This window comes from Eurosta solidaginis, unplaced genomic scaffold, assembly GCF_040869045.1.
Source record: "Eurosta solidaginis isolate ZX-2024a unplaced genomic scaffold, ASM4086904v1 ctg00001070.1, whole genome shotgun sequence".
NCBI classification, from domain to species: domain Eukaryota; kingdom Metazoa; phylum Arthropoda; class Insecta; order Diptera; family Tephritidae; genus Eurosta; species Eurosta solidaginis.
Window position 1 is genome coordinate 116,324 of NW_027137033.1, and position 129,349 is coordinate 245,672.

At 38.6% G+C, this 129,349-nt stretch overlaps 2 long non-coding RNA genes across 3 annotated transcripts; both read left to right on the forward strand.

Moving 5' to 3' along the window:
- Nucleotides 1–22,108: 22,108 nt before the first annotated feature.
- On the forward strand, nucleotides 22,109–116,350 carry LOC137236033 (uncharacterized). Its single transcript, XR_010948223.1, has 3 exons — nucleotides 22,109–22,284; nucleotides 77,871–78,193; nucleotides 116,271–116,350. It is a non-coding gene; the product is annotated as an uncharacterized lncRNA (long non-coding RNA).
- On the forward strand, nucleotides 54,642–55,312 carry LOC137236035 (uncharacterized). Of its 2 annotated transcripts, none has more exons than XR_010948225.1 (2): nucleotides 54,642–54,820; nucleotides 54,868–55,312. It is a non-coding gene; the product is annotated as an uncharacterized lncRNA (long non-coding RNA). The 2 variants fall into 2 exon arrangements; XR_010948224.1 differs by having other exon boundaries at nucleotides 54,879–55,312.
- Nucleotides 116,351–129,349: the final 12,999 nt, after the last annotated feature.

The window sequence follows — 129,349 nt, forward strand, 5'->3', positions numbered from 1 at the left end:
ACTGCGAGTAAAGCGCTGTTAACGAAAACCGCACAACCCATTGTAAATAGTGTCATTGAAGATGAAACATCAGCTGACAGCGTTAATGCAGTTGTTCGCCGATGTTACAACTGTGGTCAAGTTTTTACATCAACGCATTTGCGCGTATGCAAAGCAAATAATGTCATTTGTCGGGCATGTGGGCGAAAAGGCCATTTTGAACGTTGTTGTAAATCCAAGGGAAAACAAGCAGATGGAAAAGATGGAAAGGATAACAACTTTAAGAAGCAAGACGATAATCGGAAAATGGATAACAACAAATTGAAATATCAGCAACACTCTATTAACTGGGCCAGTTCAGGTAATGTTAAAATCATTGGTGGAAATGTGAGTAGTTGTAGTAATGTAGACAATTTTTTTAGAATAAATTCGAACGAAAGTGGGTATCAGAAAAAACGTTGGTACAAGAATACGAAGTGGGAAATATAACAATTAGATTTAAGCTTGATACTGGATCGGATGTGAATTGTATTCCAGTCAAAACATTCAAACGTCTTAATATTGGATTGAACAATAAAAATAACCTTTTAATATCTGATTACAATGGAAATAGAGTTAAAGTTTTTGGCACTGTGAATTTGAAATGTATAGAAAAAAAATCAAGACATGTATGGTGTTCTCGCTTTGTTGTTGTAGATGATACGTGCGAGCCGATACTGGGCCTGGAAGCGTGCGAAAAATTTGGGTTAATAGCAAGAGTGGATGTTAATTCTGTGACCATCTTACCTAAAACAAAAGAAGCCTTTGTAAAAGAAAATCTTGATATTTTCGAGGGTATAGGGAAGTTTCCTGGAACCTTTTCAATTAGGTTGAAAGATGATTCAAACCCTGTGTTGCACTATAAAAAACGTATACCCTTGCAATTGATTGATAAATTAAGAGAAGAACTTAACGTCTTAGTGAAGGATGGGATAATTTCTGAGGTTGACTATCCAACACAGTGGGTAAATAATTTACAGATAGTCGAGAAACCTAATGGCAAACTGAGAATTTGTCTCGATCCGAAGCCTTTGAATGCGTGTATCGACCGCGAACATTTTCTCATTCCTACAATTGATGATTTTACCTCACGATTAGCAAAGAAACGAGTCTTCACAGTTCTTGACTTAAGTAGTGGTTTCTGGCACATGGAGTTGGATGCTTGGAGCTCTAAGCTCACTACTTTTATGACCCCGTTTGGTCGATTTAAGTTCAATCGTGTTCCGTTTGGTCTCAACTGTGCCCCTGAGATGTTCCAGCGTAAAATGGTGGAAATATTTGGAGACATATCAGGAGTAATCATTTATTTTGATGACCTAGCAATAGTGGCGGAAACCGAAACGGAGCACGATCGGATTTTGGCGACTGTGATGGATCGAGCAAGGAAAACCGGAATCAAGCTCAATGCCACTAAAATTCAATACCGGAAATCTGAAGTAAAATTTATGGGTCATATTTTGTCTGAGGGTACTGTTAGGCCAGATAGTAAATATAGAGAAGCAATTTTAAACATGCAGAAACCAAGAAACAAGCAAGACGTAATGCGTCTCTTGGGTTTATTTAAGTATCTAGCTAAATTCATACCAAATTTGTCACAACGCTCAGCTGCACTACGGAGCTTGACACGCAACGACGTTGAATTTGATTGGACGGATGAACATGAGCAAGAAATGAAAATTTTGTAGCAAACTATAACATCTGACCCTGTCCTAATAGTATACGATGCTGACAAGCCGGTGATAGTGCAGGCAGATGCATCCAAAAATGGTCTTGGATGTGTATTAATACAAAATGGGCATCCGGTAGCGTTTGCCTCTCGTACCCTGAGCAACAGTGAGCAGAAATGGGCGCAGATTGAAAAGGAATTGTTAGCCATAGTTTTTGAATGTCAGAGATTTCACTTCTTCTTATATGGGCGGGAGTTTACTATCGAAAGTGATCATAAGCCACTTGAAACTTTGGTGAAGCGTGATATTGATGACGTGAGTGCAAGACTGCAAAGGATGTTCATGTTCCTTCTAAAATACCCAAAAATGGTCGTGGTTTATAAACTTGGAAAGCAAATGCTGGTTGCCGACTGCTTGTCACGGGCGCAATTACCAGAAGCGCTGGAAAACGCAGATCTATCGGGGATAATACATTCAGTTATTAAATCAGCTTATCTATCACAAGCCAACTATGATTTATATCGGAGGGTTATAGAGAGGGATCAGCAATATTTGAAAATATGTCGGTGGGTTGAAAACGGTTGGCCAAACTTCAATCTTTTGGATGATTTGAGTAGGTTATTTCATAAATTTAAAAATGAGCTTCATTTTGAAAATGGTCTCATTTTTCGAGACCATCGATTGGTTGTGCCAACGGAATTACAAGACACGATTAAAACCTGGCTGCATGCAAATCACCTCGGTATAGAGAAAACTCTGGCTAGGGCTAGGATGCACTACTACTGGCCGAAAATGAATGAACACATAAAAGCTCTAATTGAGTCTTGTAATATATGCGAGAAGTTTAGGAGGAATAATCAAAAGGAAGAGTTAGTTCAGGAAGACCCACCAAAATATCCTTTTCAAGTTGTTGCCATAGACCTTTTTGAATATGCGGATAGAGATTTTTTGTCCGCTATTGACTTTTACTCAGGTTACCTGATTGTGGAACCACTACAAAACAAAACTTCACAACACATTCTTGAAAAATTGAAACACAACTTTAACAAGCTGGGGTATCCAACTGTTATAAAGTCAGATAACTCGCCTTTCGGTTCCCGTGAATTTCTGAAATTCTCCAACGAATATAATATTCAAAGGAAATTCTCCGGTCCGCGTTACCCACAAAGTAATGGCTTAGCGGAAAAGGGTGTCGCGATAGCGAAAAACATCTTAAAGCGATGCTACAAAGCCCATGACTACTTATACAGAATACTCGAGTATAACTCAACTCCGGTGGCAAGCATGAAACTGACGCCAGCTCAACTCTTCTTTGGTAGATTAGTTAAAACGGGTATGCCAAGATTCGCCGCTTCACCGCAGTAACGTGGATGAGAGCACCGTACAACAAGCGATTCAAGAAAAACGCGAGAAGCAAAAGTATTATTATAACAGAAATGCAAAAACTTTACCAGTGCTAAAATTAGGCGATCTTGTTATATTTAAAAAAATGCGAATGAGTGGTGCTACGGATGCATCGTAGGAAAGGTAAACGATCGGTCCTACATAATCAAGGACAATTTCGACAACCACTTCAGGCGTAATAGACGATTGATTGCTAGGGTAAAAAATAATGAAATAAACGGAGGTGAAGCTTTACTTGAGGAAATTGACAAGGGGGGTGTTAAGGCGCGTCCGAGTGAGGAAAGGAATAGAGTAACAAATGCACCGGTTGTGGCAAAAAGCAGTGATGTTGGCAAGCAGCCAAATGCCATGGAAGAATCAGAGCTGGTGGAAGTCGACAATAACAATTCATCAGATGAATATGAAACGGCTAAAATTACTGTTACCTCTGGAATTTCCACGGAAATTATTATATCTTATCGGACGTGACCGAAACGCTAACACTTGCCGCTCTTTAACTTCCTGTTCTGGCTCTATAATCATTTTCGCTACAACGTCCTTTGAATCTTACAAACGCTAATGGTTTGTTCAACCGCCATCTCATGGGCTTTTTCCTGTGTCATACCTTCAATGATTAGACATCGCTCTAAGGAGTCAGAAAGCTCTTCTACCTGCTTTGAAAATTCTGAAAAATTGTTATTGGTTACTCTTAAGGCTGCAATTTTTCCCGCGACAACTTTCGAGTTGTCTGGCCTAATGTCACTACATAGCGCTTCTTTAATTTGGTTGACGGATTCTATATGCATTGGTAAGGCTTCGCGAGATTTGTCTTAGAGTTGTGATTTTAAAAATGCAATAAAAGTAGGAGTTAAATTCTTGTTAGAGAATACTTCCATTAATTCAACTTTATTTATAAATGAGTCAAGTGCTAACGGGTCTCCACTAAGCGATTTTTTCTCCTCGATTGTGGTCATGTTTGTAACGTTAAGAATGGGAGTTAGAATAGAAAAACTAGAATTTGGAATTACAGGTTGATCATCAAATCCTAAAAGGTCTGTACTCAGGGATAATTTATTATGTTCACTTGTTATCAAGGTAGCATTTGAAGATGCGACTGAAGATGAATCGGAATCTGAATTATTGGAATCTAAATATTGCTCTGAGTTTTTGGAATCTAAATCTTGCTCTGAATATTTGGAACTTGAATCTTGATGTGAATTTTTAGAAACTACCTTCCCGTTTCTTAGGTCCATTCGTGTTGAAACGAACAGACAAAATATTAAAATTTTTTTTGTTGCAAGATATGTGGAATTTGTTTATGAAGATTGAATAGAAATTGAATTTAAAGGAAATTCAACGAGTTGAGTTGAGCTCAAAAGAAAATTATGAAAGTATTCTTAAAGGAAATTTATGAAAGTATTTTAAAAGAAATTTGTGAAAGTATGTATTTTTGAAAGCTTTTAGATTTTATAATACAATTGGTTAGCGAATACTTATTGCAGAAAGTTGGAAAAAAAAATTTTCGAATTTGAAATGTATGATAAAATTATAATCTTTCATTGAATTTTTATTATTTAAATGCAATGATTAAAGAATGGAAAATAATTTCATATAAGGCCTGAAACGGACGCACCGCTTTTATCAAAATTTTATGGATTTATTTTTATTGATACAGGCGCACCTCATCTTTTCAAACTTGTAATATAAATGTCCTCGGATGCAAATTAATGTCATGTTTATTCACGGACGCACCGCTTTAAAGTCAAAAAAAATATTTGGTTTTCCACGGAACCACCGTTTACGCAAAAAAATCTCTTTGGTTTTTTACGGAACCACCGCTTTAAGAAAACTTGTAATCATGTTATTTGGAAAAAAAATTTAGATATCGAAGATTGAAAATTAAAAATTTTTTTTGATTTAATTTAATTAACTAAGATATGTTTGTAAGTATTATATAAGTTTTGAAAAATAGTTGACAATTGAAGAATAGTTATATAAAGAAAAGTGAAAAATATTATTTTATAATAAAATGAACAATAAAAATTTTCTCACACCATAACAATTGCTGCTGGCCTCGATTGGTTGCTTGCTGTACCTGTTGTTCAGCTGCTGGTGCTGCTGTTCTGCTGCTGCTGTTGTTTGCTGCTGCTGCTGCTGCTGCTGTTGGATGGCGTCGTTTACTTTTTCCGCAATTTTTTGATGTACGGTGGTTTGCCGTTATGCTGTTGGCGTGGCTAGTGCCGTTTTTTGTTTTTTCCACTAAGAAATGTGTACAGTTTATTCAAAAGGTTTGGTTTTTCGTTTTTAAAATTATATTATTTCTGCTTCTGTTTAGTTTTTGTTTTATTATTAATTCCGTAATTTCTCTTATTATTTCCGTTTTTTTTATAAAGTTTTCTTTTAAACGTATATATTTTCTTTAAATGTCTTTCCACAAAAATTTTCTCACTAGCCACTGCCAAAACCAATGCCAAAGCCATGTACCATTATCCACTAATTTATGTATATGTCTATTTGTACATTTTTTTTTTATTTTTAATTTTAATGTTTTTGAATATATATTGAAAATATCCAAATTTCCAAATTTTTGTAGATTTTTGTAAATTTTTATATATTTTTGTTGGTTTTTAATGATTTTAATTTGTTTTTGTAGATTTTTCTCAGTTTTATATTTTTTGTAATGGGTTTAAATTTTATATATATTTTTTTTTTTGTAATTTTATTTTTGCTTTTATACTTTTTTTTGTATTTTTCTTGTGTATATGTATTTTTTTTAAATTTTTGTTAATATTTCATTTTTTCGATTTTATGAATTTTTTATAGGTTTCGAATTTATAAATTTTGTGGGTTTTATCCACTTTAATTAGTGCACCAATGCCTGTTGGGAGGCTTGAATAATGGCCACTTGCCGCATTTGCAGGGCTTCGGCCGACGGTCGCAATATCGAGGATCCATCTTATGGATCCGCCAAAAATGTTCTCCGCACTCACGGCCCGCACTACACCGGCACTTACCTATTTTTGTTTAGTTTTATTTTCCAAATTTAAAAACGTAATTAAAATTGTTTTTCTTTTAGCATGTATTTAAAAACTATATTTATATTTTTAGTGTTTATAAACTTTTAGTTCTTAGTTCTACTTATAGACTTTTAGTTCTAATAAAACTTTATTTGCACACTTTAGTTCACCAAATGCGTTTTTATTTTTTTCTAATTATACCGCTTACGCTTTTTGGTTGCGGGTTTAATTTTCGCGAGTGATGAGCTTGCCGGTTTCCTTCAAACTGAAAACTGCCGCTAACGCAACTCTGTAGTTAGGCAGCTTTTCTTTACCAATGATTGATCGAAGAGTGAAGATGTTGCAGGGACGAAAAATAGTGTAAAGCAAGCTTCACAAAATTCTAGTAGGTCACATTCGCCACTTACCACAGCAGAATTTGTTAAACTACCACTGTCTGTATTTGTTATTTAACAATTATTTGTACACTTTTTATTCAGCTAATCTGTTAAGAATTTACATTTTGACACTCAAAAACTACAATCAGTGTATTTTGTATGCTTAAATTATGTTAAAACTTGTGTTAAAGTTTGTGGTGTGGTGGAAGTGACCTACTAGAATTTTGTTACGCTCCGCTGGTTTCCACCGAAGTTTGCGCCTGCAACATCTTTACTCTTCGATCAATCTTTTTCTTTACGTTGCTTAGCAACGAAATTAATGATGGCGTCGAAATTAATCATGGCATCGAGCAACGGTAGTTTCAACCAATCAGAAACTCTCCGTGTTGCTCGACTCCAACAATTTTAGTGATGCCAAGTGCATCTGATGTATGGTTGCATCTTGCACTTTTCTAATGAGGGTTGCCAGCTGCAATTCATTTTAATGCAATTTACTATGGCACTATACCCCGGGCACTCAATATTCTAGGTACACCACTGCTTCGATATGTAGAAGTTAAACAAAAGCGGGGATATGACACCACCCTGTGATGCCCCTTGTTTAATTCTTCTGGGTGTAGATGTTATTTTCCTGAGTTGCACTAATGCTTGCCGACCAGACAGATAGTTTTCGGTCCACCTTTTGAGACTTGGAGGAACGGAGGGCCCCTCCAAATCTTGCAGTAATGTGCCGTAGTTGACCATATCAAAAGCTTTTGATGGGTCTAGCGCAACGAGTATTGTCCTGTGGTGGATTTTTTGATTTAATCCGCAATTTATCTGCGTGTTAATGGCATTTAGAGCGGTGAGAGTGCTATGTATTTTTCGAAAGGCATGCTGATGTAGACGCAAATTTGCAGTGAAATAGGGAAGCAGAATGGCTTCAAGTGTATTGGCTACTGGCGATACTAGAGATATCGGACGGTAAGGATATCCTATGTTGTTTTATGTGTTTATGCTTGGGGCACGTCTGTTAGCCCGCCGTCTGACTTTGTTAACTGTAAAATGCATTAGATATTGTCGGCAAAAAGCGCTGTCGCTTTTTTCATATCCGACAGCACTTTATCGCCAAAGGCGCTGGAGATTTGGTATTGTGCTTAGTCAGGTTCTATGGCGACTTTACGGTGAACCAAAACTTACCTACACCGGCAGAGATGTTACAATTCTTTAAGTGCTCTTCCCATTTCGCCCGCTTGTGTACATCCAAAAGCAATCTAATGCGTCGGTTTATATCCCTTATTTGGGAGTCGCCGGGGTCGTACTGTCTTATAAGGTCAAGTTCTCTCGCTGGAGTTGCCGCCTCCGCCGGAAAATATGGCCGGATTTCCGGAATTCTTCCGCCGAGAATAAAGCGAGCCGAAGCGGATTCAATGACCTTGCGGAAAGCACGCTCCCCATGACGGGCATCAGTCGGGATAGGGAGGGAGAGATTGTCAGTAAAATATTTGTAATCTTCCCACTTTCCTTTTAAAAAATTGGTAAAAGTTCGTTTTTCAGTAGTGATGAAATCTTCGGATCGCTCCAGCGAAAAGAGTAGGTGGTCGGATGCCAATATTACCATAGGCTCCCAGTTGACGCAGTTTACGAGTACTGCGCTAATTCTCGCCCCTGCTGTCCGCATGTAGCTTAGAATGCCACAGATTGTGGTGGACATGTCCATCTGCTAATGTATATCTATGGTCTCATTTCTAACTCTTTGAGTTGCCCAACTCTCCTAGCGAAGTTGTAATTTAATGTACCTACTAAGTGTCTTCTGCTGCTGCAACATTTTACTTACATGCTTGCAGGGCTAATTATTGCAATTTTACCCAATTTTTCCAGCACTTGTTTAATTTAATAGACTCTCAAGGGCTTTCTTTTATCATTTTTTAAGTAAACATTGGATATGTACCTTTAATTTTTATTTGCAATATCTATTTAATTATTTGTTTACGTTATCTCATGTTGTTTACGTTTTTCCTATAGTTATATGCCCCTATTATGAGCATTTTTCGATCTTCGATCTTCGCTGGCTATCGAACATCGAATTAAAAAATGGTATTATGACATCTATCTCTGTCGAAATTTTCCTTGTGTATCTAATTTTGAAGCGAATAGAAATTTGTTGTCACCGCTGTATCGAATTAGAAGAAAATTGTTTGAAATGTAAATTTTTTGTGTTTATCTTCTACTCTTTTGCTACCTAATAGTAATTTCAAACTATTTGTATTAATCGTATATAGGGTAGGATGCTTTATTCTTATTAAAATTATGTCCACACAAAAATTATTTAAAAGAAAATATTATATTTTCATGATGCAAAATTGAATAATAATGAAAATTTTTGAAGATAGTAAAATCAATATTGAAAATTAAAATATTGTAAAACATATTAAAATTACAAAGTTCTAAGTAATATAATAACAAAGTTAAATAAAAATAATTTAAAAAATAAAAAATAAATGTAAGACGCGATAACCTCCGAAGAGATCTAAGGCCGAGCTTCTCTTCCAATTTGCGTCGTGCTCCTCTTGATTTGCCCTAAAAATTGGCCGGACGGGACCTACACGTTTTATGCCGACTCCGAGCGGCATCTGCAAGGCAGATGAGTTTTCACTGAGAGCTTTTCATGGCAGAAATACACCCGGAGCGCTTACCATACACTGCCGAGGGGCGACCCCGCTTAGAAAAGTTTTCTTCTAATTGAAAAACCTTATTTCTAAAATTTTGATGTTGCCTTGCCCAGGGTGTGAACCCAGGGTATACGGTGTGGTAGGCGGAGTACGCTACCATCACACCACGGTAAATAATTTAGTCAATATAATTTAAGAACCCTAATGTTAAGTGTTGATTGACCATAACATCAATCATTAAATATTAACCACATCAATTTTTTGACCACACCAATCACTCACAATGAGGGTTACCTTAACAAACGTCACTTTGAATGACGCCAGATATAACCTAGTTTAAATAAATAAAAACTAAAACTTTATTATAAATGTACAAGGCTCGTTATCTTTTTTTTCAGTAAAATACGTGCATGTAAACGGGTGCATACAAGCATCAGCACCTGCATATAAATTTGTACTATTCAGTGTTGGAAGACACATGGCGACCATCTTGGCCAAGCCATAAACCTTTTTCATAAACCTGTTTTATTAAATAGTTTACCAAATTTAAATTCTTCTAATAGAAAAACTTACATAAATAAACAATTATACTGAAATATCAACATATAAACATTTAGATATCGAAAAAATTCTAATGTACATAAAAAATAATAATTTTAAATATAAGGCCACCACATGCATACTATCACGCATATATTACTATCTCCTTTCGAAAATATACATCAATCTTATATGTATAATATCAAACATTTATGAAATCGTTTTGCCAAAATTTTGCAATAATCATTCAAACCTAATCAATTTTTAAAAAATTCTCAATGATATTAAATATCAACATAGACGGGTTACAGTCAATCAGAGTAATGGTGAAAATTTATTTTTATCGGTGAAAACTTACTTTTTCTCTTTTTCCAATTATTTCTTCGGAAATCAAACATCTTAGATGTCATAAATATTTACATATTTTTCTCAACGAATACAAATCCAAATATTCCAACAATTCTTTCAAAGTATCACCTGATTAAAGTGTCTTTCAAATATTTCAACACATTTTGCATGTGCGATTCTTTTCAAGCTATGCATCAAATACAGTGGTTTTCAAATACTCCAAGAATTTTTTCTTTCCATTATTAAACGAATACAGTGCGGTTTAAATATTTCAACATTCACTTGCATTTACAATTCCTTCAAAGTAAGTCACGAATGCAGTGCCTGTCGAATATGTGCATCTTCTTTACCATTTACCAATTAACTCATCGATTTTGAATATTTCGAATCTTCTCTGATTTAAAAAAAAAAAAATGTTTTTAAATTGCATACCACAATTACTGGGTGAATGAATAATTTCAAATTCATTTTTGTATAAACAGTGCCTACAGCATTAATTTTAAAATTTTTTTTTCTTCTCGAATTTTTTTATAAAACAACTTTTACTGCTTTTCAATAAATGTAATAAAGTTTTCAGATGTCTGTTGTCAAATGTCATATTTTGATTCCCATTTCAAAGATTTACGTTCTAATTTCACTAAAGCTAACAAACGAGTTTTAAATAACCGGTCTATCTCAGCGAAAAAGTCAATAGAATATGAAGATGCTTTAATTACAAGCTATAACGAAATTATAAAACAAGTAAATTCATATTTTGAAAATCGAGATAAGCCTAGTTCAATAATCGAAAGTCTGTCAAAGTGCAGAGAACAACTCACTAAATGTTTTTCTAGAATTAACTGCCATATAAAAATACCCAAAGATCTTTTTGAATTAATACAAGAAAGCGAATCAATCTCTGATTTTGACACTGCGGATGAATTTTCTGACGCACCGACAACTTCAGCATACAAAGCTAGTATTATTTAAAAAAAAGTGCCGTATCTTTTCTTGAGGATTTCGCTGGATTTTCCAATTCAGTTCACAATAATAACTTAGAAACAATTAACGAATAACAACCAACAATGGCGACTGCAGAGCAAAAGAAAGCTTTTATTACTATGTGTGCATCCATAATTAGAGAAAACTACAGCGGCGATGCGCTTTCACTTGCATCCTTTAAAGATAAAGTAGTTTTGATAGAAGATTTGATTTAAGAAAATTCGACAAATACTTTCATTTCGTTTATAAAATCCAAGCAAGAAGGGAAAGCGCGTGAGGCAATTCCAAATAAAGTAACAACAATTCAACAAATAAAAGATGCGTTAAAAGGTAGAATAAAATCTGACACCTCGAACGTTGTTGCAGGAAAAATTGCATCTTTAAAAGTTTTTAATAATAATCATACTGAATTCGCCAAACGTGTTGAGGAACTTTCCGATGCTTTAGAACGATCATTAGTTATAGAAGGAGTGACGCAGGGAAAAACGCACGAGATGGCAGTCGAACAAACCGTCAACGTTTGTCGGCGTTACACTCGCTCAGACCTAGTAAAATCAATTTTAGCGTCAACTACGTTTACTGATTCTAAGGATGTAGTTGCGAAAATGATCGTAGAACAGAATAACCAAGCTAGTGAAAGACAAGTGTTAGCATTTCGATCACTTTATAACATACAAAATAGTAGTTTTCGAGGTAACTTCAAGTCAAATCAATATAATAAGATCAACTTTTCGAGGTACAACAACAATTTTATCAGAAACAACAATAACAATTATAGGCATAATAACAACAATAATTATGGCTCGCGAGGTAATGGTAATTTTCGTAATAACAATAATAGCAGGCCCGCAAACAGAAACAACAGCAATAACAACAGTAACAACAACAATCGACGTTTAAATACAACAAATAACGCTAGTGTTCGCACTTTAAACGTCAACGGACCTCAGGAGCGAACACTGGGGGACTAGAATCTGAATTAAATAACGTTTTACAAAATAAATCAATTTATTGTCTAAATCTGAACTACTCAGATTTTATCGAATTGAATTGCAATGACTCTTTTAAAACATGCACTTTCTTAGTAGATACACAGGCTGATATATCAATTATAAAACTCTCAAGTTTAAAACAAAATACTTCCATTAATAACAACAATATCATAAATATAACGGGCGTTACGACAGATACAGTTTCAACATTGGATACCATTAAAACAGAACTTTTTATTCAAATTTTTCAATTCCACATACTCTAAATGTAGTAGATGACAAATCCAACATACCGTCAGATGGTATTTTAGGCAAAGACTTTTTACAATTGCATAATAGAGTATGCAAACGAGAGCATAACAATTGGCATTGTCAAAAATATTCATAAAATTTCAATTTTACATAATACAGCTGATAACACCTTGGCAATTCCTCCTAGGTGCGAAGTTTATTGCTTATTTAAGCTGAAAAAATCTAAATAAATTTGTAGTGGTGTGTTCACCGCAAAGTGTATCGTTGACACTAACAATCCGATAATAAAAGTTTTAAACGTCACGGATGAGGTAAAATACATTAGAAATTGTAACATAGTTACGAATGAAATCACCAACTATAATGTGTATAAAATCAACGATATTTCAAAAGATTCGAAAAGGTCAGAGGAATTAAAATCTATTTTAGAAAAACAAATGCCAAATTATGCCAAACCAAAACTTCTCAATTTATGTCTAAAATATGATGACGCTCAACAACTTTTACAAACATAAACTACGATTGACAGATAAAAATCCTGTTTACATAAAAAATTACCGCTTACCATATTGTCAGAGAGAGGAAATCAATAGACAAGTTGATAATTTATTAAAAAATGAACTTATAGAACACAGTTATTCTAACTATAATAGTCCATTAGTACTAGTACCAAAGAAAGCCCAAATGGGCAGAAGTCATACCGCATGTGTGTCGACTTTAGAGCCGTGAACAAAAAATTGATAGCAGATAAATTCCCACTTGCTCGAATAGACGATATTCTGGATAATCTAGGCAGAGCCAAATATTTTTCTACATTGGATTTGTATTCAGGTTTTCATCAAATCCCATTAAATAAAGATTTTAGAGACATCACCTCATTCAGCACTGATCGTGGTGCTTTTAGATGGAAAGTTTTACCATTCGGTTTAAACGTAGCTCCGAACTCATTCTCAAGAATGGTGTGAATTGCCTTTTCAGGAATTTCTCCAAACCAAGCCTTTTTATATGTCGATGATCTTATAGTCATTGGGGGTAGCGAAGCTCACCATCTTAAAAATTTAGAAAAGTCTTTCAAACACGCAAAAAATTTAATTTGCGTCTAAATCCCGAAAAATGCAACTTCATGCGTTCAGAAGTCACTTTCCTAGGACACAAATGCTCATCAAAAGGTCTACTTCCAGACGATTCCAAATAATTGCAATAAAGAAATATCCGAAACCTTGCGATAAAAATGCAGTAAGACGATTCGTGGCATTCGCCAATTACTATCGAAGGTTCATACCAAATCTTGCTTCAAAAGCAGCACCTTTAAATAAACTTAGCAGGAAAAGAGTAGAATTTAAATGGGATGAGTCATGTGATACAGCATTTGAAAAACTTTGAAAATCTTTAATTTCTCCTCAAATTCTCCAATACCAAAGATGCAGTAAGACGATTCGTGGCATACGCCAATTACTATCGAAGGTTCATACCAAATTTTGCTTCAATAGCAGCACCTTTAAATAAACTTAGCAGGAAAAGAATAGAATTTAAATGGGATGAATCATGTGATACAGCATTTGAAAAACATCGAAAATCTTTAAATTCTCCTCAAATTCTCCAATACCCAGACTTCAAAAAGGAATTTGTAATTACTGTCGACGCTTCAAAAATTGGTTGTGGTGCCAAGTCAAAATAAAGATGGCATTGACTTACCAATTTTTTTCGCGTCCAAATCATTTAATAATTCAGAAGAAAAGAAATCAATAATTGAGTTAGAGCTTTTAGCTATATTTTTTGCAATAAACCATTTCAGTCCATACGTATATGGCACACACTTTACCGTCAAGTCCGATCATCGTCCATTAGTTTACTTGTTTAATATGAAAGACCCTTCTTCAAAACTTTCACGTATTAGACTTGAACTCTCAGAATACAACTTCACTATTGAATATATAAAAGGTAAAACGAACGTAGGCGCAGATGCACTCTCTCGCATCACAATAGAAGAAATTAAAAAATCAGGAAAATCAATTATAGCGGTACAGACTAGATCACAGGCAAATCAAGAATAATTAACGCAACAACAAATAGGCAAAGAAGAAAAAGTAAAGCAAAATATAAAATTACAAGTTTATGACAGTTTTTTTTAACAAATTTTCAAAGAAAATACCCAGAATAAAATCCCAAATAAATTACGATAAAAGTGGAAAAATTACAAATTTTGAGAAAAATGCGCTTCTAAAACACAAACAAATTGAGTTAATTAAGGTTGCGTGTGCTAACAAAATAATAGATTAGTTGAATTACTTTTGAAGCTCCGAAAAGAAGCTGGCAAACGCAATGTTAATATAATTGAATTGCAAAAAAACGATAATCTATTTAAATATTTTTCGATATCAGATCTGAAAACCACTGGGAATAAAATTTTAAAACAATTAGAAATTATACGCGTTCGGAAACTGTAACAGATGAAGACAAAAAACAACAATTGATTACAATTTACCATACCGACCTAATTTTAGGAGGACATTTCGGTAGCAAAAAACTCTATGCAAAACTAAGAACCGAAAACAAAAGAAAATTTAGTCATAACCGAAACACCTTGTAAGCCATTCCACATTGTTGTTATTGACACTACAGGACCTCTACCACAATCCGATAATGGTAACAAGTTCGCTGTCACCATTATATGCGATCTCAGCAAATACTTAGTAACGATTGCGATACCTGATAAAAGTGCAAAAACGGTTGCATCAGCTATTTTTGAAAATTTCATACTTATATATGGTATTATGAAAACAATTAAAACTGATTTAGGTACCGAATACAAAAATTAAAATTTTTCAGAGTTAACAAAATTATTAAAAATAGAACATAAATTTTCCACAGCATACCATCGTGAAACTATTGGAACAGTAGATCGAAACCACAGAGTTTTCAATGAATATTTAAGATCTTTTCTAAATCCATATTTTTCGACTGGGATGTTTACTTGAAATATTTCAATTACCTTCATAACACAACAACAAACACAGTATTCGATAATAAATTCTCACCATATGAATTAGTCTTTGGCAAACCAGCTAATTTACCAAATGAACTGCAAACCGATAAAATAGACCCGATTTATAATGTAGAATACGATTCGAAAGAAAGTTAAATTTCGTTTTCAAAAAACTCACGAATTAGCAAAAAAAGCCGTTACACAACACAAATTAAAAAATCAAACCGGATATAACAAAAGTTCACAACCAATATCTGTCAAGGTGTTTGACAAGGTATTGCTTGAAAAATAACCCCGCGACAAGCATAGTAATGTCTATATGGGTCCTTATACCGTAATAGGTATTGACGGTGTTAACGTCACGTTAATTAATGACAAAATGAAAAAGGAAAAAATAGTACATAAAAAAGAATAAGAAAAATGTATTAAATTAAATTTTTAAATTCAAAGATAATTAAAAGTTAATTTCTATTGTTAAATTAGAAATAAATTTTTTTCTTCCAAATTTGAAAAAAAAAGAAAATGAAATCAAATAAATTTAAACAATCATTAAAACTATAGAACTTAATTCATACAGTAGAATTAAAACACAAAAAAATTTTTTTTAATTATAAAAATTTAATTTAAGTCCTACTTTAGAACTAGAGTTTAGAATTTAATTCTTAATTTAGATCTAAACATAGACGTAGATTTAAATTTTAAAAGACTGTTAAATTTTTTTTTTAAGATAAATTATATCGCTTTTGGGACAGAGGAATTTGGCTAATTCTTCTTTTCCAAAGGGGGATGATGTAAGGTGAACCTTATGTGAAGTGTTGATTGACCACAACATCAATCATTAAATATTAACCACATCAAATTTTGACCACACCAATCACTCACAATGAGGGCTACCTTAACAAACATCACTTTGAATGACGCCAGATATTTTGCGCGCGTTAAACCGAACGGTCATCAAATTCGTCGTAAGCATATCGTGTACAATTCTTTTTAACTTTAATCAGTTTACCAATAACCTACTTTAAATAAATAAAAACTAAAACTTTATTATAAGTGTTGTTATGGTTTCGCATCTACTATGGGAGCAGCAAGGAAGGCAGTCGGCATGATCTGTGGTTGCACTGTGGTTAGTCATGTCGGCTGGGTTGGGTTCTTGCCAACCTTGCTGTCCTGCGCCATAACAGGAAAAAAATCCTATCATGCCTATTAAATGGTCACACAGCGCAGAACTAATTCAAAGCGCTGGAAATTCAAAATAAAACAACATCCGGTCGAACCGAATGCCACGGACAGACCGTTAACCATTCAAAAAAAACTCTAAACGCAAAAAAACTTCACCGAACCGGAAATTACCGGTTACTATTACTGAAAAATCAAAAAAAAACTGAAAAAATAAAAGGGGGAAGGGCCGAATATATTTAGGGGGCGCCGCGGGTGTTGTTGCGACGCCCGGAGCTTGTCCCACCCTCAAAACCATGGTCACCGACGCACCTAAATTTTCGGTGGCCCTTACCTGCTTTACCTAGTGCCTTCTAAATCAGAAAAACTGCCAGCATTCCCATTTTAGAATACAAATTTATTCACAACTCATTATTAATTATTAAATAGTATTAGCAAGTTCATTATAATCTAGCTTATCCAAAACCGAAAGTTGTTGCGTGTTTCCAAAGCTAAACTATTTATAGGTTATTTTGGTTTTGCCTATTTATATCGCAAAGGGGTTCAAACAAAATCGTTATCTTTTAACCAAAAAGGAGAAAGGAACACGTTAAACTTATTGGAAAGCGGAACAATAATGAAATCTTATTTTTTTGTTTATTGATAACCCTAACATTAACTGCAGTTTATTTTAAAATTAGCAAGTATTATGGTTTTTATGAGTGGCCTTCTATCTCATTATTGGTTACGTGGTTAATCATGTTTTATATATTACTTTTAGTTATCTCCTCACTTATTATCTTTCGTTTTATCTTGGTTTTACTTGGTTTTATCTTGATTTAATTTTGTTTTATTTTGTAACGTCTTTATTCGTAACCAGCAGTTAGGGTAATTTATGTATGTATAGAAAATGTATTTACGTAAATGGGTTTGGGTATATAATAGGGTGATAAATAAATGTATGCATAGATTTAAGTCCCCTATAAAAAAATTCCGGATGAGAAAAAAAAAAGATAAAGCTTAATATATAACCAAATTCAACATTTTGCCTTCATGTGCGTAGGTATGTATCTGTCACGCCTAATTAATAAATATTTCGTAAGGATGTTAAAGACATACTAGATATTTTAAGGATGAAATAGAAAACGTAGGTTTCCAAAAAAAAAACAACAATCTGCAGCGCGTACATTACTATGTACTTATACTATTTACCCTTTTTTTGTAGTGTCTCTCAAGAAAAAAATTTTATTTATGTACATATATATATATATAGGCTACATCATATATGCAAATAAGTTAATACGTTATATATGTATGTATGTGCTTGTGATGTCCTACACTATAATTAATTCTAATCAAATATTCCTTTCGCTACCATGCACATAATTTATTCTCATCAAATTTCAATGTGCAATCTCCTTTTTTTTTTTGTTAATTTTCTCTCATATTTTCGGCTGTCCTATCCTTGGTTCACCAAATATTGTTAAATTGTATGTGCAGATATATATATGAATGCATTACATTGATTCCTAACTTATCAAGCTAACTAGAGTATATCTCTCTTATCTCCTAAGTTGTCATAACATTAAATAGAATGTGTGTATATTCGTGTTGAGTGGGAACGGACTCACCCGGTTGTACCTAAATTTGGTGTTTGTTGTATTTGCTAGTAAGTTGTCGTTACCGGTACTGTTGTAGCAGGCCTATGCTTGTCGGTTCTGCTGGTGTTGTTATAAAGTTGATGTTGCAGTAGGCCTATATGAGGCGGCCCTGCTGGTTGTTGTTGCTAAGGTTGATGTTGCAGCAGGCCTATATGAGGCGGCCCTGCTGGTTGTTGCTGCTGAGGTCGATGTTGCAGCAGGCCTATATGAGGCGGTCCTACTGGTTGTTGTTGCACCACGCCTATATGAGGCGGCCCTGCTGGTTGTTGTTACCAAAGTTGATGTTGCAGTAGGTTTATATGAGGTGGCTCTGCTGGTTGTTGTTGCTGAGGTTGATGTTGCAGCAGGCCTATATGAGGCGTACCTGCTGGTTGTTGTTACTAAAGCTGGTTGTGGTGGTACGTCCGGTGGTTGTTGCGCGCTTGGTGGGCGCTATTGATGGTGGTTGCGCGCGGCGTTGCACGCAATGGTGGTGGCAGCACGCGTTTCTTTGGCGCTATAGCTGGTGGTAGCGCGTTTGGTTGGCTAGCGCTATCGCTGGGGTTGCGCGCGGTGTTGCACGCAATGGTGGTGGCAGCGCGTTTGGTTGGCTAGCGCTATCGCTGGAGGTCCCGCGTTTTGTTGCACGCAATGTCGGTGGCAGCGCGAGTTTCGTTGGCGCTATAGCTAGGGGTTGCGCGGGGTGTTGCACGCAATGGTGAGGTTAACGCGCGGTTGCGTTCGAGGGTGGTGAGTGCAGCAGTATGTGTAGCTTAAAGATTCTTTTTTTTCAATTTCCGTCGAGCTCGATATGACGTTGCGTTTTTTGATGATGCTGTTGGATGTGCGCTCTGAGACTAAACTGAAACGCGCATCACAATTATGAAAACCTTGACGTTCGAACAGGCAAATTTTGCAGATCTCACGGGGAGCCCGGCTGTTACAGCTGTCACCCTATATATATGGAGGTGGGTATATTTAATCAATGTATGAGTGTCTGGTAACGGGACGACTTTGTAACTGAAGTCAATGGAAAGTTTATTTGCAGCTGAACTGCAAAATATTTTTGCAGTAAATATATTTGATGTTGAGGTAAATATTCACGAATTCGATTCTAAGCAGAACACATGTCTACAATTTGTATACTGCAGCTTTGCCCTACATACGATTTTGCCGAGTATGACCTTTTTGGACGTAATCCTCTTAGCGCAGGATGGGGTATCGTTCAAAATGCCATTGGTCACCGGACAGGCTCCTGTATAATCATGTTGTGTAAATTAATTTATGATGAGCGTACTGACACATTTTATGTGAACCTTAATATATATAAGAAGTTTTGCATCTAATCGTTCTTTGGTTTCAAACTTATGTTGGTAAATTCACTCCAAAGCATGCACGTCGGTCACACATGTCTTTGAGATAGAATCAATTCACGTGTAATTTCAACTATACCAGATTTTGTTTGCTTCAAAATATAATATCTTTCACTATTTAAGCATCACTGATTTGGGCCGCAGCACATCTTTCACACTGTTCGTATTCACTGCATTTAGTTCAATACCAAAGGCAATATTTCCTTCGAGTGATTAAATCTTTCTTTATAATTTATGATGAATTATTTGTTTCTAATTGTTAACGTAGATAATATCGTAAAACCCTTTCGCTTTTTCTTTTTTCCACCAGCACACAGGCTCCACGTTTTACTTTTTTCACGAACTTTTTTTTTCCCGTCTGCCCCAGCAAAAATGGCCGCGCAGATCGCCGTCCAGCAAAAATTTTCTTTTTTCTTCCATTCAGCGATGGAAGAACGCAGTTATCTAACTGTGGCGGCGGTTATGGATTGGTTCGTTGTTATGGTTGACTCATCCCTACAGCATTATGCGTGTCGCGTTCCGGCTGTCAACCCTTTCTGTTGAGGTTAGGTGAATTGAACGTAGAGAAAGCGTAAAACTTTGCGACTTTTGTGTTCTGTGGGAATGTTGTGCGCTAAATTAGGTAAAACTTTACCACCACGGCAGTGCATAATTGCCTATGCATCGGATGCATTTTACGTTGACCATCTCCTTTTGACAATCTCTAGGTCAGTACAATGAAACGAATCAAATCAGCTGATGATATGAGCCACCTACATCATTGCGCCAGATATTATTGAAAATTCGTCGATGTCATGGGAATTTTTGGCGATGCCACCCGCACGAAACTAACCACATTTTGTTTTAACCACCCCAGGCAGACATGAGTGAGGGTGAATCCTACCTTTTTCCTATCACTAGTCAACTGGTGCGTTCCAAGGGTGACTCTCCCAAGTGGACCGTTACAGTGTACAATACTCGTTCTCTTTTATTTGTAAAAATCGGGTTCCTACAGTGAATTTCAGTAAAATATGTGCATGCAAACGGGTGCATACAAGCATCAGCACCTGCATATAAATTTGCACGATTCAGTGTTGGAAGACACATGGCGACCATCTTGGCCAAACCAGAAATGGTCGCCCTAAAACCCGACATATAGGTCCAAGGTCGTGAATACAAAACAACTCCTTGGAAGACTGATTTCATAAATTGGACACACTCCGTTTATAACAAAACGAACTTGCTGAAAGGAACAGACGCTCAGTTGAGACAATCCCTAACGCAAAATCTGAGAATTGGTGCCAATTTCAAAATGGTTGGAATAGACTTGGCTCTTGTGCATTGTTGCAGCCATTCATCTTTACTGAATAGCAAGTCCATGAACGCTTCTATGGTCATTATGAGGTTTAGTTTTTTTTAACACATGCAACAACATGTTCAAAAAGTTACAATGTTTAGAAAGCTACAATTACGCGTTGAAACTCATTTTAGCGTTTTATACTTCTGGCTAGTTCCAGTACTTAAAGCTGTAACATTGTTGCTTTATAGGTAACCGTATCGGTAACCTTATAACAGCTGATTCGACCAAACTTATGGGAACCAATGCAATCGATTATTGGTACCCCTAAGGTCGTAACCGTATCGTAGCCAACCAATTGGTTTTTGGTTTATCGTCGTAAGGATAAACAGCTGATTACGTTAGGGATACGACTACAGCGATACGACATACGGCACCAATGACCCCCGCTTAAGCTTTTTTCTTTATAATAAATAATTTTGCTTTTATTTTATTTGACAGAAAATGGGAATATGCTTTTCTGAACAGTTGAATTTATCGAATTATCTATCAACGGCCCCTATATGAGACAAATTCGATCTTCAACTGTGGATGAGAGCTGGGCCCTATTCGCTAACTGAGTTTTAAAGTGTACACAAGAAAAAAGATTAGATTTGGCGCAGTCCTATACTACCAAAGGAGTATTCCTTACATTATTTATAGAGTACTTGCTTTTTTTTGGAGGGATGTATACATAAAACCAGTTGCGCGATTGCATTTTATCAGAGTTACCATAGTAAATTTTATTATAAGTTATTTGTATGCAATATTTTACTTTTGGCAACTCTGTTCGATCGTCATCGTGTCGTGATCACGGTCGTTAAAAAACGATCAATGATCGGGTGATGGTGGTCCGCAAACGCATTGCAAAGGAGTATTGTTAGAGTACTCCAACATGAAGAAAATAGAACACGTACCCTTCAAAAAAAACGCGAGGGGCAATACAACTTTTATATTTTTTACTACGAATATTCTTATGTTATTTAGCATTTGCGTGAATAAAGAAACTAATATTTCTCTATACTATAGTATGTATACATAAATCCAGTGCGCGGTTGCATTTTATCAGAGTTGCCATAGTAAAATTTTATTATCAGTTATTTGTAGGCAATATTTTACTTTTGGCAACTCTGTTCGATCGTCATCGTGTCGTGATCACGGTCGTTAAAAAACGAGCAATGATCGGCTGATTGTGGTCCGCAAACGCATTGCAAAGGAGTATTGTTAGTGTACTCCAACATGAAGAAAATGGAACACGTAATCCAACAATTTTTGCAGGGTAAACCAACAATTTTGCAGGGCAGTCTACCCCTCAACGAGACTTTTACCCATTTGTTTAAATATATATAATGGCAGCGCTAGCGCTTTATGCGCTGTTACCCAACGCCATGTGCCGTTACTTAGGACTATAGCAAAGTGTGTATGCCAAAATGTTGTGTCTTTAAATACTTGGCTGTTTTGGTAATTTAATTTTATAATATAGTATTATTATTAATCAAACCGCCTGGTGTAAGCTTTGAAGTTAAATAAAATTGCATAAAACTACATAAATAATTGCAAACTTTTAAACCAGGGAGAAAAATAAAGTGAGTGTGGCTTGAATCTCAACCTTATGCACATACGTACTTACATATGTATAAAAAGCCTTGACATGAAGTATAAAGATTTTAATAAATGGAAAATATCTAATTAACTTGCCATTCACGAAATTCAATGTACTATATTCATTAAGCCGGACCTGAAAGACCAAAATATGGGAAACTGCCAAAAAAGTAAATCATTGTCAAAGCATTATTGGAATAATAATTTGGGTAATAGTCTAGTTAAGGGTTCGTCTGCTAATACGCTACCAAAAATATCGAGAGCGGTGTTAAACGACGCGTGTTGACATCAGTATTAAGAAATTAAAGACGGAAGATGAAAATTTTAAATCTTTTAAAAGATATTAACGAAAAACCGAAAAGTGACCCGCGCGTGCCTCCGAAACCGGCGGTGGGATCTATGGCTTTTTCTCGGGTAATGGTCTATTTGAGGGGTCGACAGCTAATACGCTTCCAAAAATATCGAGATTGGTGTCAAAGGACGCGCCTTAATATCAGTTTTAATAATCTGAAGGCGGAAAAGAAAAATTTTAAGTCGTCCAAAAGATTTACGAAAAACCGAAAAATGACCCGCGGGTCATTCCGAAACTGGGGGTGGGATCCATAGTATGTTTGCGCAGGAAACTTTTCTGCATTGGGGCCTTCGGCCGCGCTTATTAAAAATTATCCTGAATGGGTCCAACACAGGTTTGGAGACTTTATCCGCGCAAAACACTTAGGCAAGGTGCACAGGTGCATATAGCTACACTTTCTCTACGCCTCAAGATCTGCACACGAAGCTACTCTCGATGGTCGCTACAAGAAGCAAACAATTATTGAAAAAAATAAAAAATTTTATTTCTTCAGCTATATCCGTCGCCGAAATCAAAGGAAAATAGGTTATAAACGTTGTTTGCATCCCCGTGCTTTGGAAATTATGAACGGCAATTTTAAACCACCGCGGACTAGAGAAAAGGGTGATTTCTAGTTTCCAACACTTTTTAGCCTTTTAAACGCTTCAACAATGTCTAACCATGCTGTTGTAATGTTTAATACTCTTTTTCGCTTTGGTAATATACCCTACACGCACTTTTATTAACTAAAGTAACATTTTTTAACAAATTACACAAATTTGCATACAAAAAATGTAAACAAACATCTTGTTCTTCCTTTTTTTCAAGCGTACGTACGCTCAGAGACCAACATTGCCGTACGCTTAGCTACACGAAAATTTCATGCTTTGTCGCTTTCATGCAGCTGACGCCTCGTATGCAACTCTCCATTCATAAAAATACCTTTCATCTGATGTATATATATCTTTAACTTTTCTAGTCTTTATGTACCAAAAATTTGAAAAAGCTCTTTTTTGCATTCGTGAACGAGCTGATATTACCTTATAACTCTTATGTTTATTGTTATGTTAGCCGATTCAACACCGGCTGCGCCATGCACAGTGTTTCAACTTTTCAAAATGAGTAGTAAAAATATATATTTTCCTTTTTCTTTATTAACTGAAAGGTGGTAAGGTAATATTTATATTTGTTTTTTTTGTTTATGTGGCAGCACAGCTTTGTAATGTCATCAATAAAAATATATATATATATATATATAAATGTGCTTGTTGCTAAAAAAGCGCGATTGATTTAATAAAAACATTTATAATAAGTAAAAACAATGGAAAAATGAAATGTGAAATATACAAAAATGCAATTTAAGTTTATCGTTCCCAATTTATATAGATATGTATGTGGATTAAGGTTTTGAAAGATGTGTAAATTGTAATTTAAAGTGCTATAGAAATTTGCCAAATTTGCAAACTTTAACAACAAATAACTTTTAAATTATAAGTTTGTGCACTTTAAAATATATATATTTGCGATCGGGACAACTCCCTCTTTCATTTGATACCAAGATTTACCCCGAACTCGGGGGTGCTATTCTAAAATTTTCCCAAGCACCCGAGACTGTTTTGACGACATCGTCTGCATATGCTACTTCCTTAACACCATTCATGTCGAATTCGAGTAGTATCTCGTTCAGTGCAATGACCCAGAGTAGTGGCGAGAGGAACCCGCCCTGGGGTGTACCTCTACTCACTTTTCGGAATACAGTCCGGTAGTAGTAACATCAAAATATTTTGGAGTTCGAGTAGGAACACGCATACGTGGCGCCGAGTAGTGTAGAGTCTTTGGAAGGATTATGTGACCTAGATTGTAACAAATTGTCAGGAAAGAGTCCTTGTAGCGTTTCCCAAGGCAGTCGGTTCTATGTACCGGAGCGACTCGGGATTTTTCCCGACCAAGGACTGTCATTTCAGTGTGACCCTTGCAGCAGGACTGCTCCATACTCTCTTACTCCGGGAAGGCATCGAATCCAATCCGGGTCCGTCTCCTGACCCCGGTCCTGAGAAATGGTTTTGCTGCATCTGCCGGAAAAGAATCATACTCTGTTCAGTGTGTCTCGTGCAAGGGATGGTTGCATCGGACAGGCTGTTCTGGGCTTGATCCCAAAACCCGACGTCCACGTAACTTTTATAAATCTTTTGTGGTTCCTTGCTGCTCACGACCAAGGGCGTCCCGTAGTCTACGCCTAAGCGACCCCCCCCCCCCCCCCTACCCCCACTACCTTCCAGCAGCCCCGCTGCTCAGCAAGCCACAACAAGTACCCGCTGCGCCAACAACTCAAACAGCTGATACCACTCATAACTACTACCTTCGTAGTAGAGTTAGTAGCAATGCTGAGCATCAGCCCCTGCCCCGGTCTTCTCCCCCTTTTCCGGCAGCAATCGTGCAGGTCAGGGAAACAGACTCTTAGTCCCTCCCTCCGTTTGCACCGTCTGCCAGCACAGAATATATAGGTTTGCGACATCCGCTCAATGCAGCTCCTGCCTTGGGTGGTGCCACTTTCCTAGATGTTTTGGTCTCCGCGACGGTAACCCCCCGACATGTTTCATCGCGCCATGTTGCCAGGTCGCAAACCCAAATCATCCGGGTGCCACAATGCTTGCCCAAGGACGCGCAGTCCCAGGGCCACAACAGCAATTGCGTCCTGGCCTTCCACAACCCAGGCGTAGTCACCCGTCACTAACCCCCAGAGTGGCGGCGTCTCCCCTTATGCACTTCAGAATTCTGCAGTTAAACTGTAATGGACTAACTGGGAAGATTACGGAGATAGGCGATTTCCGCATTGCTGCGATTCAAGAGACTAAACTCATAGCAAGATCTGCATTGCAGACCTGCTATGGGTATAATGTCCACAGGAAAGACCGCGAGAGCGGAAATGGAGGCGGCCTCGCGTTTATCATACACCACTCTGTGCAATATTATATATTTGATCCTGGCATCGACCGCAGGGACAATGTCTTAGAACGTCAAGGCCTATCTGTCCTGTCAGGCGATGCAAACCTAGAAATCATCACCATCTACATCCCTCCTGCCACCTGTTGCCCCAGTGGATACCGCCCTAATATCAGGGCCTTACTCACTGGCAACAATCTCATTATCTTAGGCGATTTCAATGCCCATCATGTTCTATGGCATTCAAAATTGCGGGCAGACAGTAGGGGTGAGATGTTGGCGGATCAAATAAAAGAAACGACGTTCTGCACAATAAACGGAGACGCCCCCACACGTATGGTAGGAAGCTGTCACAGCTCGCCAGATATCTCAATCGTGAGCTCAGAACTCGTAAACTGCGTCAACTGGCAGCCGATGGTAAGATTGGCATCCGACCACCTGCCCATACTTATTTCGCTCGAGCGTACCGCCGACTTCATCGTCACCGAAAAATGCAATTTCATAAACTTCAAAAAAGAAAAGTGGGAAGAATATAAAACTTTTACAGACAACCGCTTTGCTGTCCTCCCTATCCCCACTAATGCCCGCCAAGGGGAGCGTGCCTTCCGTAAGGTCATTGAATCCGCCTCGGCACGTTTCATTCCCGCCGGGAGAATTCCCGAAATCCGGCCCACTTCCCGGCGGAGAAACTTAGCGAGAGAACGTGACCTTATAAGACAGCTTGATCCAGGTGACCCCCAAATAAGGGATATAAACCAACGCATCAGATTGCTTGTGGACGAACACAAGCGGGCGAAATGGGAGGAGCACCTAAGAGGTTGTAACCTCTCTACCGGTGTGGGTAAACTTTGGTCCACCGTAAAGTCCCTATCCAATTGAACTAAGCACAATGTTAGCGCGCAACAAACCAGTACACCCTTGAGTACCTAAAGTTACAAATTTATTCTACTTCAAAATGTAACCTTGTGTCTGTATGTCAAGTAAATCGCCTACACGAGTTCAACTGACGTTAAGGCATTGCATTGGATCCTTTGCCGATGCAAAAAATGTTACCAGGTACATCTTGTGGAAGAACAGTGCAAAACAATAATGTGTATTAATTGCAATTTTCAACATCCACCAACAGCAAAAGACTGTCCAGCACGAGTAAAAGCATACATAATCAAAAGAACAATGACATTAGACAACAGTTCATACAAAGATGCACATAAAAAAGTAACCAACATTTTAGGTAACAGATTTGAATTACTAGACAACTTTGAACAAAATTTCCCGCAACTACAGAAGAAGGAAGTAAACAAACAAAATGCTGAGAACGATACCACAGAATACATCCACAAAATGGTGCCATATGTGAAAGTAGTTAAAAACATTAACAAAAACAGACAAAGAGAACAACAAAACGCAATCAACACAATGAATGAATGGCGAGAGGCCATAAAACCAATAACGACGGAATTCACTATAAACACAAATAAAATTAAAGACACACAAGAAGTCTTTAATAAAATAAGTGTAGAAATAACAAAACATTTAGCATCAAATGTAAACGAGAGACTAAATCACAATACTATGGAATTACTGAACAATATTCGTATTACTATTAATAAAATTAACAATATTTTTGACACAACACTAATGTCCCAGGACCCTAATGGCTGATCAGATTAAGATCTTACAATTTAACATCCAAAGCTTGAAAAAACAAGGAAACAAAGAAATACTGGAAATTTATCTTTTAAATAATAAAATAGATATAGCCATTTTAGCCTAAACATGGCTAACTAATAATTTTGATTCAAATATAAATAATTATAACTTTGCTTTTGCGAATAGACAAGATGGATATGGAGGCGTAGGAATTTACATTAGAAAAAATATTAAATTTACATTGTTTAAGATACCAAGTTCAATTGAAAACATAGGAATTACAACCATCAATCTTAAAAAGAATATAAACATAATAAGCGTATATTCGCCACCTAACGTTCCAACTCAAGAATTTAAAATTGAAATGGAAAAAATATTTATTTTTTCAAAGAAATTTAACAACTTGACATTAATAGGAGGTGACCTCAACGCCAGAGCGGCAATGTGGGACCCGGAAATAACTAACAATAAAGGAAATATACTGGAAAATTTAGTCATGGACAACGGATTTCAAACACTAAATACAGGAGAACATACATTTGAGATGAGTAATACATCATCAGCAATAGATGTCACATTTATAAATCAGAATATCAGAAATACTTGGAAAACAACACATCAACTCACAAATAGTCATCATAAACCAATACTAATAACCCTATTCGAAGAATTATTAAAACCGCAAAAATCCAAAAAAATTATTTTGAGCAAAGTACTAAAAGAAATAAATACATTGACAATTGGAAATAGTTTAGAAGAATTTAATAATGCGATCAAAAACACCATAAAAAACAACACAATCAAGATAAACCATAAAAACAAATATATACCAAAAAAATGGTGGACTCAAGAAACAGAAAAATTGTTCAGACTAAGAAATACAGCTCAGAAGAAATTTAATCAATATAAAACATTACAAAACAGTGAAGCATTAATTGTGGCGAGGAAAAAATTCATAGAACATGTTAAGGAACAAAAGAAGAAAAATTTTAACGAACTCATAGATGAAATTTCGAAAGGAGACACTAATTCAATGTGGAATAAAATAAAAAACCTCAAAAAGTATAAATGTGAAAAAAATATTAACAACTGTTGGAATAATAAAGATTCAAAAAAGTATCTAATATTTATTGCAAGGGATCCGGATAGAAATGTTATGCTCAATAACATAACAAACAGAACTGACATACCATTAAAGGAAATGAATGTGGACAATTTCTTCAAATTCATATACAGCAGAAAGATTAATTCAGCGAATGGTCCTGACCAAATTTCATATCGTATGATACTAGAACTACAAGAATCAGAAAAGAGAAAATTATTCAATATAATTCAGAATATCTGGCAGGAAGGGTTGATACCACAAGCATGGAGAGAAATCAAAATCATACCGATTCCTAAAGAAAAAAACACAACAGATATTTACAAATACAGACCAATATGTCTATTGTCAGTGATGGCTAAAATAATAGAAGGCATAATAAAAATCCATATTGATAATCAAATTGAAGAACATAAACTATTACCAGAAAAATCATATGGATTTAGGAAGAATCGATCTACAGCAAATTGTATAAATGACCTTATAAATACAGTAGCATATTATAAAGAAAACAAATACCAAGTAATGGCAGCATGTATTGATGTGGAAAAAGCATACGACTCTGTAGACATAGAAATTCTTGAAAACAAACTTAACGAAACACAGATTAATAGTAAAGTAATAAGATGGATAACATCATTTTTAAAACAACGTACACTGATCTTAGATAAACAAAAAATTACAACAACAAATGGACTTGCCCAAGGAAGTGGATTAAGTCCAACTTTGTTTAATCTATATACAGCACACATTCATCAGATAATTAATGAAAAATGTAAGCTTTTCCAATTCGCAGATGACTTCTTCTTAGTATGCGTTAACAAAAATAAAGACACCACACAACAATTACTGGAAATAAAAATACAAGAATTTATTAATGAATGTGATACAATTAAATTAAAAATAAATATTAATAAAACCAAATCCATATTTTTCAATCAGAAAAATTCACAAATAAATATACAAATAAATAGCACGTCAATTGAACAGGTAACAAATATCAAATATTTAGGAAGATATATAAGTACAAATAATGCTTGTATGCAACACATAAACAAGATAGTTGACAAAACTAATAGAACAAGCCAATTTTTAAATATTTTGAGCGGTTGTAAATTCGGTATAGCACCTCCAAAGGCTTTACATCTGTATAAAGCTTTTGCGAGAGCTAAAATGGACTATGCGGCATCCACTTTTGCTAATATCCCAAAGATGGCTTTACAAAAATTAACAATATGTAATAATAACAATCTTAGACGTTGTTTGGGTCTAATAAGATCCACACCAACACATGTTATATACCATATGGCTGCGGAGATGCCAACGATTTACAGGCTGGAGATGGCAACAGCGAAGGCAATTATAAAATGTATAGCATATAACTTACCAATGAAAAAGACAATAATCACAGATAAATTAAGTAATAATACCAGCTATTACAAAATATACCAAAAATACAAACTAATTTTTTACAATATTGCAACAATCAATACAAAGAAACATTCGTCAAAGAAAATAATTACAGATGACAATTTTTTCAAAAAAACGGCAAAAAATAAAGAATGTGACAAAAGTATTATAAATACAATTTTCAAGGAAAATATACAAATATTAGAATCACAAAAATTTGAATTAATATTTGCGGATGGATCAATAAAAGCCAATATAATGGGAGCTGCATTTATTCATGAAAAAACTAACACTATCAAATCGTTCTATAGCAATAAAAAAGTGGCATCGATGACAGCAGAATTAATAGCAATACAAAAAGCGGTGGAATTCGCCATAGTACAAAATTTTAATAAAATAGCAATACTAACAGACAGCCTAAGTAGCATTTTTGCTTTAAAAAATGAAGAAAGTAACAATCACATAGTACAAGAAATCTTTGAAATAATTAATTCATCAAATCTAGAAAGAATAGAAATACATCATATTCCGGCCCACAAAAACATTAAACCAAATGAGAAAGCAGATGAAGCTGCAAAAATGGAGAAAGAATCAGAGTACCATGGACCATCAAAGATGCGACAAAAGAAATTGAAAATAAAATAAGGAAAGAATGGGAGACTGAATACAAAGGAAAAATATCAAATAAAGGTAAAGATTACGGACAAATATACCCAGAACTAATTAAAAAACCATGGTTCAACAAGAAAAATTCTAAACTCGAACCCAAGGAAATAAAAGTAATCAATAGAATTTTAACCAATCACACATTTTGCAAAGATACATTAAACAAAATGCAAATATATGATGACAATAATTGTGAAATTTGCAACACAATAGAAAATACGAATCACATCTTATTCCACTGCAACAAATATGCAACAATTAGAAGTAAATACCCATTATTACAAAATCATTCAAATTTAATCGATATACAGAAAAAATATAGTGGCAAAATGTATAGCACCATCACTAGTTTCCTTAAACAATGTAAACTGGAACTATAATTAACAGAATAAACTAAAAAAAAATTGGCGTTGGCGTTTTAGCTTTCGAGCTGGCCAAATAATTCGAATTTCATTCGACCTTCATCCGGTATTTTATATACGCGCAATGAAGTAACTTAAACAAAAAAAAAAAAAAAAAAATACTTGGCTGTTTTGGTAATTTAATGTTATAATATAGTATTATTATTAATCAACCCGCCTGGTGTAGGCTTTGAAGTTAATTAAAATTGCATAAAACTACATATATAATTGCAAACTTTTAAACCAGGGAGAAAAATGAAGTGAGTGTGGCTTGAATCTCAACCTTATGCACATACGTACTTACATATGTATAAAAAGCCTTGACATGAAGTATAAAGATTTTAATAAATGGAAAATATCTAATTAACTTGCCATTCACGAAATTCAATGTACTATATTCATTAAGCCGGACCTGAAAGACCAAAATATGGGAAACTGCCAAAAAAAGTAAATCATTGTCAAAGCATTATTGGAATAATAATTTGGGTAATAGTCTAGTTAAGGGTTCGACTGCTAATACGCTACCAAAAATATCGAGAGCGGTGTTAAACGACGCGTGTTGACATCAGTATTAATAATCCAAAGACGGAAAATGAAAATTTTAAATCTTTTAAAAGATATTAACGAAAAACCGCAAAGTGACCCGCGCGTGCCTCCGAAACCGGCGGTGGGATCTAGGGCATTTTCTCGGGTAATGGTCTATTTGAGGAGTCGACAGCTAATACGCTACCAAAAATATCGAGAGTGGTGTCAAAGGACGCATCTTAATATCAGTTTTAATAATCTGAAGGCGGAAAAGAAAAATTTTAAGTCGTCCAAAAGATTTACGAAAAACCGAAAAATGACCCGCGAACCGAAACCGGGGGTGGGATCCATAGTATTTTTGCGCAGAAAACTTTTCTGCATTGGGGCCTTCGGCCGCGCTTATTAAAAATTATCCTGAATGGGTCCAACACAGGTTTGGAGACTTTATCCGCACAAAACACTTAGGCAAGGTGCACAGGAGGCTACGCGTCATAGACGCGTACAAGATATTTCATATAGCTACAATTTCTCTACGCCTCAAGATCTGCACACGAAGCTACTCTCGAAGGTCGCTCCAAGAAGCAAACAATTATTGAAAAAAATAAAAAATTAAATTTCTTCAGCTATATCCGTCCCCGAAATCAAAGGAAAATAGGTATTAAACGTTGTTTGCATCCCCGTGCCTTTGTAAATTATGAACGGCAATTTTAAACCACCGCGGACTAGAGAAAAGGGTGATTTCTAGTTTCCAACACTTTTTAGCCTTTTAAACGCTTCAACAATGTCTAACCATGCTGTTGTAATGTTTAATACTCTTTTTCGCTTTGGTAATATACCCTTCACTCACTTTTATTAACTAAAGTAACATTTTTTAACAAATTACACAAATTTGCATACAAAAAATGTAAACAAACATCTTGTTCTTCCTTTTTTTCAAGCGTACGTACGCTCAGCGACCAACATTGCCGTACGCTTAGCTACACGAAAATTTCATGCTTTGTCGCTTTCATGCAGCTGACGCCTCGTATGCAACTCTCCATTCATAAAAATACCTTTCATCTGATGTATATATATCTTTAACTTTTCTAGTCTTTATTTACCAAAAATTTGAAAAAGCTCTTTTTTGCATTCGTGAACGAGCTGATATTACCTTATAACTCTTATGTTTATTGTTATGTTAGCCGATTCAACACCGGCTGCGCCATGCACAGTAATTCTGCGTAGGCGGCCTTCGGCCGCGCTTATATAAAATAACCCTGGGCTACGCCATGCCAAGTTCGGGTGTGTATAACCGTGGCGGTAGCCACGCGGAAAAGTGTTTCAACTTTTCAAAATGAGTAGTAAAAATATATATTTTCCTTTTTCTTTATTAACTGAAAGGTGGTAAGGTAATATTTATATTTGTTTTTTTTTTGTTTATGTGGCAGCACAGCTTTGTAATGTCATCAATAAAAAAATATATATATATATATAAATGTGCTTGTTGCTAAAAAAGCGCGATTGATTTAATAAAAACATTTATAATAAGTAAAAACAATGGAAAAATGAAATGTGAAATATACAAAAATGCAATTTAAGTTTATCGTTCCCAATTTATATAGATATGTATGTGGATTAAGGTTTTGAAAGATGTGTAAATTGTAATTTAAAGTGCTATAGAAATTTGCCAAATTTGCAAACTTTAACAACAAATAACTTTTAAATTATAAGTTTGTGCACTTTAAAATATATATATTTGCGATCGGGACAACTCCCTCTTTCATTTGATACCAAGATTTACCCCGAACTCGGGGGTGCTATTCTAAAATTTTCCCAAGCACCCGAGACTGTTTTGACGACATCGTCTGCATATGCTACTTCCTTAACACCATTCATGTCGAATTCGAGTAGTATCTCGTTCAGTGCAATGACCCAGAGTAGTGGCGAGAGGAACCCGCCCTGGGGTGTACCTCTACTCACTTTTCGGAATACAGTCCGGTAGTAGTAACATCAAAATATTTTGGAGTTCGAGTAGGAACACGCATACGTGGCGCCGAGTAGTGTAGAGTCTTTGGAAGGATTATGTGACCTAGATTGTAACAAATTGTCAGGAAAGAGTCCTTGTAGCGTTTCCCAAGGCAGTCGGTTCTATGTACCGGAGCGACTCGGGATTTTTCCCGACCAAGGACTGTCATTTCAGTGTGACCCTTGCAGCAGGACTGCTCCATACTCTCTTACTCCGGGAAGGCATCGAATCCAATCCGGGTCCGTCTCCTGACCCCGGTCCTGAGAAATGGTTTTGCTGCATCTGCCGGAAAAGAATCATACTCTGTTCAGTGTGTCTCGTGCAAGGGATGGTTGCATCGGACAGGTTGTTCTGGGCTTGATCCCAAAACCCGACGTCCACGTAACTTTTATAAATCTTTTGTGGTTCCTTGCTGCTCACGACCAAGGGCGTCCCGTAGTCTACGCCTAAGCGACCCCCCCCCCTACCCCCACTACCTTCCAGCAGCCCCGCTGCTCAGCAAGCCACAACAAGTACCCGCTGCGCCAACAACTCAAACAGCTGATACCACTCATAACTACTACCTTCGTAGTAGAGTTGGTAGCAATGCTGAGCATCAGCCCCTGCCCCCGTCTTCTCCCCCTTTTCCGGCAGCAATCGTGCAGGTGAGGGAAACAGACTCTTAGTCCCTCCCTCCGTTTGCACCGTCTGCCAGCACAGAATATATAGGTTTGCGACATCCGCTCAATGCAGCTCCTGCCTTGGGTGGTGCCACTTTCCTAGATGTTTTGGTCTCCGCGACGGTAACCCCCCGACGGGTTTAATCGCGCCATGTTGCCAGGTCGCAAACCCAAATCATCCGGGTACCACAATGCTTGCCCAAGGACGCGCAGTCCCAGGGCCACAACAGCAATTGCGTCCTGGCCTTCCACAACCCAGGCGTAGTCACCCGTCACTAACCCCCAGAGTGGCGGCGTCTCCCCTTATGCACTTCAGAATTCTGCAGTTAAACTGTAATGGACTAACTGGGAAGATTACGGAGATAGGCGATTTCCGCATTGCTGCGATTCAAGAGACTAAACTCATAGCAAGATCTGCATTGCAGACCTGCTATGGGTATAATGTCCACAGGAAAGACCGCGAGAGCGGAAATGGAGGCGGCCTCGCGTTTATCATACACCACTCTGTGCAATATTATATATTTGATCCTGGCATCGACCGCAGGGACAATGTCTTAGAACGTCAAGGCCTATCTGTCCTGTCAGGCGATGCAAACCTAGAAATCATCAACATCTACATCCCTCCTGCCACCTGTTGCCCCAGTGGATACCGCCCTAATATCAGGGCCTTACTCACTGGCAACAATCGCATTATCTTAGGCGATTTCAATGCCCATCATGTTCTATGGCATTCAAAATTGCGGGCAGACAGTAGGGGTGAGATGTTGGCGGATCAAATAGAAGAAACGACGTTCCGCACAATAAACGGAGACGCCCCCACACGTATGGTAGGAAGCTGTCACAGCTCGCCAGATATCTCAATCGTGAGCGCAGAACTCGTAAACTGCGTCAACTGGCAGCCGATGGTAAGATTGGCATCCGACCACCTGCCCATACTTATTTCGCTCGAGCGTACCGCCGACTTCATCGTCACCGAAAAATGCAATTTCATAAACTTCAAAAAAGGAAAGTGGGAAGAATATAAATCTTTTACAGACAACCGCTTTGCTGTCCTCCCTATCCCCACTAATGCCCGCCAAGGGGAGCGTGCCTTCCGTAAGGTCATTGAATCCGCCTCGGCACGTTTCATTCCCGCCGGGAGAATTCCCGAAATCCGGCCCACTTCCCGGCGGAGAAACTTAGCGAGAGAACGTGACCTTATAAGACAGCTTGATCCAGGCGACCCCCAAATAAGGGATATAAACCAACGCATCAGATTGCTTGTGGACGAACACAAGCGGGCGAAATGGGAGGAGCACCTAAGAGGTTGTAACCTCTCTACCGGTGTGGGTAAACTTTGGTCCACCGTAAAGTCCCTATCCAATCCGACTAAGCACAATGTTAGCGCGCAACAAACCAGTACACCCTTGAGTACCTAAAGTTACAAATTTATTCTACTTCAAAATGTAACCTTGTGTCTGTATGTCAAGTAAATCGCCTACACGAGTTCAACTGACGTTAAGGCATTGCATTGGATCCTTTGCCTTTTCTTTTCGTTGGCGGTGTTGAAGAAGGAGGACAAGCAGCAGAAGTATTTTAGCGACCACGACCACGCTTATAATTCGATTTACAATCATAAAATTGCAATATAAGTTAATCATTTCCTTTGGACAGAATTACACCTGAATTAAATGAATTTTACAAGGTAATACAGCTTAAAATACGTGTTATTTCTCCACCCGCCAACAATCTAAAATACTTGTGGAAAACGACAAACGAAAGCACGTTGTGGAAAATATATTGTTTCTACGCATCCGCCATTTGCTAACACGCCATGAATGACTTGCAAAATTTCGAAGTTTCCCTTGTTAGTGATGCACCTCCGCTTATTGGTGCATGCAGCAGTAATCCGCAATCACATGTTACGGGGGGTAATTTATCAATTGGAACACCTGCTACCACAATACCAGGGAGTGTGCCCGGAATATTTTCCACGAATAGTGCTTACCAAATGTCACCATACACATCGCTACATGCCGGGCTCGGAGGCCTGGGTGTACCCATAAGTCAACAGCCATGTTATACTAGCACACATATGATGCATAACCAATATCTTTATAATGGTGTACCCTCTTATATTGGTAAACCTCAGCTAAACTCAACGTTTGCTCACCCATCTGGATGCGTGTACGGTCATAGCCGTCACGGACCGAATAGTACCATTTTCACATCCATTCAAAGGGGTAACGACCAGCATGCATCGCAATTGCCATTCGATACATCACAGGCTAACGTGGGCACTGCATATATAGGAACATATGGCGCTGCCGCACCATACCAATCCGTCTTACCAGTGCACGGCTGTTCCGGGCAACCACATGGAGGTTTAGCGCCCGTCAGCGACAACACGTGGGGTGGTCTATACACGCAGCCTCGGTACAATCTGGACGTAAGCCTGACACCATCGCAAGCGGCAGCACGACACGTGCTTAGTAAAGATCTGCCACTCTTCTCTGGAAAAGCAGAGGAGTGGCCGCTCTTCATCACGAACTACGAGCAATCAACTGAACGTTGTGGGTTTACTGAACAGGAAAATCTAATTCGACTTCAAAAGTCACTACGCGGGGCGGCTCTAGAAGCTGTGAGAGGGAAACTAATGATGCCCTCCACCGTTCACCTTGACATTGCTACATTGCGCATGCTTTTCGGGCGACCCGATGTAATCCACGATACACTTCAGCGCAAGTTGAGACAAATGCCAACAGTAAAAACTGATCGGTTGCACACCCTAATCGATCTCGCTCTGGCCGTTCAAAATTATAGGGCAACGATGCAGGTGTTGAGTCTTAGCGACTATCTTAATGATCCAATGTTAATAAATGAGTTGCTGGCCAAACTTCCAGGGGATATGAAACTAGATTGGAGTCGCCGTCGAATGACGACGGCTCGCGTCGACATTATAGCATTTGATGATTGGCTTTTCGACCTAGCATCGTGCGCCAGCCAAGTGACACCACTTAGCTCTCCCACTTATACGACTGGGGAAGAAAAGGCGGGACGAAGGGGCAACAAAGAAAGAGTCCTCATTCACGACAGTAATTCCAAAGGGCATCCTAGAACAAAACCTCCCTGCCATCTGTGTGGCAACGACCATAATCTCTCCGAGTGTCAAGACTTCAAAGCAAAGAGCAGAGATGAGCGTTGGCAGGTGGTGAAGGACAAAAAACTATGCATCCGTTGCTTCGAAACGCATTTGCTTCGGAGCTGTGCATCCAAGAAAGAGTGCGGAATTGACGGTTGTAGAATGGCCCACAACCCACTATTACATAGTCGATCATCTGGAGCTGACAACAGCAAGGTGAACAATAATGACGGGCCCACAGTCCTATTTCATCAGCGTAAATTCAAGAGAACAATCTTCCGCTACATTCCGGGGACTCTTTATGGACCGAAATCAACTTTAGAGACGTTTGCCCTCATCGACGAAGGAGCATCGTGAACACTGATGGATAATAGCTTGGCCGAGCACTTGGGGCTTGACGGTCCCAGCGAAGAACTTTGTTTAAGATGGACAGGCGATATCACTCAACAAGAGGCTAACTCGAAGTTTGTAGGCTGCGAAATATCTGGCAGAGGAGAAAACTCAACGCGATACCGTATGCGTAACGTGCGCACCATCACTAACCTAGAACTACCGCAACAATCGCTATACGCCGAAGAGCTGGCAGAGCACCATCACTTGAGACCACTGCCTATCGTACCATACACTAATTGCAGAGCACGTTTGTTGATAAGTTTGGATAACACAAAGCTCTCCATTCCGATAGAGGTACACGAAGTCGAGGGTGATGATCTAGTAGCTGCGCGTTGCAAGTTAGGCTGGTCGGTATATGGCCATAAAAATTCCGATCATCCAGTAGAGGAAAGCTTGTTGCACGTATGCCCCTGTACGCGAGATAATCAAGTGGACAGCTTGATGAGAACATATTTTTCCATAGAATCGATAGGTACCAGTCCCACCGTCAAACCGCTCAGGTCAAAGGCAGACGAACGCGCATATACCATAATGCAGAATACAGTCAAATATAAACCATACGAAAAAAAGTGGGAAACTGGCCTCTTATGGAGATACGACAAAATTGATTTACCCGACTCCTTCCAAATGGCTTATCATCGACTTCAATGTCTTGAAAGAAAGATGGAAAAATGCGCCGAATTGAAAGAATTTGTCATGGAGAAAATGAATCAGTACATCGACAAAGGGTACGTACGAAAGCTTTCCGCCGACGAAGTCACTAAAGGGGGTAAGTCCTGGTTCATACCAATGTTCACCGTCATGAATGTTAACAAAAATAAGAGACGAATCGTATGGGATGCGGCGGCCAAGGTGCAAAACACAAGCCTGAACGACGTATTGCTTACAGGCCCTGACCTCTTACGATCGATGCTGGGTGTTTTAATGAGGTTTCGTGAACGACCGGTGGCTATATGCGGGGACATCCGTGAAATGTTCCACCAAATACATGTAAGGAAAGAGGACCAGATGGCGCAGCAGTTTCTTTGGAGGGATGGCGATACCAGCCGGCGGCCTGATGTATTGACTATGACTGTTATGACATTTGGAGCGTCTTGCTCCCCATCTTTAGCCAACTATATAAAAGACAAAAATGCGCAACGTTTCGAGAAAGAGCTTCCTCAAGCAGTGACAGCAATTGTTCAAAATACATTTGTAGACGATTGGCTGCATAGCGTAGACGACGAAGATGAGATGATTCGCTTAGCTAATGATGTCCGCCACATCCACGGTGAAGGCGGGTTCGAGATGCGGAGTTGTCTTTTAAATTCTGCGCGAGTTGTGCAGGCACTCATGGGAGGATCAGAGTCCATAAACAAGTGCTTTGACGAGCCAAGTTCGGAATTCCAAAAGGTTCTCGGCATGTGGTGGCTGCCGAACAGTGACGAGTTAACCTTTAAACATAATTTCAAGCCGGATGTTTTTGATGAATCAAGCATACCAACGAAGAGGCAAATGCTCCGAGTGGTGATGACGATATTCGATCCCTTGGGTCTGCTAGGCTTTTTTGTGATCGAGGCTAAGGCAGTTCTGCAAGTTGTTTGGCGGTCAGGGGTGGCCTGGGACGAGCCCGTGCATAACAAAGAACGATCGGCGTGGTGGCAGTGGGTGCGTAAGCTGAAATACATTAACGACATCCGAATTCCACGCTGCTATGTCTCGGCGAACCGTAGTGACGATAACCAGCTGCATGGTTTTGTAGACGCCGGTATATCAGCATATGCGGCTGTAGCATTCCTGCGTTCCAACGTAATCGGCGAAGTTCAGTGCAGCCTAGTAGCATCAAAAACCAGAGTCGCCCCATTGAAGCCGCTGTCTATTCCGAGGCTTGAGCTGATGGCTGCAATTCTTGGGCTTCGGCTCGCTAAATTTATACAACAAGAGATGTCTATACATATTAGCCGTCGTATCTTCTGGTCCGATTCGAAGGACGTGTTATGCTGGATAAGGTCTGACACCAGAAAGTTCCACCAATTTGTGGCCGTACGCGTCGGCGAAATCTTAGAAGAATCACAAGTCAACGAATGGCGGTGGGTGCCATCAAAGCACAACGTCGCGGACGACGCCACTAAACAACCGATAATTCTCCCGCGGCATCACAGCGTTACAAATCTCATCGCAGACTTCTACCACCGCAAATTCCATCACCATCACAACGAGATAGTGGTAAATGAGATGAGGCAGCGATTCTGCATACCGGGATTACGTGCATTAGTGAGAGCGGTTGCAAAGGTCTGTCAACAATGTCGCAACCAACGGGCCACGCCAAATCCACCAGAAATGGGCAGACTTCCGGTAGATCGTCTTGCAGCATTTACTCACCCCTTCGCATACACAGGGGTTGACTATTTTGGACCCTTTGACGTGATGGCAGGAAGAAGGCATGAGAAACGGTGGGGCGTTATATTTACGTGTATGACCATTCGAGCTGTTCACATTGAGCTTGCGCCATCACTCTCGACTGACTCATTTCTACTCATTCTGAAATTGTTTATTGCCAGAAGAGGCGTTCCCAGGCGAATTCTATCCGACAACGGGACCAATTTTAGAGGCGCCAGTCGAATACTGGCGGAAGAGATCGAGAAAATATCGTCTGACGCTATTATGCAAAAATATCCTGAAATCGAATGGTCTTTTATACCACCAGCAGCGCCACATATGGGTGGGGCATGGGAGCGCATGGTTCGCTCGGTGAAATCAGTCTTGATGGACATATTACCAAAAGGTGGTTTGCGCAAAGAAGTGCTGAGAGCTGCCCTAGCTGACGTTGAGAGCATCATCAATATGCGACCACAAACATATATTCCGCTTGACTCACACGAAAGCGAGGCTCTGACGCCAAATCATGTCCTTCTAGGCAATTCCAGCGGCATAAGAGAAAAGGATGACATCGACGTAGGTCTTCCTACACAGCTGAACGAAAGCTTTCGCAATGCCGGCGACTTAGCGGACCGATTTTGGAGAAGATGGCTCCCTGAATACTTACCGGGTCTAACCAGACGCGCAAAATGGTTCGAAACCCCCGAAATACCAATCGCTCCAGATGACATCGTCATAATAGACGAGAACACAAAGCGGAACACATGGGTAAGAGGAAGGGTACTAGATGTCACACGCAGCGCTGACGGACAAGTCAGGAGTGCAGTGGTCAAAACCTTCAGCAGCTTGGTCACCCGCCCAGTGGTGAAACTTGCGCGCCTCGATCTGAAATCGGTGAACCCCACGCCAGAGCATGAAGTTCACGGAAGGGGGAATGTTAGCGCGCAACAAACCAGTACACCCTTGAGTACCTAAAGTTACAAATTTATTCTACTTCAAAATGTAACCTTGTGTCTGTATGTCAAGTAAATCGCCTACACGAGTTCAACTGACGTTAAGGCATTGCATTGGATCCTTTGCCTTTTCCTTTTCTTTTCGTTGGCGGTGTTGAACAAGGAGGACAAGCAGCACAAGTATTTTAGCGACCACGACCACGCTTATAATTAGATTTACAATCATATAATTGCAATATAAGTTAATCATTTCCTTTGTACAGAATTACACCTGAATTAAATGAATTTTACAAGGTAATACAGCTTAAAATACGTGTTATTTCTCCACCCGCCAACACACAAAGACAAAGTTTCCATCGCCTTTGGCGACAAAGTGCTGTCGGATGCAGAAAAATGCGCGAGCGTTTTCTGCCGACAATATATAAAGCATCCTACGGTCGACCAAGATAGACGGAGAGCCATAAGACCCGCACATAACCACAAATTCAGCGCGTCACCAATCACCATCACCGCTAAAGAGGTTGAGGACACCATTGGTCGCGCTAAACCATCCAAAGCAGTGGCCCCGAGGCGGCATAGCCATGCCGAAGCTTAAAAGCCTAGGGAAAGAGGGTATCAAATATTTAGCGCATGTCTTCAACCTGTCTCTTTCCACCTTTGTCATACCCGAGAAATGGAAAATGGCCAAGGTGGTCCCGCTACTAAAGCCTGGGAAATCAGCTAACATAGGTGAGCCGTATCGTCCGATATCTCTCCTATCGCCAGTGGCAAAGACGCTTGAAGCCATTTTGCTCCCTTATTTCCAAGAAAATTTGCAGCTAGCCCCTCATCAGCATGGCTTCAGAAAACTCCATAGCACACCGCGCTAAACGCCATTAGCACCCAGATAAATTGCGGTTTAAATCAATACCCCCACCATAGAACAGTACTCGTAGCGCTAGACCTATCAAAAGATTTTGATACGTCAACCATGGCTCGTTACGGCAAGACCTGGAAGGATCTACCCTTCCCCCATGTCTTAAAAGGTGGACCGCAAATTATCTGGGTGGTCGGCAGGCATCGGTGCAATTTAGAAACGAAACATCAAAACCAAGGAGAATTAAACAAGGTGTGCCACAGGATGGTGTCCTATCCCCACTTTTGTTTAATTTCTACATATCTAAGCTACCTTCACCACCGGAAGGAGTCACAATCGTTTCCTACGCCGATGACTGCACAATAATGGCCACAGGCCCAGGCCTAAAGATCGATGCGCTATGCAATAAAATAAAAGGCTACCTCCCTGATTTCTCCAGTTTTTTCGCCTCGCGAAACCTGGCATTATCACCGACTAAATCTTCCGCGACCTTATTTACAACATGGACATCCCAAATGTCGACCATTTTGAACATCCACATCGATGGCATTACGCTACCGACTGTCCTACACCCCAAGATCTTGTGTGTGCCGTTTGATCAGAATCTACATTTTGGTGAGCACGCAGCCGCAATTGTTCCGAGAATTCAGAGCCGTAACAAAATCCTCAAATCCCTCGCTGGCAGTACCTGGGGAAAAGGTAAAGAAACGCTCATGACTACATATAAAGCAATTAGCCAGCCGATTACGTGCTACGCGTCACCCAGAGGCGAGAATACTCCCCATCAGGGAGAGAAATGAGATGCTGACCAAACAGTTCCTGTTGAATACCCAGAAACCTGAGCATACCAACAGGCATCTGATTGATGAACCAGCACCGCCTAGGGGCTTAAGGAGTCATCTCCGTAAGCAGTTTGAGGAAATACGGCACCTGAGAACCCAGCCGTATGAAGCGAAAAAACACAAGCAGGTCCTTGGTGAACTCCATAAACAGGCGTCGGACCTTTATGCCGGGAATTGCCCGGTGAATCCAGTACTTAAAGAAAAGTATCCAAAACTCGCGGAAGAAGAACGCATACTCCCCAGGAAACGCGTGTCACTGTTGCTCAACTTCGTTCTGGATACTGTAACAGGTTAAACTCTTACCTATCCAGAATCAACCCCGACATACAAAATGTATGCCCCGCTTGCAATGTGTCCCCACATGACACCAACCATCTCTTTAATTGTAATGTGGAACCAACGCCTCTAATACCCCTTTCCTTATGGTCCACCCCTGTTGAAACGGCAAGTTTCCTTGGACTCCCGTTAGAGGATATTGATGACAATTTGTGATCGGTCGCGGCTATTAGGTGGGGCGAGCATTGCTACAACCACAACAACAACAGTCCTTGTAACAATGAGACACTAAATGAACTAAAGGGGGTGCCACAGGGTGGTGTCCTATCCCCCACTTTATATCTAAGCTACCTTCGCCACCAGAAGGAGTTACTATCGTCTCCTATGCCGATAACTTCACAATAATAGTCACAGGCCCAGACCCAAAGATCGATGAGCTTTGTAACAGAATAAACGGCTACCTCCCTAACCTCTCCAGTTTTTTCGCCTCGCGAAACCTGGAATTATCACCGACTAAATCATCCGCGACCCTATTTACAACTGGGACGTCCCAAATGTGGACCATTTTGAACATCCACGTCGATGGTACTACGCTACCGACTGTCCTACACCCCAAAATCTTGGGTGTGACGTTTGATCAGGATCTACATTTTGGTGAGCACGCAGGCGCAATTGTTCCGAAAATCCAGACCCGTATTCATATAAAATACCTATTTGAAAATTTCTTTGCAAGATTCATAGTTATTGTGAATAAAAATAATTTTGTTTACGTTGTGCGGGCTGAGCTGTGACCGTTTATTTGTAACAGTAAGGCCAGCAATAGAAAAAACCCGCTCACTGGGTGTACTCGTTGCCGGAATACACAAAACTTTTTGTGCCAACTTAGATAATAGCGGCATTGCAGCAGGCTTTTCCCTCCAGAAATTTAAAACATTTCGGTTTGATGACAAACTCAACAGCAAATGGCATTCTGCTGATAAATTCATATTTTTTGAATTTGTGGAATACCTCTGCGCAATCTTCAATATTTTAGAGGAAGGTGGAGAAATATCTTTATCATTATTACCTTCTGTATGTTTTGAGTCACTAATAAGGGATTTACACATTTTAATTAAAAAATTTACTTTCGTAATATTTCTGTCGTTGCAGTAGTCCGTGACACAATCCAGTGTGCTGAAGCGCGGATCCAGCAGCGCTGCGCACACTAATATATCATTTATTGGAAATCTATAGTCTAGTTTGCTTATTATATTATTTTTAATTTTTTGATTTAAATGCAACTGTGAAAAGCTGGCATTATTCTCATCCAAATCAATGTCGACGTTCTCAGATAAATTTTCACTATCTCCGTTCGAATAATTAATGCAAGAGAAATAGATGGATATGAATCGCCAGACAAAATGTTCACAGCATCTTTGAATTTTTGTAAAAAGTCCTTCAACTTGTACATAAGCTGTGCTTCAGCTTCTAGTAAAACCAAGTCAGTTTTATTAGTTTTTCAGCAATTTATTTATTGCGGTTTTATACTAAGCCAGTTTAAGCGATTCAGCATTATAGTTTTTAAAGTTCTTGTGGGACATTTTTATATAAATCGCATTGCCTTGTTTTGTTGTATTTGTAGTCTTTTAATTTGCATATCACTCGCTATCAGCAGAATTGTAGGACAATATATAAATACGGCTCAATAATTGAACGATACACCATTATTTTATGACGTTGACTAATATGTTTGTATGTTCTGTACATGAATCCTATTTTCTGCGCAATTTTTCTTTCAACATAATTTATATGTTCTCCAAAATTCAGGTTTTCATCAATTAAAACTCCTAGGTACTTCATTTCATTTACTCTTTGAATTAAATTGTATTTTATCTTCAGGGTTATATTGTTTAAATCGTTATTACGTATGATGTTCTGGTTTTTGCAAAATACCATGAACTTAGTCTTATCTATATTTAACTTCAATTTTTCTAAGGCACAACCAGTTGTATAGAGAGTCAAGATCTTCTTGTGCTTTCTGCATTGCACAGTCGGCATATTTCTCACTGACGATGAACAGTGCATCACTGCGTTTCCAATTACCGTCCTTTCTTTCTGTCACTGAGGTAACTTCGGAACCATTCCAAAGACTTTCCTCTGACACCAGTTTTGAACAATACATTCAACAATTCCTGTCTATCAACTGTTTCAAAGGCCCGTTTCAAATCTAAGAAGACAGACACCACAACTTTTTTATCTGATATATCTTCTTCCATTCTGCAATAACCATGTTGAAGAATTCATGAGCTTAACACCGGCTTATAATAATTGAATTTCAATTATTATGTTTTCTAAGAGAAACTGAAAAGAATGAAACATTTACTGGCATATTGCTATGGAACCGTTTCGAAAACCGCCAATGTAATCATCATCAGGCAATTTTGTAATATTATCAAAGGTTTCACCGTGATGCGAACCCTGAATCACATGGTGAAACTGCAGTAGCCTTTGACCACTGGGCCATCATGCTGGTATTTGTTTTCATGCTTAATTCAGTTTTTCTCATTTCTACACTAACAACACAATTGAGACATTTTGTCTCTATATTAATTTGTGTGCCATGTAGATTTGTTTTTGTAAAGTTCTTCTTCGTTGCGAATGAGAAGCTTTGTAAACTCAGGCTCAGTTGTACATATTTATGTATGTTTGTTTAATGGTGTGTTCAGTTTCTACTTATATTTAAGAATTAATGAGCTTAACACCGGCTTATAATAATTGAATTTCAATTATTATGTTTTCTAAGAGAAACTGAAAAGAATGAAACATTTACTGGCATATTGCTATGGAACCATTTCGAAAACCGCCAACGTAATCATCATCAGGCAATTTTGTAATGTTATCAAAGGTTTCACCGGGATTCGAACCGTGAATCACATGGTGAAACTGCAGTAGCCTTTAACCACTAGGCCATCCTGCTGGTATTTGTTTTCATGCTTAATTCAGTTTTTCTCATTTCTATACTAAACACAATTAAGACATTTTGTCTCTATATTAATTTGTGTGCCATGTAGATTTGTTTTTGTAAAGTTCTTCTTCGTTGCGAATGAGAAGCTTTGTAAACTCAGGCTCAGTTGTACATATTTATGTATGTCTGTTTAATGGTGTGTTCAGTTTATACTTATATTTAAGAATTCATGAGCTTAACACCGACTTATAATAATTGAATGTATTGAAAATAAAGTGTACCCAATAACCCCTCAACTTTGTTTATTAGTAAAGACGCTGTCGGAATGCATGAAGATTCCGATCAGCACAGCTCAAAATACAATTGGAGGTTGAAAAGGACGTGTTTCCAATCCCCTCTGCTCCAACCTTTGTTTGACCTTATTTTGGTTACACATCATATAATTTTATTTTTATATTAATGCTGTCGGAATGCGAGTGATTCCAATCAGCAACAGTAAATATAGGCTGAAAATACCGAATTCCAGCGAAATTAGTTGTTGGAACTGTCTGGAGTTACAGGTGGCGACTGATTTTCTTTTCCTTAGGGCCGGGTGCATTGCATTTTGCTGCTACCAATATTACCATTCCCTTTTCGCGCTCCAGTATCGGTATATCATGTAAAAAATAAAAGAAAATGTATCTTATTGGAAGGGTTTTACAATGCTCCAATAAACTTTTTTTAAAAGTATTGAAGTTATTACTACTTTTTATGTGATTAGGAAGTTCATTGAAATATAGTGACCATAATTTCTTTTGGTTTTGTGCTAGCTCACTCAAAAGGGCTTTTAGCCATATTATTTCTTGGCATGCTGCTGATAATGACATATGTATATTCAGCTTAGGTTGTTGATAATGCTACAATTGTTTGCCGCTTTGAACTCCAAGATATACACCCACCCTGGTACATAAACGCGTAACCAGTAGTTGATCGACGACTATCAATATCACCAGCCCAATCACCATCTGTAAAGAATTACATACCCATTGATATCTTGGAAAAAATCTAATTTATAATCAAGTGTGCTTTAATATATCTGAATAATGTTGAAGAACTCTGTACCATAATCGGTTCTAAAATTTTTAATTTTCCTGCCAGCCTGATTCTCAACCAACTCCTTAAACGGACAAAATATTTCTGCAACTTGACACTTTGACTTCAAAAAATACTAAAAAACTTTTCTAGAGAAGTCATCAATGAATGTCAGAAGATAGATAAACCCTCCATACGAAGCTACTGCCATTGGACCACATAAGTCAGAATATACGACTTCAAGCATATCCTTAGCTCTATTTCCAAGATCTTTAAATAACAGTCGTGACATTTTTCCCCTCGCACAAACTGTGCATTGATCGTTTTCTAAGCATTCTGCTTTAGTTCCACCCACACGATCTACCAACTTCATTAAGTCATCATGAAATGGACGACCCAAGCGTTTATGGCAAATTCCGGCATCGTTATTTGATTTCGCTACATAAACTGACTTCCGTGCCCTATTTAAGCGAAACATGCCATCTAGCATACTACCTGTTGCAATTATCCTTGACTACAGTCAATTACCTTGCATACCGTAGAATTAGAAACGACTTCATGATCATATTTCACAATTTTCGATATGGAAAACAAATTTGCATGTGCGCCCGGTAAATATAAAACATTTCGCAAACAGATTTCATCAGTTTTATTACCATTAATTACCTTCACATCAATGTTTCCAAAATCCCCGTCCATTGAAGAGTTGTAAGAAGCCGTAACAATGCTAAACTTCGAACATGGTGTAATTGTACTGAACGCAGATGAATCATTGCTCATATACGATGTAGCCCCTGAATTAAAAAACCACTCACCATCTATGCATTCTCGAAATGACATTGCCCCAAACATTGACTTTCTTCGGCTTAACAATATTTTTCTTCGAACAGTTTGCTTTAATATGCCCAAATTCTTGAAATCCGTAGCATTTCGGTCCCTTTTTATTATCTTTATTATTACACTTATTTGGCTTTCCCAATAATGCAATATCCTGGTTAAATGTGACTGACATATCCTGCAACAATTTTGTCTTTACGTAATCTCCACTTATATCAACTCCAGAATTTTCGATAGCCATGATCGTTGGTTGATAGATATCTGGCAATACCGCTAACATCAACGCTCCAATCCATTCGCTGCTCACTGTCAAACCTACATTGCTTATTTTATTCGCTGTGCACATTATGGTATTCACATAGTCTTCCATAGACTGGCAATGGAAGATACGAGTCGTAATCAGCTTCTTTACTCTGCGTGTTAGTCCTGAAATGCCAGCTCAAGACTAGCCCACATGTCCTTTGCAGTTGCATCGTTCTTTATCATAACTTACAGCATCGGATCCACCAGCAGCATCAGCTTCGATTTCGCTACGACGTTCTTCCTATAGTATGATTCTACTGCAAAACGCCATTGGTCCCAATTTGAGGAATATTCGTAAACGACATTTATTTGAAAAATTTTTTAATAAATTTTTTTTTATTTGACAGTAATTGCCTGGGCCCATAATCTAAATTTAAATTTAGGCAAGCAATTCAATAATCAAGATAAAGTACTTCAAGTCTCCAGTACATCATGTTTAGAAGTTTAAAGTATGTACTGTGTGTTGTTTAGAAAATAAGTCGTTTTTCATACATTTCTTACAAATGTAGAATTAAATTTTTTTGTATTCTTGCAAAATCTAGCTGAATTCACTTTTCCAATGACGGAGAAACAAAAAGATAACGAAAAGGTTTGAAAAATAATTTGTTAAAGAGTTTGGGTGAGCAAATTAAAATTTATTGGTTCTTATTCTTTTCGAGTGCTTCTTCGAGAAGCACGTAAATGATCCTTAAACACGGAATATAATTTCATTGTTTCCATATATTTTGAAAGACCTAAAATGTTTGAATAATTTTTGCAGAATGAAAACGACAATGAAAATAAAAGCTTTGATACCGAAGCAATCAGAAAACCATCTTCATCAGCTTCAGCAAATACTGGGCTACCAAGTGTCACAATACCCGCACCCATCGGACCTATTGTAAAACTATTTCTAATCGCGATATAGCAGCCATTCTCCGTGAGTATCAAAAGGCTGACATGAGGTCTCCCACGACAGCTGAAATGCTAGAAATCGTTGACAATATATGGATACCACCAACATCGTTCAAGTTTCCGATATCTTGTTATAGAAATTTGAGATTCCAAAACTCATGGTTAACAGAGTACAAATTCTTGGCTTATTCCGTAGAAGAAGGGGGTGCTTATTGCAAATATTGTGTAGCCTACGGAAATTTCACCTGGGGGCAACTGGTACAAAGTTGGGTCAACTTGTGACCAAACCATTTTGCAAATGGAAAAATGCCAAAGGACTTTTCCTGAGCCACATGAAAAAAGACTACCATCAAAACTCCATGGTTGAAATCGAAAATTTAAGATCCATCGCAGATGGGAGAACGAAAGCTGTGAACCACTAACTTGATAGTCAAAAAGAGAACGATTTGAAAGAATTTCAATTGCAATTAAAACCCATCGTTGGTGCCATTCTTCTGAGCGGACGTCAAGGAATCGGTCTTCGCGGACACAGTGATGACGGACCTTTATTTCAAACAGGAGAAATGACGGAAGAATGTGGCAATCACCAGTACCACAATGAGCGAAATTTTCGAGCAATTTTACCCTACCGTGCAGAAAGCGACAATGACTTAAAACAAAATCTGATGTCCTCGGCCAAAAATGCAAGTCAATCAGCAAGACAACCCAAAACGAAATTATCGAGATTTACCATTATTTGTTTAAAAAAAATTGTAAATAGAATGAACGAAGCAAATGGTTTTGCTGTTTGGCACACGGTACCACAGTTTCTGCTGGGATTGATTACACTGGACCACGAATTTCAACTTTTTCCCAGAACTCTTTACCAGAAATGCCGTTATGAAATTCGTATGTAAAACCACCCCCTGAATTCGAAAATCGAGTTCATTTTTGATTCTATGGTACCGTTTTTGAGATATTTGCAATTTACCGTTATTCGAAAAAACCAAAAAGATGGCTCCATTTAATTACGTATGTATATCTCACGAACGGGTCAAGCAATTGCAAATAAGTTTACAGAATCGGAACGACGATAAAATTTTCTATAAATGCGTCATACATTGTTTTTTGCTCAACCAGATAGTTTTCGAGATATTAGCTTATCATTTCATATCTTTGTTTTTTTTTTATGAAAAAATATGAAAAAAATTCCTTTTTGCGAGGGCAGCATTCCAAAACCAAAACTTTTTTTCAAAATATTTTTTATTTACGTAAAGCACTGTTTAATTAGAAAAAAGATAAGCTATCATCGAAGAAACTCGATGCAAAACTACGTAAGTTATAAGCGATCAAATAAAAATACCCAGGTTGCGCAATTTCAACGTATACCTCAAAACGTATGTATGGTATAAAGAAGAGTGAAATATCTAGCTATGCTCTGTTTCTATTTAGTTAAAAGTTCAATTTATGAATGAAATTGCCCATATTTTTAACTTTTTTTTTAAATTTATTTATGTTTGTACTATATTCTAACAATCTTTATCTTATCCTTGATATCGATTTTCAATTAATTTAATTTGCTGATGAAACCTTTCGCCATGTTCGTCACTTTCGTCGCCAAGATTTGCCTGAAAAAAGCTCAAATGTGAGTGCAGAAAGTGAATTTTTAACGACATATTTACGCCTGGAAAGAAAATATTAGTTAGGTAAACAAGTTATAGAATTTTGGGAAATTAATTTTAATAGGCCTTTAATATTTACCCATTTTCGCTTAATTATTGATTAGGTCATTCACTATCTGCTCGTAGTTAGGGCTTTTGTGTCTACCGAGAAAAGAAGCAACGACCTTTTCAAAGGATTCCCACGCTGCTGCCTCAACTGATGAGAGTAGTCCTTTGAATTGATTATTGTTGATCAACTTTTTTATTTGTGGTCCGACAAAAATACCTTCCTTTATCTTGGCTTGAGAAATTGTTTTCAAATAGTCGAATGCTTCGCCTTCTTTGTCCACAGCCTTAACAAAGTTTTTAATGAGACCGAGCTTGATGTGTAAGGGTGGAAGTATGATTTTCTCTTTCTTGACAAGAGGGGTGTATTTGATGTTATCCACACCAACGGTAAACTCGACTCTTTCCGGCCAATCCTTTCTGACGTAGTGGTCCTTACGAGCTCGGCTATCCCACTTGCAGAGGAAGCAGCAGTGCTTGGTGTAGCCACTTTGTAGACCGCATAGCATTGCAACGACTTTGAGATCAGAACATATTTTCCAATCATGCTCTTCATATTTGATAAATTTGAGTAGTTTTTACATTTCCTCGTAGGATTCCTTTGTATTTACTGCATGTGCGATCGGGATAGAAGGCTTTTTGTTACCAATATGCAATAATACAGCCTTCAAACTCAGTTTATTGCTGTCTATGAACAATCGCCACTCTTTTGAATCATATATTTGACCAAACTCTTTGAATAAACCAGGAATGTCGTTGCAGTAGCATATACTGTCTTTCTTGGTATAGTGTTTGGAAAATGGTTCGTGACGAGTTCTACAATATATCACCTTAACATCGGATGACACAAATTTAAATTGTTGCATACGAGAAGTGTGGATCTCGGCCTTTTCCTTGGATAGTTCCAAATCTCTTATCCAATCATTAAGTTGTGCTTGTGACAGAACGTTTCTCTCGTTTCCCATGCGAAATTCAGTACAACTTGATTCCCCGCACTCAGATATTACTGTTGACAATGGAACTGGATCCGCAACTGCCGTTGAATGTAGTACTGGACACAATGTACACAAAGTGTTCGGTGTCCATGGTTTTTCAGCATTTTTAGGCTCAATGCCAAAATACTTGGAGTATAAAGTTTTGATATGATCTGAGAACACTCGTCGTCGCCTTATGATAGTATATTGGCCACACATGAAACAGAACATATCTGGATCGTTATTACACTCAAATTCTCGCGTCCTTTTACTCATTTTTTTTTTTTTTTTAATAAATCACGGTTTTGTAATTTGACTTATGAACTGAACTATCTCCGGCGAGCCTTGTAGATGTTATGAAGTTTAAAGGTGCATTAACTCATATTTATACTCGGAACAAGAATAAAATTGAAAAAATTTAATCTTACCTAGACAGAAAGAAGGTTCCTTTTTATACGAAGTCGGGAAAGAAAATACTACCTGCTTTAGATGTAGGCTTTAAAAATTTTCTGTGTCTAATAATTTTGAAAATCTACCTGCATACTTACCCATAAGTGACGGAAATACATGTTTATAACTACATGCCTACAGCAGGTTTCGAACCCAACCAATTCGAGTATTAAAAGTACTATTTGATTTATTTAAAGAAAAAGTATTATCATTGCTATGGTGTTATTCGTTTATCCGGATAATATCCCATTTTCACTTTATACCTTTTATGTATACATACATTGAAGTTGCGCAACCTGGGTATTTTTATTTGATCGCTTATAACTTACGTAGTTTTATATCGATTTTCTTCAGTGATAGCTTATCTTTTTTCTAATTAAACGGAGCTTTATCTAAAGAAAAATATCTGAAAAAAAGTTGTGGTTTTGGAATGCTGCCCTCGCAAAGAGTAATTTTTTTCATATTTTTTCATAAAAAAAAACAAAAATCTGAAATGATGAGCTAATATCTCGAAAACTATATGGTTGAGCAAAAAACAATGTATGATGCATTTATAGCAAATGTTATCGTCTTTTCGATTCTGTAAACTTATTTGCAATTGCTTGACCCGTTCGTGAGATATACGTAATTAAATGGAGCCATCTTTTTGGTTTTTTCGAATAACGTTAAATTGCAAATATCTCAAAAACGGTACCATAGAATCAAAAATGAACTCGATTTTCGAAATCAGGGGGTGGTTTTACATACGAATTACATAACAGCGTTTCTGGTAAATTTTGGCCGTCGACCAGTGTTATCGATTTGCGTCCGGTATGCGGATTCTTCAACAAATAAGCTTCGGGAGGACTTTTTGGGATGCGTAGAACTTCAAAACGCTTCTGGGGAAGATCTTGCAAAATCCATTAAAAAGTATCTTTTGGAAGTACGTTTAGATTGCTCCAGCGATGAGTGGAGAATTTCATGGCGCGCAAGCATACATTCAATTGGATTTTCCTCTTGCCATTTATGAGCACTGTGCAGCACATAATTTTAATTTAGCGGTAAATGCAGCTTGTGATGTAGCTTGCTTCAAGAATGCATTGAGGACAATCGGATCAATACACGATTTTTACCGATGGCCAAAAAGATAAAACCTTCTCCAGAAAAAAATTTCGATTATACAAAAAGAAAGTCGAAGAAAAAAATTGCAAAGTTTCTGCCCAACAAGATGGGCTCAGTGCTGTATCCACTTACATTGAACTTCAGCCAGCAATCCGAAGCCTTTGAAGAGATAGCAGACGGGAAAAAAGACAAAACTTCAGCACAAGCTTCTCAGTTTCAGGCTGCTATTTCTACCGTGCAATTCCAAACGGCTTGCTATATAATGCAGTCTGTGCATTCCATCGTTGTGCCTTTGAGTAAGCAATTGCAATCAGAAATTCAAGATTTGTCCGAGGCCCTGAAATGTGCAAAATATGCTATGCGGGAATTTCAAGAAATGCGACAAAACTCAGAAATAGATTTTCACGAAATTTTCAAAAATGTAAAAAAATATGCACAGAATACGACATAAATATTAATAAACATCAGTAAACATCAACTCAATAGATGCAACGTTGATACTGAGAGCGGCGAAGACTATTATAGAATCGCATTCTATATTCTATTCCTTGATGCATTCATAACTCATATACAGAGCCGTTTCATGAAACACCAATTAATTTTCGAAAATTTCGGTGTTTTGTTCCTCAACAATGAGTACAGCGCTGAAAAATGCAAATTGAATTGTTCCAAAACTGAGTTTGCAATGGAAGTCAAAATGTGGAAAAGGCGAGTCGATGGTCAGAATTTTAAAAACGTGTTTGGTGCACTTGTGGGTACAATTTTGATGATTACCTACAAAATTTGTATGCTATATTTCTTATTTATCTTATTTTTTCAGATGGTGAATCCAAATGCTTTCGAACATATAAATAAGATATTGCGCATATTAGCCGTTCTACCAGTTTCGACAGCAACACTAGAACGCACATTTTCTGCCCTCAAAAGGTTAGAATCATACATGCGGAGTACAAGTCAAGAACGTTTGAATGGACTCGCTTCATTGAATATCCATATTGATATACCACGATCTGTAAGCGAAGTACTAGAAGAGTTAGGCGATTGTTGGGAAATAGTTATGGGAAAAGTTTGTTTCTTAACTAACCGAAAACCCCCCGTAAATCTGCCTCTGAGTAGTTTATATGGGTGATATAGGCCTACTGGGCAACGGAGCACCCAAAACTAGCTTCGGTAGCGCGAGTTACGTGTTTAAGTTAGACGGTGGGCAGGGTACTACTTACGGTTTGATCGGCACTAAACGAGAACGACACTTTAGTTTCGATATTGTTTAAAATTCTTTATTTAATATTAGTTACTCATTATATTTGTAACAATGATTTATTTCGTATAATTATTTACACAATATTATTTGTTCTTCAGATTGGTATGATTATCTTTTAATTATTTTCACTCGACCGAGATGGACGGGTCGTCTTATGCCCCTATTACCGTTTACAACTCAACTTAGTTGGGTTGTAATTAAAACAACTCAACTTTAAGACAACTCAACTCCTGTTTGGTATTACGAATTACAACTTATTTCAGTTGAAATTGAATTGAGTTGCCAACTTCACAAAGTGATGATTTGACAGATAAATAAACAGCTGATAAATTTGTGGCAGAAATTTAAGCATTTTCAAATGTGTTTTTTTTTTATTAATATTATATGAAATCTATTTTATAATGACAAAAATGTTGGTGATTGACATTTCGCGAATACGGAAAACATTCGCGTGATCATTCCAATCCCTTAGAACTACCAAGCACCAAGTAAGAAAATGTTTAAATGACAAACAAATAATGAGTTTCATATGAAGTTATTTTGCAGATTTGAAAGGAAGCATTTTACTCAGTACTAAACAAAATTAAGGACCATTTCCGCATACACGTTCGTATTTTAAAATTATGCGCCATACTCCGATTCCTTGATGACGGCAGCTATCAAATATGATGTGGAAATGATTTTGGTGTTGGACTGGTTTTAGATATTATTGAGGAGAATATTTGTGCGAAGTAGATTAAAACCCAAACAGAAAAAACTGTATTTTACTCAAATAGGATTCCCAGGAGTAGTGATAAGTATCAATGGGACTCGCATAATTATTTCACCTATTTTGGCTGCATCCGAACTGCGGCCAGCCTCGTCCAACTAAAGTCAAAAAGTTATTCAATGTAATTCGTTTAAACGTTGTTTTTTCTAGAAATGTGTACAAAATTGTTGATTATTGTTTGATTAAAAAAGGTTTAACTACCGGCTTTAAATGTTTTGCTTTTTTTTTTGGTAACGTTTTATGAGCCCGTGCACCATCTAACTCTTATCAAAGGTGGTATCAAAAGACTGGTTTCCATCTCCGTTTTTAGGATTCGAGAGCGGAAATTAAAAATTTTATTTCTTTTGAAAGATATTTACAAAGACCCACAAAATTGCCCGAGAGGGTACGAAATATGAGGCCCGTTCCACAGTTTTTTTTTGCACAGAACATCGTTCTGCGTTGACGGCCTTTGGCCGCAATTCGTAAAAATAACTCTGGTTGGGTCCAACACCTTTCTGCATAGCTGTGTACAAAAAATCTGGCAAAATACAACAACCACATGAAATTAGATTTTATTAGAAATACAATTTTTAATTTTTGTGGTAATTCTTTACGACAGCATGACACTGCTAATACGTGTCCAAAAATATCGAGAGAGGTATTAAACGATGCGTCTTGGCATCAGTATTAATAATCCGAAGGCGGAAAATAAAAATTTTAACTCGTTCAAAAGATATTAAACAAAAACCGAAAAAAGACAACAACATTACAACAACCACATGAAAATCGCCAACTTCAACTGCAAATATCTCCGGACAGAGATAAAATGTACGCGTCTTTTGACCTCTCTCTCGATATTTTTGGACGCGTATTAGCAGTCATGCTTTCGCAAAGAATTACAATTTTTGTTTTCGGATTCTTAAATCGGAGGTCGAAACGTGTCTTTTGATACCAACTTTGAACATTTTTGTTAAAAATTAGGTGGTGAACCGTCTTCTAAAACGTAACATTTTTTCAAAATAACTGCAAAATTGCATGAGACAACTGCTAGTAAGCAGTTGTAAGATTTTGACGTCTTTGACAACTACACCAACACAAGATTGTAAACGGCAATGCCACAAAAAGTTGTAAGACTAGACAACTCAACCGAAATTTTTTTTGACAGGTTGAGTTGTAATCTGTAATACCAAATTGCGAAATTTCAACTCAACCAGAGTTGAGTTGTAAACGATAATAGGGACATTAATTTCCGGGCAACAACTGCCTCTTCACTATTTCTCAATCTTTTGCTTAACCTTATGAGGTGGGTTTTGTCTAAGGCTGGGGTAACACTCAGTCAATCCAGAGTCGAGTAAAGGTCCCACAAACCCCTACTGAATAAATACACGATATTTATGTGTTACGAACGCACGCACACACGGCTGGGGATATTAGGCGAACAGCAGCTTTCCGTACAAAGATGGAGGCGGTGGCTAATAGGCGTAGTAGTAGCGGAGAGGTCGGTACGGTGGTTTAGCGGCGGTGCAGTAGCGGGCGGGATGGTACGGTTGTCCGGGAGCAGCGGCGGGATCAGCGCGGCGGCCGGACGGCTGACAGTATTAGCGGACGGATTGGTACAGTAGTATGAGCGCAGTGGCTGGACGGCGGACAGTATTAGCGGACGGATGGGTGTAGCGGTATAGACGAAGTGACGGCACCAGCGAACTGGATGGACGGTGATTCAGCGGCTTAAAGGTGCTAGGATGGCGAGCGGCCAACGGTCGTTGTAGCAGCGACGTGACGGGTGCAGCGGCTTAACGGCGGTAGGATGGCGAGCGGCCAACGGTCGTTGTAGCAGCGACGTGACGGGTGCAGCGGCTTAACGGCGGTAGGATGGCGTGCGGCCAACGGTCGTCGTAGCAGCGGCGTGACGGATGCAGCGGCTCAACGGCGGTAGGATGGCGAACGGCCAACGGTCGTCGTAGCAGCGGCGTGACGGATGCAGCGGCTTAACGGCGGTAGGATGGCGAACGGCCAACGGTCGTCGTAGCAGCGGCGTGACGGATGCAGCGGCTCAACGGCGGTAGGATGGCTAACGGCCAACGGTCGTCGTAGCAGCGGCGTGACGGATGCAGCGGCTCAACGGCGGTGGGCTACGGAGCGCGTACCAGGGCAGAGAGAGAGAGAGAGAAAATAGGCCGGCGACGGGGTTTACCTGGACAGCGGCTGCGTGTTCCGGGCGGGGTCGGATAGGCGTACCCACGGGCTGGTATTGGTCGGTCGGCTTCAACGGGATCCGTCTAGTCGCTCTTCTTCGGCAGCTGTGGTAGTCGCGGGGTCAGTCACCTGCGGAAGAGACTGCGAGGACTCGTTAGTGCTGGTTTCACTGCTGGACACCCCCGCCTCCCTAGTTGCACGCTTATAGAAGGTGCGTAAGAGGGGCGGGGCTGTACCAGCCGATACACCGTGGATCGATCCGTGCGCGGAGGGGAAGTGCACCCTAACGGCACAGCGGTAGCCCCTTATGCGCACGCATCGACTCACGGCCGAACCCAGAGTTGAGGGGGAGGGGGTATAGTCATTAAGGCGTCGGACCGCTCAACACCAGGGGGGCGACGGGTGGCAATAGCACAAAGGCATCCGCCCCGCTCGTCCTTACCCGGGTGAAGGGTGAACCGTGCCATGACGGCTCCCCTTCCACTCAACTAGCCGAAGCCAGAGCTGAGGGGGAGGGGGTTATGTAGTCTTTAGGGCGTCGGGCCGCTCAACACCCAGGGGGGCGACGGGTGGCAATAGCACAAAGGCATCCGCCCCGCTCGTCCTTACCTGGGTGAAGGGTGACCCGCGCCATGACAGCGCCGCTTCCACTCAGCTGGCCGAAGCCAGAGCTGAGGGGGAGGGGTGACATAGTCATCAAGGCGTCGGGCCGCTCAATACCCATGGGGCGGAGTTAATGTTAACATTTCAGGTTTTAATGGCAAAAAGTATTGTTTTTTTTTTTTTAAAAATTTATCTTTCATTTTCCAATTTTTTTTTTTTTTTTTTTTTTTTTTTGTCGGGGATGGAGTCGTACTAAACTGTATCCGTTGTCGTACTTCTCTTGTTCCCGGTATAATGTTATGTAGATATATGTATATATATATATATATATTGGTTGTTATTAGTTTTTTTTTTTTTTTTTTTTTGTTGTTTTTGTAGTATATAAAGTTTTTTCTTATTATTTGAAACATAATTCACAATTCATTTATGTCTTAAGTCTACCAGTTTTGTAAATGGTATAAGTGTATATAAAGAACAGATATATATTTCGGCCTCCTCTCTTCGTGTCTTATTCGATTGGTACCACCCGTTTTCTCCCCATCAGTGAAACTGTCGCCTGTGTTTTGTCTATCATTTTTACCTTGACCCGCTTGGTTTTCCAGCGGAACGTATAGCTCTTCCTGTCCTTGTGGTTCGAGCGCTTTAATTTCAGTTCTCTGAAGAACTGTTCGGGATCAGGGTCACCCTCTTCGTATGATGTTTTTTTTTCTGTTTGGTTGTGTTAGGTGTCGCCCCGTTTTTGTTGCTTTGGCGTAATTTCTTTAATATACTCCTCTGGGTCCGGTCGTTCATTTATTGCCTTTTCTGTGGGCACCTGTTTTGCGTGCGGGTCGGCTTTTTCTCTCTCTGGTGCCAACTCCTGTGCCCTGATGGCCATTAGGTGGTCGTAGATTGGTGGGCCGTGAAAAATTTGAATTTTTTGGATTTTTGGCTTGTTCGCCGGCCATAATGTTGCCTCAAATGGTGGGCGCCACGGCCGTATTGGTTGTGGTGAGTCCGGTGGTATGGGTTGCCGGTGTTTTCGACTCATATTGGAGGTCTGGTTCCTGCAATGAAGAGGTAAACGGGTTGTTTATGATTTGTACGGCTTTAAGTCTTGCAAGTGCGCGTGTGCACGTTGTCGCTTTGGTTGCTCTGGGTGGCCTAATTTTACCGTGTTCGTCGAAACGTATTCCATCACCAAGTACGGGCCGGAAAATTTTGGTGCTAACTTCTGGGCGAATTTGTCTGCCGCGGATGAGAGTGGGTGGTCCCTTTTCATCACCTGCTCGCCTATACGTGGCTTCCATTGCCGTCTGCGTAAGTCGTAGTGTTTTTTCTGTTGCTTTGAAGTTTTGGCTAGGTGCCTTTTTATCTCGTCCCACAACTTGGTGATGGACGGTGGTACGGTTGGTGGCTCTGCTGGTACTGCTCCCTCCGTGCGCACTTACTGCGGTGCTGTAAGGTCTCTAACGAAGTTGATTTCTGCTGCTGATGCTGTTGTAGATTCGTGGCTGGCCGTGTTTATCGCGAATGCTATCTGCGGTATCTCCTGGTCCCAGGTGCGGTGGTCGTCCTTGCATCGCTGAGCCATCATGGTTTTCACGACTCGGTTGGTTCGCTCGGTGGGGTTTTCGTGCGGGGCGTAGGCTGCCGTAAACTTGTGATCGATGCGGTGGTCGTTCAAAAACGTTGCTAGTGCCCTCCCGACGAATTGTTTGCCATTGTCTGTGAGGAGGGTTTTCGGGCAGCCAAATCGGTATATGACTCTTTCTTGGAGTGCTTTGATTACGCTTGACGTTGTCTCTTGGCGCACTGGGATCAACTTCACCCACTTGGAGAATTTATCCACCATGACGAGGAGGCAAGTATTTCCTTGCTTGGAACGGGGTAGTGGCCCTACGAAGTCAGCGGTTACTATTTCCCACGGTCGTGATGATTGCATGGTTGCCATCAATCCTGCTGGGCGTCTTTGCTCGACTTTGTATTCTGCGCATCTGATACACTTCCGTACGTGTTTGAGGACATCGCGGAACATCCCGGGCCAGTAATAGTTCTGTTGTGCTCTCTTAAGCGTCTTCTTCACCCCGAGATGTCCGGCGGCGGCGGCGTCGTGGACTTCCTGTAGTACGTCCTTTCGTCGGTCGGCTGGGATGCACAGCTTCCATTGCGGTGACCGCGAAAGTTGATTTCTCGGGGAAATGTGGCGGAAGAGTCGGTTATCGACGATCTGGTAATCTGGATGTGCTTGAGGTTTTTCCCGCACCTGTCTTTCTTTCCTCTCGTGCCAGTCGTTTGTTCCGTTGGTTATGGTGTACAAAATTTCGTCATCGGCGTGTCGTAGCGGGCAGCGGGAGAGTGCGTCGGCTACTACGTTCTGTGCTCCTTTTCGGTATTCTATCTCGAAATTATATTGTTGCAATTCCAGTGCCCATCTTGCCAGACGTCCAGAGGGGTTTTGGAGTGAGTGCAGCCATTTTAGTGAGTGGTGGTCGGTGATGACGGTGAAGTGATACCCCTCCAGGTACGGTCTCATCTTACGGATACCGCATAGCACGGCGAGGCATTCTTGTTCGGTGGCCGAGTATCGCTTTTCCAGCTGGGTTAGGCTTCGGCTGGCGTAAGCTACTACGTTCTCATGGTCGGAATGGCGTTGATAGAGCACGACGCCCAGGCCCTCTCCGCTCGCGTCGGTCTGGAGAAAAAACGGTCGAGAGAAGTCCGGACAACAAAGTATTGGCGCGCTGGAGCTTATCCTTGAGTGCTTTGAAAGCGTGATTTTGTTGCGCCTCCCATTTCCAGACTTGTCCCTTTTTCAGCAGTTGGTTAAGCGGCGCGGCGAGCGTCAGTCACCGGCGGAAGAGACTGCGAGGACTCGTTAGTGCTGGTTTCACTGCTGGACACCCCCGCCTCCCGAGGTGCACGCTTATAGAAGGTGCGTAAGAGGGGCTGTACCAGCCGATACACCGTGGATCGATCCGTGCGCGGAGGGGAAGTGCACCCTAACGGCACAGCGGTAGCCCCTTATGCGCACGCATCGACTCACGGCCGAACCCAGAGTTGAGGGGGAGGGGGGTATAGTCATTAAGGCGTCGGGCCGCTCAACACCAGGGGGGCGACGGGTGGCAATAGCACAAAGGCATCCGCCCCGCTCGTCCTTACCCGGGTGAAGGGTGACCCGTGCCATGACGGCTCCCCTTCCACTCAACTAGCCGAAGCCAGAGCTGAGGGGGAGGGGGTTATGTAGTCTTTAGGGCGTCGGGCCGCTCAACACCCAGGGGGCGACGGGTGGCAATAGCACAAAGGCATCCGCCCCGCTCGTCCTTACCTGGGTGAAGGGTGACCCGCGCCATGACAGCGCCCCTTCCACTCAGCTGGCCGAAGCCATCTTTATGGCGATATCTCGAAAAGGCGAACACCTATAGAACGAAGGCCCACTCCCTTTTAAAAATACTCAGTAACACCTTTCATTTGATACCCATATCGTACAAACAAAGTCTAGAGTCACCCCTGCTCCACCTTTATTGCGATACCTCGAAAAGGCGTCCACCTATAGAACTAAGGCCCACTCCCTTTTAAAATACTCATTAACTCCTTTCGTTTGATACCCAATTGCACAAACGAATTCTAGAGACACCCCTGGCCCACCTTTATGGCGATATCTCGAAACGGCGTCCACCTATGGAACTAAGGATTACTCCCTTTTAAAAAACCCATTAACACCTTTCTTTTGATACCCATATTGTACAAACAAATTCTAGGGTCACCCCTGCTACACCTTTATGGCGATATCTTGAAACGGCGTCCACCTATGGAACTAGGGATTACTCCCTTTTAAAATACTCATTAACACCTTTCTTTTGATACCCATATTGTACAAACAAATTCTAGGGTCACCCCTGGTCCACCTTTATGGCGATATCTCGAAAATGCGACCACCTATACAACAACCACCACTCCCTTTTAAAACCCTCATTAATACCTTTAATTTGATACCCATATCGTACAAACACATTCTAGAGTCACCCCTGGTCCACTTTTATGGCGATATTTCGAAACGGCATCCACCTATAGAACTAAGGCACACTCCCTTTAAAATACTCCTTAACACCATTCGTTTGATGCCCATATTGTACAAAAAAATTCTAGGGTCACCCCTGGTCCACCTTTATGGCGATATCTCGAAAATGCGACCACCTATACAACAACCACCACTCCCTTTTAAACCCCTCATTAATACCTTTAATTTGATACCCATATCGTACAAACACATTCTAGAGTCACCCCTGGTCCACCTTTGTGGCGATATTTCGAAACGGCGTCCACCTATAGAACTAAGGCCCACTCCCTTTTAAAATACTCATTAACACCTTTCGTTTGATGCCCATATTGTACAAACAAATTCTAGGGTCACCCCTGGTCCTCTTTATGGCGATATCTCGAAACGGTGTCCACCTATGGAACTAAGGATTACTCCCTTTTAAAATACTCATTAACACCTTTCTTTTGATACCCATATTGTACCAACAAATTCTAGGGTCACCCCTGGTCCACCTTTATGGCGATATCTCGAAACGGCGTCCACCTATGGAACTAAGGATTACTCCCTTTTAAAATACCCATTAACACCTTTCATCCGATTTCAAAATTTTTTATACCGTTAGAAAGGTATTAAAATCACCTTTGAAAACATATACTGTAAAGATTCTATATTACACTGAAAAAAAAATTTTTTTTAATTTTTTTTTTTTCAAACTGGGAAAACACTTCAAAGACCAAGCGATTTAAAAAAAATTTTTTAGAAAGATCGATTTAATATATATAACATATCTGAAAACAAGAAGGGTGTTTTTTTTCTTTTTTTAAATTTATTTAAGTAAATGCATCTCTTGGTTACTTTCTGATATTTTGATATCACGCGTAAACTAATCAACCGATTTCAAAAATTTTTATACCGTTAGAAAGATATTAAAATCACCTTTTGAAAAAATACACTGTAAAAAATTTTTATTCCAGTGGGGTGCACCCCAGCTAACATCAAAACAACGGCTCGAATACTTCACGTACAAGGAAAAGGTCGGTGGCTCAATGTACTTGAGAACATGGAGATATACAAGTTAAAAACATTAGACGGTTTTGGAGAACATGAAATATCAAATCGAAAACTGGTCAAATAATTTGGATTAGCAAAAAATATTATCTCTATTACCAAACACCATGACATCTAAGGAAAATAAAGACATTTTTGGGCATGATTTATCTTACGAATTCATAAAAATTAGCAAAGATATACAAAATAAAATTAAAGAAAAAAAAACTTTTTTAAAAATAAGCTTTTATTATTTTGGTTAATAAAATTAACTAAAAAGTAAACAATAAATTGACTCTAAAGAAATATAACACTTTATAAGTTCATTGTAAGCTTAAACGATAATTAGGCTTTTTCGTCTGCGACAAAAAAATTCTATATTGTACATAATTATATATTTTTAACATTAAAACTTTACACCTAAATTATTAAATCTTACAGTTTATATCACAGTCCTAATTGTTCTAATAAAAAACGTGTTAAATTTTGATGGTATAATTAAGAACATTTAGGATCTCCTTTTCTTGCTATCGCAATGTAACACGCTTTTATTAGAACAATTAGGACTGTGATATAAACTGTAAGATTTAATAATTTAGGTGTAAAGTTTTAATGTTAAAAATATATAATTATGTACAATATAGAATTTTTTTGTCGCAGACGAAAAAGCCTAATTATCGTTTAAGCTTACAATGAACTTATAAAGTGTTATATTTCTTTAGAGTCAATTTATTGTTTACTTTTTAGTTAATTTTATTAACCAAAATAATAAAAGCTTATTTTTAAAAAAGTTTTTTTTTCTTTAATTTTATTTTTTACTTTTTAGTTCGTTTTATTAACAAGTAATAGAAGCTTGTTCTTATAAAAGCTTTAAATATAAGTATAGGGGGTGAAACAAAAACACATATATCAGTTACATCTGCGTATAATGCGTATTGGAATTTATTAGTACACATTTTATGCGCAGCAACTTCAGAGGTGTATTTAAAGTTTAAAGCATTGTAAATATAAGTATTGAAGTCATGAGCCTGGGCATTCGCGAAATTTTAGTGATGTAAATTGCATGGCGCCAGCGCCAATGCGGTGCCAACTCAATGGTAGCTCATTGACGAAATTACTCCAAGCGAATTTTTGACGCTTCTTAGTAGTGAGTGCGTAGTACATTTTACTTGCGCTATTGAGTGAAACGACTTTTGTGTGTCAGGCACGAGTTTGGTGTTATTGGCGCTACTGGCAGTGATGACACTGAGCTGTTGACGGTAGCGCTGGTAGTTCAGATTTTGAATCAGAGAAATAATTGATGACCCGTGTGAATTATTATGGCTTTGGCCGTGTAAATTATTATGGTGTATTTGTATATTTTAGATTTAACGCACAATTAATATTTGTGTGTTTGAGCGGCCAAATAATAACAGTAGTATTGCTAAAGTGCTGCTTAGTTGATGGAATGTCGCTAATTTCTTAGCGATGATCAGCAGATTGTCAATATTTCGTTCAACGGACGCGCGAAATTGCCACATCTGCTCAAATTTTCCAAAGATTTTCCATTCTTGAATTAACTTAAGCTGTTATGCCAATATTTTTCAGCCAGCTTTTTTCAAATAGGTAATTTTTCCAAAAGCAAAATAAATTACAGAAAAGATTACAGGGTTAAACAGCCTTAAAAATTCAGCTATGTTGGTTATACACAGAAATACAACAGAGGGTTCTGTCTCCGCTTTTCGCAAGCGATGAGATTCACCACGCGTGACACGTGATTCACCACGTCCAAATATCACAATCCACGGATAGGTACCGGCGTGTTTGTATGGGACTTAGGCTGTTATGCCAAAGTAAATACAAATCTTTACCGATAACTGTGTTATCGATTAATTTATCGAATTCTAACAAAGTAATATTGCATTGTCATCGGAGTTATACATGTGTGCAAAATTTCAGCTCAATCGGACACCGGGAAGTGTATCAAATTTAACTTGCAAGATTCCATTACAGACAACAAAAGTGAAAGTAAATAAAAGCTTATAAAAAAACACCGTTTTAGTTTTCAAAATGCTATAACTTTTTCAAAAATTTACCGTTTGGGATCTTTTTTTTTTTTAAATTTGTTTTTAAATGTACTTTTCGGAAAAAATACAAACACATTTTTAAAGTTTTTTTTTAATTTTTCAGTTTTTCGAGATTTTTCGAATTTCGCCATTTTTTTTCTCATAAAAAACTTCAATCAATTCTGCAATCATCGCCACTAATCCCGGTGTGGGCCGATTTTTTTATATTTTCTTTTATTTAATTGACTCGCTTTCTGTGTCAGTCATTAATCCTGGTTATTTTAATCGTAGATTACCATAATATATAAAGAAAATAATACTTAAAAATCATTTTCTTACATTTTTTTGTTATATAAATAAAATTGATAAAAAAAAATATTTATTTTTGAAAATTTATATTCAATTAAATAAAAAAAAAATATAAAAAAAATCGGCCTACTCCGGGATTAGTGGGGATGATTGCAGAATTGATTGAAGTTTTTTATGAGAAAAAAAAATGGCAAAATTCGAAAAATCTCGAAAAACTGAATAATTAAAAAAAAAACTTTAACAACAAGTTCATTTAAAAATAAATTAAAAAAAAAGATCCCAAACGGTAAATTTTTGAAAAAGTTATAGCATTTTGAAAACAAAAACGGTGTCATTTTTAAAATTCATAACTTTTTTTGAGTTGGATGAAAAAATTTTGAAAAACGTCTTTCGTAAGCTAGAAAAAGAAGAAAAACTTTCACCCAATTCTAAAGAGGTCGGGTTCAAAATTGGTCGAAATGGGATGGAATACCCCATATGTAGATATATGTATATATATATGAAACAGTTAGTACAATAAAAAAGAGAAAATAACCTTACGCTCCAGAATGCTTCTGCAAGAGTTACATGAAACATGTGGAGCCCATTTTTTGTCCTGGTTTTTTAACAGGTAGACCGAAGTAGGCTAGGTAGGTCTCGCAAATCCTTGTATTTTTAGTTAAATCAAACTTTTTTTGTCTTCTTTTAATACAATCGCCAGATATATAGCAAAAAGAATTAGCCGCTCGTTCCCAACTTCTCGAAAACATCATTCCTCTGTGATATACAAAAACATAGTGTCGCCCACAACGAGTGACCCAAATAAACTACAGCTTCTTAAAAAAAAATAGCGCGAAAGGACCTACATTAGCCTGGTGCAAAAATGCAAAATTTTCAAATCGCTATAACTTCTACAAAACCATTAATTTTTAATTCGTAATTGCATTTTTTTTATAGAATTGAACATAGAATCCGAATGTGTAGGACAAACCCATGTACAAAAAAAAAATTCTTTTTGTTGACCTGTGTAATGTATCATCGCCTATGTTAACAATTATAGTTTTATTATTTCTTTTAAACAGACAATCGTTTTAAAAAATATGCAATTTTTTCTTCGCTTCAAATCCTTTAAAGTATCTTTTCTATAATTTAAATGTACTTTATTTACTGTAATAAAAAAATTAACTCTTTTCCTGCTTCAGGCATCCCCATTATGGGCTGCTGTACTAAACCTATCATCATCATCATTATCGTCGGGGTTTAGGTTAGGCAAATTCGCAAATCTTTGTGGTCTTTTTATATTCGAAGGGTGAACGTTTTGCGACGGGTTAGTTCTGAAATATGGTTGATTTTATGCCTTATACTGTTTTCACACAGACGGCTTATTGAATAATAAAGGCAGTTTTCTACATTAAGACGCTTATTGAGCTCAATCTTCCCTACAAAATTCGAATCTATAATTATTTCATTAGTAGCTAATCGAATGCCTAATGAAGTCAAAGGCATAATGCAACTCTGTTGACAGCGTTCCGCTTCTTAGTTTTTGGTGTGTGCAGTGCTTAAAAATTTCATTTGTCAAAGTAAATGCCATTGTCTACTTACGCATCGAACAGCTGATTATAACCTTTTTTATTTGATTTGATACATTAACTACCGGCGCAGTCCGATTTTGACATTTGTCCATCGAATTTACAAGTACATGGAATTTTTTTATGTTTGTAGGTATGTCACCATGCTGCCACCTTGTATCGTTCCGCCATGATTGTCTGTCATATAGCATTGTCATTTTATTCGCTTCACATTTCATCCTTCATACTAATCGGGCAGTTACTTCTGTGTGAAAGCAAAAAATTTACGATTTCATTTCAAGGTGAAAGGAGATCATTAAGTTTCTGTGTGAAAACAGTATTACTCTTTTATAATTTTTAATTGGCCCTGTTTCTCTATTTTCGGTGTAATCTTCTCTTTTTGAATTATGCTTGGTTATTGTTTTTTCTTTTGCTACCTTAATTCTATCTTGTAATATGGATGGACAAATGCTTTCTTTAGCGAACCTTGGAGAGCACTTGATAGTTGAGTGATATTGATCATTATATTTAGCTATAACCATCTGCATCCTCATTTCTGTTGAAAGACTCGTATCAACAATTCCTGTTAGTTTTTCCAACAGGGTTGAGTGAAGTCTCTCAATGTCTGCATTACCAGTGTGGTTATTGGGTTTAGTTAAGTGGACCTCAATATTTTCGGCATTTAGATACTGTATTAATTGTTCTGCTCTAAATTCATTATCCACTATAACTTTCTTAGGCTTCCCGAATTTTGCAAATTGTTCCATTAATATGGTCTTCTTTGGCCTCCAATTTCTATCAGTAATACTATACGCTGCTGCAAATTTTGTTAATTTGTCTATTGTGGTAACAAATGAATGTTTGTTAAAGCGAAACATATCTATGTGAACAATTTCATTTTTATCTGTAGGGGTTTCTGTTATACTAAATTTTGGCTTTATAGGCTTCCTATCATATTTTATCTGTTGGCAGTTCTCACAGTTATTTATTAATAACTGAACGTGATCCCTAATTTTTGGATAAAGAATTTTGTCTCTCAGTGTATTATATGTTTCACCAATGACGCTGTGCATCGATTAATTATTGTGATACAAAGAGATTTGTCTATGCAGTTCTTGCAAGATATCGGTTGCTCTCACTGTGCACTTTACGAATTCGAGCTTGCTATTACAGGAGAACATGGATATTAGTAACAATTGAACTTTATGATAATCCCCATCTTCAACTTCAGAAAAAATTTCTACTTTGCACCCTTAATGTGCCTTCCTAATATTCTTTTTAACGTTACTTCATCGTTCAAAGGATCAATTTCTATTATCTTCCTACCATGTATTGTTTGGACTTCAGCTTGAGGGCTATATGTCACTGTGAATTGTGTCTTGTACTTATTGACAATTTCCTTCTTTATAGCAAAATGCTCTAATAATTCTTCCTCGGACGAATGTATCGCATCCGACATTTCCAAATTTGATTCCTTATCATTATTTTCATTTATCTTTGGCGAATTCTCGATTCGGCTTAAAAAACCTGCTACCACATTATTCATTCCCTTTACATATTCTATTTCGTAATTGTACTCTTGCAATTTCAAAAGCCACCTCTGGTGACGTTGCAAAAACTCTTTTCCCTTATATTTATTATTAAGGTATACAATCGAGCAGTGGTCAGTGTAATTTTAAATTTATTTCCATATATGTATGGTCTAAAATATGTGATTGCATAAATAATTGCCAGGAACTCCTTATCGGTAGTGGCATAATTTTGCTCATGATTGTTGAAAGTTCTTGAAATATAGCATACTGGCTGACCCTGTTGTGACAATACTGGGCCAATGGCGTAATCACTTGCAACTGTTGTGATTGAAAATTCCTTATCATACTCTGGGTATTTAAGGATTGGATGGGAAGAAATGGGATATTTGAGATTCTCAAAACTCGAAATATATTGTGGGTCATTAGGGTTTATTTTACACCCTTTTTTCAAGTATTTAATCATTGGATATGTTATTTTTGAATAATCCTTTATAAATTGCCTGTAGTACCCTGTATCTCCCAAAAAGCTCTTCAGTTGTCTTTCTGTTCTTGGTACTTTTAAATCTAAAATCACTGCAATTTTCTCTTTATTGTGTTTTATACCTTCTTTAGTTAAGGTGTGCCCTAAAAATTGTCTTTCTTTCCTTAAGAAACTGCACTTATCCGCTTGAATCTTCAAATTGTGCTCTTGCAACTTTGAAAAAATTTTATCTATGGAGCTCACATGTTCCTCCAATGAAGTGGAAAACATCAAAATGTCATCCACGGTGCCTACGGTAATCAACCACCAAACGAAACTTCCTAGTCCCCGATTTGTCATCTTTCATTGGCACTATTATAATAGGATAACTATACCTACTTCTACTCTTTTGAATTATACCCTGCTTTTCCAGGTCTGTTATTTGCTTAATAGCCTCCTCTTCATGTTTGGGAGGTAACCTATAAATTTTTGATTTAATCTGCTGGTTTGTAGTGGTCTTTATTTCATTAACCACTGTTTTTGTATTTGTTAGGGTGTCCCCCTCTCTATATATAAATGTTTCATATTTTTTAAGCAATTTTTCAACCCCTTTTCGTTCATCTGATTTTAGATAATCAAGTTGAACAGTTTGGAATTTTCCCGATTCCAATGCGTAAACTTGCTCTTGGATCGTCTTCGAATAAAATGCTATCTTAATGCCATTTAAAAGTTCAATTTCCTCATTTTCTGTGTCAATTATTTTGACATTTTTAAATATAAAATCATTTCCCAGCAGCAGGTCATATGGTTTTTCAAAATCCATTTTAACCACCTCATTTTTGCATTATTAACGTATTGAAATTCAGAGGGACAGGGGGAGGCAACTCTCTCGTTTGCGCCCCTAACATTACCATTCAATGTATTTATTATTAGTTTATTCCCCTCAACAACTGGCAAATTATATTCATCAAATGTTTCTCTTTTCATAATACTGATGGTGGATCCCGGATCCACCAATATCAAAAACTTTTTATTAAATAGTGTTAAAATTATTAATATTTTATTTTCATCACCCGACGATAGTTTGTAAAAAACTCGTCATTTGTGTTGGTGTTTTCCACTTGACTCGCAGCATCGACGTCCATTGGTTGAGGCCCATTTGAACGTCTTGTCTGCTGGGAGGTATTTTGCCTGTTATTATTATAATTGTCGGCTACCTACCTGCTGGCTGTTCTGAGGTCGCTTACTTACATTTTGGCCACTTTGCCTGTTATACCGACCTGACTCATATCTACCGTTTGTTTGCCAATTATTAGGCTGCCCATTTCTGTTATTTGAAAAAAAAAATTATTTTGTGAACGGCCGCTATACCTACCTGAATTATTCCTGGCCGTACCACCGTTATTATTATTATATCTGCTGCTATTCTGCCTTGCAAAATTATTCCCCTGCCTATACCCACTATTTTGTGGTCGGGAGTTATAATTTTGTGTTCGCTTATTTGTGATATACGCCATTTGCGGCCATTTTACAACATTTCCAATAGCGCAGGCAAACGAACCTGACGCTAATTGTTTAATTCGTTGAAGGAGCATCCCCGTAAGTATCTGCTTCAGCGTACCACCATTTTCGCTTAGAGCGCTAAGCTCGGTGATATTGTCAAGAATATCCTTTGTTTTTCGTATCAATTCGGCAATTAAGTTTACTCTTAAATTTGTGATGTCGTTTGTAATCGACATCTGGTCTTTTGTTGACCGAAAATGTTGCCTCAATTTAACCTTACACTCGTCCCAATTATCTGGTGGACTTAGGGACAACAAATTTTTGGCCGATCCTAAATGCTTCCTCCTGCTGCGTTGTATAGTCTGCCAAAATTCTATCGAACGTTTGGATAAATGATGCAATTTCTTTGTGTTACCTTCAAAGGGTTGTAAATATTTGAGGTCCTTTTCTATCCTCTGCCCAACTGTCGTATTGCGCTGCTGAGCATTTTCCTGCAACAGTCTTGTGATAGCCACAAGGCAAGCCTCTACACTTTGAGCCATTTTTCTTTTTCCTCAACAAACCACCACACACAAACAAAAAAAAAATATTTCTTCTATTTGTTCTATTCCACTTCCTTATACCGCAGTGCTGGATTATAAAGCCTCCACTATTCCACTTCCTTATACCGCAGTGCTGGATTATAAAGTTTCCACTATTCCACTTCGTTATACCGCAGTGCTGGATTATAAAGTCTCCACTATTCCAATTCGTTATACCGCAGTTTTATTATTTTTCTTTTTTATTTTATGTTATTATTGAGTTTCCACCCGATTTAAGTTAGACGTTGGGCAGGGTACTACTTACGGTTTGATCCGCACTAAACAAGAACGACACTTTAGTTGCGATATTGTTTAAAATTCTTTATTTAATATTAGTTACTCATTATATTTGTAAAAATGATTTATTTCGTATAATTATTTACACAATATTATTTGTTCTTCAGATTTGTAATATTATCTTTTAATTCTTTTCATTCGACCGTGATGGACGGGTCGTCTTAATTTCCGGGAAACAACTGCCTCTTCAACATATGTCAATCTTTTGCTTAACCTAAATACATACATAAGGCATATTTCCGATGCACATACATAATTACTTATTTACTAAACTCACTCCACAATTCACATATTCCCACATATGTACTTTGGCTGCAACATAGGTGCAGTCAGCATTATTATTTATTATGCTTATTGGGGTATCTCATTTCGTTCAGGAATGTTTTGCATTCCCGAATGTTGACACCAATAAGTATGCCTCTGTAGAACAACATAAGCTTCCAAAGTGGAGCCATACACAAAGCCCAGCTTAGCTGGTTGCAACAAAGTATCTTATTTACTTTATTTATTGTGTGGGTGGCCTGATGTGGAATGCTGAGCAAGCATTGCTTAAAACAACTAAGTTCTTATTTTGGGTGAACAAGTAAATATACTTGTTTTGCATTTTTTTCGGTACAGGGGGCATTCCACATAACTCGCGCCACCAGCGTACCTCCCGGGTGGTTTGGAAAAAGCTAATTTTCAATTCAATTTCAAGTCATTCCACTATAATCCTATGTCAATTTCATTTGATTTTACATATGTTTTATATTTTTGTTTAAGGAGCTCCATACCAAAACGTTATAATTACATTTGAAAAGTTTGTAGAAAATTTAAGAAAATGCAATCAAAAAGTATAACCTCTTAGACCAAATTCAAAATTTTAATGAGAACTGTAAGTAAGTTAGACCAGTTTGCTATATTTCCATTCACTGCTCAACTATTAACGCATTATTGCAGTACCCCCAACATTGGATGCATAGACGGAGTTAAAAAAAAAGAAGTTGATCGAATTTCGACCACAGGCGATACTAGTACAATTTAAAATTTTTATTCCTAAGATTTTTTAGCCTTTTTAAATTTTTTGTATACCATGGGAGTTGTATGTGTACGCGCTGGAAGTAAAGAAAGTTTATGAGAAAATATGTCATGCGTGTCATACAGAAGGGCATCATAGCACTCACCAACATTTTTTTAAGTAAAACTGACTCCCTATCCAAGTTGGAAAATTGCGAGTTTAGCGAGTCAAAGTCAGCTTCGCGAAAATTGAAACTCACATTGGAGCTGTCACTTTCACCAGAAATTAAATCAAGGAATTCTAGGGAAAGAGAAAGCGGGACGTGGTGTTTATCAGACTTTGAGATAGGGAAAGTAGATTCCGATATTTGAAATATGAAATTTTCATCAACGAGATAAGATCTAAAATATTAAGTAGCTGATTAAAAAACTAATTGATTTGAGTAAGATTAATACTAAAGAGGCTATCTATGAAGTTTATTTCATAGGAACTATTAACATTAGTTGGAGTTAGGATACCATTCTTAAGAAAATCTGACCACGTTATTTTACTCAAATTAAAGTCACCCAAGATACAAAAATGGCACCCATCATTTCTTTCATATAAATTCGTAATGCTATTTATATGAGCAGCGTATAAAGAATCAGGGCTGGTAGGTTGTATGTAAGAAACACAAACAAATAATTTGCTAGAATTTCCATATATACAAATACACAGTTGATCAAGAAGAGAATCGTCATTTTCCAGTTCAACAACAAAAGAGCGAAACTTTCGATTGATTGCAGTTAAAACCCCTCTACCTCTTAAGCAATTTGTTTTAATTGCGACTTTATCTTTGCGAAATGTATAAAAAACTTTTGGATCAAAAAACTCAGCATCAGCGAAATCATTATTTAACCATGTCTCAACAATTACATAAACGTCGAGAACTACATAAAAATACGTCTCTGGTTTTAGTGCGCATTCCCGAGATGTTTTGGTAATAAATACTTAAAAGATTTTTATTATGCTTACGAGTATAACTAGAGCTTAAACTGTACGAGCGACTTCTCTTTTTGGTGATGACGAAAATGCCGTATAATAATGCCCGAAGGCCATAAATTAGCATCAAAAAGGCAATCATAGAAAGCTGGAGAAACATCAAGTTTAAAAGTCACTCTCTCTAAGTCATCAAGAGAAGTGCCATTTTTACAAGCTTGTAACAAGATACATAATTGCTCACAATCCCGAAATGATTGGCTACTTAACCGGTGATATTTTCATTTGTAACACATGGCTTAAACGAAGAAATATGCAGCCACTTTTTAGGAAAAACAGAGTTGGAAAGTAGACACATTTCGACCGACAACTACGCCCCTAACTTTATTTTTTAGGGATACCGAATTCACAGGATCAGCCCCTTTCAAACTCACATCACTATTAGAATTATTTGCAGAAATGTAAGTAGCTTGAGCAGTAACTTCAGAGTACGAAGGTGTAGGTGAAGCGCAATTATCAATCCCAGCTGAACTACATATTGACGCGGCAGAAGCAGTAGCTGCAGATGAAGCAGAAAGTGTATTTGGATTTGCATTAGTAGGAACAGTTTTTCGTGAGCGAAAATTGTAAACAGCATTAGTTTGTTTAGTATTTGTTGATTTCTTATTTTCGCGAGAGCGCGCATTAGGCGCAGGTTTGTTAGTGCCACTGTAATTATTGTCACACGATAGATCAACAACCTGGATTTGTAATGTGTTAGGCTGTTTATTACCTGAAGCATTATTAGCATCACTGCACTGTTGATTGTTTTTGTTGTTGCTCATTAGCTCAGCCAACTGGCATTTTAGTATGTTAATCTCTTTAGAATCACAATTAATAAGTTTATTGCAGTCAGAGCAGGTTATTCGAACTTTGGGATAGCATAGCTATGAAGTGAAATTATCCAGCTGTGGGGCACAAAAAAGCGAGAGCACGACAAAAACACGTCTGTACACACCAACGATTCAGACTTCGATGATTTTAGTGTTTTCTTTTTTCGGATTTTGCAGTCTTGTTGTTGTTTTAGCGATAAGGACACTCCCCGAAGGCTTTGGGTAGTGTTATCGATGTTGATGGTCATTTGCCGGATGCAGATCCGGTTCGTTCCGGTAACAAGCACCACTAAGGAACTAGCCCGACCATCTCGGGAACGATTTGGTATGACCACATGAAACCTTCTAGGCCATCCAGCCCTCCCATCCCCTAGATCCATAAGGAACTTGGGGTCGCCACAGCCTCGGCTGTTAAAGAAACAGGAGTCGCCACGGGTAGGCGAGGTTGGCAATTGGGTTGAAGAAGCTATATATTGCGCGAGCAACCCCTTGAAAGTGTTGCGTTACACAACCCCTATAATCAATTTGGTATTTTAGTCGCCCCTTACGACAGGCATACCTGCCGCGGGTATATTCTAAGCCCCCTAACCCGAAGTCTCTTCAGCTGTGGTTTCCCAAAAAATGCCCAAAAACGTACTTTATACATTTTGAAACTTGAGTATAAATTTTATTCAATTGATTCGGTCTACTGAAAAAATTTAGTTAAATAGAATCAGCCTTATTGCAAAGACAATATACAAATATTCAAACAAAACAAACATCGATGTATCGACACGAAAAGCAAAGCTGAAAAACATCGTATGGGAAACATCGCTGCATCGATCATTTCTTTCGCAATCAAAATTATGAAAAGGTCGCATAATCAACTATCCTGGGTCTGACACTATAACTCTCTAATAATTGATCAGATTATTAGTAACATTAAATATATAAACACATCTTGTTTGGTTGATTTTCCGACAGGGTGGATAAATGATGTATATTGGAACGATTTTCTGTCATCCCTTGTCAAATGTGGTTTTGAGACAAACCGGTTTCGGCGTTGTGCCATCATCAGTGTCGATTTTCGTTCTGATCTGTTGTCGTTTGTCCTGTATTTATAGTTCGTAGGTATATGAGCAGGTATCGTCAAATTGATGCTTGGGTATATTTAGTTATGTGTATGTGCTGTGTGTTCATTCAGAACCGAGGATGGTTTACTAATCGATTTGTGTGGCTGACTGGGGTAGGTAAAAATCTGTGATTTTAGTCGTTTGACCTTCTTTGTCGGTTTTTTGTTTTGGTGTGTTAATTGTTTTGTATGTAATTGTTGTTGTGTGTTTGTCTGTTGTACCTGTGTGATTACGTTTTAAAGGCTCGAAAAAAATTGTGTTTATCTGTTCGTTTATTATTCTACCGTCGAATGTCTTCTGTTTGTAGATTTCAATTTGTTACTGACGAGGCCTAACTTATAAGCATATGACGCCAGAAGGCAGTGTCCAGCCATCGTGATCCTTAAGTCTTCTCTCTTCAGAGATATGAGCTACTTTGTGAGATTGCAGCCGCGCGCTTTTATATCTCGCCTTTCCTGCTTGATGGTTCATAAGAAACTCCTGTATCCTTTTATGTATGGTCTGGCCTGAGCGAAGTTTTTCCAATGCTTCTTTGTATTCCAGAGCATTTTTTGATTAAAGTACTGTGTGAGGTTATAGCCTGACTACCAATTCATATATTGGCGCTACTGGATCTTATGCATGCTTCCTCCAGAATTTCCAGATTACTGCAGGGTCATAAAGACGGAAATTATAGCTAAGAAGAAAGCAGCAGAAATTCTGGAGGAAGCGAGCTTAAGCTACAGTCGCGTCAATATATATTGTGGCGAATATTATCATTTCGATACATCACTATGCTGCTGCTAAATAAATGCACAACAACAGTAAAGAAAGCAGCCACACATATGTGTAAACTTCAAATCAAGCAGCCAAACATACATGTAAATAGCGAAGATAACAGCAAAGAGATTATTTCACATAAAGGAGAAATAAATAACATGTAAGCAGCTGCTAAGAGCAGAAGTTATTACTAACACACGTACAAACATATAACTAGAAGACAAGCGTGAATATCGGACACATAAAGGAGAAATAATTACCCAGCTTTTCTTCGCGAAGTCTAGATCTTAGGTGAATTATGCGAACGAGGCAACGGATAGTATAAAAGCAGCGCAAACTGAGAAATAATGAATCAGTTTGATTTGTAAATAATGAACGTTTTGCCATACTGAATATTTGAGCTATTTATCAAACAGTTCAGCAATTCGAACGTTAACAGAAACAGCCAAATAATCAGGAGTTTCCCAAAATTCGTTACAATTGGTGTCAGATGTGTGATGAAGATAAAGTTCCTGCACTATTTGTGGCATTGACCTGCTGAAATCCTACAGGCGATTCCCCAAGGAGAGGGAACAATTATGAAGCACTGATGGTCGCTCTGAAAAGGCGATACGGAAGCGAGCTTATGAGGCAGATTTACCAAATGGAGCTATTGAACCGCTTTAATAGGGCTGGTGAAACATTTCAAGAGTCTGCGGCTGACATTGAAAGATTAGTTCATCTTGCGGACGCACCTGTGGAATACATTGAGAAAGTTAAAATTCAAGCCTTAACAAATGCAATTCGGGATTTCGAAACAAAGCGAGCTGCATGCGCAAGCGTGCCGTGTGGAAGTAAAAAGGCCAGACCGGGTGGACACAATATTAGACGCACTAAAAAGATCGCAATAGCGAACTGATACAGTAATTAAATGCTTTACATAAGTGCGTCAAGCCAGGTCACATTGCACATCATTGAGGTCTTGACCCTAGTAGTTCCAACAGCATGGGTGGTCTTAGGCACAAAGCTGAAGGAGTTCAGCTAGAGCGAGCCAGATGCAATGAGAAATTCAGCAGTCTTTCCGTAGGAGGATGTATGGATGGCAAGGATCATCTCATTCCATAATCCGATATGATTTCGTCAACAGGAGAGTAAAGCCATAACATGGAGCAATATTGCGTACGGTCACTTGGGAGTATAACCAAGTCCAGGCAGAAGTGGTATGTGAAGCCTTAATTGGAAAGGTCACGGCTATACACAAATTCGTTGTGGCAGAGGTCGTTGATGAAGTCATATTGGGAGTGGACTTCTTAGTTGACGATGGCAGCGATTCGAACGTTAACAGAAGCTGCAAAATAATCAGGAATTTCCCAAAATTCGTTTATAATATATTGATAGTCAATCGGCGATTAAGGCAATAATCTCAACAGTATTTCATCAAGAGGTCTGGAATTCAAGGAAGCATTGGAAAAACTTCGTTTAGGAAAATTGCAGGTAGTGGGAGCTGCAGAAGAAACGGTTGAGCACGTTCTGTGTTCGTGTCCTGCGCTCCAGGTCAAGGCTGCGGTTATAAGGTCGGCAAAGTTGCCAGATCCTAGAAAACTTTTGGTATGTGCCAAATTCTGGTAACACTATGGACACATTCAGTACGTGAGGTCTTATTGGCGGGCTAGTTCGACTTAACCTAAGGTAACTCAAAACATCGTCTGGCAACAATGTACCGCCAGCTTTTCGATTTTGAGAATTTTTAAATATCGATGGCTAACTTCGAATTTTCGTCCAATACAATCGATATATTAAAAACATCGCTGTATCGCTGTATCCCTATAAGTGAACCTTCGTAAATATGGCTTTCACATATAACCGCCAGATAATTATAAATTACATTTTAATTAAAATAACAAACCCACTCAAAATCGAAGATGAATTTATTTTCGCTTATTTTTCAGTTTAACGATCATCAATGTAATACAGTTTCCTATCAATGTCAGATAACGGGATCGCAGCATATTCAGTATCTCTTAACTCGATGATGTCTATTTTAAAATAGGAGTGTACCGGCCAAAAATGTTAACTTTAAAAATATTGGAAATAGTTATGAGAATTCTGAACATGAAACAGTGTCTTACGAGGAAGATGAAAGAAGATGTGTATTTCATAAATTTGTTAACAGAATCGTTAAGTTATACAATACTACAGACGCGAACAGTTTTATTTCCACTAGCTGTTTTTATTTTTGCATTCCACTTCGGGATTGTATTGGCAGACCAAGGTAAGATATATTTTCTGTGGTGTAACTATAAATATGTGATATTAAAATTTTCTGATACTGACCAAAAGAATTAAAGTAATTTCTGTTAGCAGATTATAAAAAATAAATACGACATTTAATGCCCTAGACTTTTTTTGCAATATTTATTAATTTACAATTACATACCCAGCTGAGAGCTTTGGAGACAAAATAAGGGGAAATCACCATGTAGGAAAATGAACCTAGGGTAACCCTGGAATGTGTGTGTATGACATGGGTATCAGATGGAAGGAATTAAAGAGTATTTTAAAAGGGAGTGGGCCTTAGTTCTATAGGTGGACGCTTTTTCGAGATATCGCCATAAAGGTGGACCAGGGGTGACTCTAGAATGTGTTTGTACGATATGGGTATCAAATGAAAGGTGTTAATGAGTATTTTAAAAGGGAGTGTGCCTTAGTTCTTTAGGAGGACGCCTTTTCGAGATATCGCCATAAAGGTGGACCAGGGGTGACTCTATAATGTGTTTGTATGATATGGGTATCAAATGAAAGGTGCTAATGAGTATTTTAAAAGGGAGTGAGCCTGAGTTCTATAGGTATACGCTTTTTCGAGATATCACGATAAAGGTGGACCAGGGGTGATTCTATAATGTGTTTGTACGATATGGGTATCAAATGAAAGGTGCTAATGAGTATTTTAAAATTGAGTGAGCCTTAGTTCTATAGGTGGACGCCTTTTCGAGATATAGCCACAAAGGTGGACCAGGGGTGACTCTAGAATGTGTTTGTACGATATGGGTATCAAATGAAAGGTGTTAATGAGTATTTTAAAGGGAGTGGGCCTTAGTTCTATAGGTGGACGCCTTTTTGAGATATAGCCATAAAGGTGGACCAGGGGCGACTCTAGAATGTGTTTGTACGATATGGGTATCAAATGAAAGGTGTTAATGAGTATTTTAAAAGGGAGAGGGCCTTAGTTCTATAGGTGGACGCCTTTTCGAGATATCGCCATAAAGGTGGACCAGGGGTGACTCTAGAATGTGTTTGTACGATATGGGTATCAAATGAAAGGTGTTAATGAGTATTTTAGAAGGGAGTGGGCCTTAGTTCTATAGGTAGACGCCTTTTCGAGATATCGCCATAAAGGTGGGCCAGGGGTGACTCTAGAATGTGTTTGTACGATATGGGTATCAAATGAAAGGTGTTAATGAGTATTTTAAAGGGAGTGGGCCTTAGTTCTATAGGTGGACGCCTTTTTGAGATATAGCCATAAAGGTGGACCAGGGGTGACTCTAGAATGTGTTTGTACGATATGGGTATCAAATGAAAGGTGTTAATGAGTATTTTAAAAGGGAGAGGGCCTTAGTTCTATAGGTGGACGCCTTTTCGAGATATCGCCATAAAGGTGGACCAGGAGTGACTCTAGAATGTGTTTGTACGATATGGGTATCAAATGAAAGGTGCTAATGAGGTGTTAATGAGTATTTTAAAGGGAGTGGGCCTTAGTTCTATAGGTGGACGCCTTTTTGAGATATAGCCATAAAGGTGGACCAGGGGCGACTCTAGAATGTGTTTGTACGATATGGGTATCAAATGAAAGGTGTTAATGAGTATTTTAAAAGGGAGAGGGCCTTAGTTCTATAGGTGGACGCCTTTTCGAGATATCGCCATAAAGGTGGACCAGGGGTGACTCTAGAATGTGTTTGAACGATATGGGAATCAAACGAAAGGCGTTATATCGCGTAAGTAAGAAAAGTGATACAGGGTTATATTATTGTAACGCTAAGTTACAAGATTAATCTTGCTAGTTGGAATGTTTTGCTCTCTATGTTCATCAAAAACTACTACTTCAGCCTCTAGCCATCTTCCCAATATAGCTCATTTGGTCAGTTTGAGTGGTGACTGGAACTCCTTGAGTACTCTTACCGGAATTCGTCCATCTTGTATAGTAATAGCCAGGGTGTATATAAGTATATTCTTTGTGGATTTTTTTTGCTGCCTCGACAATCCACAATTTGTTTGTCCCATAATATCAATCAACCTTTCCCCATATATCTGCCTCCGATTTTGGTGGTATTTGCTAATTGTCCTCCATCAGCACTCGTTTACTACCGAAGGCTTTCTCTTAGCCGAAGTTAAGGGGCACATTCATGGTTTTATATCGCATCGTCTTGCTTTGCATGTCGATCTTGATCCTTTGGTCGATTAAGAAGTCCACTCCAATTATGATTACATCAACAATCTTTGCCACTATAAAATTGTGTAGTATCGTGGCGTTCCCAATTGCGACTTCACATGCTACTTCTCCCATTACCTTGGTGTCCTCTCCAGTGGCTGTACGCAATCTTGCTCCATGCAATGGTATTATCTTGTTGTTGTTTAAATCTGATCTGATCGTATGATGGAATGAAATGTATCTACAGTCAGTAAACGTTCCTTTCCATCCACGTGTCCTCCGACAGTAAGAATGCTCGACCTTCTTCCAATTTGCGAGATAACGATTATGGGGCATTCTATTGCGGGAGAAAGCTGTCGCCAATTGCAGCTGAGTTGCTCTAGTTTACCGATTGAGTGGACTTGGAGATTTGTTCATCTCCTTCAGCTCTGCGTTTACGACCACCCACATTGTTGGAAACTATTGTTGTTGGTACTGCAATGACGCGCATTTTGATAGCGGATCTGTAACTACATTTCGTATATCTGTTTCCTGTTCTTGCTTTTGTTACGTCTCTCGGAAGCGGAAATCAATACTTTATATCTGTTCCGTTCGCCCTTTGGAATAGTCTGTAAGATTTCAACTGTAGGCCATTCCAATACCACGAACAGTGCAGCAACTTTATCTTGGTCGTTGAAACAGCTGGGCGATTTATTTGAATCTCCTGGATTCGTCCTTTTAACGCTTCTGTCTCGGCATAAATTTTGTCCGCGAATTGTAAAATTTGTGTGTCCTGTGCTTCCAGTTTAGATGATTCTCTTGCTTCCTGTGCCTCCAAGTGCGAAGACATCTGTGCTACCTGTAGTGATAAGCGCTCCCTCTATGCTTCCAATTTGATGAAATGCGTGTCTCTTGGGACTCCATCTTGGATGTTATGTGGGTCTCCTGGGATTCTAGTTCAGATAACATATATGTCTTCGGTTCTTCCAATTGATATGTCACATAAGTATTCTGGGAATCCAGATGAGGTGCCATTGTCGATGTTTGTGCAGATATTGCTATCTCTTTGCTTCAGGATGAAAGACATATTGTTCAACATCAATTCCTTGCGACTCCATAACGTCTCGTAGTCGTACTTGAATTTCGGACTTATTTCCGATTGTATTCAAACCACCGTTCTCCAATTCCTTCTTTACTTACTGGATCTTCCTCTAAAAGTCTGGAATTTATTCAACAATTCATCTTCTGACATCAATTGTAACGACTTTTGGTAAATTCCTGATTATTTTGCAGCTTCTGTTAACGTTGGAATCTCTGAACTGTCGAATAAATAACTCAAATATTCATTATATCAAAATGTTCTTTATTTCCAATACTTTGGTAGGAGTACTTCAAATTACAATACTCACGTTCTACAATTATATCTTTTAAAATCCAACTGATTGATGATTCCTCAGCTTGCGCTGATTTTATACTTTCCATTGTCCCGTTCGCCTATTTATCCAAAGGTGTACACTTATGTGCGAGTTATAACTTTTGCGCTTTTAGATGTTCACCCTTATCGCGAAGTTCACACGGAAGTGTTCGCCTTCACTTTTTTGGGTGAACTTTTTCCGCCTATCGGCAATTTCGGACGAACAAAAGTTCACTTCGAAACAGCTGATGCTCTATTGTGAATTAGCAGTGAACTAATAACTTACTTGCAATTGTGTAAATTTTGTAAACAAGCACATTTATCCTTGAAAGACAGCAAAAATAGAGATACAAAATGTATATAAAAATGTTTAGTATTGCACTTAGGTTGGTATTGATTCAGCACGAGGAGAATATAAATGTGGAAGCGATTCGGAGGCAATTAAAGAACTGTTCTAACCCTTTGGAGCTAAGTGATCCACTGTAAGTTAAAAATTACTATTTTCAGGACTTTTGAGTAAAAGGTAAACTTTTTTCATTTACTTTTAGGCAATAATACAGGCTAAACAGCCGGCCGGACAATGAGGTGGGTCTTAGCCAATCTTGTTTCAATGAGGTACATTCAGAGGTGAACATTTTGGAACCGTGGCTTTGGCCACAATGGATAACTTGGCCGACTTTAGAAGAGCAACGTCGAACTGCACACGATTTGTATACAAAGTTCGGAATACTAGGAGTTGTTGGATGTTGGGCTCGCCTCCTGCCCCTTAAAATTGCATTTTTAGACGCCTTCTTTCGTATACATCTTTTTTGGTTACTCCATACCTAGAAAAAGATACGTTGTCATAAAAAAATAGAATTTACATAGTTAGAAATAAAGGTATTTAACTTTTTTCTACTCAGATTCTCTCTTAACGGGTGGACCAAGCCTATTTAAACATAAAGTAAGCTGCTTATAGAATTGCGGCACTTTTTCCCGATCATCTTGTCAAGCGATTGTGCAATATTTATTGATTTACTCCTAATAATAAAAGTACATATAATTATAAAAATATCAAATTTCAAAACAAAATATTACTTACATTTTGTTTTTCTCTCGTTCGCCTGTAAAATATAAGTGAATAAATTTGGGTCTCCCCGCTATTAATTTCGCCCGAACAAAGAGTTGCCGATAAGGTGAAATCTTTTTCGAACACGAAAAATTGTTTCGCCCCCTATGCGATAGGGTGAACAAAAACTGTGAATACTTTCGGGTGAAAATTAAACTCAAGATAAGGGTGGTTGTTTGCATGTGTAATAACGTCTGAGCTCTGCACTCTCACCGTTGCCTTTTATTCAACTATGGCTGAGTAATATGTGTGTCTGTTTACCTCGCTGGTGTTGTGTATTTATTAACAAGCAGCATAGTGACATATCAAGGATCCGGTGAGGGATAGATCAAACCTGTTTGGTATTGTGGTAAAATATTTCTAACTTTTATTATAATATACCAGATATTTATGCTAACTGCTTCATTAAAACATTTTTAAATTGATTCGAAAGATTCACGAATGTATACTAAAATACCCTCAATGTGCCTGCTATGGAATTATATCGCGGGAGTTTATTTGTTGTAATCTGTAGCTCTTGATTGTGTATCTCTTTAGTTCTACAACTCATCGAACATAAAATCAAGTGAGAAGTAGAAGTTTGTTTAACGACAAAACTGATAATCCTATGAAAAACCGGCCTATTATTAAATAACTCCGGCCTATTGCCAAAAACTAGAAGCCCCTTGCTGCTTCTAGATCGGACAGCTGTATCACCACTTATAGCTGGAGTCTTAGTCTCGCAAGCACAGAGCACGATCACAAAACGTGCTCGATCGTTTCCTACTCCAATCCGCACTTACCACATATGCCAGCACTGGACAGTTCTAATTTAAAGGCATGTGCCGTCAGAAAGTAGTGCCCAGTCAGAACTCCTGTAATGAGTCTATGGTCTTTTCTTAATTATAGGAGTAACACCTAAGACCTACCCAGGATCTTAAGCGCTTTACAGCCCCGCGCTTGGGTCATGTACAACTCTAATTGGGACGTCTACGGAGCAAGCTTCGAAGGATGCACCCTTTTTAGCTACATAGTTCGTCCTCTTTTTCATTCCCATCTATTCCCATATTCCCTGGGACCCAATATAGAGGCGTGGCTTTCCCTATACCGATCCTTTCCAGGGATTTCTTACACTCCACACTTTTAAAAGCTGTGCAAGATTTATACTGTTTTGGTTATGGCTACTACTTCCGGCTGAAAAGGCTACAGTGATCTGTCAGCTTGTAGGATCTGTTTATTTCCGGTTCAGCAAGGTACACCGCAGACGCTACTTCTTCTATTACTTTGGAACCTTCGGTGTACACGTGTATCGCCTTGTCCGCGTTTTGGCACTCTTGCACTTACCGTCCACTTCGTTTGTAGTTCTAAGAGCCTCTCGAAGCGCGGATACGGAATCAGGGAGTATGTTCGTCCTGTTACTGATGACGTTATACTACTAAGGCCGCATAGTCTGCACTCAAGCTACCCGACCCACTGAGCCCCGTTGCAGTTGTTAACGCTTTGTTTTTCGCCACCAGGTCAGCGTTGGTGGTCAAGCCGACATAAAATGCCCAGTTATGTATATCATGAAGCGCCCGAATCAGAAAAGAGCTAATTATTGAAGGCACTTTCCACTTGTGACAATTGAAATGTTATTTCGTAAGCTGTAAGTGTGACGGGTCCCTCACAGCAGAGGTGATAACTCCCCGCCCTGCGGTGTGCCCCTTGTCCACTGATTTCGTGGCCTTATAGAACCCACATTGTGAAGTCATCTTCCCTGCAATTTAACATGCAGCTGATCCATCTGGTTATACTTGGATGTACTTAAATGTAGTTAAAGCATCCATGATAGCCCATTTAGAGACTTTGTTGAAAGCATCGGGAATGTCTTAGAAGACTCCTAAGGTATTCTCCTTATATTCCAGGGCTTTCTCTGAGAGGAGGAAACTAGGCTTATGATGATATTGTATAACACTACAGATAATAAATAAATAAACAAAAACAAAAATACAACAATTTTTATATCTATCTCTTGACAATGGGAGGCCAAGAACCGAAAGTCTCTAATCCAAATGCTAACGTGGTAAACACAGTCCAAATAATAGACCACACTGAAGCTTTGGAAAAAAATATATCTCCTGGCTATTGCCATTATTGGCGCTGTGAACTTATTTTTCAGATGTTATTCAATACATAACAAAATTTTGAAAATGGGGTATCAGAGCCGTGCTGACGGCATAGATAAAATATAAAAACCTAATTTTTTTTCTCTCTTTACCTCAATGGGTAAATGGGAAACTATTTTCAACACACTTGTGGAAGAAAAAGCTTCGGCCGAAAAGGTTTACAAATGCATTGATAAAAATTCAAGCATAAGAAATAAAACTGTGTTGAAGCATCTCAACATAATATTACAGTCGTTGAATAACATAGGCAAAGCCATACAAGAGGTAAATAGCCTATTAACAGACAATGATCAGCTGGAAGCACATCAAATTTTTTCCATTTTCCACATTTAAAAACGTAATAGAAATAGACTTTAGTATCCTCTTGGAATCTTGATCCAATTTAGTGGACACTCCGAAAATTGAAACCCAACACAAAAATTCCTCACCAGAACATTTGCAAACTAAAAAGATGGCGCAAACAACAGTAGAAATTTTGAAAACGGCTTCGTCAATTCTGCCTGAGTTTGATAGTAAGCCTGAAAAATTACATAGTTTCTTAGACGCACTGGATATCCTAGAACAAATTAAGGATATTCATGAGACCATAGCAGTCTCCACGATAAAAACTAAGCTGAAGGGAACAGCTAGAAACCTCTTGAGCACTAAAAATTCAAACCAGCTGGACCCCCTCTTGTGATGTTTTAAAAAAAACTTTAAAAGTTGTCCAAAAAACGAATACTTTTTGAAACTATTGAGAACATAAATAGCACAAAATTCTGCACGTATCCCGTTTCGATTCTGTCGTCTGGGGTTATATGCCCCCACTCCCCCTTGCCGCTCCTTTGTTTTTCTGGGCAGACCGTCGCTTATGTTGGAGTACATAAATAGCACATAATTCCCACGTTTAATTTTTTTTACATTTGTTTTTCTCTTTTGTTTTGTGTTATTATTGTATTTTTATTTTGCATACAATAAAATTTTTCTTAGTGTTTACAACATTAAAGTGCTCTTATTCTATGAGCTTAAGTCTATTTTTATGTATTACAAACTTTCTTATTTTTATTATTTTGATTTATGTTTTCTATGTTTCTATTTTCTACATTGTTTTTATCGATATTTACTACTCTAAATGGAATTATAGTAAATTTATTATTTTTATCGATTTTTTCTACCTTATAGGGTATTCGAGTAAAAATATTTTTCCTATTGATATTTTCTATTCCAAAGGTTACAATTATTTTTCTTATTAATACTTCCTATTTCGCAGGTCATTAATAAAATTAATTTTCCTATTCTACCGGTCATAATAAAATTATTTTTTCTATTCTAAAATTATTTTTCCTATCGGTATTTTATATTCTGCAGGACCCTATATGTATGTCTACTATCTACCTTATGACCTCTCTAAAAGGCGAGTTCTCCTAGATGAAGCCGGTCAAAAAAAAATAATGTAGATTAGTGATTTGGTTTTCCTTACTTTCTACTCCACAGGACCCTATATATATCCTATCGACTAAATATAGGGGATGTGGTTTTCCTTACCTTGACTATTTCTATTAAACAAAGCTTTTACATTGTTATTAAAATTAAAGCGTATAAAATAGGATGATGGTTACAGTCGTCATTGGCGGAAAATTGACATTGTTCTAAAAAGCGGGATCTCTGAGCGTATGATATACAGTAGATTGGGTAAGTTCAGTTGCTGCTAGAGCAAGAAGTAGTTATGTAGTGATAAATGGTTAAACGAATGGGTACAGTGGATGCACATATTTTTCGTATCTTTTCTTATACCATTTTTCATATTTCCATATTTTCTGGGTGGCCTTTCCGTGATGGGACCGTCATGATATTTATGAAGAATTTCTTCAATTTTTGTCGACATTTGTCACATGCATAATTTCTGGGGTTAATGCAAAAATTAGATGTTTGAGAACTTGGGTACCTATTTTATATTTTTCAAATTTACCTACTCGAGTATTACATTCATTAACAATCAATTTGTCCCTAAGGGCAGCTGTGTTTTTATTTTAAAAGTCCTATATTGCCGGAATTTTACAGCCTGGTCAAGTAATGTCCTAAGTCAATCTTTTCCTCAACAATCTGGTTCCTTGTGTTTATTATGCTACACATTTTCTATCCTTTTGGATGAAAACGAGCGCGACATGTCTAATTGCAAATTTATTAAGCGCTTTATATAATATATGGTTCTCTTTTGTGACTTTTTCTTCATTTCTACTGTTAATATTTTTTTCTCTTGTGGTAGCTTTTGGTGTGTTGCATGCTTCCACTGACATTCAGCTATGTACTCTTTGAAGCATTAATTGTGATATAAATATCAAATTCGTTATTTTTATAATGGGTATCTGATTAGAAGAATATTAGGTACATGCATTTTTAAAAGGTTGCCCATCAAAACTTTTGCAAAGAAGTCATAAGTATCCGAAAAGTTTTCTCAAATTTTTGGTTTGCTATCGAACTTACTTACTTACTTACTTAATTGGCGCTTAACCGTCTAAACGGTTATGGCCGTCCAACAAGGCGCGCCAGTCGCTCCTTCGCTCCGCCAACCGGCGCCAATTGGTCACACCAAGGGAGTTTAAATCGTTTTCCACCTGGTCCTTCCAACGGAGTGGGGGCCGCCCTCTACCTCTGCTTCCATAGGCGGGTTCCGATAGAAACACTTTCTTGGCCGGAGCATCATCTTTCATTCGCATAACATGGCCTAGCCAGCGCAGCCGCTGCGTTTTAATTCGCTGGACGTTAAAGTCGCCAAGCACGACTTTTATATCATGACGGGGGCAGCGCTCGTATGTGCGTTCTAATTGTTCATAAAAAGTGTCTTTCACCTCATCGTCTTTCTCCTCTGTCGGCGCATGGGCGCAGATGAATGATATATTAAAAAATTTTGCTTTTATTCGAATAGCGGCGAGACGCTCGTCCACAGGCGTGAACGCCAGCACTTGGCGACAAAGTCTCTCTCCCACCACGAATCCGACGCCGAAACTGCGCTTATTCGCATGGCCACTCCAATATATGTCACAATTTTTGATCTTCTTTCTTCCTTGCTTCGTCCAACGCATTTCTTGGATGGCGGTGATGTCAGATTTTGCTTTGACGAGGACATCAACCAGCCGGGCATCTGCACAATAAAGCTTGTCTCAAGAAATTATTCTATTAACTGAAGCATTTTGAGGGTTATTGTTTGGAAATGGGTTTTTAATAGTAAGGTAATAAGGTTTTTGTTTTTAAAAAAGGACTAAGAATATGAAAAAGGACTAATTTGGGCCTAATGAAATTATTAATTTTGTTTGTAAAATTTTATTTTGCAACTTTCTTGTTTGTAAAAAATTTGTATGTATAAAAATATTTTTTTTTTAAATATAATACATTTTTTTTTTACTTAACTTTCTTTGCAGAATATTTCTCTACTATTTTCATTTTTATTTCATTTTCTATGCAACTTTGGGCTTGATATTTTTTTATCTTTTTCTTCTTATTTATTGATCTGCCTAAGTTCTATTAGTTAAAAATGTTTACAAAATTGTATTTAAATGATTTTTTTTCTTTGTTACTTAACTTTTGGGTCTTCTTCTTCTATTAATCTACTACAATGCAAGAATACTGCGTCAAATTTTTCCTGACTACCTATATTGTTCATTTAAAAATTTAGAGGGGAAAGGAAAAAAAAATTCTTAAATTTATTGGCAAAAAATCTGCTTTTTGCCCGTAAACTGCCAGCCGTTAGGTTGCCAAATGCTTCTATTATAATCTTACAAATACCCAGATAATAAATACATAATAAGATAAATAATACATAATCCCGGTCATCCTTCAACAAGTTGTATAGCGCACGTAGAACCTCTAACAAGCTGATAGTGCATATGGTTTTACTCCACGTTTATTCCACTTCGCTATGCGGTTTTGGTTGCACTTAATGAAAATGCCATCCGTATTAAAGACCAAAAATATTTTTCCTTCTTTACTTTGTGGTATTCATGAATTTTTAAAATTTGTCTTGCACCCTTGTTGTCGCTGTGATCAGCCCCTTTGCATTGACTATACCATTCGCCGTTGCAAAGTTGATGCCTTGAACTCCTTTGGCAGGATCGCCATGTAATGATTGCGTATCCTGCTTGGTGTAAAATAATGACGGCTAAACTAGTCCTGCTTGTTATTACGCAGCTATGGCAGGGTCTTCAGGCTCTTTACTAGATCTTTAGCAGTTTGCTTGAATAATAGCAAACTGCATATTGTGGGTGGCGGTAGTTGCCAAAATAAGGCAGGATCGCCATGTAATGCTTGGGAAATAAAAAATAAATTGAATTCGGTTGTAGTGCGGCACCAGATAGAATTGACTGCCATTGAAGCGGCAGCCGATTGAATTGCTTTATTAAAAGTTGTTTTTTTTATACAAAATTTCTATAAGCTAAAATACCTACTTACACTAATACTTACAAACTAAGTATATTACATACATATACATTCGGATCATGTCAATAATTTGTATACAGGTAAAGGATTGTGGCGAGCAAGCTTTAAACAGTAACATACCGAGGCTCAAGTTACCAGACAGTGGACGGCGTAGTTACCGTGGCATGTAGAAAATATATGTTTGTACCAATGAATGAATGTATCAATGAATCTCAGGCCGTACCAAAGCGAGCCAAAATATATGTATGTACAAATGTATTAATATGTATGTAAGAGTCAATGCATTTTAAGACAATCCAAAACGGTTCGAAATATATGTTTGTACAAATGAATGAATAACTTAATGATTGAATGCTACGGAGCACATAAATAGCCATTAATTTCCCCATTTAAATTTTTTTGTTTGGCCTAGTGCTTATGAGGGGGGTCTAGCTGGACGTCGAGCTGGACCCCCCACTTTTGATGTTTTAAACAAAACGTTAAAAGTTGTCAAAAAAGCGAATCGTTTTTGGAACTATTGAGCACATAAATAGCACATAAAAAAAGCGGATCGTTTTTGGAACTATTGAGCACAAAAATAGCACACTTTTAAATTTTTTGTTTGGCCTTTGTTTGCCCCTGCTTCCCCTTGTCTACTCTTTGTTTTTCTGGGCAGATCGTAGCTTATGTTGGAGGACATCAATAGCGCATAATTCCCACATTTAAATTTTTTTGTATGACTTAGTGCTTATGAGGGGGGGCGGTCTAGCTGGACCCCCCACTTTTTTGTTTGGACTAGAGGTTATGGGGATGGGGGGGGGGGGGTCTAGCTGGATTCCCACTTTTAATGTTTTAAAAAAAAGCATTAAAAGTTGTAAAAAAACGAATGGTTTTTGGAACGACTGAGCACATAAATAGCACAAATTTCTGCACGTATTCCGTTTCGATTTTGTCGTCTGGCGTTATATGCCCCCTTGCCACCCCTTTGTTTTTCTGGGCAGACTGTAGCTTATGAATAAATAGGACATGATTCCCATATTAAATTTTTTTGTTTGGCCTAGAGGTTATGAGGGGCGGTCTAGCTGGACGTTCAGCTGGACCCCCCATTTTGAGATTTAAAAAAAAGTACTTAAATTTTGAGCACAAAATTTTTTATTTTGGGAACAAATTAGCATATAAATAGCACATAATTCCTGGACACCAAGTTTCGAATCCATTTGGGGGGGGGGAGTCCAGCTTGACTGACTTTAAGATCTGAGCATAACTCTAAGTGCACCGCTTTTGTCGTAAAAGGAACAAAAACGGCCTTCGTTATGATACAAGGCCTTAGCATCGAGGCCTTTAACTGGAAAGGCCCGGCAAAATCAACACCAGTGATAGTGAAGGGCAGAGTGAAATTGCAGCGCTCAGGTGGTAGAGCTGGCGTTATATGCGGGCGCATTTTTTGTTTACGTAAAGTACATACTTTGCACATGAAAATGCATTTCTTTATCAGGGGCTTTAAGCGTGGAATATAAAACTCTTTCGGATCGTTTGTTGCATTAGCCGATGTTCGGCACGTAACATTGAATGGTGCAGATAATTAATAAAAAGTGTGGCAAATGCGGATTTTTGCGGAATTAATATAGGATGTCGCTCGTTGTAGCGCAGGTTAAAGTTTGCTAACCTTCCATTGGCACGAATAATTTCCTTTGAATCTAAGAAGGGGGTAAGAACTAAAAATGGGCTATTTTTGTCAATCGGCCTAGAATTTATCAACAGTGTCTTTTCGCTGTTATAGCATCGATTCTAGGGGAATTCGATTAGGGATGTTTTTAACTTTCGAGTGCTCAGATTTAAGCTTGTTTGCACGGCTGCGGCTAGTTTGGCTAGCAGAAGTGCGCTGCGTAGCTCAAGGCGTGGAAGGCTTACGGTTTTAAGTGGTGCGACCTTGCCATTTGCTACTAATAAGTGGCTTGTCGTTTTGCCAAGGTGTTGCATGCGCACGTTGATAGCCACGCAATACACTTTTTCCGAGGCATCCCAGAAGCCGTGGAGTTCCACATAATGGTGGGGCGAGAAGTTCACCCACCGAGGTATTTGTATCTCGGATATAGTGTGCTAGTTATTTACGAATTGGGACCATTTTATTAATCGGAGTGGTTTAACCGCTTCATCCCAATCTGTTCCATCTAGCCATAATTCTTGGATGAGTATTTTTGCTTGTATCATAATTGGCGCAAGCCATCCTCTGGGGTCGTAAAGTTTTGCCACAGATGACATAATTTGTCTTTTAGTTTTTGCGGATATTGCTGGCATTGCTTCAAGCATATATGAGAATTTATCTGATATCGCTTTCCATTGTATGCTCAGGGTTTTAGCTGTGCTGTCTTTTTCAAATTTCAAAAAAAACTTGTATCTAACAGACTTTCTTTCTTTATATTTGCCAGGATATCTGGGTGGTTTGAAGTTATCGTTTTTAACGGGAACCCTGCAGAGTCAAGGGCTTTGATGACTTGTTCTAGGGATTCGCACGCTAGAGGAAGGCTATGGCTTCCCGACAGAATGTCGTCTACATACATTTGAGAGCTTATTATTATTATTATTTATTTATTTTGCGAAAAGTAAAAACAACAATGGTTCTTACTGACTAAAACGAATAACTAAGCCTAGCTACAAAACAGAGTTAAGCAAATTAAGAAAAAAAGACTTTGGATAAGAACAATCATGCATAATAGAATTAGAGATCTCATTAAGTTCACGTAGAGAGCGCGACAATGGAGCATTTATCGCATAGTGAGTAGACTTATGTGTAATATAAAAGGGGTTATGAGAACGAAGAGACCTCGTTGGAATAAGATAATGAATCGCGAGCGACCAGTGTTTCCATTAACAACTCCGAAAATGAATGAAAAGGAAAGGGTTGTCCTTCTGAGTTCTAATGGTTTCAAATTGATTAGCAGTAAGCGGGAATGATAAGAAGGGACTGGGTCAGAGAAATGTAAGGTTGATGCTCCCTTGAGGTACCCAAGAGGCGGCGGTAAAAGAGTTGGAAAATACACCCTCAATAGAGACCATGCAGCGCCTGTTACTTAGGTAGGAATAAAACCACTTGAGAAATACAGAGTGAAAACCAAAAGAAGCGACCTTACGTAGTAGCATATTGTGAGATACCTTGTCAAAACCCTTAGAGAAGTCAGTATATATGCAATCTACTTGATGGCTTGAAGAGAACGCATCAATGCAATATTCACTAAAGAAGGCTAAGTTTGTGACGGTAGACCTTCTGGTAGTAACAATTTTTTTGCGGCAAAAAACACCTTTTTCCTTAACAGTCCCTTCGAAGAGTTTAGAAACGATAGATAGCTTAGATATTGGCCTATAGTTAGAAACGTCATTCTTTTTGCCATTTTTGAAAATTGGGGAAATGTATGCAAGTTTCCAGGCATCCGCAAAGACACCAGAACTTAGAGATTGTTTAAATATAGCCAATAGTGGAGCTACAATAGCAGGACAATTTTTTAGGAAGGCGGTACTAAGACCATCTCGATCAGTCTGTGTAGAGTTTTTCAGACTATTGATACCGTTAATAACGACGTTTGTGGTAAGCCGTAGGTCATTGAAATTCAAGGCTGTTTCATGGTATGATAAGCATAGTTTGGTGAAACAACCTCATCAACTGTGAAGTTGGATTGAAAGAATTTGGCAAATATGTTTGCAATGTCTGCGGGGAGGTAGAAAGTTTATCACCCAGGCAAACAACAGCAGGCACCCCAACACCACTCTTTTTGGATTTGATAAAATGCCAGACATTTTTATACTCAGAGTGCTTTGCACGCAGAGTATATTAACTTTGATTTGATAACGGTTGGTTGTAAAGGTATAAAGGAATCGGAATAGATATAGACTTTCTTCGTTATCTCTCTAGAAGAAGGAACACGAAAGTGAATTTGAATGTGCAGCACTTCGTAAGGTGAGATAGAGACTCTGTAAGCAGATCAGTTCACTTTTAAGTTGTCAGGTCAAATGTCAATAACTTTTCAAAGCCTAGTGAATTACCATTTAAAGATGTAATAATTATATACCGGTGAGAAAGTGACTCAAGTCTAGTGAATAGGAACGCATACACATGCATATATAATTACAAATTAACACAAAACGAAAACGGCATAGTGAAAACGATTGCAAACTTGCAATTCGCTGGGAGACGGGAATTAGATGTATGGGCGTGTGTGCGAAAGTATACCACTCGGCAGCAAAATGTTCCGGCTTGGATAGCTACAAGGCTACTGTAATAGGAACGCATTCAATGGTTAATTTTATTTGCGAAGAGTGTATTACATACATACATAATATTGACCTGGTATTACGAGACCTGCAAGAGAGTGTTAATAGGAACAGTGTTTATTTAAAAGAATACAAAAACGAATTTGAAGAAGCTTTAAAACCCAACCAAAAAGAGATGCGGGCGTTAATGAAAACAATGGAGGAAAATACAATGAACGTTTGGCGACCTTAAAAATGCATCAAGAAATGTATATTAAAAATGCAGCTGAAATTAAGAAAGTGCGGGAGATAGCAGAGAAGATGAAAAATCAAGCTGAAGTAGTGGGGAGGGAGAATGAGAAATTTTGTAGTGAAATAAAAACAATAGTAAAGGAGAAAAACGATGGGATACCACAACAAAAATATGTAAATATGCTAAGAACGTGTGAAAATAAAAACAGCTGGGGCCGTTCCAGAGCAGAGAAACGCGCTCCTATTATTATTAAATCGAAGGCAAAACAAACGAGTGAAAGAACAAGGCAAGATCTAAACAATAAAATTAACCCTAACGAGCTAAAGATAGCAGACATTAAAGCTGGCCATAATGGTATTATGGTATTATGGTGATCGATAGTATTAATGTAGACGAAAGAAATAAGATTAAACAAATTATGGACAAAAAAATTAGTGGTGAATATGAAATAAAGATACCACGTGACTATAAACCAAAATTATTTATAACAGGCATGCAGTTTGAAAAGAATAGAGATGACCTGATCGAGTGTCTAAGAGAGCAAAACAAATGCCTAGAACAGGGTGAAATAAAAATTATTAAGCAATATAATGTTAAAATAGCAACAAAAACTATTACAACGCAATATTGGAGGTGGACGAGGAAATGTTTACTAATGCTTTAAAATTGGATAAGCTGAACGTAGGATGGGAAAGATGCAAAATTTACGATGGCGTTGATGTGACAACGTGTTTCAAATGCAGAAGATACAACCACAAGGCGACTGAATGCAAAAACGAGGAAGTTTGTACCAAATGCTTGGGTAAGCATAAGACCAGTGGGTGATGTGAACAACCAGCAAACAAACGTATAAACTGCATAAAGGCAAATGAGAAGTTAAATCTAGGACTAGATGCCAATCACTCGTGCAATAGCAGACAGTGTCCAGTCTACCTAAAGCACTTGAATGCAAAAAAACAAAGGCTAGGATACTAGCAGCGAACACCCGACGTACTGATAAGCCCGCCACAATCCAATGAGATACCGCTGAAGAAAATTCGATACAAAGAAAGACTGCAGTCTAGACACAATGAACTAAAGTGTATATACTTGAATATTAATAGCATAGTATCAAACAAATGTGAACTGGAAGTGTTGGCTGAAGAACATACACCAAGTATCATATTATGTTCGGAAACGTGTACAACGAAAGATGTTGAAGACAGCGAATTAGAAATAGCATCGTATAATATGGTTAGATGCTACTCGCACAGCAGGCATACAGGAGGAGTACTAGTGTATGTTCATAGGACAGTGGAGATAAATGTAATTTATAATGCTAGTGTCAATATGAACTTATGGTGCATTATAATAAAATTGAAAAAGGTTGATAAAAAGTGGCAAATAGGGGCACTGTATCATTCGCCAAGCACAAGTGATGCAGCGTTTATCGAGTACCTAAATGAAATGTTAATCGGTAAATTTGAAAGAAGTAAATGTAATATACTAATCGGTGAATTTAATATAAACATGAACTACATATCAACATATAGTACAAAATTGAATGAGATATTTTCTGTGATGGGTATGACCCAAAAAGTAGAATCTAATACTCGAATTACAGATACAATTGCATCTAAAGTTTATTTATTATATTCAAATTCAGATGAAATTCAGTGCAATAATTTGCCTGCATACAAAATTTCAGATCATGAACAATAATGTTCAATATTAATAAATAAATAAATGTAAGGCACGATAACCTCCGAAGAGTTCTAAGGCCGAGCTTCTCTTCCAATTTTCGTCGTGCTCTTGATTTTCCCTACAAATTGGCCGGACGGGACCTACATGTTTTATGCCGACTCCGAACGGCATCTGCAAAGCAGGTGAGTTTTCACTGAGAGCTTTTCATGGCAGAAATACACCCGGAGTGCTTGCCAAACACTGCCGAGGGGCGACCCCGCTTAGAAAAATTTTCTTCTAATTGAAAAATCTTATTTCTAAAATTTTGATGTTGCTTTGCCCGGGAGTTGAACCCAGGGCATACGGTGTGATAGGCGGAGCACGCTACCCATCACACCACGGTGGCCGTCAATATTAAAACGTCTAAATCAAACCAGATGAGAATGACCAAGAAAATCACAGCTTGGGATAAATGTAGTGAAATCTTAATAAGCATCCTGAGATCATGTAACTTCAATATAAATGAAAACCTAATAATTGATGGGAAAGTCGAATTAGTGAACAACATAATAATGCAAGCTATGGAGAGTTTAACGTATGAAAAAGAAGTTCATATCAAGCTAATGAATAAATGGTACGACAGAGAATTGGCGCAAATGAATAAATATAAATATAATAATTATAAGCTTGCGATACAAACAGGTGATTGGAACGAATATAAAAATATAAATCGTTTCTACAAAAAGCTAGTCAAAATAAAGAAAGTTAAACATATGGAAAATAAAGTCGAAATGAATGAAAATAATGCCAAAGAAATGTGGAAACATCTCAAGCAAGCGGTTGGCTTAACGAGAGATAACGAAGGGATTAAATTAGATGGTATGATGGTAGAAAATCAAACTGAGCTGGCAAATGGCCTAAACAGGTTCTTTATAAATAGCGTAATAGAAATTAATAACATCATAGAACCTTGCCGTGTAGCATTAAGTGATGTACAAGTCAATTGTAGGTTAAAGTTTGCCAAAATAACAACAGATGAAGTTATTAATATTCTGAAAGAGTTCGAATATAAAATAGGCGGCAGAAAACTTTTATCTGATGGAGTACTTAAAGACTGTATATCGTTACAGGATATTTCTACGCACAAATAATCAATAACAGCCTAGAAGAGGGTGTTGTACCAGAAAAGTGGAAAACGTCAACGGTGATACCAGTGGAAAAAAGTTAAAAAGACAGTAAAACCTGAAGAACTTAGACCCATAAACACCCTGCCTAGTGATTCTAAAATACTTGAAGCTTATATTAGAACCAGTTAGTGAAATACCTTGAAGATAATAATATACTAGCCCACCAACAGTCAGGCTTTAAAAAGAAACATTCTTGTGAGACAGCTCTTAATTTGGTGATATCTGACTGGAAAGAAGAGTTAAATAATAAAAAAGTGGTTGTCTCAGTCTTCCTTGACCTCAAAAGAGCATTCGAAACAGTTGATAGGGAGATCTTAATTAAAAAAATGTAACGATAGGTATAACTGGTATAGAACTTGATTGTAAACTATTCGCTGATGATGCATTAATAATTATTAGTGAGAACAATATTAATTCTGCACTTTCTAAAATACAACATGAACTGAATAACCTGTATAAATGGTTGTGCTGAAATAGACTGAAACTTAATATAAATAAAACGAAATTTATTATAATAACAAGGAGGAACGTTAATGAGGAGGATATAATTGGTTTTAAAATAAATGATGAAAGCATACAAAAAGTTGACAGTATAACATATTTGGGAATTATAATTGATAACAAACTCAAGTTTTAGGAACATATAAACTACACAGTCGAAAAATTTGCGAAAAAAATTGGGGTTATGCAGAGAACATCCAAATATATTCAAAAAAAGTACAAAATAATTATATATAAGTCCATTATAGAACCGCACTTTGTATACTGCCCATCTATTCTATTCATTGTGTCAGACAAAGAAATAGATAAACTCCAAAAGATGCCAAACAGATGTATGAGATTTATTCTTAAAAAACATAGAGATACTCATACGGCTGATAAGCTGAGAAGTTTGAACTGGTTAAGTGTCTAGCAAAAGTTTTTTTTCACGCTATGAAGTTTATATTTAATATTAAAAGTGAAAATGTACCTGAATATCTAAGTAAAAACGTAGTATTAGTTAAGCAAACACATAACCGAATACAAAAATAGTTTATTTGAGGAATTGTGCAAACTTTTAAAAATAGAGCATAAAACCTCAACACCCTATCACCATCAAACATTAGGCACAGTTGAACGTAGTCATAGAACATTCAATGCATATGTACGTTCATACATATCCATTGACAAATACAATTGGGATGAATACCTCAGATATTTTTCGTATTGCTATAATACAACGCCATCCACTGTTCATGGGTATTGTCCGCTTGAACTCGTTTTTGGAAAGACGTCGGGAGTAAACCGACGTTTGTTACAAGAGCTAGGGCAGAAGTCCTTGATATAACACTCGGCAACAACCTAACTGAAAAGATGACCACGAAATGGAGGATCTCGGAAGAACCCTCCCTTTCGGATCACAGGATCATAAGGTTTGAGCTGTGTGCTGTATCGAGGCAAGCCAACCCTAAAACAAATCCCAGGACAACAGACTGGGACAGCTACAAAAGAATTACAGAGGCTAACGTAGATAGCCTCAAGAACAAGTGCAGAAGCACCAATTATACCGAGTTAGAGAGCAGAGTGGACAGGGCAAATCAGATAATGATATATGCCTACAACTCCAGTTGCCGAGTCTCCATAGTTAAAGGTAAAAAGACAACCCCCTGGTGGTCGCATGATCTGACGTCACTAAGGAGGAAAGTCAGAAAACTTTTTAACGTGGCAAGGAGGACCGGCGTCTGGGAGGAATACAATCTGAGAAAGTACAATAAGCAATAAGATAAGGAAAGCTAAAAGGGAAAGTTTCAGGAATTTCTGTGAGGGAATTTCAAGCACACCTGCAGCGAGCTTCACAAGGCCTTAGCCAAATAGCAGAGAGAGATTAACCTAGCAATTAGGCTCCCGGACGGTACCTATACAGGAACAGGGGAGGAGCGAGCAAAGGCCCTGCCACAACCGCATTTTCCGGGTGCCTCTCCGCAAGTAACGCAACCTGTATTCCCCAGAGTGAAACCAACCCCATCAGACTGGCAATTAGCCAACTCCCTCTTCTCTGAGGCCAGAGTCAGATGGGCAGTGGAATCCTTTGAGAAATACAAGTCTCCGGGGGTAGTTGGCATCTACCCGGCGCTAAAGCAGCAAGGAACACAGATTATCCCACATCTCACCAGGATCATGAGAGATAGCCTGGCACTGGGATACATACCCATTATGTGGAGGAGAGAAAACGTGGTTTTCATACCAGGCAGTAGGAAAAAAGGTCTATTCACAAGCAAAGTCCTTCAGACCAATAAGTCTAACCTCCTTTGTCTTGAAGGTAATGGAAAAGATAATAGACCAAGAAATTAGGTCGAACGCCCTCAATAGCTGGCCCCTACATCATAGCCAGCATGCGTACAGAGCGGGTAGATCCACGGACACAGATATGTACCAATTAACATCTGAAATACAGAGGGCGTTCGAAACAGAGGAAACAGTGCTTTGCGTTTTCCTTGATATCGAGGGTGCCTTGACAACACATCTCACGAAAGCGTAAACATAGCACTGCAGAGAAGAGGAATTCAGATGCCTATCCAGAGATGGATTGACAATCTACTCCGCACAAGAATCGCTGAAGTCCATGTAGGTAACAGCGCAGTTAAGGTTAATACCAGGAGTGGGTGCCCCCAAGGAGGTGTTCTGTCACCCCTTCTGTGGAGCTCCTGCAAAAGCTATCAAACAGTGGCATAAGATGCCAAGGATATGCTGACGACATCGTCATAATTGCAAGAGGTAAATTCGAGAGTACGCTCTGTGACATAATAAAAAGAGCATTGAATATCACAAGGGGATGGTGCTCCAGTGTGGGGCTTAACATCAACCCATCTAAGACAACCATCATCCCCTTCACCAGAAGAAGGGTCCTACCAGCCCTGAGAGCAATAACAATAGATGGCGTGGCACTAGAATATGGAACCGCTGTGAAATTCTTGGGGGTCAATTTCGACACTAAGCTCCTATGGAAACAACACTTCGACTCCATGAGAGCTAGGGCCACGAGGTCCATCATGGTATGCAAACGTCTAGCAGGCAAATCATGGGGCTAGATGGATGTATACCATGATAGTAAAACCTATAATAACATATGGCTCGATAGCCTGGGCATCGAGAACAACTCGGGCGACGACGAGGCAAGCACTGTCAAAACTTCAGCGACTAGCAGGTGTATGCATCACTGGAGCTATGTGCACATGCCCTACAACGGCGCTGGGGGCTATCCTCGATCTAACCCCGCTACATATATCAGTAGAGCAGTCAGCCAAGCGAACCCTCCTGGATATCGTCAAGGAGGGTTCGGGCAAAGGTAAAGTCATATCGTCCCGGAACATGGAGGAATTGAAAGAGAGGATCCCAATCTCTCAACTCCCGAGGGATGATATACTCAGGCAGATAGTTTTTGAGAAAAGATACAAAATAGAACTGGGAGACAAGTGTAGGTATGAGGAAACAGAATTGAGAACATTCATCAGCTAAATAGAATAGTATGGTATACCGATGGCTCGAAGACGCATTTTTCAAGCGGAAGTATTCGCCATAAGCCAGTGTACTGGCCTGAACCTTCAGCGCGAATACTCCAATGAAACTATTGCCATACTCAGTGACAGTCAGACCGCCCTCAAGGCGATATCGGCGTCTGAAATAAAATCAGCACTGGTCCTTGAGTGCGTTGAAAAGCTAAATCAACTAGGAGAACACAATGAACTACTGCTGGCCTGGGTTCCTGGCCACAGGGGAGTTGAGTGTAATGAGCAGGCGGACAGCCTGGCCAGAGAAATTAGAGGGCATCTATTAGTAGAAGAGAGGGAAAAGAGAGAAGAACACTGGCATAAGCAAAAAGATGGGTATAATATCGAGCAACATATGCCGATTTTGTGATCGATCAGCGGAGACGGCGAACCATATACTCCTGGTGTGTGACGCAATCTCAAGACGCAGAGCTAAGTTTATGGGCTCACCATGACCAGAGCATTCTCACATCAAATCCCTCAAGCCAGGTGAACTGCTAGGGTTCATCAAAGATGTCGGCTTGGATGAGGTGTTGTGAAGCAGCTGAGGGCACAATAGACCAATAGTCGCAGTGCGATCCTCAATTAATTATCTATCTATCTATCTACTTTGAGGCCATAAGGTAAAGTTTTAAAGCGGTATGTGCCATCATCTGCTGTAAATGATGTAATGTCTCTTGACTCTGGGCTGAGTTCTATTTGGTGAAAACCAGACATTAAATCTAAGTATAAAAAATATTTTGCTCTTCCTAAAGGCCGTGACACAATGAAATTTTTCATAAAGATGCGCTTAACACAAGCTTATGCATTCCAATAACATCGCCACAATCAACCAAGATGTTGCGTTTGTAAATTTGAACGAACTTCAGACTTGGCAATTGAAATTTATTTCGCCTTGCCCATTCACATAAAAAATTTCGCAAAGCACTGGTATAAACATTATCCCTATACAACAAAGATACTTGCTAGCATATTTTGTGTCGTATTCATTTGTTATATTACAGTTTTTACTTGCGAAAAATGTTAGAAAATTTACCAACCAGTGAGAAAAATAAATTCACTTGCAAAGTGTGTCAACGCCCTTAACCAAAACAAATGTCACATTTTTCTTCTTATGCTTTGCTTGTAACAAAATTTGGGAGATGGCTACTTTTCAATATCAGATGGCGCCAGTGTCGCTCATTCTGCCGTTCTCCATAAAAATGGGTGCAATCTACTCATAATGCATAAGCTTGTGTTAAACTCATCTATATGAAAAAGTGCTTATGTGTCGGGGCTTTAATTGATCTAGTATATCATCAATTCTTGGCAACGGGAGTTTATCTGCAGCTAGCTTTTTATTTACTTGTCCGTAATCAACAACCATTCTCCATCTTTTTTCTTGTTTATTTAGCAGTGATTTTTTGGCCACCAATAGAATTGGACTATTAAATTCTGAAATTGAAGGTTCTATTATGTCGTCTTTAATTATTATTTTTACTTGTTTATTAATTTCACTCTTGTGGGCTTCTGGTATTCTATAATTTTTTACGTAAACTGGGTTATTCTCGTTCATATGAAGTTTTTGTGTGTAAAAATTATTAGTAGTAATTGGTTCTGTTTCTAATAAAAAAAATGTCAATGAATTCTGCACATAATGCGTTAAGTGATTTATTTGCAAAGTGTGGCCAATTTTCATTCAATCTTTCTAATTTTTCTTTGCTGTTGGCCTCATTTTCAAGTTTATGATTTTTTATTATTGTATAATAATTCAAATTTTCTGTGTGTATATAGAAATCTTGGAGCATTTTTATCTGTTGTATTTATAATTCTAACAAATATTTGATGTGCATTTGCTAAGGTGGTTGCAATAAAGATGTCTTCAGATATTTCTTGTTGTGGAATTAGTAATTCGGAATTATTATTTTTGATGTGAATTTGTCGAGCTACTTCTGATCTTGCGGGAATTGAAATGCTATTGATTGATGGTTTATTAGTTATTTTACTTATTATGTTTTCTGGGTAATCATATGGTCTTAGTATTAGGGTGTCCCCTTCTTTTTGATAACCTAAAATGCAATTATATTTTTTAATGAAATCTAATCCTAATATTCCATCGCATGGGATTGGGAAATTATCTTGTCCTATGTCAATTTTGTGTCTAATTAATAGATATTCATCTTTTAAATCTGCTTTAACCGTGTCAATAGTGCTTGTTATACCTTGACCAATACCTCTTAAATCTGTTTTTTGTAAATTATTAATTGTGACATTGCTGTCAATTTGACCCTTTTTTATACTCAGTTGAGCAGAGCTCACTGAGTATATTAACTTTGATTGGATAACGGTTGGTTGTAGAGGTATAAAGGAATCGAGATATAGACTTCCATATATCAATATCATCAGTATCAAAAAAAATTTGATTGAGCCATGTCCGTCCGTCCGTCTGTTCGTTAACACGATAACTTGAGTAAATTTTGAGGTATCTTGATGAAATTTGGTACGTAGGTCCCTGGGCACTCATCTCAGATATCGAAAATTTCAAAAACAGAAAAAGTGCGATAATTCATCACCAAAAGATAAAGCGATGAAACTTGGCAGGTGGGTTCACCTTTTGACGGAAAATAGAAAACTAGTAAAATTTTGGAAAATGGGCGGGGCACCACCCACTTTTAAAAGAAGGTAGTTTAAAAGTTTTGCAAGCTGTAATTTGGCAGTCGTTGAGGATATCATGATGAAATTTGGTAGGAACGTTACTCACATTACTTTATGTGAGCCAAACAAAAATTCCCAAAATCGGATGACGACCACCCCACTTTTTAAAAAAAAAATTTTTAAGACAAATTTTAAGAAAAAATTCAATATCCTTACAGTATATAAGTAAATTATGTCAACATTCAACTTCAGTAATGATATGGTTAAAAAAAAAAAACAAAAATAAAAGAAAATTCCAAACAAAATTACATTTAGCTTGTCTAGAATACTTTTAATGCCATAAGTTGAACAAAAACTTACCAATCCTTGTGAAATTTGGTAGGGGCATACGATCTATGACGATAACTGTTTTCTGTGAAAATGGGCGAAATCGGTTTGAAGCCACGCCCAGTTTTTATACACAGTCGACGGTCTGTCCCTCCGTTGGCTGCTAACACGATAACTTGAGCAAAAATCGATATATCTTTACTAAACTTAGTTCACGTACTTATCTGAACTCACTTAATCTTGGTATAAAAAATGGCCGAAGTCCGACTATGACCACGCCTATATTTTTGATATCGAAAATTACGAAAAATCAAAAAAATGCCATAATTCTATACCAAATATGAAAATAGGGATGAAACATGGTAATTGGATTGGTTTATTGACGCAAAATATAACTCTAGAAAAAACTTTGTAAAATGGGTGTGACACCTACCATATTAAGTAGAAGAAAATTAAAAATTTTTGCAGGGCGAAATCAAAAGCCCTTGGAATCTTGGCAGGAATACTGTTCGTAGTATTGCATATATAAATAAATTAGCGGTACCCGACACATTTTGGTCGATATCTCGAAAAGGCCTACAACTAAGGGTCACTCCATTTTAAAACCCTCATTAATACCCTTAATTTGATACCCATATCGCACAAATGCATTCTAGAGTCACCCACGGTCCTACTTTATCTCGAAAAGGCGTCCACCTATAGAACTAAGGCCGACTCCCTTTTAAAATTCTCATTAACACCTTTCATTTGATACCCATATCGTACAAACACATTCTATAGTCACCCGTAGTCCACCTTTATGGCGATATCTCGAAAAAGCCGTCCACCTATAAAACTAAGGCCCACTCCCTTTTAAAATACTCATTAACACCTTTCATTTTATACCCATATCGTACAAACGCATTATATAGTCACCCCTGGCCTACCTTTATGACGATATCCCGAAATGGCGTCCACCTATAGAACTAAGGGCCACTCCCTTTTAAAATACTCTTTAATACCTTCCATTTGATATCTATGTTACCCTAGGTTAATTTTCCTACATGGTGATTTTCCCTTATTTTGTCTCCAAAGCTCTCAGCTGAGTATGTTATGTTCGGTTACACCCGAACTTAGCCTTCCTTACTGGTTATAATTGAAATATCTGCTCCTGTATCGATTAGGAGGGTTGAAATGGAGTTATTCAGAGTTGTTCTGGAAGATATGTAGCTATTGAGGTGTAAATTGAAAACATAATTTTTTATTTATTGAGGTGGAGTTTGCTGGTTTTCCTGTTTGGTAACATTTCTGACATTTCTGGTATTATTACGGTTATAATCTCGCGGTCCGAAATGTCTACCACATTATTGGTTATTTGCTCTGTTATTGTTATTATAATTGTTGAATGTGCGCCTCTGATTGCCTCTACAATTATTATTTTGATAACCCCTACGGAAGTTACCTCGAAAGTAATTTTTTTGGCGAATATCCAAAAGAGAATTTGGATTTCCAGTTATTTCTGTGCAACTGTTGGTAAATTTTGATACAGCTTCGTTCATTGAGGCGAACATTCCAGCCTGCATAATTGCTGGAGCAGTTTTTGCACATGGCTTTTACAGCTGATTATGTACCATATTTGGTTGCTAACTCTGGTGTTAGTCCGTCGGATATGTATGCTCCTTCCAACGATTTTGTCAGTTTTTCAATTTCAGCAGTATATTGATTGGCCGTTTTTCTGCGTTGCTGTATGTTCAGGACTGATTCACCTGTTGCTGTTTTGAGTTTTGTTTTATTGCTTCAATTGTGCTTTCAGTTCCTAACAGGTTTCTAGCCGTTCCTTTCAGCTTTGTTTTTATCATCGAAACTGATATAGCCTCACTGGTAGCCTTAATTTGTTCTAGGATATCCAAAACATCCAAGAAACTATGGAAGTTCTCGCCTTTACCATCAAATTCTGGCAGAATTGACGCAGCAGTCTCGACTTCTGTTTGTAACATTTTGTCGTTTTCTGTTTGGGAATTTTTATGAAGAATTTCAGTTTTTGGAGTTTGCTCTAAATTGGGTTGAGTTTCCACTAATAAGGCATCAAAGTTTATTTCTATCGCTTTTTCATATGACGTTGGGATCAACGTCTCAATGTAATATTTTGCTAGTGAGGACACCAATTTATCCCTAACACTGGAAACAATTTGGTGTACTTCCAGCTGATGACTGGCTATTAACCCTCCGATGAGTGACAGTTCTGAACTTCACGGCCGTGTGAAAAGGTCCCTACGGATCTTTTTTTGTAAATCATGTTTTTTTCATATAAAAAATTTTTTTTTTGTTTTTATTGTTTATAGTGGCCGAAGTAGGAGTAATTTCAGTTTGAAAAGGCAAAAAGGTCCCTAGGGACCTTCTCACTCATCGGAGGGTTAATTGGCTATATATCTCGTGTATAGCCTTGCCTATGATATTCAACGACTGCAATATATCCTGAGATGCTTCAAAGCAGTTACAGTTATGGTTATATTTTTATGAAGCATTTATAAGACTTTTCTGCAAAAAAAAGAAAAAGATTTTTTTTTATTATTATTATTATTATTTTTTTTTTTGAATTTAGACTTTGTCCAGACCGTCTGCTCGGCTCTGGTACTTCTTTTTTGCAAAATTTTGTTATTTGTTGAATAGCATCTCAAAAATAAGTTCACAGCGCTAATAACGACAATAACTAGAAGGTAAATTTTTATGGTTTCCAATGCTTCAGTGTGGTCTATTATTTGAACCGTGTTTACCACGTTAGCATTTGGATTAGTGACTTTTGATTCTTGGCCTCCCATTGTCAAAAAGATATATACAAAAATTTTGTTCCTTCTTTTTTTCCTCTATTCTAGTTGAAGGATTAATAACATTCTCAATATTTATTTATTTATTTATTTATTTTTTTATTAAAGTCAACACAGACACAAAAAGCGGTCTACTACTGGATATAAGATACAATACATATAACAAGGAAAGAAAACATAAGCGTAAAAAACAAAATTTAAAGTAAAAACTTAAATAATAAACAATGAAATTAATTAAGTTAAATTTTAATTAATACATAAATCAAATCAAAAATAAAAATTTGTTAAAGTTAATATTGAAATAAAATTGAAATTTTATTTAAAAATTTTTAAAAATATCATGGCAGACGTGAGAGTATTTCCTTACGGATAGTAGCAATCGAATGCTCAAAACTAATGCAGTTGTACAGTTTGTTATAGCGTGAGCACCAATTGCGAAGAGGGCTATATTTGGCAAAATTACGCCGTAGAATGGGTAAATGAAAGAGTACGTAGTAACTTGTAGTTCTCGCAGGAACAGAAAAATTCAGTCTGCTTACAAGGTCAGTGGAGTCTATCTCACCGATAATCAGTTTATGAAGGAACATTACCCCGAGTAATGTTCTTCTATTCTCTAAAGTTGGCAAATTAATGAGAAGAAGTATATTTCAATAAGGTGGAAGATGTTGATTTGATTCCCAGTTAAGACCGCGTAAAGCCAAGATTAGAAACTGCTTCTGTACCGATTCAATCCTATCTATATGATTTTTATACCCCGGGGACCAAATACAGGAACAATACTCAAGTATTGGGCGAACCAAAGATGTGTAAAGGGTCTTGGTTAAATAAGGATCATCAAATTCTTTAGCCCATCTTTTAATAAATCCGAGTACACCCGATGCCTTGTTTACTATAGATGAAATGTGCATGTTAAAGCTCAATTTCGCATCAAAAAGAACACCTGGGTCACATACTACAGATATACGCTCCAAGGGAGCACCATCTAGCATATAGGATTTTAAAACTGGGTTGACTCTGTGAAATGTCATTAGTTTACAATTGCAGCAGTTCAAAACTAGTAGATTTACCGTACACCATAATTGAAATGGGTCCAAATCGGCCTGAAGTAAATCCAAACGGGAAGAGTCAGAAGGCAAGTATGTATAGCATAGTGTAACATCATCTGCATACATTAGAACACGGGAATACGAGATAACCATTGGTAAGTCATTTATAAAGAGGGTAAAAAGTAACGGACCCAGATGGCTACCCTGAGGCACACCAGAAGTTACTTCTATCGACTCTGAGAGACTGTTTTTAAACATAACTCGCTGAGTTCTATTTAAGAGATAGCTCCGAAGCCAATGTAATAAATTCTTCGAAAAACCCAGTAAGTCAAGTTTATGAGTTAAAAGCTCATGATTAACAGAATCAAATGCTTTGCTGAAGTCGGTATAAATAACATCGGTTTGCTTATTGGATAAAAATCCATCCATGACTAGAGAGGTGAACTCAAACAAGTTGGTTGTAGTTGTTCTTCTACACACAAAACTATGTTGGCTGGGTGACAATAAAGAAGTACATACACATTGAATTTGGCAGGTGATGATCTTTTCAAACATTTTAGGAATAGCCGAAAGTTTAGCTATGCCCCTGTAGTTCTCGATATTGGACCTACTACCTATCTTATGCAAGGGAATAATAAATGATTGCTTCCAAATTGAAGGGAATACAGAATATTCAAGAGATAGTGTAATAAGGACCGGCTTAGATAAGTTAACAGCGGAAAACTTTAGAACACAACTAGGAACAACATCTTGACCCAGAGAAGTAATTGGTTTCCACTCCAGAAGACTCTTCAGAACAGTATCTATATCTATGACAGGAACCAGAATACAATTAGAACTTTCTAAAGTGTAAGGATAGAGATCCGATTGAAAAAGTTGAGATTAATATGCCGACTTAAAGTATTCAGCAAATAAGTTGGCAACATCATCATCCGAGCTTGCGTTCTTTCAACCATAAGCAAAAGCAGACGGAAATCCTGAGCTTTTTCTCTTAGAATTGACAAAACTAAAGAATTTTTTCGGGTTGTTAAAAAATTGAAGCTTACACCGATTTAAGTTGCCATAAGCTTCTAGAAAGTATAGGGAAATATTCAAAATTCATACGGATAACTATAATTAAATAATAAGTCGCTTCCTTGGTGTTTTCGTCCACATAAATTTCGTCCATATAAATTGGTCGTTCACCCTTGCTGCGGGATTTCTTATTCCACCCTGTTATGCTTGGTATAAGTTGATCATTCACCAGTGCTGCGGGATTTCTTATTCCACCCTGCTATGCTTGTGTTTTCACTTCATTCGTGTAAGCGCGTTACTTGTTTAAAATTGGTCTGCAAGCAGCAGCCATTGGAGTGAGTTTAAGGAGAATTGAGAAGGACTCTAAAGGGAGTCTGCCTTTTATTTCAGCATCTCAGGATTTTTAGAGGGATTCTGCGATATTCCGCAGATCTGGCAGGATTGTTATGTAAAGTTTGTTTTAAAGAGAAATAAAACGCAAAGAAGTTTGGGTAGTGCCGTATTGCAGCACCAAGTGTAAGTGTCTTTATTAAAACAATTTTCGGCTTATTTATAGTAAATTATTCTAAACAATTTCTTATTCACTAAAATTCCTACATGCTAAACATACGTACATACACATTGCATGAGCGATCAAAACGTATGTACATAGTAAATGATCGTGGCGTATTTACTAAGGGCAGCTCAAGTAACGCACGTGTCTTGCTGTGGGAACGTAAATATTTTTGCGTTGCTTCTATTAAACACATTCATACTAACGATGCAACCAAAGTGTCAAATGCACTATGGTGCGTGAGCCGTCTTAGATGCATGCAATGTATATATATGTATGTTACAATATCCCCAAAACGGTCACCCTATCTCAAGAGGAAGTCTTATACGGACGACACAACAAAAATATTACCCTGAAGTCATTGCTGATCTACATACAGTCCAGAAAACCCCTGAGTAAAAAATGACCTTTATTACCCTTAAAACCTATGCTCAACGAATGAGGCATAATGCGGGTGAACGGTCGACTTGCAAATGCTGACTTGAGCGACAATGAGCGCTACCCTATTATCATTCCCGAAAGTTCGAGGTTCTCATCCTTAGTTTTAGATTTTACCCACTCCACCCTCTTGCATGCAAGAATTGAGAACACGCCTGATACAACAGGAGTATTACATCCCTCGACTTAAACAAAAGGTGAAGAAGTGCATATTCTACTGTAAAAGATGCACTATTTACAAGCAACAGGCCAAATCTCAAATAATGGCCGCACTACCTGCTGAAAGACCCACCTTTTCCCTCCCCTTCCACCGGCGTTGACTTTACTGGACCCTTCTCGGTTAAAACCTCTACTCTGCGGAAAGCATCTTACGCAAAGGCCTACGTCTGTGTATTTGTCTGCTTCTCGACCAAAGCAGTACATCTAGAAGTCTGCTCAGATTTGTCCATCGCCACATTTAAAGCGGCATTCGCTCGTTTTGTTAGTCATCGCGGACTTCCTCATAAAGTAATGTCGGATAATGGCAAAACATTCATCGGGGCCAGTCGTGCCATTCAGAAGGAACTCACCTCTTTCATCAAGGAAGCCGCCTTCGACGTAGCTCAGAAATATGCTACTCACGGACTGTCATGGCAGTTCATACCACCCTACGTTCCACACGTGGGCGTATTATAGGAGGCAGCCGTCAAAATTTTTAAAACCCATTTGCTCAGGGTGGCAGGAAGCCACAAGTTTACGTTTGAGGAATTCACTACACTCCTTACAAGAATTAAAGCAGTCCTTAATTCTAGGCCTCTACCTCCGATGTCTCACGATCCGAATGATCTACTCGGCCTGACTCGTGGACATTTCCTCCGTGGCGCTCCGTTACTCTCCCTACCTGAACCCAACTCTAAAAATCTGTCACTCACATACAAAGGGCAGAAATTGCAAATCCTTCATCATCAGTTTAGTACGCGTTGGAAAAATGAATATCTCAAAGGACTCCATAAGCGGACCAAATGGAAGGATCAGCAGGCAAACGTCAGAGAAGGTGATCTAGTGGTGTCAAGGATGACCTTCTTCCGCCCAATGAATGCGACTTGGACTCATCATCCGACCCCACCCTTGCTCGGACGAAAACGTTTGAGTAGTAGATGTCCGAACTCAAGACGGAATATACAAACGCCCCATAGCAAAAGTGTGTGTACTTCCCCTAGCAGAATAGATTCTCCACCCTCACCCTATATATCTCTCCAAATCTTATCAACTCTAGGGATTCACATAACATCCCACTCTCTACACCCATTCTCAATTGACCCACCTTTATTTAGACTTTTCTTGGCAGGCCACGTTATGGAAACTTCAGCATATGCCGGCTGTGTTGCCAAAGGCATTCGTTGCGATACTGTCATGCGTTTATGGCTATGACCCCGGGCGGACGCTATGAGTTGTTGCGGGCTCACAAATATTGTATAAATTGTTTGGCAAAACCCCATGTTACGGGCGCATGCTGCTCCCTTGATAGCTGCCGCCGATATGACCTCGCTCACCACACGCTGCTTCACCGTGAGCGGCCAAAGGAAGAACGCCGGAAACGATTCAACAATAAACCCCTGACTCCAGCACCGAAAACGAAGACAAAAAAAGGACTGTAATTTTAAAAGCAAAGAAGAAACGGGCAGACAATAATACCACTCAGAAGCGCTTGAGGAATTTGTTTTCAACAGCGGTTAACACTTTGGAGGAGATGCAGAAGTTGTTGCTTCCCTTATCGGAGCAGGCCGGCCGCCAATTATTATTATATTTATTTATTACGGTCTTTAAGACCTAGTTGATGTTAAGTAAACATTTGTTTCATTAAATATTAAGTGTTTTACAATATAAAAATAATTTTACTTTAAACTTATTAATATTTTCACAATCTTTTACCTCAGTAGGTAGTTCATTGTACATTTTGTACCCAGTGTATTCTAAAGTCTTCTTTGCGAACTCTGTTCTTACTCTAGGAAGTCGTATATTATTGCAGTATCTAGTTCCATAACTACGGATCTCGTGATTATATAATATTTTGTTGCTCAGGTAACTCGGTAGCATTCCTAATCTTACATGATGTATACATTTCAAAGTGAAGTAACTTATTGACTATTTTATACTACGCCAGTTTAACCGATTCAGCATTATAGTTTTTGATGTTCTTGGGGGACATTTTACTATAAATCGCATTGCCTTGTTTTGTTGTCTTTGTAGTCTTTTAATTTGCATATCACTCGCTATCAGCAGAATTATAGGACAGTATATAAAGTGCGGCTCAATAATTGAACGATACACCCTTATTTTATGATTTTGACTAATATGTTTGCATGTTCTGTACATGAAACCTATTTTCTGCGCAATTTTTCTTTCAAGATAATTTATATGTTCTCCAAAATTCAGGTTTTCATCAATTAAAACTCCTAGGTACTTCATTTCATTTACTCTTTGAATTAAATTGTTTTTTATCTTCAGGGTTATATTTTTTAAATCGTTATTACGTATGATGTTCCGTTTTTTGCAAAATACCATGAACTTAGTCTTATCTATATTTAACTTCAATTTTTTAAGGCACAACCAGTTGTATAGAGAGTCAAGATCTTCTTGAGCTTTCTGCATTGCACAGTTGGCATATTTCTCATTGATGATGAGCAGTGCATCATCCGCAAATAGACGTATATTGCAATATTTTAAGCATTTTTTTATGTCATTTATGTACAATGTAAATAGTATCGGTGCAAGTACTGAACCTTGTGGCAATCCGATATCTACATCCACAACCGATGAGACTGCGTTTCCAATTACCGCCCTTTGCTTTCTGTCGCTGAGATAACTTCGGAACCATTCCAAAGTCTTTCCTCTGACACCAGTTTTGAACAAAACATTCAACAATTCCCGTTTATCAACTGTTTCAAAGGCCCGTTTCAAGTCTAAGAAGACAATTTTTTTATCTTATATATCTTCTTTCCATTCTGCAATAACCATGTTGAGTGCTGTTTCCTTGTGGCTCTTCCTGAATCCAGAGACATGAGCTCAAATTTAATTGACCTATAAATTGTAGTCTACAATGATTTTACAAAATCAATTTTTAACAAGAAGTATTGAAATATTGACTATTTTTAAGATACTTACGTTTGCTAATATTACCTTTTGATAAAATACCTACCTAATGAAATACCCTGCAAAGGTGTTAAAATACTTACCTTAATGAACCACCCTGTAAACAATGAATTTACTTACCGTTGCCGAAATATTAATATTTCTACACATATACGTATATAGGTTAGGTTAGGTTAGGGTGGCTGCCCGAGGGCACACTTAGGCCAGTAGTACTAGGCCCGTTGCGATACCACGAAAAACACCGCTACCTTTCCTCTTCGAACCATTTTGAGGACCTGATGAAAGCTACCAGGTCCTTGACGTCATGCTCCACAACCTGGCTCATAGTATCAAGAAATGGAGCTCCCAGAAAGCGCTGCCGTGCTCCGCTTAGCGCTGGGCAGTTGCAAATGAGGTGAACCACCGTTTCCTCCTCCTCATCTTCTTTACAACTCCTACAGCAACGACGATAAGGCGCTCCTAGCCTTTCTGCATGCCTACCTATGAGGCAATGACCCGTTAGTACCCCCACAAGTGTAGAAATTGTATCCCTTCTTAGGTTGTACACATGACGGGACCTTTTAGGATCCCATTTAGGCCAGGTTTCTTTCGATGTTCGACATCCCGGTGTTTGTAGCCATCTTTCGTCGGCTTGACGGTAGATATGCTCTTTTAGCATTAGCTTGCATGTGGACAGGGGCATACCTAAGCGTTCTTGTCCAGGAGGAACCTGCTTGGTTGTACCCGTATACGTATATACATTAAAGAGTTTCCTGACTCCTAGCGGTACAGAAAACTGAAGAAAAAGTCAGTTCGCTAATTACCGTCGATCTATCGCCAGCCTCTTTCGCGGAATACGCTATTGTGCAAGTTTGAGTGATTTAAAATATAAAATACCCTATTTACGTATATAAAGAAGGCAAAGTCATTAATTTATGTTGGTTTTATTTGATTTTACATCAGTAAATAAAGTTGTTTTGTTGATTTTTAAAGGAAGTGTATTGGTTTTATTTGTGAAAGGTGAAGAGGGAAACCCACCCCATATACCCGGAAGCGTATACACAGACTATCAATGCTTAGCATTACGGGAGCCCTGAAAACAACACCGACGGCTGCACTGTATGCCATTCTCCACATCCCACCTGTAGACCTGGTAGCAAAGAACATAGCGTTAGCAAAAGCAACCAGACTCGGTGCTTCGGGGCAGCTTGAGCGCCGACCATACGGCCAAGTAGTATAGCGTCATCAACAACAAGACGAACAGACTACCTGATTCCCTATCTGCGCTTCGAGGGAGATCTGAAAGCCACAATAGAGGTGGACGGTTGGCGCAAAGTGCTCAAATGGAGGACGAGGCGATACATGTGTACACAGATGGTTCCAAAGTAGTGGAAGGAGCAGGGTCTGCGGTATACTGTGCTGATCCGGAAATAAACAGATCCTATAGGCTGCCGGGTTACTATAGCGTTGTCCAAGCGGAATTATTAGCCGAAACTAAAGCAGTAGAAATACTGGAAGAGAATAGCTTAAGCTGCAACCGTGTTAACTTTTATATTGACAGTCAAGCAGCAATTAAGGCAATAATCTCGCATTGCACAGCATCTACATACATGCGAGTTAGAGTGTAAGCAGTCTCTGGAGAGAATCGGGACAGGGAGAAGCATACATCTATATTGGGCCCAGGGCATATGGGAATAGATGGGAGTGAAAAAGCAGATGAACCAGCTAAAAAGGGCGCATCCCTTGAAGCTTGCTCCGTAGACGTCCCAATTGGACTGTGCGAGATTAAGCGAAGGCGAGAGGTGCACATGATCGACCAAGCGGGTAAGGCGGGGCTGTAAAGTGTCGAAGATTAGTGTAGGTCTTACAACCTTAGACTAACAAAGTTGCTTCTATCATTAAAATGAGAGAACTGTAGACTCATGACAAGCATTCTGACTGTACACTGCCTTCTAGCGTCACATGCCTTTAAATTAGGCTTGGTCAGTGATAGCAGATGTTGGAAGTACGGGTTGGAGGTGGAAACGATCGAACACAATCTTCCCTCATGCCCTGCGCTTGCCAGGCTAATACTCCAGCTATTAGGAGTAATACAGCTGTTAGATCTAGAAGCAGCAAGTGGAAGCTTCTAGTATTTTCCAAGAGGATGGAGTTATTTTATAACATAGGTCCTGGTTTTTGATAGGGGTTTTCAGTTTGGTCGTTAAACACAAACTTCTGGTAACACTACAGACTCATTCAGTCTATGTGAGATCCTCGTGGGCCGGCCAGTTCAACCTAACCTGTACATACCACATTAACTCTGTTATAGGCAAGGTGTATGCTACTTTAAGAAATCTTTGTAAATCTGCATTTTATACTCCAACTGACACACGTCTTCAACTTGCTTTACAGCTGGTCTTACCAATAGTAACATACGCCGGAGTTGTATGTAGTAAACTTGATAACCATTCCTCACGTAAGATCGGCGTGTTATTCAATAACATTTGGCAATGGACGAACAGCCTCTTGGGCTGTGACATTTTAGAGTACCTCAAGGCCAAGATATCTCCATCGCGGACACCTTTTTATAACAAAAACGGAAAATTCATTAAGTAGATGTTTTACCTACGTGCTGCGGTTTTTTTATATTTCTGTACTATGATGTCTTAGAATGTACCACGTGCTTTCTGATATAATAGAGTAGAATAGAATAAAAGTACCAGTCAGTAATAATAAGATGCAAATTTTGTTTCTTTATTTCAAGTATTTTTATACATTGTTAGAAGTGTCCGCCCACTGAATCTCGCTCGATAGGTAAATTGTACATTAAGAAATGGTACAAAAAGTTCTGCAAATTGAAAAATGCCCATAAACTGCTAACAAGTACTTTGTTTGTACTTTTATTATATTTCTTATCATTGACAGGTAAGGACATTGTATCAATTTACGCGTTGCTCTCTGTATAACGGAACTTTTCTCGAGATACCCGACATCAAGTTTTGTATAACGATTCTGTAAAATTTTTGTGATGCTATTCACCATCATTTTACTTCTGTCATTATTTTCGTTGTTTTTCCAATTTTTAAAAGTTTGGGCTTTGGGTACATTCAAGCTTTTGCTAACAAGTTTTGCTAACACAATATTATTTTCTAAACAATTTTGGACGAACATGCGTAAAAAGACATTTTTGAAGACACTCGTTCACGTAAATTTCTGTGTTGATTGTTCTCATCATCAAGAGCGGCATGAATTTATGCCCGCTTTCATAAATAGCTTGTCAAATCAGAACATTTCTGCCAAAATTTTGTATTGTTTTTTTTTCGAATAAGGAATGTCCTCTTCAGACTGCAAGAGGTAGAATTGGGAACCCGGCAACGTTATAGGTCCATTTTAAAATACTTTTTGTCGTCCATAATCACACAAAAATTTTGGTTTGCCAATTTGATCTCGTAGAGCTTATGCGCAAACGCTTTTTGACGTCTGTTTTCCACTTCTTCTTGGAAATGATTTCTTTTTGAACGTTTTAATACCATTTCTCAGCTTCATTCGTGTGAATTGCGTAGGTGTGGTTTTGGCTATTTTCGCAACTCTTGTTTACATCTATCGGTTGTTCCTAATTCAGGGCGTCTGCTCATCGCTTTGGGCGTGCACTTCCTGGTTTGTCATCAGCCAACATTTTTGAGATAGAAATGAAACGATCCCTCGACTTCATGATTCATCCAAATTTGTTGACATAGCTCTTCTCTAGGGCACAATAGACCAATGGTCGCAGTGCGATGCTCAATTAATTATCTATCTAGCTCTTTTTTTCTTCTTTTTCTTTAGTATTTTCATATATATATATTTAAAAATGTATTAAAACACCGTTTTAAAATAACTTATTCAAAGCTTAATTTTTCATTACAAGACAACTTATAGGGATTTATAAATTTGCACGACTTTCTGTACCAGTTCTGAGAAGGAGAAACACAAACTTTTTAGCAAGCGGTTTGAAATCGAAATGGTTTAATATGTATAATAAGAAACAGCCTAATATATATGTATATATACAAATCAATATAAAAATATATGTTATAATACTTCTCTTATTAATGGGTTTTAAGTGATACTTCTGGATACAACAAGAGAAGCTACTTTGGAATGGACGCGCTACCCGTATGGCCCTCAAGCTCAAACCCCTGGGGTAGGTACTATTTTTAAAACAAGATTGATTAATCAGCACCAGGTAATCCCAACTATTGCAAGTGCCGTTCCACATTTTTTTTTGATATCGTGCAAAATAATCGTTTGGACCGAATTAATTGAAAAACTGTTGAAGATTTTTTTGCTTTCCGTGTATATAACATTCTTTTAATACATTATTAAATTAATGGATTGTCGCTTAGCAATCGACGCTGGCAATAGAAGGGAATGTCTTCATCTTCTGCTTTTTTAATTTTGTTGATCGATGCTATTTTTACTTCTTTTATATTAATTTCGTTTTATGTTTTCCCACAAATTTCCGTTTTTGAGTAATTTCCCGGGGAGCTGGAGTCTTGAAATTTGTAAAACACATTAGAACCCGATGACAATTTTACATGAGGAAAAAATGCTTGCTAGGCGGTCCAGGGATCGCGGAAATTGAAAAAATCGTCCACACTTGAAAATTTTGCTTTCGTGTTTTAAAGAACTTCCCAATAACCCAGATACCTGAAACCTTGAACGAAGCTTCGGGATCTACTAGGTTGTAATATTTATGTTAAAAGGGGTTTCATACGGGACAGGGGTAGAGATATTTAGAAAGCCCATTTACAACATGTGGAATCTTGCGGCCGCTACTTGAGTAACTTCCCATAGGGATAGATACTTCAAAATAACAACTAGTTTAGAGCCTACAGAACATAAGAGGAAAAATTTTCGCTAGGTGGTCCAGGGATCGTGAATTTTCAAAAAATAATATTAACTTTGAATTGTTGCTTTCGAGCTTTAAGCAACTTCCCGATAACCCAGAATGAAGCTTTGGCCCGATTAGGTTCTAATATTTAGGATAAACAAGTTTTTTCCATGCGACAGGGGTCGGGATATTTAGAGATATTTAGAAAGTCCATTTACAATATGTGGAATCTTGCGACCGCTATTTGCGTTGCTTCCCGTCAAGCTATATTCCTAAAACTAAAAATATACTTCAGAACATCATGTCAATGCAACACAGGGGAAACTACTTTTGCTTGGTGGTACAGGGACCGTGAAAATTCTTGAGTGAACTTGGAAATTTTGCTTCTGAGTTTTAAAAAACGTTTCTAGTTTTGAACAAAGCTTCCGGCTTCATTAGCTTGTAATATTAAAAAAAATGACTTCCAGTTGGAGATGGGATCAAGGTATTTTAAGATGTATAGAAAATCCACTTAGAACATGTGGACGCTTGCCATCGATTTTTGTGTAACTTTTCATTGAGGTAGAAACTTGAAACCTTACACTTAGGTCAGTGCACTGCGACAATACAGCAAAAAATTCCGCTAGGATGCACACTTATGGAGATAATAAAAAAAAAATCAAATGTCGTAGGAAACTAGAGGCTATTGCAAAAAGTTCCAAAATGGGGATCACGGATGGAGGTACTCAGAAAAACGCAGAGAGGGGGAGGGGCATAGCGATCAACTTTCATTGGACTTGCCATTGAGCTAGAAACTTGAAACGTGACACATAGTTAAGAGCATCGAAACAGCGCTTCCCAAGGCCGTCGGTTCTGTGTACCGGAGCGTCATCCTCCCAGCAGCTCCTTGCAGCGGGACTGCTCCATATTCTCTTGGTCCGGGAAGGTATCGAACCCAATCCGGGTCCGTCTCCTGACCCCGGTCCTGAGAAATAGTTTTGCTGCATCTGTCAGAAAAGAATCTTTTTAGGACGGTCATACTCTCGTCAGTGTGTCACGTGTAAGGTATGGTTGCATCGGACAGGTTGTTCTGGGCTAGATCCCAAAACCAGACGCCACGTAACTTCTATAAATCTTTTGTGGCTCCTTGCTGTTCACGCCCTAGGACGTCCCGCCATCAGCACCCAGATAAATTGCGGTTTAAATCAAAATCCCCACCATAGAACAGTACTCGTTGCGCTAGACCTATCATAAGCTTTTGATACGGTCAACCATGGCACGTTACTGCAAGACCTGGAAGGTCTTCCCCCATGTCTTAAAAGGTGGACCGCAAATTATCTGGGTGGTCGGCAGGCATCGGTGCAATTTAGAAATAAAACATCAAAACCAAGAAGAATTAAACAAGGGGTGCCACAGGTCCTATCCCCACTTTTGTTTAATTTCTACATATCTAAGCTACCTTCGCCACCAGAAGGAGTTGCTATCTTTTCCTACGCCGATGACTGCACAATAATGGCCACAGGCCCAGGCCCACGGAGCGATGAGCTTTGCAACAGAATAAACGGCTACCTCCCCGATCTCTCCAGTTTTTTTCGCCTCGCGAAACCTGGCATTATCACCGACTAAATCTTCCGCGACGTTATTTACAACATGGACGTCCCAAATGCCGACCACTTTGAACATCCACGTCGATGGCACTACGCTACCGACTGTCCTACACCCCAAAATCTTGGGTGTGACGTTTGATCAGGATCTACATTTTGGTGAGCACGCAGCCGCAATCGTTCCGAAAATTCAGAGCCGTAATAAAATCCTCAAATCCCTTGCTGGCAGTACTTGGGGAAAAGACAAAGAAACGCTCATTACCACATAAAAAGCAATTGGCCAGCCGATTGCGTACTACGCGTCCCCTATATGGTCGCCAAGCCTAAAAATTACCTACTGGAAGAAGCTACAGGCCTGCCAAAATACTGCTCTCAGAATCGCCACATGTCCCCAGAACACCATCTACATAATCAGGTGAGAATACTCCCCATCAGGGAGAGAAATGAGATGCTAACCAAACAGTCCATGTTGAATTCCCAGAAACCTGAGCATCCCAACAGACATCTGATTGATGAACCAGCACCGCCTAGGGGCTTAAGGAGTCATCTCCGTAAGTATTTTGAGGAAATATGGCACCTGAGAACTCAGCCGTATGAAGCAAAAAAACACAAGCAGGTCCTTGGTGAATTCCACAAACAGGCGTCGGGCCTTTATGCCAGGAATTGCCCTGTGAATCCTGTAAGAAAGGAACCAAAGAACAGTACCCAAAACTTGCGGAAGAGGAACGCATACTCCCCAGGGAAACGCGAGTCACTCTAGCTCAACTTCGTTCTGGAAACTGTAACAGGTTAAACTCTTACCTATCCAGAATCAACCCCGACATATAAAATGTATGCCCCGCTTGCAATGTGTCCCCACATGACACCAACCATCTCTTTAATTGTAATGTGGAACCAACGCCTCTAACACCCCTTTAATTATGGTCCACCCCTGTTGAAAAAGCAAGTTTCCTCGGACTCCCGTTAGAGGATATTGATGACAATTTGTGATCGGTTGTAACTGATAGGTTGGGCGAAGCACTGCTACAACAACAACAACAAGCATCGAAACAGTGTTGAAAAAGAGGAAAAAAGAGAAGACATATAAATTTGTTAACAATTTCTTTATATAAATGGTCCAAAATGAAGCGGAAAATGTGTTCTCAAACATAGACATAGATGAATTTTGATTTCTATATATTGTAAACAGATTATCAATTAATTTATAGAGGTTTTATTATCTCTTTTAAAGCGGAGTATCTAATCTTGATTCACTTTAAGTAAATTTTACACATAAGTTCGGTTATTCGTTCTACTTTTATAGCTTTTTTAAGCAGCTTCAGTCGCAATTTCATAACCAGAATTCATAAACATTATGTCTATGTTTATGGACTAGAGGTTTACGCCGCTCACTGTATCGGCGCCCCGGCGTAGACACTCTTACTTTAAACAGCTTGATTTTTCTATTTAAAAAAGTAATATTTAGGAAAGGGTTTGTTTGTATGTATTTAAAAAAATTAATGTTTTGGCCATTTCGGATAGATCCGGGGCCTTTCCCTCAAAGTCTCGCGGATCGTCCAAACAATTTCAGGACTAGCTCCTTGCGGAGGGACTGTCCATCGTTCACTTACTCCACGGGGTCGAACCAACACCGGTCCAAGGGACTGGAAATGCTGCGTCTGCCGGAAAAAATTTAAGTACTTAAAATAGCCACACTTTTTGTTGTATGTCTAGTTTTACCTTTCTGGGCTAAGTCCTAATACTCGTTGTAGACACGATTTCTTTAAATCATTTGTGGCTCCATGCTGGTCATGCTCAAAGGTGACCTACGGTTGCTATTAATGGTATTTTAATGCGACTTTGAACTCATACCTTCGTCGACGTCGCGTTCCTAGATGCATCTCCGAAGAATTTCTAAATAACTTTTTTTAAGCTATGCTGCGGAGCACTACCAGAGAAACACCCTGAAACTTTAGGTAGTAACTATTCGACCAAGGATGCTGCCCTCGAAATCATAAGCAGTCCAAGTGGATATTATTGCGTAACTTATGGGTGAAAATAGTATATTCCTACATAATTTAAACCTTACAAGAACCCTGGATGCATTTTTTTAAATGTAGACCAAAATTTGCAGACGTTTGTGTTTAAAACATTGATTTCAATAGTCTTCGTTAAACCAAAACGATATTTTAGAATGAAAGTCGACCGATTTTAAGTAAAGTTAAGGCATATAGTCCAAACACACTTAATCATTCAACACCCAAGTCTCCCAGTTTGACATTTCCTATAATTGGCAGCCCTATTCCAACTAGTCCCTTGGAGTAAATCACATTGTATCCACCAAGTTTAAATATTCCCTACATCTTACGGCTCCTGTTACATAGGTGAAAACGTAGGTACATATATTTACCAAGTGAAGCTTAATCCTTCGCAAGAACACTCAAAGTAGTGAAGCAAAAGCTTTCCCATCACAGTCGAACAAAAGACCGGGTGTGCTACTACCCTAACGTAGTGGGCAGTCAAACTAGTCTGAAAACTGAAGCTATGCGGTTATTCATAATGAATTCTTGTATCCGGTCATTTGTTCGACTCTGTGGGGAAAGCTTTTGCTTCACCACTTTGAGTGTTCTTGCGAAGGACAAAACTTCGCCTGGTATTCACATATGTAACAGGAGCCGTAACGTGTAGGGGATATTTAAACTTGGTTGATAGAATGTGGTTTACCCCAAGGGATAAATTGGGATAGGTCTGCCAACTTTAGGAAATGTCAAACTGGGAGACTTGAGTGTTTAATGATGAAGTGTGAAAATCAAAATGAACATTTCAGACGCTATTTTAAAGTTTTCCAATTAACCAACATATGTTTGAATATAAGGCCAAGTGATTCTTCAAGCCCTTGTGATAGAGTAGGTTAGGTTGAACTGGCCATTCCATAAGGACCTCACGTAGACTGAATGAGTCCATAGTGTTACCAGAAGTTTGTTTTAACGACCAAACTGAAAAAAACCTATGAAAAACCAGAACCTATGTTATAAAAAACCTTCGTCCTCTTGGCCAATACTATAAGCTTTCTACGATTTAAGCCACTTGCTGCTTCTATATCTGACAGCTGTATCACTCTTAATAACTGTAGTCTTAGCCTGGCAGTCGCACGACACGAGCACAAAACGTGCTCGATCGTTTCCTACTCCAACCCGCACTTCCTATATCTGCTATCACTGACCAAACCTAACTTAAAGGCATGTGACGCCAGAAGGCAGTATGCAGTCAGCATACCCATCATGAGTCTACAGTCCTCTCTTTTTAATGACAAAGGCAACTAACGTTGTAAGAGCTACACATAATCTACGACACTTTACAGCCCCGCGCACACAGGTTGATTTTAGACATTTAGGGGGCCATAATTGAATTTTTGAAAAATGCCACAATTACAAAAAAAAAGCCCTCCCACAGCTTAAGAATGGACAGGGGAACAATAATTCTACCCCTTCCCATCCATCGCATACCTGGCGTTAGCTGCCAAGTAATCGGAGTTTAGCTATTTCTGAAACGCTTGTTATAGTTTTTTTTTTAACCTATGTGAAATCCATGTTTTAACGTGAATATTTTAAGTTTTAAGACAATTGAATTGAGTAATTGTGTTGGATTCTGATATTTCACGTAAATACTAACATTATTAATGGTGTTTGTGATTTTTAAAAGTTTTAAATTGATAAAGAACCTATTTTATTTAGGATGTTAAAAAAAATTAGATTTTTTTTTATTTTTGGTGTTCAAAACCAGTTTTGTTATGTTTCCAAGTCCGTCCAAGTGAAAATTAGTTTTGAACATGGTACTTGGCACAATTAGCTTGCCAACTGCATTAAATTTAGCTACAGATACTTGCAGATAGGGGGCTAGATAGATGTTGATGTACAACAAGAACAAGTAAAGGTGTCTAAGTTCGGGTGCAACCGAACATTATATACTTAGCTTGAGCTTCAATTGTACATTTCATTTCAGATAAATTACTTTTCTACATTACACGTGGCTCCGCCCGTTTAAAAAAAATGTCTCCCCATTTCCTCTTAAAATAAAACTTGATAAGTGAAATATCATTGATTCAAAACTATTTTTTTGCTAAGTTATAGCTTATTATTCTAGTCTACCACCCTTTTAAACTTGTTTTATGTCTAAGTTGCCGTAGTCTTTAACCGATCCCGTCCATTTTTACTAGAAATATTTTCTACTATAGGGAAAATATGTGTACCCAATTTTGTTACGATCCGTTAATTTTTCTTCGAGTTATGGCTCCCGAAACATAGAAAATTGCTTAGTCATAAAAGGGGCGGTGCCACACCCATTTTCACAAATTTTAGTGTAATTTAATGTTATAACTCAATTTAAAAAGTAAAATTCTATTGATACAAAGCTCCTTCTCGCTAAGATATAGCTTATTATTTTCATCTACGACCCTTTTAAAAATCTTTTATATAAAAGTGGGCGGGGTCTTTAACCGATCTCTTCCATTTTTTCTAGAAATATTTGCTGCTATAGGTAAAATCTGTGTACACAATTTTATTACAATCCGTTAATTTTTCTTCGAGATATGGCTTCCAAAAGATAGAAAATTGCTTAGTCATAAAAGGAGCGGTGCCACGCCCATTTTTTTAAATTTGAAGTTTTTCCAATTTATTGTTATAAATGCACTTGGGAAATGAAATACCATTGATATAATGCTCTTTTTTGCAAAGAAATACCTACTTTATTCGTCCGCGAGCCTTTAAAAAATCTTTTATATAAAAGTGGGCGTGGTCCTTAACTGATTTGTTGTTGTAGCAATGTTTCGCCCCACCTAATAGCTGCGACCGATCACAAATTTTCATCAATATCCTCTAACGGGAGTCCAAGGAAACTTGCTGTTTCGACAGGGGTGGACCATAATGAAATGGGTGTTAGAAGGTTTGGTTCCACATTACAATTAAAGAGATGGTTAGTGTCATGTGGGGACACATTGCAAGCGGGGCATACATTTTGTATGTCGGGGTTGATTCTGGATATGTATATGTTTAAACTGTTACAGTATACAGAACGAAGTTGAGCCAGAGTGACTCGCGTTTCCCTGGGGAGTATGCGTTCCTCTTCCGCAAGCTTTGGGTACTTTTCTCTGAGTACTGGATTCACCGGGCAATTCCTGGCATAAAGGTCCGACGCCTGTTTGTGGAGTTCACCAAGGACCTGCTTGTGTTTTTTTGCTTCATACGGCTGAGTTCTCAGGTGCCGTATTTCCTCAAAATGCTTACGGAGATGACTCCTTAAGTCCCTAGGCGGTGCTGGTTCATCAATCAGATGTCTGTTGGGATGCCCAGGTTTCTGGGTATTCAACAGGAACTGTTTGGTTAGCATCTCATTTCTTTCCCTGATGGGGAGTATTTTCGTCTCATTATGTAGATGGTGTTCTGGGGACATAAGAAGACAGCCCGTGGCGGTTCTGAGGGCAGTACTTTGGCAGGCCTGTATCTTCTTCCAGTGGGTAGTTTTTAGGCTTGGCGACCATATAGGGGACGCGTAGCACGCAAGCGGCTGGCCAATTGCTTTGTATGTGGTAATGAGTGTTTCTTTGTCTTTTCCCCAAGTACTGCCAGCATAGGATTTGAGGATTTTATTACGGCTCTGGATTTTCGGAACAATGGCGGCTGCGTGCTCACCAAAATGTACATCCTGATCAAACGTCACACCCAAGATTTTGGCGTGTAGGACAGTCGGTAGCGTAGTGCCATCGACGTGGATGTTCAAAATGGTCGACATTTGGGACGTCCAAGTTGTAAATAGGGTCGCGGATGATTTAGTCGGTGATAATTCCAGGTTTGGCGAGGCGAAAAAACTGGAGAGATCAGGGAGGTAGCCGTTTATTCGGTTGCAAAGCTCATCGATCTTTGGGTCCGGGCCTGTGGCCATTACAGTGCAGTGGTGGCGAAGGTAGTTTTGATATGTAAAAATTGAAACAAAAGTGGGGATAGGATACCACCCTGAGGTACTCATTTTTTAATTCTTCTTGGCTTTGATATTTCGTTTCTGAATTGCACCGATGCCTGCCGACCACCCAGTTAATTTGCGGTCCACCTTTTAAGACATGGGGGAAGGGTAGACCCTTCCATGTCTTGCAGTAACGTGCCATGGTTGACCGTATCAAAAGCTTTTGATAGGTCTAGCGCTACGAGTACTGTTCTATGGTGGAGCTTCTGATTTAAACCACAATTTATCTGGGTGCTAATGGCATTTAGTGCGGTGGTGGTGCTATGGAGTTTTCTAAAGCCATGCTGATGACAGGCTAGCAGCAAATTTGCTTTGAAGTGGGGGAGCAAAATGGCTTCAAGCGTCTTGGCTACTGGCGATAGGAGAGATATCGGGCGATATGACTCTCCTATGTTAGCTGGTTTCCCAGGCTTTAGTAGCGGGACCACCTTGGGCATTTTCCATTTTTCGGGTATGACAAAGGTGGAAAGAGACAGGTTGAAGACATGTGCTAAATATTTGAAACCCTCTTTCCCTAGGCTTTTAAGCATCGGCATGGCTATGTCGTCTGGGCCCACTGCTTTGGATGGTTTAGCATGACCGATGGCATCTTCAACCTCTTTAGCGGTGATCGTAATTGGTAACGTGCTGAACTTATGTTTACGTGCGTGTCTGTTGGCCCTCATTATGTATTGTCGGCAGAAAGCGCTCGCGCATTTTTTCGAATCCGACAGCACTTTGTCGCCAAAGGCGATGGAAACTTTGTCACTGTGCCTAGACGGATTCGATAGGGACTTTACGGTGGACCAAAGTTTACCTACACCGGTAGAGAGGTTACAACCGTTTAGGCGCTCCTCCCATTTCGCCAGCTTGTGTTCATCCACAAGCAATCTGATGCGTTGGTTTATATCCCTTATTTGGGGGTCGCCGGGATCGAGCTGTCTTAAAAGGTCACGTTCTCTCGCTAAACTTGCGGCCTCTGCAGGGAAGTGGGGCCTAATTTCGGGAATGAAACGAGCCGAGGCGGATTCAATGACCTTGCGGAAAACACGCTCCCCTTGGCGGGCATCAGTTGGGATAGGGAGGGCAGCAAAGCGGTTGTCTGTAAAGGATTTTTATTCGTCCCACTTTGCTTTTTTAAAGTTGATGAAAGTGCATTTTTCTGCGATGATGAAGTCGGCGGGGCGCTCGAGCGAAATAAGTATAGGCAGGTGGTCGGATGCCAATGTTACCAACGGCTGCCAGTTACCGCAGTGTACGAGTTCTGCGCTCACGATTGAAATATCCGGCGAACTGTGACAGCTTCCTACCATACGCGTGGAGGCGTCTCCGTTTATAGTGCAGAACGTCGTTTCTTCTATTTGATCCGCTAACATCTCACCCATACTATCCACCCGCAAGTTTGAATGCCACAGATCGTGATGGGCATTGATATCGCCTAAGATAATGCGATTGTTTCCAGTGAGTACGCCGCTGATATCAGGGCGGTATCCACTGGGGCAACAGGTGACAGGTGGGATGTAGATGTTGATGATTTCTAGATTTGCATCGCCCGACCGGACAGATAATCCTTGACGTTCTAAGACACTGTCCCTGCGGTCGGTGTCGGGATCAAATATATGATATTGCACAGTGTGGTGTATGATAAACGCGAGGCCGCCTCCATTCCCGCTATCGCGATCTTGTCTGTGGATATTATACCCAGAACAGGTCTGCAATGCAGATCTTGCTGTGAGTTTAGTCTCTTCAATCGCAGCGATGCGGATGTTGTGCCGCTTCATGAAATCGACTATCTCCGTGATCTTCCCAGTTAATCCATTACAGTTTAACTGCCGAATTCTGAAGTGCATAGCGGCAGACGTCGTCACTCTGGGAGTAAGTGACGGGTGACTACGCCTGGGTTGTGGAAGGCCAGAACGCGATTGCTGTTGAGGCCCTGGGACTAGACGTCCTTGGGTAGGCATTGGGGTACCCGATGTATTTGGGTATGCGGCCTGGCAACATGGCGAAATGAAACTCGTCGGGGGGTTGCCGTCGCGGAGACCAGAACATCTAGGAAAGTGGCACCGTCCATGGCAGGAGCTGCATCGGGCGCATGTCGCAAACGTATATATTCTGTGCTGGCAAACGGTGCAAATGGAGGTAGGTTCTAAGAGTCTCTTTCCGTGACCTACACAATTGCTGCCGGAAAAGAGGGGAAGAAGACGGGGGCAGGGGCTGATGCTCGGCATTGCTCCCGACTCTACTACGGAGACTAGGTATGAGTGGGAGCAGCCGTGTGAGTTGGTGGCGCCGTGGGGCCCGAGCAACAGCGGGTACTTGTTGTGCCTTGTTGAGCAGCGGGGCTGCTAGAAGGTAGCGCGGGGGGGGGGGGGGGTAAGGCGCAGACTACGGGACGTCCTAGGACGTAACAGCAAGGAGCCGCAAAAGATTTATAGAAGTTACGTGGGCATCTGGTTTTGGGGTCTAGCCCAGAACAACCTGTCCTGTGTAACCACCCTTACACGAGACACACTGACAAGAGTATGACCGTCCTAAAAAGATCCTTTTCCGGCAGATGCAGCAAAACCATTTCTGAGGACCGGGGTCAAGAGACGGACCCGGATTGGGTTCGATACCTTCCCGGAGCAAGAGAATATGGAGCAGTCCCGCTGCAAGGAGCTGCTGGGAGGATGACAATTTGTGGGAGGGACGCAACAAATTAAATGGGGTTACACTGAAATGGCAGTCCTTGGTCGCGAAAAATCCTTTTTTTTCTTCAAAGCATTCCTTATAGTAAGGGCAACCTCTCTGCCGAATTTTGTTACGATAGGTTTAACGATTTTTGATTTATGATTAATAATATTTGTAAAATTGATTTTATCATAAATGGGCGGTGCCACGCCCATTTAAAAAAATTTTCATCAAGAGGCTCAATATCAGTCCACGCGTAAAATTTCAACATTCTAGGTGTATTATTTACTAAATAATCAGGTTTTTTGTGTTTTCCAAAATGTTATGTATACAAAAAGTGGGCGTGGTTATCATCCCATTTCGCTCATTTTCAATACCAATCTATTCTGTGTCCAGATAAGCTCGTGTACCAAATTAGGTGAAGATATCTCAATATTTACTCAAGTTATCGTGTTAACGGGCAGACGGATGGACGGACGGACATAGCTCAATCAAATATTTTTTCGACACTGATGATTTTGATATATGGAAGTCTATATCTATCTCGATTCCTTTATACCTGTACAACCCACCGTTATCCAATCAAAGTTAATATACTCTGTGTGCAAAACACGTTGATTATAAAAATAGCCTCACTGCGGAGGTATTTTTTAGTGTTACGCAGTGTAATATCTATTCTAATATAACCGATTAGTTACACAAATTATTATAATTTTTCATAATACCAATTAAAAATTTACGCTAGATAAAGAAGAGAACTAAGTTATTACACTTCCTGCGGTACAAGAAAAATAGCCTCACTGTGCAGGTATTTCTTAGTGTTACACAGTGTAATATCTATTTTTTTAATATAACTGATTAATTACACAAATTATTATACTTTTTCATTTATAAAACAGTTTTAAGAAGATATGGGCAATAAAATATTTTTGGCCGCCTAAAACTTGAAAGTCCACCTATGTGCCGCGCGTCAACTCACGCCTTTGGTAGTCTGTTCGACTGCCCCGAGGCACTGAGTTGTTAAAGCCATGTTCTTTGCTACCAGGTCTACAGCTGGAATGTATAGAATGACATACAGTCAGCCGTCGCATTGATAGTCTGCAATTTTTTGAGGTAGGTTGTTTATTGTGTGGCTTTCCACCAAACAAGAACTCCATAGTATAGAATAGAGTTTACAATCGCTGTAAACACTCAATAAGAAAGAGAGTGCGATAAATCCCACGAACACCCCAGCATTCTTTTACTTGCATTAAGTGCCGTTGAGGCCTTCTTCACCCTATCCTCCACGCTGAGATTCCATGACAGCTTACTGTCTAGGATGATTCCTAGATATTTTGTGCAAGGTTTCTCCTGTAGGGTCACCCCTCCTAACTTAGGCCTGTTCCAATTTGGGACTTTGAAAATCTTTGTAAACAAGATCATATCAGTCTTCTCCGCTTTGGCTTTCAACCCGGCATTAGATGCCCAGGTATGAATATCCTGAAGCGACCAATCCATCAAAGAGCTAATCGTTGGAAGGCACTTTCCACTTATGAAAATTGCAACGTCTTCTGCGTAAGTCGAAAGTTTTACGGGTCCCTCATTGAATCGCCTGAGCAGTTGGTTGATGACCAGCGTCCACAGTAGAGGTGATAGAACAACTCCCCGCGGCGTGAACCTGTCCATTGATTTCTTGCCCTCATACAATTTCCATTGTGATGTAATCTTCCTGCAATTTAACATGCAGCCGATCCATCCGGTTAAGGCTGGATGTATTTTAATGTAATCAAGACCATCCATAATCGCGCATTTAGAAACATTGTTGAAAGCCCCGGCAATGTCTAAGAAGACTCCTAGAGCAGATTCCTTATATTCCAGGGCTTTCTCTATGCGTATTACCATCCTACGCAATGCGGTGTCTACCGACTTGCTTTTGGTCTAGGCATGTTGTGTTGTGGAGAGCAGCTTTTCACCCACGTTGGACTTTATGTACACATGTATTAGCCTCTCAAAGATTTTGAGCAGAAATGGTATTAAGCTAATGGGTCTATAGTCTTTGCGATACACTTGACCCCTCTTCCCCGCCTTTGGTAGGAAAGCT